The sequence below is a fragment of the Thalassophryne amazonica genome, chromosome 1 (assembly GCF_902500255.1).
Source record: "Thalassophryne amazonica chromosome 1, fThaAma1.1, whole genome shotgun sequence".
NCBI classification, from domain to species: Eukaryota; Metazoa; Chordata; class Actinopteri; order Batrachoidiformes; family Batrachoididae; genus Thalassophryne; species Thalassophryne amazonica.
The window spans coordinates 74396807-74540985 of record NC_047103.1 but is presented as its reverse complement, the minus strand read 5'-3'; the positions used below and the strand labels follow the sequence as shown (position 1 = coordinate 74540985).

General features: G+C 41.9%; 2 protein-coding genes and 1 long non-coding RNA gene across 8 annotated transcripts in view; 2 read left to right on the top strand and 1 right to left on the bottom strand.

Annotated features, from left to right (window-relative positions):
- The window catches only part of idi1 (isopentenyl-diphosphate delta isomerase 1), a 25362-nt gene extending 14298 nt beyond the window's left edge, over nt 1–11064 (top strand). For both annotated transcript variants that reach the window (XM_034171837.1, XM_034171840.1), the window contains 2 exons: nt 8144–8248; nt 10336–11064. In XM_034171837.1, the coding sequence (XP_034027728.1) occupies nt 8144–8248; nt 10336–10548 (318 nt within the window). In that variant the 3' untranslated portion in view covers nt 10549–11064. The remainder of the gene's footprint in view (nt 1–8143; nt 8249–10335) is intronic.
- Nucleotides 11065–66254: 55190 nt separating this feature from the next.
- On the bottom strand, nt 66255–138561 carry LOC117511860 (copine-3-like). Of its 5 annotated transcripts, XM_034171777.1 has the most exons (17): nt 138424–138561; nt 128130–128278; nt 126724–126903; nt 126257–126331; nt 122329–122400; nt 122153–122233; nt 113938–114027; nt 110716–110814; nt 108876–108962; nt 105665–105724; nt 100990–101123; nt 98565–98619; nt 96668–96719; nt 81527–81660; nt 72326–72562; nt 71970–72082; nt 66765–66902 (listed from the first exon to the last, which is right to left on the bottom strand). In XM_034171777.1, exons 2-16 carry the CDS (start codon nt 128259–128261, stop codon nt 71972–71974), a joined length of 1599 nt encoding a protein of 532 aa, XP_034027668.1. In that variant the 5' UTR covers nt 128262–128278; nt 138424–138561; the 3' UTR covers nt 66765–66902; nt 71970–71971. The 5 variants fall into 5 exon arrangements, with proteins under 5 accessions (XP_034027661.1, XP_034027677.1, XP_034027684.1 ...); XM_034171770.1 differs by lacking the exon at nt 71970–72082 and having other exon boundaries at nt 66255–66902; XM_034171786.1 differs by lacking the exons at nt 71970–72082; nt 122153–122233; nt 122329–122400 and having other exon boundaries at nt 66255–66902.
- LOC117511888 lies at nt 67668–68935 on the top strand. Its single transcript, XR_004561120.1, has 2 exons — nt 67668–67924; nt 68418–68935. It is a non-coding gene; the product is annotated as an uncharacterized LOC117511888 (long non-coding RNA).
- Nucleotides 138562–144179: the final 5618 nt, after the last annotated feature.

Here is a 144179-nt window from a genome sequence, read left to right as displayed (position 1 = left end):
CTGTAACAGTGGAATGTGCCGAAAAAGTACTGATGTCCATGTCTCCTGCCATTTTTGTGTAAGTCAGATGACGTCCCGGATCAACAAAGCCTTCACGTTGGAAATGATCTGGTTGTTTCAGCGGGGTTTGAGCCTGTCAATCGGCGCTCGGAGCGCAGCGCGCTCTCAGCAGCTGTGGGCGGTCTTTAAACCGGCTGGAGCACTCCTTAATCTGTGTAATCCCCATAAAATCGTCCCTGAAACCCATTTGAATTTTCCGAATGGTGTCCACCTGGAGGTCTCTCACAGTTTCTGGAAAAAATTGATGCAGCAAAGCTCCAAATCGTTCAGACATTTATTCGCAATAAAAATCCGACAAGAGTGGTGGACCACTGCTCACACAAAGCCTGCTCACAGGCGAATGACACAACCGACAGGCGTGAAAAAACTCACGCATGCGCACGAAGGTTCAAGCTTGGCCGATGCAATCACACGTGATTCAAATCCATATGGTTTTTGAAAAAATAAAAAGGTCGGATACTTTTCTAACAGACCTCGTATATAGGTTAAACCACAAATGTTGTAAAGCTGACCCCCTTCAGATTTTACACAATGGTTTGGGCGTGAAATCTTAAGGCCCCTTCACACATAGTGCGAAGTTTGGACGAAGTGCACACTTAGTGCGCATGATGCAAGAATTGTGTGCAAACCATGTGTCGTCCCTGTCACCAGCACCTCGTACGCCTGTTGCTACAACATTTGTGCACACAAGCACCTGAAAGACAAAGTGTGCGCTGCGCAAACCCAAAGCACCCTCTTGTGGCAGGTGGCGGCCAAATTTCAGGTGACACGCACGAACATCTAACACCGTTCGCATGACATTTAGAAAATGTTTGGCCAGTCACACTCTTGGCACGACAACAGACTGCAGACAATCACCTTCGTACTCGCAGAGAAATCTAAGTCCCACACGAGTGTGGCTTTGGTGTGTGCGCTGAGAACTGACAGGTGTGTCCTCCCACTGAAGTGGCTGTGGAAATGTGTGGATCTGGACATTCCAGCTGGACACAACGTACTGTGTTTGGACAAACAACTGTCCACTGTGACGCGCGTGTATCTGTTTGCTGTTATCAAGTGGACATAAATAAAAACATATCACTGTGGCAACGTGCTGCAGAGAGTGAGCACACGCACGGCGCGCACATGGACAGGCTGCTCCCAGGTTGAAATGGGCCATCAGATCAGAACATGCAGCAGGCGATCTCCCTGTCATGTCACCCACGTGAGCTCTGTTCCACATGATGCGGTGTTCTGCAGCACGTCATCCACAAGACACGCGCACGTCCAGTTAGACGCACCAGCAGATGTGGACATGAATGAGATGAGTGAATTGCTTCTCCTTCATGTCTTTTCATGACTGTATATCTGTGACCATGGATCATTTACAGAGGAACAGAAGGGCTCATACTTGTATTGCTCACTTGATAAATGCGGTGTTTTTATATGGTGTGTGATCTTAATTTATTTTGTCATACTTCCATGTCCTTCCTGATATGAGGCAGATTTCCGCAGCTTTCAAAGAACAGCTCCGTAGCTCAGTGGTAAAGTCTCTGACTGGCAATCAGAGCTGTTGAAAGGTACGAGTTCGCGCCCAGGGGGTGGTGTGTTTTTTTGTTTGTTTTTAATTCCACATAAGCAGCACAATGTGGTTCCAAAGGTACCAGCTTTTTTTTATATATATATATATATATACCACATAAGTGACGCCATGGCACTGTTCCTGCTCAAAAGACACCGGCACATGCACGAACTCTTGCACCGGGTTCATGCACGCCTGCCAATTGGCGTGATGTTTCATATGCTAATTTCGAACTTTTCCGTGCTATTTCGTTGTTTTCGTCCAAATGCCATCCAAACTTCACATTATGTGTGAAGGGGCCATTAATTAAGTTTTAATTTGTGTTCACCCTCCAAGTTTTGCCATCTGATCAGTGATTTCTATCATCCTTCCCTGTGTTACAGATGTGTGTGTGTGTGTGTATATATGTGTATATATATATATATATATATATATATACACACACACACACACACCCTGGAAACATTTCCAGCATACTACACACAGTAAAATATCTTTCAGATGTGGGCTTGCAAAAGGATGCATCTATGGTTCCTAAGTATTAAGCATTACAAGATGGGTCATTTTGCTAAATCCTCCCCTCGGGAGACGCTGAGGACCGCGCCTGGGTTTGACACATCGAGCCCGTGAAGCAAGGAAGTCAGTCAGAGCTGCGTGTCGTCAGAGCGAGCTGCAAAAAGTTTGTACCTGAGTTTTCAGAGGTGGTGTTTGTAGTTGCCATCTGCCACGCCGGTGTTTGCCAACCCGGACAGTGGGAATACCACCTCAACCGGCAACTTAGCCCAGCGACTGGACAGCAACAACGTCCGAGGCCCGCCCAACGTGGTGAATTCACTGAGGCCGCGCGCTGCGTCATTAGAGCCGCGCGTCACGAGTGCCGCTTCCCCGAGGCCTCGTGCAGCCACCGCGGATCCATCAGCGCGGAAACACCGAGGCCGCGCGGCACCAGCGCACTGCAGATCCATCCCGGTGACAAACAACGCAGGCTGTTAACGTCGGCGATCGACAAGCTGCTCATAAGCCGACCATGGGGCCTAAGAAGGTTCTGACAGCGGAGGAAGGTGACGATATTAAAAAATCTCTGGACTTTTTATCAGAGGAGATTTCTATTGTGAAGCAGCAACAGAAATCAATCATGGATCTGGTGGAGGAGGTGAAGGCATTACGGCTCCAGAATGCCGAGAAAGACCGGCATCTGGTGCAGCTGGAAAATAGAGTGGCTGAATTGGAGCAGTACACCAGAATTAACGACGTCATCATCACAGGTCTTCATATCAAACCACGGTCCTACGCACGGGCGGTAACAGATGAGAGCGGAGGGGAGCCCAGTGAACAGGAGGTCAGCTCTGTGGAAAAACAGGTTGCTGATTTCCTCCTATCTAAAGGTATAGAAATGGATTTAAATAACATTGAAGCGTGCCACCCTCTGCCCCGGAGAAATGACGGTGATAAACGAACCGTCATCATGAGAGTCATCAACAGAAAACACAAAACAGCACTGTTAAAACAAGGAAGAAAACTGAAAGGGACAAACGTATTCATCAATGAACATCTCACCAAACGGAATGCCGACATCGCCAGGAAAGCACGCTTCTTAAAGAAACAGGGAAAAATCCAGCACACATGGACTTCAAACTGTAAAATATTCATCAAACTGAACGGATCACCAGAACAAGCAAAAGTCATGGCAATAAGGAACATCGAGGAGCTGGACAAATATGAACAATAGTGTTTCTTAAAGTGAGGATCTGGACAAATATGACCAATAAGGTATGAGGACACAAACACATCACAACACCATGACACAGACCAGAGGAACCTATTCATCTACTACCTATTCATCTACATCTGGAGACAAGAAGGATATAACTCAAAGGATTGCTGATCATGGAAAAGTAGAACTGAGAACATTTAAATACACAGACCACAATGTACTGGACTTGGAGCACGATATAGACCCGGACAATAATTTCTTCTCAAATATCAATGACAGTTGTTGCTATTATACAGATGAACAGTTTAATCGGATCATTAAAACGGATAACAAATTATCAATAATCCATTTCAACAGCAGAAGTCTATATGCAAACTTTAACAACATTAAAGAATATTTAAGTCAGTTTAAAAAAATATTTAACATAATTGCTATATCAGAAACATGGATCAATGAAGATAAAGGAATGGATTTTGAACTGGATGGATATGAATTTAATTGTGTAAACAGAAAAAATAAGAGTGGAGGAGGAGTGGCTGTGTATGTGGATAAGAACATGGATTATAAAATAGTAGACAATATGACAACTGTGATTGATAACTTATTAGAATGTATAACTATTGAAATATGTGAAGAAAAAAGCAAAAATGTATTAGTCAGCTGTATATATAGAGCACCAGGATCTAGTATTGAAACATTCACTGACTGTATGGGAAAAATGTTCTCAAAAACTAATCAAAAAACTGTGTTCATTTGTGGTGACTTAAATATTGATCTGCTCAATCCAAATAAGCATAAAATAACAGATGAATTTATCAGTATAATGTACAGTATGAGTTTATATCCAAAAATCACCAGGCCAAGCAGAATTACATCCCATAGTGCCACCTTAATTGATAATATATTCAGCAATGATATTGAGAATAACACTGAGTGGATTATTAATCAATGACATTAGTGATCATCTACCAGTTTTCATCGTTTATAATAGAAACCATCGGCGGAATCAGCCAGAGGAGAAAATAAAATACAGGCGAGTGCGGACAGAGGAAAACATGAACACACTAAAGAAGGATTTACAGGAGCAAAACTGGGAAAAGGTATACAGTGAAAGTGATGTTGATAGTGCATATGAAACTTTTTTACAAATATTTACATCATTATATGATAAAAATTGTCCAATTAAACAAGACTACAGAAAACAAAAAATCCAAGCTCGACCATGGATGACGAAAGGGTTACGAAATGCATGTAATAAGAAAAATACACTGTATAGAGAATTCATAAAACTAAAGACTAAAGAGGCAGAAAATAGATATAAGAAATACAAAAATAGATTAACTAATATTATACGGGTATGTAGGAAGGAATATTATAGTAACATATTATATAATAACAAAAACAATATTAAAGGAATATGGGATATATTAAATAGCATTATCAAAAATGGTAATAAAAAACAGAGTTACCCTCAGTATTTCATTGATAATAATGTCAAGAAGGAAAATAAGGATGAGGTAGTCAACGGTTTTAATAATTTTTTTGTAAATATTGGACCAAGCTTGGCAGAAAAAATTCCCGATTCCCAACCTGAGGATTGGGATAATAATCTCATAGAAAGAAATGCCTGTTCAATGTTCCTCACAGCAGTGGATGGAAATGAAATTATAGACATTGTGAATAATTGTAAATATAAAACATCTACCGATTTAAATGAAATTGATATGGTGGTGGTAAAACAGGTCATTGAATGGATTGTAGAACCATTAACATACATCTGTAACTTATCATTTCAAACTGGTAAATTTCCCAATCAAATGAAAATAGCTAAGGTTGTGCCGCTGTATAAGACTGGGGATAGACACCACTTCACAAATTATAGACCTGTTTCTTTGCTTCCACAATTTTCCAAATTATTAGAAAAGTTATTCAATAATAGATTAGACAAATTCATAAATAAACATAAATTACTTACTGATAGTCAATATGGATTCAGAGCACATAGTTCAACATCACTTGCATTAATAGAATCAGTTGAGGAGATTACAAACGCCATAGACCACAAATTACATTCAGTTGGAATATTTATAGACCTTAAAAAGGCTTTTGATACAATTAATCATGACATATTAATCAATAAACTTGAACAGTATGGGATTAGGGGGTTGGTGTTGCACTGGGTGAGAAGCTACTTAAGTAACAGAAAACAGTTTGTGAAGTTGGGGGAATATACATCATCATGCTTGGACAATGCTTGTGGCGTCCCACAGGGGTCAGTATTGGGTCCAAAACTGTTTCTAATTTATATAAATGATATTGTCAATGTTTCCAAAATATTAAAATTAGTATTATTTGCAGATGACACAAGCATTTTTTGTTCAGGGGGGATTTGCAGGAGTTACTGAGGAGGATCAGTATAGAAATAGGAAAATTGAAAATATGGTTTGACAGAAATAAATTATCATTAAACTTAAGTAAAACAAAATACATGTTATTTGGCTATTGTAATACAGACATACAGGTTCAGTTACAAGTCGAGGGGGTAGATATTGAAAGGGTACATGAAAATAAGTTTCTGGGGGTGATAATAGATGATAAGATAAACTGGAAGACTCATATAAAACATATACAAAGTAAACTGTCAAGAAGCATTTCAGTTCTAAACAAAGCGAAACATATTCTGGACCACAACTCACTCCGCATTCTTTACTGCTCACTGGTTTTACCATATTTACAGTACTGTGCAGAGGTATGGGGTAATACTTATAAAGGTACAACACAATCACTATCAGTAATGCAGAAAAGAGCTATAAGAATTATTCATAATACTGGCTATAGAGATCATACAAATCCACTATTTTTACAATCCAAATTCTTAAAATTCACAGACTTGGTTCATTTTCAAACAGTACAAATTGTGTATAAAGCAATAAACAATTTACTTCCAGCAAATATTAAAAATATGTTTTTTAACAGATCAGGGGATTACAGTCTGAGGGGGAAATTTAATTTAAAGCATCAGTGGGCACGAACAACATTAAAAGGTTTCTGTATTTCTGTCTGTGGGGTGAGGATGTGGAGCAGATTGGGAGTGGGGCTCAAGCAATGTCCAAGCATGAACCAGTTCAAACAGCGGTACAAAAATATGTTTTTTTCTGGGTATAGGGAGGAGGAAGGGTAATGAGGGTTAGGGTGTTTTTGTTTTTTGCTTCGGCTTGTAAATATATAGTATTTTGTATGTAAGTAGGTATGTGTAGGTGTATATTTATGTTTGTGTATATATATGTGTATGTATGTTGATGTGTATGTGTATGTGTATATATATGTATATATATATATATATATATTGATATCGGTTTAGGTGTGTAGGAATTTATGTGTATATGTGGCAAAGGGTATTACTGGTTGTGGGGAAGAAGGGGTAGGGATAAATAAGCTGATGCTTCACCCTACCCCTTTTCGGACATGTTGGGTACACAGTAGGAACTTTTTTGTTGTCTTTACTGATCTATCTTGTAATTGTTGTTGTATCAAATGTTCGAAATAAACAGTTTTCATTCATTTTCATTCATTCATTCATTCATTCATTCATTCATTCATTCATTCACTCGTGTGTATCTTGCACCTAACAATGATTGGGCTGTACAGTAGTGTTCAGAATAATAGTAGTGCTATGTGACTAAAAAGATTGAGTATATTTCTTACTACTTACTTACTCTTGTTACATGGGAAACAAGGTACCAGTAGATTCAGTAGATTCTCACAAATCCAACAAGACCAAGCATTCATGATATGCACACTCTTAAGGCTATGAAATTGGGCTATTAGTAAAAAAAAAAAAAAGTAGAAAAGGGTGTGTTCACAATAATAGTAGTGTGGCATTCAGTCAGTGAGTTCATCAATTTTGTGAAACAAACAGGTGTGAATCAGGTGTCCCCTATTTAAGGATGAAGCCAGCACCTGTTGAACATGCTTTTCTCTTTGAAAGCCTGAGGAAAATGGGACGTTCAAGACATTGTTCAGAAGAACAGCGTAGTTTGATTAAAAAGTTGATTGGAGAGGGGAAAACTTATACGCAGGTGCAAAAAATTATAGGCTGTTCACCTACAATGATCTCCAATGCTTTAAAATGGACAAAAAAAAAGACGCGTGGAAGAAAATGGAAAACAGCCATCAAAATGGATAGAAGAATAACCAGAATGGCAAAGGCTCAGCCATTGATCAGCTCCAGGATGATCAAAGACAGTCTGGAGTTACCTGTAAGTGCTGTGACAGAGGAGGACGCTCCTGCTCAGATAATGGCCTGATGACAGGCTGTAATTAGTTATCCAATTTTATTTATTTGCAGCAAAATCATTGCTAGTCGGGCATCATAAATTGGCAGTACAAGGCCGGCCTTATGTTTCACCTTGGTCTGGCAAGTTTCTGTCTATTTGGTTTTATTTCTTTCTTTCTATTGTGAAAACTTGGATATTGCATTGGGTTACACAGTTAAATAATTGGAATTACTTTTTGTACCTCTGTCACACACTTACTCAGTTCTGCCTGTAATCTGAAATAACTGGTATAACATTGTGTCGTGTAGTATGTTATGTACCAATAGTGTCTGCTACAGATTTGCAGTAATACAGACCAGATGACTTGATGCTACGCTGGTTACACAGATAGATTGTAACCAGTTTCTATGGTACCAAAGGTCTTTTTTTTTCCCCCTAGTGCCAGGTGTCCCTTGTTAAAGATAGCATTGTTCTTACTGTTTTTAACCATTGTTAAAATAGCAGTTAGTGATTTCTCTTTCTGCTGTTTTTCAGGTAACGCCTGATCAAATGACGTACCTAACAAGGATCCATTACAAGGCCCAGTCAGATAGTGTTTGGGGTGAACATGAGATTGACTACATCCTTTTTATGCAGAAGGTAGTACTGTCTCACCTCTTTAGAGTTTGTGTTGAGCAAGAAACAGATTGTTTTGAAATTGAAAATACAATTCTCCCAACTTGATATAGTCATATCTGGGCCACAGTGGAGGGCACATTATTATTATTATTATTAATAGTTTTATTTTGAAGAGAGTAACAGTCAGCCATTCTTCCAGTTGCACACCAGGGTCAACGTAGAGTTGCACATTGCGACGTATTGACTACGCCGAGCAATGTAGCTCTATGCTGAGTTTTTGCTCCCCTATGCGTCGAGCACTTGACGCAGAAAGTATGCAGTTTTTAAGCAAGTCTACACAACCTTATGCTACTGTACACCTATCCTCCGCAATTCTACACAACCCTACGCCAGAGTCCTTTCATTGGTACATACCTCGATTGATAGATTTTATTCATCCCGCTGGACTTTGCTGGCAGTGAAGCTTCAAAACTATGGAAGAAGAGGCAGGCCAAGCTTCCACGTTCAGAGGACATGTACACATCCACTCCTCATGGACAGATTACCAGCAAGAGGACATGTCCATGTCCACCATTCACTTCTCACGGATGGATCAAGCATGCGACCGCTGGTTGTAGCTCCACTTTGCCACCCTCTGCGCGCAAGGTTTCTGTCTTGCTCGCTCTCTAAGTGTGCAACAACGCAACTGTGATGAGGCAGCAGCTTGTCTCCCGCTGTACATCTGGAAACATGAGTGCCGGTCATGTACCGTTTTTTTTTTGGCATTGTGGAAATGCCAAAATAAAACGTAGGCAGGTGTGGACTGTGAAAGGCACAAAGAGAGTGGGGAAGGCTACATACGTGGCAGTAAGAAACTGTAAGCCAGACTAGGAACCCAACCATACACAAACACAACAGCCTACACAGGGACTACACCAAAGCTGCACAATTTTCCAGCATACTCCATGTCCATCACAATGCAACTGTATGTAAGCCATGTGTGAAAGGGCTTAACTGGCACAGGCTGTTAAAATGCATCCAATAAGTGTAAACCAGACTGGAAAAACTAATTAGCAAATAATACATATCTTGCAACACAAGCACATCCCACTGATTGTACTTAAATGGCACACAGCAGTCAGAGAATATTGTTATGTTGTCTGACAGGGCTTCTTGCTTCAAGGGCTTCATATGCTTTGATATTTCAATCGTCATGACTCCATAAGCTCTTCCCAGGCATCTCCCAATCTCAAAGACCGAGGTCCCAGAGACATGAATCTCGTTGAAATAAGTAAATCTGTTAGCATGTTCAACGCTTGAACAACAAACTGTCTTTCTGGATCTTATGGCTCAATCTTGATTCTTTTAGGGTGTTAAAAGTGAACATTTTATTTTGATTTCCGCCCCCCCAACAGTGTTTAATCACAGCGCAAACCAGAGATGTGTGTAAGTTTGGTATTTAAACTGTGGACACCACATGTGAAAATCACAACTACACTGGATAGAAACTTGGAATGATGTTTGTTTTGCAGTATGCATTTGGAAGATGCATACTTTGGAAGATGGGATCATTATACTGATGTAAGACGTTCCTAAACACAGAGTGGGATGCCTCCTCCTCACGTCTCATGTGCTTCAGTCAAGACATACATTGCTTCCACAAAGATCACAATGCCATCCAGTCATTCATTGAACCTTTCCTTATCAACAAAGGCACCCAAGTTGCAAGACTCCACAACACAAGACACGGGTGTCTCCCCTTCTGAATGAGTGGAAGTAACAATTGTGCTGTGTGTGTGTAGAGGAAACACTAGAGAGATAGATGCTGCCAAAGCTGTGGAAACCAATGGGACAGTTTTCAGTTTAATGTGACAAAAGCAGAAGACTCATGCCGAGACCTATTTTTGGCCCATTTTCAAATATTTGGAGGGAGGGGAGGCACCACTGTTCCTCAGTGAATGAGGAAACTCTGCTACAAGAATGTGTTTGATTGTAATAATTATGAAAGACTCCTTCAGTGATCAGACTTTACCTTAACAGGACACAAAGACCCATTTGTTTGAACACTAGATGACACTAGTATACTTTTAATTGTTTGATGACTGACTCTTTTTCCTGTTTCATTAAAGAATGTGGAGTTGAATCCAGATCCCAATGAGATCAAAAGTCACTGCTACGTGAGCAAGGATGAGCTGAAGTCCATGCTGGAAAAAGCCAAGCACAGTGAGCTGGAGGTCACACCATGGTTCAGCCTTATCGCCAGAAACTTCCTCTTCGAGTGGTGGGACAACCTGCAGAATCTCAAGGACTTCATCGATCATGGCAGCGTCCACCGAATGTAACCACCAGCATTTTCACTGTCTTAGAACCCTCTATACTTTGTTGTACTGAATGAATGCAGCCAACAGAGCTGCTAAGAACCTCTAATCCCGCTGAACCTACAGGAAAGAAAATGTATTAATGGGTTTATGGGCTGTTTCTATTGGTGACGTTTGAAAAAATGTATCTGGCAACATGTTCACAGTAGGGGTTTTTTTTTTTTATCCATTACAGTGCCCATCGTACCCATTACAGTGGAGAAGAGATATACTAGATTAATGGACTTAAACATCAATTTATTTGATTTTAAACTAAAAAAATCTTCAGTTAAATTCAGAATACTTTAATATTAATCAAGTGCTCGATTACAGGGCATTAAACTGATCTGGACAGTACGTTTTGAGTGTTTATTGTGCTGAAAATTAGATTACCATTTTAGTATTTAACCGGTTTCTCACACTTGTATGGCCCACACCACCTGCTGTCATTCTCAGACAGCTACATGTCAGATGTTTTTGGATTGTCAGTTCTTGTCCATTGATGCTTAATGTTCTTGATCGAGCTTCAAATTAAAGTCATTTGTATGTTATTCTCTCTTGAGTGTTTGTAATTTTCCAGATGGCTGGAAGCACAAGTCTTGTTTTGACACACAAACACACACACACACACACAGTAGTGTTCAGAATAATACAACCCCTAGCAAAAATTATGGAATCACCGGCCTCGGAGGATGTTCATTCAGTTGTTTAATTTTGTAGGGGAAAAAAAAACATCACAGTCATGACACAAAACTAAAGTCATTTAAAATGGCAAGTTTCTGGCTTTAAGAAACACTATAAGAAATCAGGAAAAAAAAAGTGTGGCAGTCAGTAACTGTTACTTTTTTAGACCAAGCAGAGCGAAAAAAAATATGGAATCACTCAATTCTGAGGAAAAAATTATGGAATCATGAAAAACAAAAGAACGCTCCAACACATGACTAGTATTTTGTTGCACCACCTCTGGCTTTTATAACTTAATGAGTGACAAACAGTACTCTTCATCAATCTGGCTCCAACTTTCTCTGATTGCTGTTGCCAGATCAGCTTTGCAGGTTGGAGCCTTGTCATGGACCATTTTCTTCAACTTCCACCAAAGATTTTCAATTGGATTAAGATCCGGACTATTTGCAGGCCATGACATTGACCCTATGTGTGTTTTTGCAAGGAATGTTTTCAGTTTTTGCTCTATGGCAAGATGCATTATCATCTTGAAAAATGATTTCATCATCCCCAAACATCCTTTCAATTGATGGGATAAGAAAAGTGTCCAAAATATCAACGTAAACTTGTGCATTTATTGATGATGTAATGACAGCCATCTCCCCAGTGCCTTTACCTGACATGCAGCCCCATATCATCAATGACTGTGGAAATTTACATGTTCTTTTCAGGCAGTCATCTTTATAAATGTCATTGGAACGGCACCAAACAAAAGTTCCAGCATCATCACCTTGCCCAATGCAGATTCGAGATTCATCACTGAATATGACTTTCATCCAGTCATCCACAGTCCACGATTGCTTTTCCTTAGCCCATTGTAACCTTGTTTTTTTTCTCTTTAGGTGTTAATGATGGCTTTCGTTTAGCTTTTCTGTTTTCCTTTAGGCGGTTTCTTACAATTCCATCACAGACGTTGACTCCAGTTTCCTCCCATTCGTTCCTCATTTGTTTTGTTGTGCATTTTCGATTTTTGAGACATATTGCTTTAAGTTTTCTGTCTTGATGCTTTGATGTCGTCCTTGGTCTACCAGTATGTTTGCCTTTAACAACCTTCCCATGTTGTTTGTATTTGGTCCAGAGTTTAGACACAGCTGACTGTGAACAACCAACATCTTTTGCAACATTGCGTGATGATTTACCCTCTTTAAGAGTTTGATAATCCTCTCCTTTGTTTCAATTGACATCTCTCATGTTGGAGCCATGATTAATGTCAGTCCACTTGGTGCAACAGCTCTCCAAGGTGTGATCTCCTTTTTAGATGTAGACTAATGAGCAGATCTGATTTGATGCAGGTGTTAGTTTTGGGGATGAAAATTTACAGGGTGATTCCATAATTTATTCCTCAGAATTGAGTGAGTCCATATTTTTTTCCCTCTGCTTGGTCTAAAAAAGTAACCGTTACTGACTGCCACAAGTATTTTTCCTGATTTCTTATAGTGTTTCTTAAAGCCAGAAAGTTGCCATTTGAAATGACTTTAGTTTTGTGTCATGTCTGTGATCTGCGTTTTTTCTACAAAATCAAACAACTGAATGAACATCCTCCGAGGCCGGTGATTCCATAATTATTGCCAGGGGTTGTATATGCATTTCTGTCTGGGAAGTCTCAAGCATGCTATGAAGAATTTCTGCAGGCCATTCTTTATAAGTGTGATCAACTCTGATTTAATCCAGATCCAACAACTGTCATCACAGACTTTGAGCAGGCAATGATAAATGCTGTGCAGAGTGTTTTGGGGCCTCGTGACATCCCGTGACTGCTTCTACCACCTGGCACAGAGTACTTGGCAAAAAATACAGAGCCTAGGATTGGTCAATGCCTGCAGGGCAGATGAGAGTGTCAAGCACTTCTGTGGTATGCTTAATGCACTGGCATTTCTACCTGAAGAAGAGGTCACCAGTGGCATGGCCTACCTTATGGAGAACATAACTGTTTTTGCACCTGACACTTATCTCTTTGGTGAGTAGTTTCACACCCACTCCATATAACTGTTTGACATTTGACAATTAACAATTGACAATTAGTGTTTCTTAAAGCCAGAAAGTTGCCATTTGAAATTAGTTTTGTGTCATGTCTGTGATCTGCTTTTTTTCTATAAAATTAAACATCTGAAGGAACATCCTCCGAGGCCGGTGATTCCATAATTATTGCCAGGGGTTGTAGTAGTGCTATGTGACTAAAAAGATTAATCCAGGTTTTGAGTATATTTCTTATTGTTACATGGGAAACAAGGTACTAGTAGATTCTCACAAATCCAACAAAACGAAGCATTCATGATATGCACACTTAAGGCTATGAAATTGGGCTATTAGTAAAAAAAGTAGAAACGGGGGTGTTCACAATAATAGTAGCATCTGCTGTTGACGCTACAAACTCAAAACTATTATGTTTAAACTGCTTTTTTAGCAAACCTGTGAATCACTAAACTAGTATTTAGTTGTATAACCACAGTTTTTCATGATTTCTTCACATCTGCGAGGCATTAATTTTGTTGGTTTGGAACCAAGATTTTGCCCGTTTACTAGTGTGCTTGGGGTCATTGTCTTGTTGAAACAACCATATCAAGGGCATGTCCTCTTCAGCATAAGGCAACATGACCTCTTCAAGTATTCTGACACATCCAAATTGCATGATACCTGATATGCAATATACAGTAGTGTTCAGAATAATAGTAGTGCTATGTGACTAAAAAGATTCATCCAGGAGAAACATGCCCATATCATGATGCTTGCACCACCATGCTTCACTGTCTTCACTGTGAACTGTGGCTTGAATTCAGAGTTTGGGGGTTGTCTCACAAACTGTCTGCGGCCCTTGGACCCAAAAAGAACAATTTTACCCTCATCAGTCCACAAAATATTCCTCCATTTCTCTTTAGGCCAGTTGATGTGTTCTTTGGCAAATTGTAACCTCTTCTGCACGTCTTTTATTTAACAGAGGGACTTTGTGGGGGATTCTTGCAAATAAATTAGCTTCACACAGGCGTCTTCTGTCACAGCACTTACAGGTAACTCCAGACTGTCTTTGATCATCCTGGAGCTGATCAATGGGTGAGCCATTGCCATTCTGGTTATTATTCTATCCATTTTGATGGTTGTTTTCCATTTTCTTCCACGCATCTCTGGTTTTTTGTCCATTTTAAAGCATTGGAGATCATTGTAGATGAACAGACTATAATTTTTTTGCACCTGCGTATAAGTTTTCCTTCTCCAATCAACTTTTTAATCAAACTATGCTGTTCTTCGGTACAATGTCTTGAACGTCCCATTTTCCTCAGGCTTTCAAAGAGAAAAGCATGTTCAACAGGTGCTGGCTTCATCCTTAAATAGGGGACACCTGATTCACACCGGTTTGTTCCACAAAATTGACGAACTCACTGACTGAATGCCACACTACTATTATTGTGAACACCCCCTTTTCTACTTTTTTTTTTTTTTTTTTTACTAATAGCCCAATTTCATAGCCTTAAGAGTGTGCATATCATGAATGGTTGGTCTTGTTGGATTTGTAAGAATCTACTGAATCTACCGGTACCTTGTTTCCCATGTAACAAGAGTAAGTAACTACTACTACTACACTACTATTATTCTGAACACTACTGTATATATATATCTCAGTCAAAGGTAGACATGCATAAATACAAGTATTGAATGTGATCATTTTTCTGAGTAAATATATTTCTAAAGGTGCTATTAGTATGAAATTTTCACCAGCTGTTAGTAACAACCCAAGTAATCCACACATACAAACAAACCAAAACAAATAAGTACAGAAATTGTGTAATAAAATAGAATGACAGAAAAAGTATTGAACACACTTACCAACTGAGAGTTTCCTTGACTTGTGTTTGGGATCATCACCATTTATTTTCATTTTATATAGCACCAACTCACAACAGTGTCACCTCAAGGCGCTTCACACAAAACAATTTAAAAAAATAAAAGATTAAAAAGGCACAATAAAAGAGGAAAAAAATAAAAAGCATAGTAACATAAATACTAGCCATAAGAAAGAGAAAACAAGTGTGTCTTAAGTCTGGACTGTCTTAAGTCTGGACTTGAAGGTCTCTGTTGTGTGGGCCGCTGAAGAGGAGGTACTGCTGGCCCACCACCACCAGAGGGCACCCTGCCTGGAGTGCGGGCTCCAGGCACCAGAGGGCGCTGCCGCCTCACAGGAGCAGCCAGAGTGACAGCTGCCGCTCATCATCTTTGACAGCTGTCACCATTCGTCGGATCAGTGTCGGTATATCAGCCAGACGACATCTCCACCTCTTTGCCGAGATATTGTTCGACCCAGAAGGTAACATATCCAGCCAGCGAATTATTCTTTGACTAGAAAATACTTTTTGCCTTTGTACAGAGAGAAGAACAGCAGGAGATTGCTACACGGATAAGTACTTACATTCCTGCAGTGTTTTTCCTGACTAGAGGTGGAGGTGGTGTTTCACCCCACGTGTTGCTGGGTGCAGACGCACCCACATCTGACTGTTTCTGTTCCTCGCCAGCAGTACCGGATCCGACAAGCGGAGGCAGTGGCCACCTGGAGTTCGGGACTTGGCGGCTCCAGTATTCCCGGGGTTCGGTGGCAGAGGAAATCGTGTGGTTCCAGTTCGGCTTGGACGGACGTCTCCTACCTTCGAGCCTGCCCACATGACACCGTTGTGATTGACTTATCGCTACAATTATTATTATTGGTTGTGATTGTTGTGCTTGTTTCACAACAGTAAAGTGTTGATATTTGACTTCCTCCATTGTCCGTTCATTTACACCCCCTGTTGTGGGTCCGTGTCCCTACACTTTCACAACAGTCTCCACAGAATCTGACTGTTTTATTGACGCAGGGAGATCATTCCACAGAACAGGGGCACGATAAGAGAAAGCTCTGTGACCTACAGACTTCTTATTCAGCCTGGGGACACAGACCGTACGTAGGGTTTAACTAGATCAGCTCGGTAGGGAGGTACCAGTCCGTGAACAATTTATAGGCTAGTAGCAGAACCTTAAAATCTGATCTCACAGGGACAGAAAGCCAGTGAAGGGATGCCAAAATGGGTGTAATGTGGTCAAACTTTCTGCTTCATGTTAAAAGTCTGGCAGCAGCATTTTGAACCAATTGGAGACCCCTAATGCTGGATTGTGGTAAACCAAAAAATAAAATATTGCAATAGTCTAATCTAGAAATGCATGAATCAGGGTCTCAACATCAGGCATAGACAGGATGGGACGGATCTTCGCTATATTTCGCAGATGAAGAAAGCAGTCCTCGTACTATCTCTAATGTGGAGGTCAAAGAACAACGTAGTATCAAAAGTTACCCCAAGGTTCCTCACCTTGTCCATATGATGTGACACACGTGCCTAGGCTAAACGCTAGCTGGTCAAATTGACGCCAATGTCTCACAGGACCAAGAACCATCATTTCAGTCTTATCAGAGTTTAAAAGTAGTAAGTTACTAGACATCCAGCTTCTCATTAATGCAAGGCAATCTTCTAAAGATTTTACGTGGATGAGATTACCAGCAGTTATCGGCATGTACAATTGAATATCATCAGCATAGCAATGAAAGGCAATCCCAAAACGCTGCAGTATATGCCCAAGGGGTGTTATATAAAGGGAGAAAAGCAAGGGGCCTAAGACTGATACCTGTGGAACCCCAAATTTCATGTCAATAAAGTTAGAGGTAGTGCTATTGTACAAAACACAGTGAGAAAGACTGGACAAGTATGACGTCACCATACAAGGGCACTTCCAGTAATCCCAAAATGATTCACTGGCCTATCGAGTAAAATATGATGATCCACGGTATCAAATGCAGCGCTAATGCTGCGTTTACATATAACGACGACAAGTCATGAATACCACGAAGTACACATTCTTGGCCACTGATCACAAATGTGATTATTCGGAGCAGAGGCGTCAGGTGTCCTCAGGAACTGCTGCAACCTGTTACCACACGTTATGATTAATGGCACGTGTTGCTGGAGCATTATCAGGAACCATTACGCTATTGCACATAACACATCGTTAAGTTCTGTCACGTTGTGAACAAGGTGAATTGTCTCCACACACACACACCCATATTCATCCAACCGAATTCAGATTGCTCCAGTTTTTCACAAGAACTTTGTGACTGCATGCATAGTTGGGCTCTGTGCCATGGAGTGGCCAGAGAGGCAGAGGAGGACAGAGGCAGATGTGTGGCTTCATGCGGCTCTCGTCTCGCGCATTTTCCCAAACATGAGGCACACGCAGCAGGTGGAACACCTGTAGGAGCGCGCTGAAGAGCACTGAAATTAGACTTTTAGTCGACTTGGTGTCAGCAATCAAACTGAATGCAGTGCAGCAGGGTTTAATTGTGCGCACGCTTCTTCCTCCGCCAGACTGGAGGAGGTGCAGAGATGTCTGGCTGCACATGAGTCTCCTCTTGCTGCTCTGGTTCCTCTGGCTCAGACTCATTCTCCCGCTCATCCTTTTTTATAGCAGGTGGAACACCTGCAGGAGTGTACCGAGGAGCTTCAGCAGGAACTGTGGAACGACACTTGGAGCCAAGTTTAATTGTGCGCACGTGACTGAAAACCGATTCGTCGTGGCGCACAGTGAAATGTGACGCCGCGTTACAAGTCGTATCAAAACTTGACAGTTTCCGTGTCACTTCGTAATAACGAGTGACAGTTTGGGCTCCAAGAATCATCACAGGAACCACTACGAACTTTGTCACGTTCTATTAAGGATCAATACTCATCAAGAGGGATCAATACGCTCAGTTCCGGCCTCCACGATGTGAGACGAAATGAAGGTGGTGTGTGACATTCGTGGAAGATTTTTTGACAGGCAAAAACATGCTCCACGAATATCAAGAATATCACGCACCAACACGCCCCATTAAGAAACCTATTCAGATGCGTTAAGTCACATTAAGAATGTGAGGAATGTGTCACGAATGACAGAAGAATGACACTCGTAACGCGTCTTGGTTATGTTATGTGTAAAAGCACCTTAAGATCTAACGGCACCAAACCGCAGTCGTGCCCAAGTCCATTGGAAGCAGAAGATCATGCCCTACTTTAGTGAGAGCTGTCTCTGTGGAGTGATATTTTCTAAACGCAGACTACAGTGGCTCAAAAACCTTATTCTCAGTAAGGTGGTCCACAAGCTGTCATGAAACCACTTTTTACAGAATTTTATAGCAAAATGATAGATTTGATATCGGCCTATAATTTTTCAATCCACTAGGGTCAACATTAGGTTTCTTAAGTTATGGTCTAATCACTGCACATTTGAAACATTTAGGAACAGATCCAGAAGTTCATGAGAAATTAACAATTTCCACCACAGTCAGCCCAAGAATGGGCCAGAGGTCCGTAAACAGTTATGTTGGTGTAGGATCAAATAAGCAGGTTGTTCTTTTTGTAGACGTTGCAAGTTTCGTCAGCACCCTTAGTGAGGTACTGTCAAATTCAGTAAATCTAGGTAACACCTCAGTTGTAGCACCCACCTCAATAGCTGGGTGAAGTGGCTGGGTTAAGGCATACTAGGATATGCTCAACCTCATGTCCACCTTTGTTTCATCATCATCCTGGTAGATGGCAGAAGATCTTTAGTAAGAATGTCCCAGGAGATTTTTTTTTTTTTTTTTTCATTCATCTTCCTTTCAGTTATATGAAGCTTGCTAGTGTCTTATGCTGAAAAACAGCCCCACACCATGATGTTTCCACCTCCTGGTGTTTTGGGGCTGATGTGCAGTGCCATTTATGGTGTGTATTATGGCATCCAAAGATTTCAGTTTTAGTCTCATCTGACCAGACTATATTCAACCAGTATTTCATTGGCTTGTCTAAATGTTGTGCAGCAAACTCTAAATGAGCTTCAACAAGTTTCAACAAGCTTTTTCTGCAGCAGTGGAGTCTTGCGTACATACAGGCCATGGCTGAGTGCATTAGAGAGGAGGTGATGGTCCAGTGGTTAAGGCATTGGGCTTGAGACCAGAAGATCCTCAGTTGAAATCCCAGCCTGACTGGCAAATCACTAAGGGCCCTTGGGCAAGGTCCTTAATCCCCTAGTTGACAGTACCCTCACATCAGGGTGAATATGAGGTATTATTTGTAAAGCGCTTTGAGCGTCTGATGCAGACGGAAAAGCACTATATAGATGAGGTTCCATTTACCATTAGCCGGGGCACAGTGGATCAGAAATGTTTTGTGGCAGAATAAACACATTATGCATACAGTAGTGTTCAGAATAATAGTAGTGCTATGTGACTAAAAAGATTAATCCAGGTTTTGAGTATATTTCTTATTGTTACATGGGAAACAAGGTACCAGTAGATTCAGTAGATTATCACAAATACAACAAGACCAAGCATTTATGATATGCACACTCTTAAGGCTATGAAATTGGGCTATTAGTAAAAAAAAAAGTAGAAAAGGGGGTGTTCACAATAATAGTAGCATCTGCTGTTGATGCTACAAACTCAAAACTGTTATGTTCAAACTGCTTTTTTAGCAATCCTGTGAATCACTAAACTAGTATTTAGTTGTATAACCACAGTTTTTCATGATTTCTTCACATCTGCGAGGCATTAATTTTGTTGGTTTGGAACCAAGATTTTGCTCCTTTACTAGTGTGCTTGGGATCATTGTCTTGTTGAAACACCCATTTCAATATGTCCTCTTCAGCATAAGGCAGCATGACCTCTTCAAGTATTTTGACATATCCAAACTAATCCATGATACCTGGTATGCGATATATAGGCCCAACACCATAGTAGGAGAAACATGCCCATATCATGATGCTTGCACCACCACCATGCTTCACTGTCTTCACTGTGAACTGTGGCTTGAATTCAGAGTTTGGGGGTCGTCTCACAAACTGTCTACGGCCCTTGGACCCAAAAAGAACAGTTTCACTCTCATCAGTCCACAAAATATTCCTCCATTTCTCTTTAAGCCAGTTGATGTTTTCCATTTTCTTCCACGCGTCTTTTTTTTTTTTTTGTCCATTTTAAAGCATTGGAAATCATTGTAGATGAACAGCCTATAATTTTTTGCACCTGCGTATGTTTCCCCCTCTCCAGTCAACTTTTTAATCAAACTACGCTGTTCTTCTGAACAATGTCTTGAACGTCCCATTTTCTTCAGGCTTTCAAAGAGAAAAGGATGTTCAACAGGTGCTGGCTTCATCCTTAAATAGGGACACCTTCACACCTGTTTGTTCCACAAAATTGATGAACTCACTGACTGAATGCCACACTACTATTATTGTGAACACCCCCTTTTTTTTTTACTTTTTTTTTTACTAATAGCCCAATTTCATAGCCTTAAGAGTGTGCATATCATGAATGCTTGGTCTTGTTGGATTTGTGAGAATCTACTGGTACCTTGTTTCCCATGTAACAATAAGAAATATACTCAAAAGCTGGATTAATCTTTTTAGTCACATAGCACTACTATTATTCTGAACACTACTGTAGGTTTAGGTAATTCTATTGTGGATTTAATACAGCAAGTTATTGTTTATAAGGCTGTGTTATTTATGTCTCCCAAGTGTAATTTACAGGTGTTTAAAATCGATTTTAAATTTTTTGATTCACTGTGCCCCGGACACTAATTCACGGGGCACAGTGAATCAACTTAGAATACGAAGTCTGTTAGAAAAGTATCCAACCTTTGGTCAGGGAAAAAACTGGCATGCCTGGAGTCTTGGAACCCTAATCACTCTCAAAGTAGTCTCCTTGGGACATCACACACTTCTCCCAGTGGTGCCGCCATTGTTGGAAGCATTCTGAGAAAGCCTCTTTCGAAATGGAGTTTAGCTCGGCTGTCGTTGCAGCCATAATGTCCTCTCTTGTCTGAAATTGCGTTCCTTTCAATGGCCTCTTGAGTTTGGGGAACAGCCAGAAGTCGCAAGGGGCCATATCAGGAGAGTAAGGAGGCTGTTGAACTACAGGAGTCTGATTTTTCATCAAAAAAGTCTGAATCAAGTGCGAGGAATGTGCTGGAGCATTGTCGTGATGGAGGCGCCAATTTCCTGTTGACCACAACTCCGGTCTCTTGCGCCGCACAGCATCGCATAGGCAATGGAAGACATCCCTGTAGTACTCTTTGGTGATTGCTTGACTCTGTGGTGCGTACTCGTAGTGTACCACACCGCGGGAGTCAAAGAAAACAGCATCACTTTGACATTGCTGCGCACTTGGCGGGCCTTCTTTGGTCTTGGTGACGTGGAATGCTTCCACTGTGACGACTGGGATTTGGTTTCCGGGTCGTACTCGTACACCCAGGACTCGCCACCAGTGATTATGGTGTTCATGAAGTCGGGGTCACTGTTTGTGGAGTCCAGCATGTCCTGTGAGATTTCAACACGAAGTTGCTTTTGCTCCGCAGTCAGCAGCTTCGGCACGAATTTCGCCGGCACTCTCTTCATGGCCAGATCTTTGGTCACAGTGGAATGTGCCAAAAAAGTGCTGATGTCCACCTCTTCCGCAATTTCTTGGATAGTCACACGACGGTCCCGCATCACCACAGCCTTCACTTTGGCAATGACCTGGTCATTTCGGCATGTTGATGGGCGCCCGGAGCGTGGCTCACTCTCCACCGTTGTGCAGCCATCTTTAAACCGGTTGTACCAGTCCTTAATCACGTGATGCCTATAGCATCGTCACCGAAAGCCGTCTGAATCTTCCGAATGGTTTCCACCTGGCTGTCGCCCAGTTTCTGGCAAAATTTGATGCAGTAGCGCTGCTTCAGTTCTGCCATTTTCCTTGCAATGAAAAACCGCCGAGAGCACTACACACTACCTCACGCAAATGCTGCTTGCCAGCAACCGACGCCATCGACAGGCAGGAAAAAATTCATGCATGCGCACGAAGGTTCACGGTCGGCTCATGCAAGCGTGCTTGATTCAAATCCATCAGGTTTTCGTAAAAAGAAATAAGGTTGGATACTTTTCTAACAGACCTCGTATAATGAAAAAACATGATTATAAAGATTTCTTCAAAATTATTAAATATATGCTGATGCATATACAAACTATAATCAAGCAAACCAGCTATGTAATGTGTGAGTGTCTTATATAGTGATATAAGTCCTTTAGAAACTATTACAAATACAACTCATAATTTCTGTTCAAACGTGAAAACAGTTGTTTATATCCAGAAATTATAGAAATACTTCATGGACAAATAAATGTTTCAACAAGTAATATTTGTCATCAACTTCATACTAGAGCTTAGTAAATCACTTTCTAGACTGATTCACTGTGCCCCGGGTGCATGTGATACAGTTATCAAATAGCTGATAGTCTGGAGAAGACATAACACATGCTCATCAGTTGGACGGGGTAGTCTTCTAACAACAATTTTTTGGGCTACCTTTCCTCTGTTGTGAGAAATGAATACAAAGACACAGACATCCACAAAATTTACTTCTGATAGGAAAAAACTGACTTCACTTGCCACATTTACCTTTAATGTATCCAAAAACAAAACACTAATTTATAAGGGGCATGTCTTTATGCATGAAAATATGGCATAACTGCTGCAAATATATATGTAGTTTTGCAGATAACTATTGATTCACCGTGCCCCAGTTTCCCCTACTTGTTTTCTTTCAACCTGCTAATTTCAGGTGTCTCTGAAGCTCTCCACAAGCGGCCACTGGCTCTTGGACAACTCTTATGAGAATTCCTTTCACTCCTCTGTCAGAAATCTTGCAAGGAGCAGCTGGTCGTGGCCACTTTATGATAAATTATGTTCTTTCCTCTTCTGTATGTTGGCCCCAACAGTGCTCACTGGAACACTTGAAAGTTTAAAAATCCTATGCAGCTATTCCACACAGCACAGTTCCTTCCCATTTAATACCGAAAGCAAATCGGAGTACGTTTTAAAGCATCACAGTCACTTCTTGATCCATCTTTTGGCGATCTTGAACAGACTTGGTATATATAGTAGTTACAGCTGTAATCAGCAACAGTTTTGAAATCGGGGTGAAATTTTCGAGGTGTTCAAAAATTTTATCCTGATTTCGCCAAATCAGCGTCATTATGCAGTCAATTCCAGGTGTTCGTAGTCTTAACAGCTTCACTTGTGTTCAAACATCTTTAAACAGGGTAATCCTAGTGAATACAGCTTTAAACTTGTTTGATTGTGCTCCATTAGGCTAAGAATTTGACACAAGCAGTTTGATGCAATGCTGGCCAAGGATGCAAGAGGTGTCACGGACTGAGATGACCCCCATACCAGATTTTTTTATACAGTTATACAACTTCATGATGAAGTGGTATAGATGAGGATTTTCTTTAAACGAGTAAGCCCAGAGAGCAGAGTTTAGTCTGCAGTGAAAATCCCCCCCTATAACAGTGTAATGATGATAGAGTTGATGTTCATGTTGTCATGCAAGGGTTAACTGTTCATGAGTTTGGGAGGGAGAAAAAGAGAGAGGGAGCTGCTTGGTGTTGCAAGAGGGTTTTTTTGAGCATCTGACGAGAGAGTTGAGCATGAGTTGTGGCTGTAACAGCAACTCTTTCCTTTTGTTGGTGTTCAATAAAAGTCCTGAAAGACAACTGACGTCTACGGCTGACTTCTCTGCAGCTAGGGGCACTACACTGGTGTCAGAAGCTCGGAATTCACCCACTGCATGAGCTAAACGGAGCAAGATGTCCTCCGGCTCAGGTGCCCGACTGCAGGTAAAGAAGGAAGTCAACAAGTGTGACATGGACCCCATCAACCGTTCACCATTCAACATGCTGATGCAGTAGAGACTGTGGGCTGGACAGAGGTGGGTGACCGCTGCCATGTTCCTGTGCTGGTTGGAAAAGTTTCTTGCCCAGCCCTGGTGGATACAGGATCCACTGCCACATTGATGAGACCTGACGTCATTCCAGAAGGGACCGTTTTAGAGCCGACTTCAGTGAGGCTGCAGACAGTGACTGATCAGACGGCTGAAATGAAAGGCAGAGGAACTTTTGTTTTCATGGTAGGGCGTTTGACAGTGACTTTTCCGGCATGGGTGGCTGAGGTGAAAGACCCATGTGTCTTGGGCCTGGACTTTCTCAGAAGCACGGGGTGTGTAGTGGACCTCAGGGCAGGTGTGCTCATTCTCCCTGGGGGGCAGACTATCCAACTGATCCTGCACTGCAATCAGGTCTCCCCGGTGGTGCCCATCTTATGCACTGCTGCACATTCAGAGATAGTCAATTCTCATCTGGATGAGATTCAACCCAGCCCACCCGTGCTACTCACACCTGCTGTCTTGCCCGCAGATGTCTCAGCTCCACTAGATGCCTCAGTAGATTGGACAGAGGCTATCTGGGGTATCTGGCAAAGAAGCTCTGTTGGTCTGGATGAACGACAGCGAGTGGAACTGTGGCAGGTTCTGTGTGAATTTATGCAGTGAAAATTAAGTGGGCCTCACACACCTGGTAGAGCACCACATTGATACTGGGGATGCACAGCCCATCAAAGTGCGACCCCACCACTTGCCTATGAATTGACAGGAGGCTGCTGATAGTGAGGTTCAAGCCATGCTGGAGGCGGGCATAATCGAGCCCTCAGACAGCCCATGATAATCGGCTGTGGTCATGGTCCCTAAAAAGAAAAGCTCAAGGTGGAGGTTCTGTGTGGACTATAGGCCCCTCAATAAGGTGACAAAAAATGACTGAAACCCTGGATTTGGTGTCCGGCTCCTCATGGTTCTCATCACTCGACCTGTGCAGCGGGTATTGGCAAGTGCCCATCACTCAGGAATCCAGGCCAAAGACTGCATTCAGCACCACCAGGGGACATTGGCAGTTCAAGGTTCTCAGCTTTGGACTGTGTAATGCACCTGGAACCTTTGAGAGGCTTATGGGCAGTGTTCTGGCCAAAGTTCCTCGATGAGTGTTTGGTGTACTTGGACGATGTAAGCTGCAGGATCGTCTTGAGACAGCTCACACTGTTACCAGGGACCAGCTGGAGAAGGCTGGCATGAGACAAAAGAGGAACTATGATTTAAGGAGTGTGGTGGACACCCCTGCCACCACCATACAGTGTTAGTCTTTTTTCATTAATTTCATGATTACATAATATATTTATTTTGGATACATATTTTCTATTGGGTGCACACTTTAGTTAATATTTTTCTGAATGTTACTTACCCTTGTTATCTCTGTTTGAAGAGCTGCTTGCTGAAGAGGCTAGCAGCCATTTTATAATTTCGGAGACCTACCAACTCAAAATGGAACGAGGGGGGGAAATTTCAGTTTAATTTTGGTTAATTAACATATTTAATTTGCTTTATCTCACTTTTGTAATCACATTTGAGTTTGTGTTAAGTTAGTTATTTTGTGTTACTTTGGCTTTTTACCTTTGTTGTTAAATTAGCAGGTTTTTTTCTTTTTGTTTTGATATCTCCCCTCTTGAGTTAAGGTATGGTTACTCCACCCCTTTTTAAGCAGCCTATTGTTTATTTGGAATGTGCAAATTAACATTTGATGGCAGTTTCACTTCGGCACCAATCTCCTCCCTTTGTTATATAACTGAGCTGAGAGCTCAAGCTTCCTGTGTTTGGTGGATATCAGCCTGCTGTTGACCATCAGAGACTGCATAGTCCAAGAGGGCCGTAGAACAAACCCCAGCTGGCAGATGAGCGTCTGTGAGCTGATGGCATTCCTTGCGATCCTTTTCCGAACAGCTGCCAAGGGTTACATTGGTGCCATGCGATTCATGTGGGCCAATAGATTCGGCAACCCAAATATCAATCAATCAATCAATTTTTTTTTATATAGCGCCAAATCACAACAAACAGTTGCCCCAAGGCGCTTTATATTGTAAGGCAAGGCCATACAATAATTATGTAAAACCCCAACGGTCAAAACGACCCCCTGTGAGCAAGCACTTGGCTACAGTGGGAAGGAAAAACTCCCTTTTAACAGGAAGAAACCTCCAGCAGAACCAGGCTCAGGGAGGGGCAGTCTTCTGCTGGGACTGGTTGGGGCTGAGGGAGAGAACCAGGAAAAAGACATGCTGTGGAGGGGAGCAGAGATCGATCACTAATGATTAAATGCAGAGTGGTGCATACAGAGCAAAAAGAGAAAGAAACAGTGCATCATGGGAACCCAGCAGTCTACGTCTATAGCAGCATAACTAAGGGATGGTTCAGGGTCACCTGATCCAGCCCTAACTATAAGCTTTAGCAAAAAGGAAAGTTTTAAGCCTAATCTTAAAAGTAGAGAGGGTGTCTGTCTCCCTGATCTCAATTGGGAGCTGGTTCCACAGGAGAGGAGCCTGAAAGCTGAAGGCTCTGTCTCCCATTCTACTCTTACAAACCCTAGGAGCTACAAGTAAGCCTGCAGTCTGAGAGTGAAGCGCTCTATTGGGGTGATATGGTACTACGAGGTCCCTAAGATAAGATGGGACCTGATTATTCAAAACCTTATAAGTAAGAAGAAGAATTTTAAATTCTATTCTAGAATTAACAGGAAGCCAATGAAGAGAGGCCAATATGGGTGAGATATGCTCTCTCCTTCTAGTCCCCGTTAGTACTCTAGCTGCAGCATTTTGAATTAACTGAAGGCTTTTTAGGGAACTTTTAGGACAACCTGATAATAATGAATTACAATAGTCCAGCCTAGAGGAAATAAATGCATGAATTAGTTTTTCAGCATCACTCTGAGACAAGACCTTTCTGATTTTAGAGATATTGCGTAAATGCAAAAAAGCAGTCCTACATATTTGTTTAATATGCGCTTTGAATGACATATCCTGATCAAAAATGACTCCAAGATTTCTCACAGTATTACTAGAGGTCAGGGTAATGCCATCCAGAGTAAGGATCTGGTTAGACACCATGTTTCTAAGATTTGTGGGGCCACGTACAATAACTTCAGTTTTATCTGAGTTTAAAATCAGGAAAATAGAGGTCATCCATGTCTTTATGTCTGTAAGACAATCCTGCAGTTTAGCTAATTGGTGTGTGTCCTCTGGCTTCATGGATAGATAAAGCTGGGTATCATCTGCGTAACAATGAAAATTTAAGCAATACCGTCTAATAATACTGCCTAAGGGAAGCATGTATAAAGTGAATAAAATTGGTCCTAGCACAGAACCTTGTGGAACTCCATAATTAACTTTAGTCTGTGAAGAAGTTTCCCCATTTACATGAACAAATTGTAATCTATTAGACAAATATAATTCAAACCACCGCAGCGCAGTGCCTTTAATACCTATGGCATGCTCTAATCTCTGTAATAAAATTTTATGGTCAACAGTATCAAAAGCAGCACTGAGGTCTAACAGAACAAGCACAGAGATGAGTCCACTGTCCGAGGCCATAAGAAGATCATTTGTAACCTTCACTAATGCTGTTTCTGTACTATGATGAATTCTAAAACCTGACTGAAACTCTTCAAATAGACCATTCCTCTGCAGATGATCAGTTAGCTGTTTTACAACTACCCTTTCAAGAATTTTTGAGAGAAAAGGAAGGTTGGAGATTGGCCTATAATTAGCTAAGATAGCTGGTCAAGTGATGGCTTTTTAAGTAATGGTTTAATTACTGCCACCTTAAAAGCCTGTGGTACATAGCCAACTAACAAAGACAGATTGATCATATTTAAGATCGAAGCATTAAATAATGGTAGGGCTTCCTTGAGCAGCCTGCTAGGAATGGGGTCTAATAAACATGTTGATGGTTTGGATGAAGTAACTAATGAAAATAACTCAGACAGAACAATCGGAGAGAAAGAGTCTAACCAAATACCGGCATCACTGAAAGCAGCCGATACGTCTTTGGGATGGTTATGAGTAATTTTTCTCTAATAGTTAAAATTTTGTTAGCAAAGAAAGTCATGAAGTCATTACTAGTTAAAGTTAATGGAATACTCAGCTCAATAGAGCTCTGACTCTTTGTCAGCCTGGCTACAGTGCTGAAAAGAAACCTGGGGTTGTTCTTATTTTCTTCAATTAGTGATGAGTAGAAAGATGTCCTAGCTTTACGGAGGGCTTTTTATAGAGCAACAGACTCTTTTTCCAGGCTAAGCAAAAATCTTCTAAATTAGTGAGACGCCATTTCCTCTCCAACTTACGGGTTATCTGCTTTAAGCTACGAGTTTGTGAGTTATACCACGGAGTCAGGCACTTCTGATTTAAAGCTCTCTTTTTCAGAGGAGCTACAGCATCCAAAGTTGTCTTCAATGAGGATGTAAAACTATTGACGAGATACTCTATCTCACTTACAGAGTTTAGGTAGCTACTCTGCACTGTGTTGGTATATGGCATTAGAGAACATAAAGAAGGAATCATATCCTTAAACCTAGTTACAGCGCTTTCTGAAAGACTTCTAGTGTAATGAAACTTATTCCCCACTGCTGGGTAGTCCATCAGAGTAAATGTAAATGTTATTAAGAAATGATCAGACAGAAGGGAGTTTTCAGGGAATACTGTTAGTCTTCTATTTCCATACCATAAGTCAGAACAAGATCTAAGATATGATTAAAGTGGTGGGTGGACTCATTTACATTTTGAGCAAAGCCAATAGAGTCTAATAATAGATTAAATGCAGTGTTGAGGCTGTCATTCTCAGCATCTGTGTGGATGTTAAAATCGCCCACTATAATTATCTTATCTGAGCTAAGCACTAAGTCAGACAAAAGGTCTGAAAATTCACAGAGAAACTCACAGTAACGACCAGGTGGACGATAGATAATAACAAATAAAAATGGTTTTTGGGACTTCCAATTTGGATGGACAAGACTAAGAGTCAAGCTTTCAAATGAATTAAAGCTCTGTCTGGGTTTTTGATTAATTAATAAGCTGGAATGGAAGATTGCTGCTAATCCTCCGCCCCGGCCCGTGCTACGAGCATTCTGACAGTTAGTGTGACTCGGGGGTGTTGACTCATTTAAACTAACATATTCATCCTGCTGTAACCAGGTTTCTGTTAGGCAGAATAAATCAATATGTTGATCAATTATTATATCATTTACCAACAGGGACTTAGAAGAGAGAGACCTAATGTTTAATAGACCACATTTTACTGTTTTAGTCTGTGGTGCAGTTGGAGGTGCTATATTATTTTTTCTTTTTGAATTTTTATGCTTAAATAGATTTTGCTGGTATTGGTGGTCTGGGAGCAGACACCGTCTCTACGGGGATGGGGTAATGAGGGGATGGCAGGTGGAGAGAAGCTGCAGAGAGGTGTGTAAGACTACAAACTCTGCTTCCTGGTCCCAACCCTGGATAGTCACGGTTTGGAGGATTTAAGAAAAATTGGCCAGATTTCTAGAAATGAGAGCTGCTCCATCCAAAGTGGGATGGATGCCGTCTCTCCTAACAAGACCAGGTTTTCCCCAGAAGCTTTGCCAATTATCTATGAAGCCCACCTCATTTTTTGGACACCACTCAGACAGCCAGCAATTCAAGGAGAACATGCGGCTAAACATGTCACTCCCGGTCCGATTGGGGAGGGGCCCAGAGAAAACTACAGAGTCCGACATTGTTTTTGCAAAGTTACACACCGATTTAATGTTAATTTAGTGACCTCCGATTGGCGTAACCGGGTGTCATTACTGCCGACGTGAATTACAATCTTACCAAATTTACGCTTAGCCTTAGCCAGCAGTTCAAATTCCTTCAATGTCGCCTGCTCTGGCCCCGGAAGACAATTGACTATGGTTGCTGGTGTCGCTAACTTCACATTTCTCAAAACAGAGTGCGCCAATAACCAGAGTTTGATCCTCGGCGGGTGTGTCGCCGAGTGGGTAAAACGGTTAGAAATGTGAATCGGGTTGGGCGGTGTACACGGGGCTTCTGTTTAGAACTACGCTTCCTCCTCACAGTCACCCAGTCGGCCTGCTTTCCCGGCTGCTCGGGATCTGCCAGAGGGGAACTAACGGCGGCTAAGCTACCTTGGTCCGCACCGACTACAGGGGCCTGGCTAGCTGTAGAATTTTCCACGGTGCGGAGCCCAGTCTCCAATTCGCCCAGCCTGGCCTCCAAAGCTATGAATAAGCTACACTTATTACAAGTACCGTTACTGCTAAAGGAGGCCGAGGAATAAACTAAACATTTCACACCCAGAGCAGAAAAGTGCGGGAGAGACAGGAGAAGCCACCATGCTAAATCGGCTAAGAGCTAGTAGCTGCGCTAAGCTAGCGGATTCCTAAAAACATGCAAAGTGAATAATGTGTAAATAATTTAGAGGTGATTCAGCAGAAGGAGTGCTTTAGTTAAGGCACGTGAAGATTACACTGGGAAACAAATCGTAATCTAGATAACTAGATCAATCTAACTGCGCAGATTAAACAGCTAACAGATACAGAAAAACACCGCTGTGCTCCGGAACAGGAAGTGATACAATACCGCAGTGAGAGCCAACCACCAGTAGAGGCAAGCAATCAAAGCCATAATACCCTGTAACCACTTTCTTGAAATAAAGCATCCATATGTAACAAGGCTTTTCTTTGGGAGAAATAAAATTTTGTTTTCTTCCTGATGGGATACCTTCTGTTTGTTGTTATGCCAAGATTTATTTTATTTTATTTTTTTTGGGGGGGGGGGGGGGGGGGTGCTCATCCCAGTTCTATGACATTGTGAGCTTAGTACAGCAAATTGTCATTGTATTTGGTGTTTAGCAGACAACCAAATTACCATTTATGAATGAGTTTCATCAGAAATACTTCCGCCCTTCTAAAAATGACAGGCAATTATTAAAATAAGTGTTTTTTAAGACAAATAGAAAATGTATCTCGCATCAAATGATAAAAATAGGGTAAAACTGTTTGTTGGCCAAGTAAAATATAAAATGAAAAGTGATTACTCTTAGTACATGAAGTAAGATATGACCTCAATGAAATTGACTGCGAAATGAATAATGTTACAGTGGCAGTGGTGGCAAACAAACTGAGAAGTGATCTCCAGCTGAAATAATACTTTTGCACTCAGGCTCAATCAGACACGACAGAGGAATGTGGCCTGGACACAGGTGTCGGCAGAGAAAAGCAGCCTATTGTTTCTTTGGAATGTGCCAATTAACACTTGAAGGCCCAGACAGTTTCGCTTGAGCTGCATGTTAATTCCTCTCCAAATGTTAGCATATGGAGAGGAATTAACATGTTTTGCAAAGAGGAGGGGGTAGCAGCAGAACTGGAAATGTCTGGGCCTACGGGTGTTAAAAGAAGACCTGAAAGTTTAGCTACCAATTGCCAGAAGGTACATCTGAGATGCAAGCCTAGATTTGATCCGTTTTGGTGAAAGAAAATCCTTCTTCTCTCTACTCCACTATGAAGCCAAGAGTGGTGATTATTAACCCTTCAACTGTGACTGAACTCGAGGCTAGACTGCCTTATATTCTATCTTAAGGTTTGGAGAATGCCCAGTCAGTGGATAGTCTTGTGGATGGTTTGAATTTGGAGCTCAAAACTACAACTTGATAAGACTTGCACCAAATCTATTAAGGACATGCCTTCGCAAAGCACAGTCGCCTTGGTTTAATGGTTAGTTGCATGATCTTGGGCAGAAGGTGAGAGATTTGGTACAGAAATGGCATGGCTCCAAATTAGAAGTGTTCCACCTTGCGTGGTGTGATGCTATCTTGGATTATAAACGTGGACTATCGGCTACAAAGCAGGCCGATTATTCTGAATTGATCAATAAAACTAGCATAATTCAAAGTTTTTGTTCGACACGGTAGCAACACTCATTCATGGACAGCCACCTGTTAGTCATTCCCCCTTTTCAGCACAGGTTGAGCATATCCCAGCATCCCTTGGTCCAGCCTTTGCACCCTGCTATGGTGGTGGGTGCTACTTCTGGGGTGTTACCTAGACTTGCAGAATTTGATAGTATCTCACTAGGCGTGCTGATGAAACTCGTGATGTCTACAAAAAGCACAACTTGCTTACTTGATCCTATACCAACAAAATCGGTTAAGGACCTATGGCCCATTTTTGGGCTGACTGTGATAGAAACTGTTAATTTCTCACTAATGTCTGGATCTGTTCCTAAATGTTTTAAATCTGCAGTGATTAAAGCATTACTTAAGAAATCTAATCTTGACCCTAGTGTAGTGGAAAAATTATAGGCTGATATCAAATTAATCATTTTACTCTAAAATTTTGAAAACATGGTTTTGTGGCAGCTTGTGGACCACCTTACTGAGAATAATTGTTTTGAGCCACTGCAGTCTACGTTTAGAAGATATCACTCCACAGAGAGAGCACTCACTAAAGTAGTGAATGACCTCTGCGAGCAATGGACTCGGACACCACTACGGTTTTGGTGCTGTTGGATCTTAGTGCTGCGTTTGATACTGAGCATCATCATGTTTTACTCAATAGGCTGGAGAATCAATTTGGGATTACTGGTGACGTCTTACCTGTCCAGTCATTTTCATTGTGTTTTGTATAATAACACTACAGTACCTCCAATCTTAGTGACATGATGTTTGGGGTTCCACAGGGATCCGTCTTAGGCCCCCTGCTTTTCTCTCTTTATGTGACACCCCTTGGCATATACTGCAGTGTTTTGGGATTGCGTTTCATTGCTATGCTGATGATACTCAACTGTACATGCCAATATCTGCTGGTAACCTCACTGACATAAAATCTTTAGAAGACTGTCTTGCATCAGTGAGAAGTTGGATGTGTAGTAACTTCCTATTTTTAAACTCTGATAAGACTGAAATGATGGTTCTTGGTCCAGCGAGACATCGGCTGTTGTGTGGGCCGCTGAAGAGGAGGTACTGCTGGCCCACCACCACCAGAGGGCGCCCTGCCTGGAGTGCGGGCTCCAGGCACCAGAGGGCGCTGCCGCCTCACGAGAGCAGCCAGGGTGACAGCTGTCACCCATCACTGGACACAGCTGTTCCACTCAGCACGGAGGTATATCAGCAGGACGGCGTCTCCACCTCTGTGCCGAGATATCGCCTTGAGATAGAGGTAACCTTCTCTGCAGCATATTCTGTGTTATCTGATAATACTTGTTAAACCTTTCAGGACAGATGACTACCGAAAGCCGATTGCTTGGATAAGTACTCACCTTCCTGCTTTATTGTGACGAGAGGTGGAGGCGGCTTCTCCCCTCTCCGTGTTACTGGGTGCAGCCGCATCCACACCTGTGTGTTTGTTGCTCTCTCTTGCCAGCAGTACCGGATCCGACGAGCGGAGGCAGTGGCCACCTGGGAATTCGGGACTTGGCGGTTCCAGTACTTCCAGGGTTCAGTGGCAGAGGAGATCTGGGTGGTTCCGGTTCGACTTGGACGGACGTCTCTTACCTTCGAGCCTGCCCACACGACACCAGCTGAATTCGGCTTAACCCCAAATTGTTGATTGTTGTATTGGTTGTGCTCGTTCAAACAGTAAAACTTGTTATTTACCTTCTCCAGTTGTCCGTTCATTTCGCCCCCTGTGTGGGTCCGTGTTCCTACACTTTCACACAGGATATCTCGGCCAGCGTCATGGATCCCGGGGGGCGTCAACCGGCTGTTGAACGGCCAATGGAAGAACAGGGCGCGTCGGCGTCTTCGGGAGGGTAATCGGTGAGTTGCAGCGGTCCTCCACCGCTTTCACACATCGGATGTATTTAATGACCGAGCAGAACGGTTCTCCTAAACCGCAGGGTGGAGGGCTCTCGCCGCACAAGTTGGAAGCGCGCCCTCCGGGCGCCGCTGCGGCTCTCCCTCCCGAGGAGCCCTGCGCGTAATAGGTGACGTTCCTCGTGGTCGTTTCAACGGCCCCACTCCCTCCGTCCCCAGAAGCATACATAAGCCCTCCAGAAACCGTACGGAGGTCTGTGTGGAGACCGTTGCCGCTGGATTTCCTTATGCAGTGTTCTCGTCCGTCTTCGCACAGCGTCCCGTGAGGTATGCGACTGACGCTAGCAAAGTAGCTTATGTAATCAACCTGCTTCGCGGGGAGGCAACGCGTCTTGGGCTACAGCGCTCTGGGAGCAGAACTCACGGCTCCTTCATACATACGAGGGTTTTGGTGCGGGAGCTCAGAACGGTGTTTCGATCACCCCAATAGAGGAGAGTCCGCTTCAACCGTGCTACTGTCAATGAGACAGGGGCGTCGGAGCGCAGCTGCCTATGCAGTCGCCTTCCGCATCGCGGCTGCGAGGTCCGGCTGGAATAGCACTGCCCTCCGCGCCGCCTTTGTAAACGGACTGTCACTGGTCCTAAAAGAGCACCTGGTGGCGAAGGACGAACCGCGGGATTTAGATGGGCTCATCGATCTAGTCATACGACTCGACAACCGGTTAGAAGAACGCCGTCGGGAACGAGGCGAAGGGCGTGGCCAGGCACGCGTCGTCCCTCTCCCTTCCGGTTCCGACCGAGCTCCGCCCTCCCCACGCTCCCCTGTTCCTGTGCTCCGTGCGGCTACGGCTCCCCCTGCTGACGAAGCTATGGACACGAGCAGGGCAATATTTAGGGCACCTGGAGCACAAAGGAGGCGGGCCCACGGAGCTTGTTTTGTTTGTGGCTCGATTGAGCATCTTGCAAACGACTGCCCCGAGCGGTTAAACTCCAACGCCCGCCCCTAGAGACTGGGCCTGGGGTGGGCCGAAACATTCACGTGGGACACACCCACATTGCCACACGACTCCCAGTCACGATCCTGTATGAGGATTCAACCCTGAAGGCCCCAGCACTGGTGGACACGGGCTCTGAGGGGAATCTGCTAGACAGTAGATGGGCCAGGGAGATAGGGCTCCCTCTGGTGGCTCTTACCTCGCCTGTACAGGTTCGGGCACTAGATGGCTCCCTACTCCCGCCGATCACGCATAAGACACCACCAGTAACTCTGGTGGTGTCAGGTAACCACCGGGAGGTGATCGAGTTCTTTGTGACTCAGGCCACCTCCCGTGTGGTTCTGGGTTTTCCCTGGATGTTGAAGCACAATCCCCGGATCGATTGGCCGTCCGGGGTAGTGGTGCAGTGGAGCGAGACCTGCCATCGGGAGTGTCTAGGTTCCTCAGTTCCTCCCGGCTCCCAAGCTAAGGAGGAGGTCAGAGTCCCGCCCAATCTGAGGACGGTGCCGGCGGAGTACCACGGTCTTGCGGACGTGTTCAGCAAGGATCTGGCTCTCACGCTTCCTCCTCACCGCCCGTATGATTGTGCCATTGATTTGGTGCCAGGCAGTGAGTTCCCGTCCAGTAGGCTGTACAACCTCTCACGGCCGGAGCGCGAATCAATGGAGACCTACATCCGGGACTCATTAGCTGCCGGGTTGATCCGGAATTCCACCTCTCCGATGGGTGCTGGTTTCTTTTTTGTGGGTAAAAAAGATGGCGGGCTTCGTCCATGCATTGATTACAGGGGGTTGAACAAAATCACGGTTCGCAACCGATACCCGTTGCCCTTATTGGATTCAGTGTTCACCCCCTTGCATGGAGCCAGGATCTTCACCAAGCTTGATCTTAGGAATGCGTACCATCTGGTTCGGATCCGGAAGGGAGACGAGTGGAAGACGGCATTTAACACCCCGTTAGGTCATTTTGAGTACCTGGTCATGCCGTTCGGTCTCACTAATGCTCCCGCGACTTTCCAAGCTTTGGTAAACGATGTCTTGCGGGACTTCCTGCACCGGTTCGTCTTCGTGTATCTAGACGATATACTCATCTTTTCCCCGGATCCTGAGACTCATGTCCGGCATGTCCGTCAGGTCCTACAGCGGTTGTTGGAGAACCGCCTGTTTGTGAAGGGCGAGAAGTGTGAGTTCCACCGCACGTCTTTGTCCTTCTTGGGGTTCATAATCTCCTCCAACTCCGTCGCTCCTGATCCGGCCAAGGTGGCGGCGGTGAGAGACTGGTCCCAACCCACAAGCCGTAGGAAGCTGCAACAGTTCCTCGGCTTTGCTAATTTCTACAGGAGGTTCATTAAGGGCTACAGTCAGGTAGTTAGCCCCCTGACAGCCCTGACCTCACCAAAAGTCCCCTTCACCTGGTCGGATCGGTGCGATGCCGCGTTCAAGGAGTTGAAACTGCGCTTCTCGTCTGCACCCGTTCTGGTGCAGCCCGATCCTAGCCGCCAGTTAGTGGTTGAAGTGGACGCCTCAGACTCAGGGATAGGAGCGGTGCTCTCCCAGAGCGGGAGGACCGATAAGGTCCTTCACCCGTGTGCCTATTTTTCCCGCAGGTTGACCCCGGCCGAACGGAACTATGACGTCGGCAATCGAGAACTTCTTGCGGTGAAAGAGGCCCTCGAAGAGTGGAGACATCTGTTGGAGGGAACATCCGTGCCATTCACGGTTTTCACTGACCATCGGAACCTGGAGTACATCAGGACCGCCAAGCGGCTGAACCCCAGGCAAGCCCGCTGGTCACTGTTCTTTGGCCGTTTTGACTTCCGGATTACCTACCGTCCCGGGACCAGGAATCAGAGATCGGATGCTTTGTCCCGGGTACACGAAGACGAAGTCAAAACGGAACCGTCGGATCCTCCGGATCCCATCATCCCGGAGTCCGCTATCGTGGCCGCCCTCACCTGGGACGTGGAGAAGACCGTCCGGGAGGCCCTGACCCGAGACCCGGACCCCGGAACCGGACCAAAGAACAGACTCTACGTCCCACCGGAAGCCAGAGCTGCAGTGCTGGACTTCTGTCACGGTTCTAAGCTCTCCTGTCACCCTGGGGTGCGAAGGACCGTGGCAGTCGTCCGGCAAGGCTTCTGGTGGGCGTCCCTGGAGGCCGACGTCCGGGACTACGTCCAGGCCTGTACCACCTGCGCCAGGGGCAAGACCGACCATCGAAAGACCTCAGGGCTGCTACAGCCGCTGCCCGTTCCACATCGCCCCTGGTCCCACATCGGCCTGGACTTTGTCACGGGTCTCCCGCCGTCCCAGGGAAACACCGTCGTCTTCACGATAGTGGACCGTTTCTCCAAGGCGGCCCACTTCGTGGCCCTCCCGAAGCTCCCAACGGCCCAGGAGACGGCGGACCTCTTGGTCCACCATGTCGTCCGTCTGCATGGGATACCATCAGACATCGTCTCCAACCGCGGTCCCCAGTTTTCCTCGCACGTTTGGAGGAGCTTCTGCCGGGAACTGGGGGCTACGGTCAGCCTCTCGTCCGGGTATCACCCCCAGACCAACGGGCAAGCAGAGCGGGCCAACCAAGAACTGGAGCAGACACTACGCTGTGTGACAGCCGCGCACCCGACGGCCTGGAGTACCCACCTGGCCTGGATCGAGTACGCCCACAACAGTCAAGTGTCGTCAGCCACCGGCCTCTCCCCTTTTGAGGTGTGCTTGGGGTATCAGCCCCCCTTGTTTCCGGTGGTTGAGGGAGAGGTCGGTGTGCCCTCGGTCCAGGCCCACCTACGGAAGTGCCGTCGGGTGTGGCGTGCCGCCCGTTCTGCTTTGTTGAAGGCCCGGACGAGGGCGAAGAAACATGCAGACCGGCGGCGGGCCCCGGCCCCCACGTATCGTCCTGGGCAGGAAGTGTGGTTGTCCACCAAGGACATTCCTCTGCAAGTGGACTCCCCAAAACTCCAGGAACGATACATCGGACCCTTCAAGATCCTTAAAGTCATCAATCCCGCCGCAGTGAGGCTCCAGCTCCCGGCCTCACTGCGGATCCATCCAGTATTTCATGTTTCCCGGATAAAACCCCATCACACCTCACCCCTCTGCACCCCGGGTCCGGCACCACCTCCTGCCCGGATCATCGACGGGGAACCGGCTTGGACTGTGCGCCGGCTCCTCGACGTCCGTCGAATGGGCCGGGGTTTTCAGTACCTGGTGGACTGGGAGGGGTACGGTCCCGAAGAACGCTCCTGGGTGAAGAGGGGCTTCATCCTGGACCCGGCCCTCCTGGCCGACTTCTACCGTCGCCATCCGGACAAGCCCGGTCGTGCGCCAGGAGGCGCCCGTTGAGGGGGGGGGGTCCTGTTGTGTGGGCCGCTGAAGAGGAGGTACTGCTGGCCCACCACCACCAGAGGGCGCCCTGCCTGGAGTGCGGGCTCCAGGCACCAGAGGGCGATGCCGCCTCACGAGAGCAGCCAGGGTGACAGCTGTCACCCATCACTGGACACAGCTGTTCCACTCAGCACGGAGGTATATCAGCAGGACGGCGTCTCCACCTCAGTGCCGAGATATCGCCTTGAGATAGAGGTAACCTTCTCTGCAGCATATTCTGTGTTATCTGATAATACTTGTTAAACCTTTCAGGACAGCTGACTACCGAAAGCCGATTGCTTGTATAAGTACTTACCTTCCTGCTTTATTGTGACGAGAGGTGGAGGCGGCTTCTCCCCTCTCCGTGTTACTGGGTGCAGCCGCATCCACACCTGTGTGTTTGTTGCTCTCTCTTGCCAGCAGTACCGGATCCGACGAGCGGGGGCAGTGGCCCCCTGGGAATTCGGGACTTGGCGGTTCCAGTACTTCCAGGGTGCGGTGGCAGAGGAGATCTGGGTGGTTCCGGTTCGACTTGGACGGACGTCTCCTACCTTCGAGCCTGCCCACAACGACACCAGCTGAATTCGGCTTAACCCCAAATTGTTGATTGTTGTATTGGTTGTGCTCGTTTCACAACAGTAAAACTTGTTATTTACCTTCTCCATTGTCCGTTCATTTGCGCCCCCTGTTGTGGGTCCGTGTTCCTACACTTTCACAACATCGGCCTCAATTTGACCAGCTAGTGCTTAGCTTAGGTTCATGTGTTATACATCACAGAGACAAAGTGAGGAACCTTGGGGTAATCTTTGATCCTACGTTGTTCTTTGACCTCCACATTAGAGGCATTACGAGGACTGCTTTCTTCCAGCTGCAAAATATAGCTTGGATCTGTCCCATCCTGTCTATGGCTGATGCTGAGACTCTGATACATGCATTTATCTGGATTATTGCAATGCTCCATTTTCTGGTTTGCCACAGTGCAGCATTAGGGGTCTTCAGTTGGTTCAAAATGCTGCTGCCAGACTTTTGACATGAAGCACAAAGTTTGACCACATTACACCCATTTTGGCTTCCCTTCACTGGCTTCCTATCTCTGCAAGATTGGATTTTAAGGTTCTGTTACTAGTCTATAAAATAGTACACGGGCTGACGCCACCCTACCTGGCTGACCTAGTTGAGCCCTACATACCGGCTCGGGCCCTGTGTTTGCAGGGTGCAGGACTTCTTTGTGTCCCTAGGATGAATAAAAAGTCTGCAGGTCACAGAGCCTTTTGTTATCATGCCCCTGCTCTGTGGAACAATGTTTCTGCATGAATAAGGCGGTTGGATTATGTGGAGACTTAAGTTGAGGCTTGAGACTCATTTGTTCTTCCTGTTTTATCATTTGTATATTAAAATGTGTTTTTATTCTTTTTACTTTTTATGGTTTTGCTCTTTTATTATGTTTTTAATCTCTTTTGTGTTGTATTTTTTTTTTTTTGTCATGTGAAGCACCTTGACCTTGTGATTTGGCACTATATAATTAAGAAATTTGAATTTGATGATGCAAAATTTGCACTGTGCATAACTTCTCCAATCACAGTCACATAAGCCTATAACTTTTTCTGGGTGTCTTGTTGGTTTTCCTCACGGTTCTCATTGTTGCACAGTCACTCAGTTTTTGACAACTGTCTATTCCATGCAGATTCACTACAGAGTGCATACTGTGTATTTCTTCATAATTGATGTAAATAAAGTCCAAGACCTATTCAGTAGCAGCTTTACCACCAGAGAGCCTCATCCACAACTACCACAAAAGACATACAGGGCTGTCCCCAGATGTAGAAAAATTGTGTCATTTTAATCCTTTAGCGCCCACCCTCAAACGAGACCATGCTGCCCAATTACAGATAATTTTATATTACATATCCGTGATATAAGAGCTTTCATCCGGGGCATAAATTCAAAGAGATCCTCCGAAAGATGTTTAGGGGGCTGAGTTTGGAACTCTGTAAAATTAGTAGATGCACAATGTCTAATTTGAAATAAATAAATAAATGGGAAATGGGAAACACATTTCAGTTGAAACTGATACCATAATTTAAGACAGGCAAACACAGCAGGATTATATTATCTGTGTACCAACAGGGACACAGAGGGATGAAAATAAGGCTGGGAGAGAGGTAGATAAACACGACTGAGCTTCTAATGGACACAAAGTTGTATCAGGATCTTTTAGCCAGTAAATGTGTTTTTTGAATGTTGGCTGCCCAGTAATAAAACATCAAATTAAGTAAAGGCAGACGTCCACTGAGCCAACATTCTTATAGTAATGATTTACATACTCGTGGAGTTTTACCCTCCCATATAAATGAGGAAATCATTTGATCAGCAGATCTAAAAAAGGTTTTGAGTAAGAACAAAGGAATGCACTGAAAAGGGTATAAAAACTTGGGCAGAACATTCATTTTCACTATATTAATCCTACCTAAAAATAGATACTGGTAAATTAGCCCATACTTAACTTATACTGGACATAAAGGAGTAAAAATTTGCTGCCACAGAGCCTGAGGTGAACCAATTACATTCACTTCCGAGTACTTAAAACCAGAATGACTCAGATGGAAGGAAGAACAGTTTGTCTGAGATGCTGTGCAGCTACATTTATAAGCAAACATTCACCTTTTTGTATGTTAAGCCTATATCCAGAAAAAGAGCCAAAATTTTGGAGTGCTGCCATAATAGATGTTAAATGACGAGTTGGATTGACATATAAATCTTATGCATACAGAGCAACCTTATGTTCCATACTCCCACGAGTCACACCCTGGAACAGGGAAGACGTTCTGAGACTTATTTATAGTGGCTCTATTGCTAAAGCAAAAAGTAAAGGGGAGGGGACTGTGGTATCTGTAAGAGGCCAGCAGGGGGCACTCAACCTTTCTGTATAAAGAGGCTGGTTTACTGCTAGTGGAGCAGATAACTAACAATTGTTCATTTGACTATCTATGACTGAATGTTATGGGGTAAAAACAGCAAAAATGGTAACAAAGGTCAGCTTTACTTTGTACAGAAGTTAAAGTTGCTCCACATATTGTAAAACATGATGCAAATTATTGGTTGATTTATAGTTTTAAAAAGGAATAGTTTGCACCATGTCATGCTTAGTTATGACGTTACAGGGTAGCATATGTCGAAAACAGGAGGTCGAAAACACAATGAAGCAGGCAATACTAGAGAATACAAGGTCAAGATAGAGAGAAGGCAGAGGGCGCATCGATCTGGCGAGGAACAAACACAGACAGTGAGCATATATACCCCAAGAAGCCAGTCAGCAAATCCAGAACAGGTGTGCAAGGAAGGAACCAGAAACAGGGCGTGGCCAGAGAAAGAGAGCGAGACAGCAACAGACACACCCCAACCAGAAAAGGAACACAAAGCAAAGCATACATGAACAAAAGGAAGATAACCAAACTGATATATATATATATATATATATATATATATATATATATATTAATATATATATATATATATATATATATATATATATATATATATATATATATATACACACACACACACACACACACACACACACACACTTAAAGGGCAGGGGGGTCAGGGAGAGGCGGAGCTCCCCCATAAGCCGAAAGGCAAAAACAAAAACAAAAAATGTTTGAAAAGGCAGGAGAAGCTGAAACGTTTTAACCATGCTCATGCTCCACCGAAGCATTTACAAAAAAAAAAAAGTCTGAAAGACCTAAATGACATGTGAGATGCTGAAGAGCTTCGTTCGTCATGTCCGCGACATATACATATTAATAATGATGATAAATAATAAGTATTTTTGACAGTGGTCGATCGGAAGATGCACACTTTGCTGCATGATTTGATGGCGCTGAAAAAGCCAATTAAATGTGAGTTGAAAGAATTATTTGAGTTAATGTGAAAGCATTACGTGCCAAAGATGAATTACATTGCAGAAAGATATGAATTCCACATTAGAAAGCAAAGAATGGACGAATCAGTCTCTTCTTGGCAAGTTTGCGCAAATCGTCATTCTGGGACTTTTCTGAACGAGGCGCTGAGAGACAGATTTGTTTGTGGTGTTTAAAAGTGAAAAATTATCCAGCACCCCTAGCCACTTCTCCGATTAAAGAATTATTCCTCACCAAGGTTCACAAGATAAGCCTGTTTTTTGAGATGACTGAACAGAATGCAGTAAATTGGTCTGACAGAACCGGGAAAGCTAAAGCCGTTTTAAAGGAGAAAGCAAAGCCAGCTGTGTTTCAGGTGTCAGAGAAGTGGACACACGCCACAGGACTGTCGTTTTAAAATGGTACAGTGCCAAGGATGTTTGAAGTTTGGACATATTGAATGGGCATGTTTGAAAAAACAACCTAAAACTGTGGGAGCGAGGTGAAAGAGGCATGGAGCAGATGTCAAGACCTGCCCAGACTGACAGCTCACCAGAGGAGGAGCCGGTGTGGGACAGCCCACGAAAGGAGGGGTTGCTGCACCCTGAGTCATCTGATGACAACGCTGCACAAAGGAGGTGTGATGATAACGCTGCATGCAGGAGAGGTGACACCCAGCAAGAGGCGGGGAGGAGAACAACACAATGCGCCGATATCATCAACTCCACATCTGCACTAGATGGGGCACCAGTCTTAAAGCTGCAAACATTAAGAGCACCAAAGGTTAAGGTAAAGTGAAATCAGAACCACAGGGTAAAACAAAGAAAGGTAAAAAGAACAGTGGAACAATTGTTTGAATTTATTTGAAGTAAAAACAAATGGTGATGACAAGCCATATTGTGTGTACCTTGAGGTAAATGGTCAAAAGCTGAAAATGGAGTTGGACACCAGGGTATTTATGTCAATAATTTCTGAAGAAAAATGTAAAGATGCAGATTTTCAAGGTGTAAACTGGTACCAATATTGTACTGGTACTGATATTGTATCTTGTAAAGGGAGTGAATGGTCCTGCTCTCTTGGGAAGGGATTGAATTCATAGACTACAGTTAGACTTGTCTTTTGTGAACAGAGTGGCACATGCAAGTGTCGAGGAACTGTGCAGGAGGTACTGTCTGAGGTGTTTAGTCAGAACTTGGGGAAAGTCAGAGGCATCAAAGCCAAACTGCAGGCTGTAACTGGGGGCGTTCCAAAGTTTGGCAAACCTTGACTTGTGCCCTATGCTATGAAGGATGCTATGGAAGCCCAGTTGAATAAAATGGAAAAAGAAGGGGCCATAAACAAGTTACAGTGAGTGGGCCTCACCCACCGTTAACATTCCCAAAGTGAATAATTCTGTTAAGACTTGTGGGGATTACAAGGTATCAATCAACCCGTGGTTGGAAGTCAATCAATATCCCATTCTGAAACCACAGGATTTGTTCACAAAACTAGCAGGTGGTGACAGATTTACAAAATTAGACCTGTCCCAAGTGTATCAACAGGTGGAACTGGATGATGATTTGAAAGAGTTCTTGACCATAAACACTCATAAAGGCTTATATAAAGTAAATAAGCCCTCTTGTAGGAGAAATTGTAAGAAAATGGGAGACATAGAAGACCATTGATAATCTCCCTCGATCTGGGGCTCCACGCAAGATTTCATCCCGTGGGGTCAAAATGATCATGAGAACAGTGAACAAAAATCCCAGAACTACACGGAGGGACCTGATGAATGACCTGCAGAGAGCTGGGACTAAAGTAACAAAGGCTACACACTACACAGAGAGGGACTCAAATCCTGCAGTGCCAGGTGTGTCGTCCTGCTTAAGCCAGTGCATGTCCACAGAGAGGGACTCAAATCCTGCAGTGCCAGGCGTGTCCCCTGCTTAAGCCAGTACATGTCCAGGCCCATTTGAAGTTTGCCAGAGAGCATGTGGATGATACAGAAGAGGATTGGGAGAATATTATGTGGTCAGATGAAACCAAAATAGAACATTTTGGTAAAAACTCAACTCATCGTGTTTGGAGGAAGAATGCCGAGTTGCACTCCAAGAACACCATACCGACTGTGAAGGATGGGGGTGGAAACATCCTGCTTTGGGGCTGTTTTTCTGCAAAGGGGACAGGACGACTGATCCGTGTTGAGGGAAGAATGAACGGGGCCATGTATCGTGAGATTTTAAGCCAAGACCTCCTTCCATCAGTGAGTTTAATGAAGATGCAACGTGGCTGGGTCTTCCAGCATGACTATGATCCCAAACACACTGCTCGGGCAACGAAGTAGTGGCTGTGTAAAAAGCATTTCAAAGTCCTGTGGCCTAGCCAATCTCCAGACCTCAACCCCATAAAAAATTGGTTGAGGGAGTTGAAAGTCCATGTTGCCCAGCGACAGCCCCAAAACATCACTGCTCTAGAGGAGATTTGCATGGAGGAATGGGCCAAAATACCAGCTACAGTGTGTGCAAACCTAGTGAAGACTTACAGGAAACGTTTGACCTCTGTCATTGCCAACAAAGATTATGTTGCAAAGCACTGAGTTGAACTTTTGTTATTGATCAAATACTTATTTTCCACCATAATTTTACAAATAAATTCTTTAAAAATCCTACAATGTGATTTCCTGGATTTTTTTTTTTTTCTCATTTTGTCTCTCACAGTTGAAGTGTACCTATGATGAAAATTACAGACCTCTCTCATCTTTCTCAGTAGGAGAACTTGCACAATCAGTGACTGACTAAATACTTTTTGGCCCCACTGTAGTCGTATGCAGACTACCACCATGAGCAAGACTGTTGACATTTTGAGAAACTTGTTTGCAGCTTATGGATTACCAAAAGAGGTAGCAACAGATAATGGGCCTCAATTCACCTCAACTCAATTTGAGACATTCCTCAAGTTGAATGCTGTTAAGCATATCAAAATGCCATTGTACCATCCAGCCTCAAACGGATTGGCTGAACGGCTGGTGCAAAATTTTAAACGTTCTTTCAATAAAAGCAAAGCATGTGTTGGTCAGTCACTACAACACTGTATTGCAAATTTCTTGTTTGCGTACAGAGAAATGCCACATGACAACTGGGAAAACACCAGCTGAGTTATTTTTGAAATGACAGATTTGTACAAGGTTATGTACTAGGTCCAGTTACATATTTGGTATCTGTGGATGGAACATGTATGAAGAGACATGTTAACCAACTGTTGGAAAACAAAGAAGTGATGTAAATGATGATGCTGATGATGCTTCTGATTTTGTTTTTGACTTGAAAGTTGGACTGCAAGAGAAACATGAATCTCAGGTTGACAGGGAATCTGAGAATTCTGAGGTTACAGAGACACTAACAGTACCTTTGTGGGTAGTGGAAACTGTTCCAGCAACAGAGCCTGACACAAGATCAAAAAGGACAATAAAACCTCCAGATAGACTGAACTTGTGAGGAAAAACCAGGTTACTGTATCTGTGTTTGTAAAATCTAATAAAAGAAAAAAAAAATGGTGCAGTAAAAGGTTTCAGGGGAGGACTGTGGTGTCTGTATGAGGCCAGCAGGGGACACTCACCCCTTCTGTGCAGTTGCTGGTGAGAGCAGATTAGCAGAGTGAAACATTAATGGTTGTACAGGCTGTAATAAAGTTTGGTGTGGTTCCACAACGCATAGTCTTTTTCTGGACGACCCACAAAAACTTTTTCTGGACACAGCAGGGAGAACCTTGACATGTACTATGTGACATAGTAAAATAGTCTGATTTCACATTAGTGGTACAGACAGAAGCTAGGGGGAAAGTATAGAAGAGAGGAATCCAAGAAATAAATCTACAGTAGTGTTCAGAATAATAGTAGTGCTATGTGACTAAAAGATTAATCCAGGTTTTGAGTATATTTCTTATTGTTACATGGGTAACAAGGTACCAGTAGATTCAGTAGATTCTCACAAATCCAACAAGACCAAGCATTCATGATATGCACACTCTTAAGGCTATGAAATTCAGAATCAGAATCAGAATGCCTTTTATTGTCATTATGCATTGGTACAACGAGATTAGGGTCATCCAGTTGCAGTGCAATAACATAGAATAAAAATAGTGCAAAAAAAGAGATAAAAATAGTGCAAGAGTATGTATCGAAAACAAGATATAAAGAAAAATTCAACAATGTAGGAAAAAAATATATATACAATTGACAGTAGTGCAAGGTGCAGCTAGGATATAAATATATTGCACAGAAATGTATATTGTCCATGGGTGATTAGGTTACTGCACATGGTTAAGATTGCACGAGGAGGATCAGTGCATGATAGAGTTCAATGTGGTTATGGCTTTGGGGAAGAAATTGTTTTTCAGTCTGTTTGTTTTTGTCCTTGTGAGCCTGTAGCGCCTCCCTGAGGGCATCAGGTCAAACAGGGCAGAGCCAGGGTGAAAGCAGTCTTTGGAGATCGCTTTGGCTCTGCTGAGGCAGCGGGAGGTGTAAGTGTCCAACAGGGAGGGGAGAGGCTGGCCGATGATCTTCTGTGCTGCCTTAACAACCCTCTGCATTCTCTCCCTGTCAGCAGCGGTGGAGCTGCCAAACCATACTGTGATGCAGTATGTCAGCAGGCTCTCAATGGATGAGCGGTAGAAGGCCAGCAGCAGGTCGGTGTTGAGGTTGTAGCCGCTGCTGAGCCTTCTTGAGGATAGAGGAGATGTTGTTGGACCAGGAGATGCAGTCTGAGATGAGAACACCGAGATACCTGAAGGTGGGGACCCTTTCCACACGCTCGCTGTTGATAAGAAGGGGGCAGGGTCGGTGCGGTGTTTCCTGAAGTCAATGATGATTTCTCTGGTCTTCCTAGTGTTCAGAACGAGGTTGTTCTCTGAGCACCAGGCTGCCAGCTGCTGGATCTCCTCTCTGTAGGCAGCCTCATCACGTCCGAAGATGAGACTGACCACTGTGGTATTGTCTGCAAACTTGACGATAAGGTTGTTCTTGTGGGTCGGGCTCAGCACGCAGCCCTGTGGTAGAGCCGATGCTCAGCGTGCAGGTGGAGAAGAGGTGATGGCCGAGTCTCACAGTCTGGGGACGGTTGGAAAGAAAGTCTTTAATCCAGGCGCATGTGAGAGGGTGGAAGCCAAGAGTGACCAGTTTTGTGGTAAGTCTATCCGGGATTAATTTGTTGAAGGCAGAACTATAATCCACAAAGAGCATTCGGACGTAGCTCTGTGGCTGCTCCAGGTGGTTTAGAGCAGAGTGGAGAGCTACGGCGATGGCGTCCTCTGTGGATCTGTTTGCCCTGTATGCAAACTGGTGAGGGTCGAGGTCTGGGGGGAGGTGGTCCTTGATGTGCTGAAGAACCAGTCTCTCAAAGCACTTCATGATTACCGGAGTGAGGGCCACCGGGCAGTAATCATTCAGGCTGGTGATGGGAGCCTTCTTCGGTACCGGGATTATGGTGGAGGTTTTCAGGCAGGACGGGATGACTGCTTGGTCCAGGGAGAGGTTGAAGATCCTGGTGAAGGTGGGGGCAAGCTGGTTGGCACACGCTCTGAGCACCTTGCCAGGTACTCCGTCTGGGCCGGCAGCTTTCCTGGGGTTCACTGTGAGGAGTACTCGCCTGACATCATGCTCTTTTACAGTGGGTGGAGTGGTGCGGGGAACAGGTGGGGGCGGGGGGAGGGCAGGAGCAGGTGCGTGCGGCTGGAAAGATCCGAACCGAGCAAAGAAGCCGTTTAGCTCCTCTGCCAGTGGTGCACTCAGGTCCGCTGTTGGAGCATCACAACCCCGGACGTTTGTGATGTTATGTATTCCCTGCCACACCCTCTGTGCGTTGTTGCTAGACAGATGGGACTCTATCTGCATCCTGTGGTCCGCCTTTGCTCTTTTTACTCCTCTCTTCAGGTCAGCTCTGGCAGCACTATACAGAGCTCTGTCACCTGACCTGAAGGCAGCGTCGCAGGCCCTGAGGAGTGAGGCGGACCTGGCTGGTCATCCAGGGTTTCTTATTTGGGAAAGCCCGGATGGTTTTGTCACAGTCACATTCCCGATGCAGAACTGAATGTAGTCCAGAACTGTTCCCGTGTGTGTCTCCAACTCATGATGTTCAAATAGGGCCCAGTCTGTCTGTTGGAACAGACTTTGTTGTGGGCTCAAGCCTGCGTCTGAGGTGGGGTGTAGGCTGGCGTGAGCAGGAGGGAAAGATGGTCTGACTGTCTGAGGTGGGGGAGGGGTACGGCTCTGTATGCAAGTTTGATGTTGGAGTAAACATGATCCAGTGTGTTCTCCCCTCTTGTAGCACATTTCACGTGCTGGTAGAAGTGAGGCAGTACAGTCTTTAACTTGGCCTTGTTAAAATCCCCTGCTGTGTACTCCGTCTGGGTGAGCCCGCTGCTGTTCATTCATGGTGCTCAGCAGGAGAGAGAGCGCTGCCCAATTACTAATTGGGCTATTAGTAAAAAAAAAGTAGAAAAAGGGGGTGTTCACAATAATAGTAGCATCTGCTGTTGACGCTACAAACTCAAAACTATTATGTTCAAACTGCTTTTTTAGCAATCCCGTGAATCAATAAACTAGTATTTAGTTGCATAACCACAGTTTTTCATGATTTCTTCACATCTGCGAGGCATTAATTTTGTTGGTTTGGAACCAAGATTTTGCCCCTTTACTAGTGTGCTTGGGATCATTGTCTTGTTGAAACACCCATTTCAATATGTCCTCTTCAACATAAGGCTGCATGACCTCTTCAAGTATTTTGACATATCCAAACTGATCCATGATACCTGGTATGCAATATATAGGCCCAACACCATAGTAGGAGAAACATGCCCATATCATGATGCTTGCACCACCATGCTTCACTGTCTTCACTGTGAACTGTGGCTTGAATTCAGAGTTTGGGGGGCGTCTCACAAACTGTCTGCGGCCCTTGGACCCAAAAAGAACAATTTTACTCTCATCAGTCCACAAAATATTCCTCCATTTCTCTTTAAGCCAGTTGATGTGTTCTTTGGCAAATTGTAACCTCTTCTGCACGTCTTTTATTTAACAGAGGGACTTTGCGGGGGATTCTTGCAAATAAATTAGCTTCACACATGCGTCTTCTGTCACAGCACTTACAAGTAACTCCAGACTGTCTTTGATCATCCTGGAGCTGATCAATGAGTGAGCCTTTGCCATTCTGGTTATTCTTCTATCCATTTTGATGGTTGTTTTACGTTTTCTTCCATGCGTCTGTTTTTTTTTTGTTTTTTTTCCCATTTTAAAGCATCGGAGATCATTGTAGATGAACAGCTTATAATTTTTTTGCACCTGCGTATACGTTTCCCCTCTCCAATCAACTTATTAATCAAACTACGCTGTTCTTCTGAACAATGTCTTGAACGTCCCATTTTCCTCAGGCTTTCAAAGAGAAAAGCATGTTCAACAGGTGCTGGCTTCCTCCTTACATAGGGGACACCCGATTCACACCTGTTTGTTCCACAAAATTGACGAACTCACTGAATGAATGCCACACTACTGTTATTGTGAACACCCCCTTTTCTACTTTTTTCTACTAATAGCCCAATTTCATAGCCTTAAGAGTGTGCATATCATGAATGCTTGGTCTTGTTGGATTTGTGAGAATCTACTGAATCTACTGGTACCTTGTTTCCCATGTAAAAAGAAGAAATACACTCAAAACCTGGATTAATCCTTTTAGTCACATAGCACTACTATTATTCTGAACACTACTGTATCACCAAAACCAAATTTGTTCAGGACTGCAAAAAGTTATGTTAAGGATTTTATATATATATATATATATATATATATATATATATATATGTTATCACTGTTAAACATTTGTACCTTCGTCTTCTTTCTTATGAAAACGGTGTTGTGCTGTTTGCACCTGACCCCGAGAATGTATGTGTTATTCAACCTTGTTTTAGCATGCTGGGGTCAATCTGAACTGGGAATGAAGAGCTGGATGTACTTATTATTATTATTATACAACTTGTTTTCGTAGCCGCTAACGACTGGGAGTGAAGCATGACGGGGTCAGGCTAAACTGGGAGTAAAGAACTGAAGGTTGATTTGACTGTTGTGATGTGATGCTTAGGGTGAGGACCAGGACACTCCAGGCAGATGCACAACAGCTGATAACTGCAAACAGACGAACGGGATGTGCTGACCTTCGACGATAAGAGTAAAAGAAAGAAACTGTTTTTCCTTACAGCTGCACTTATTGACGTATGTGTTTATGTTACGGAAGAAACCTTGTCTCGCATTGTCCCCCCCCCCCTTAGGACAAGTTTCATGATGTAATGAGGGCTTCTCTAATAAAAAGAGCGGGAGAACAGGCCAGACTTTAGTGTAGCCTTGGTGTACAGCCTGGCCTCACTCCGCGCGTGATTAATTTGACTTTCTGTCTCACTGGTGTTTCTTGACTCTGTTTGTCTTATCAAAGGTTGTAAGAATGTTTGGAGGAGAAAATACCCAACATTGACTGGGGACTACGTCCGGGAATCTCACAATACCGGAGGTGTCCAGCGGAGGTCGTCAAGTCCAGACGTAAATCCTTGGCCAAGGTCCGATCGATTGATCGTGTCTGCAATTGTTCGACCACCGCTGGCATCGTCTGGTTGACGAGATTTTCCCGAAGAAGGACAGACAGGAAGTCGAGTCAGTGAGTAAATTTCTTTGTAAACAGTACTGAGTGAGTGGTGATCAGATCACAAAAACAGTTAAATTCCGCAAGCGATGATACAGAATCGTCTGTTAATGCAAAGCAGTTAAACTCTGTAAGGAGGGGTGCGGACTCCTCTGTTTATATACGCGTACCGGTAGGGGATAAAAGTGATCACATAAAACAGTTAACTCCGTAAGCGATCGATATCAGAATTGTCTGTTAATGAAACACAGTTAAACTCTGTAAGGAGGGCGGACTCCTCTACGGTTGCGAGGGACGCACGTAGTTAAATTCCGGAAGGAGGATACGGACTCCTCTGTTTTAATACGTAAAGGAAATCCCGGGTAGAAATACGTGCACTGTAAAAAAGCAGTTAAATTTGGCAGGGACGGCAGAGTCCCCTAATGCAGGACATTAGTTAAATTTCACGGGAGGGCGAGCTCCCCTGGGCTAAGAATACGCGTACGATTATTAAAAGTGTTTCTATTGTAAATAGTGTTTTGTGTAAGTGTAATAACTGTGTGAAAGTGTAATACTTTGGACAACGTTAGTGACAAACCGGCGTGTGGAAGCAGAGGCAAGTGATTCCGCTTCCTACGGAGGTGAAAGGAATCAACCACACGACGGCAAATTAATTGTCACGTCCAAAGGAAAGTGTGAAAACTTCAGATTTAGAACACCCTAGGTGTGCCCCCGTCTGAAGTCCAAATTATAACAAGGGATAATAAAAATGGGGGGTAAGACGTCTAAAAATAAGGAAAATTTATCAACGACTGGAAATTTATGGAAGCACAAAAAATCCAAAGCAACCAAGAAATTGGAGACCTGGATAAATAAACATGACTTTGACGGACACGACTGAACCTGATCAGTATACAGAAGCTAAAGAAGGAGTTAGAACAGCAACATAAAGGTGATGAGAAAAAGATGCAGAAAGTAGGGGCAGATTTAGTGGCATTTTTGGAGGAGGAAGCAGAGAACAGACAGAAGGGAGCAGAGAAGCGACGATTAGAGAAAGCAAGGAAAAAGAAAGCTGTAGGTAAGGCAGAAGAAGATGTGATAATTCAGCACAGAGAACCAGAACAGCCTCAGCAAACCACCGCCGGCTGGATCGTCGGTGACAACAACACCCTTATCTCCTCTACCAGAGGATGACGATGTACCGCCACCACAGTATGATTTGGCAGTAAAACCTAAGGTAAAAAGTGAAAAACCAGAAAAACCAGAAAAACCAGAAACACGCAGTCAAGCGAAAGTGCCTACAGCCCCTCCCATGGTGGAACACAGTGACCAGGGAGGTGCCTATCCTATGATAGAAGTACCAAATCCTCGTGCAGGAACAGCAGGACAGCGATCAACCATGCTCGTATATCGAACATGGAACTGCTGATGATATCAAAGCAGCAGTCGACTGATACCATCGCCACATGCGACATTGAGGATTTATGCAGGATATAGAAAACATTAGAAGTTCTACCACCTTAGTGGACCTGAAGTCCAACAGGTGTGGATGAAAGCATGTGGCCCTAAATGGAGTCAGATACGCGGAGACTGGAATCCTGCCGCCAGGATGGCGTACCATTGCCACATGATGATCCAGTCTTGAAAACAAGAGTGGAAGCTATGATTACACAGTGCAAAAGGTCTGTGTTAGGACCAAAGAAAATTATACTGAAATTACAGGACAACTCAGAAAGAAGGAGAGCCATGGACAAGTTTTAGAGCAGATTTGAGAGTTGTATTTAGAGTCCATAGTTGGCATATTGCAGGAACACCAGGTATGAAAACAAATTGAAAAATGTTTCACCTTGTGAAGCTGACATGACCGATTTGATTCATGATGGCAACTCAACAGCTGTCATACCGTAACAGGTGCCACTGAAGATGTTTTAAAATGAGATTCACAGGTATGCCATTACATGTGTCACTTTGTAAGCCATATTTGACAGAATGGCAAGAATTGGGACTGACAGTCATAACAGCTTTGTCAGCCCTGATTGGAGCAGAGTTGGACCACGAACGGAGTTCAGGTCCATCAACTAAATTGTATAAAGTAAGTAAGTATAAAATTGTACAAATTGTATATTGTGCCAGTTAATGTCTCACTGGTGCTGACAGCTGGACACACATTGATGCGTCCACTCACAATCCTGAGTGTTTCAGTTGAGTCCTGAGAAGATGATCTTCTCTCTTCGGTACCATCAGGATTGTGGACAACAGGTCCTTCAGACGTAGGGACTGATAAAAAATGCACAACCTGTAGTTATAAGACCAAAAACAGAATACAGACCATGTGTAAGACAGTATCCATTGAAACCTGATGCAATTGAAGGAATCAGGCCAGTAATAGAGAATTTATTAACAGCAGGAGTAATAGTGCCATGTCCAGATTCACCATGTAACACACCCATATTTCCTGTAAAAAAGGCTCCGCCCTCAGTGGGTGGAGAATGATTCAAGATCTGCAGGCAGTAAATGCTGCTGTGATTAAAAGAGCACCATGTGTCCCAGATCCACACACCTTGTTAAATTCGCTGAGACCAAATTCTAATAGTTTCCTCAGTAATTGACATAAGTAATGCATTTTTCTCTGTGCCAGTACACCCAGATAGTCAATTCTGGTTTGCTTTTACCTTTAAAGGACAACGATATAACATTTACCAGATTACCGCAGGGTTTACGCAGAGAGTCCAACTATTATTCTCAAGTCATGTCAGCAGTTTAGCCAATTTTGTTCACCGGCAGATAGCCAACTATTAGTGTATGTTGATGACCTTCTGATTGCCTCTGACACACGAGAAAACTGCATAACTGACACAGTAGCATTATTATGTTTCTTATTTGATAATGGCCACAAAGTGAGTAAAAACAAAGTTCAGTTGTGTAGGGATAAAGTAAAAATATTTAGGACATGAATTATCAGCCACAGGGCGTACTATCCTGTCTGACAGGAAGGAAGCAATTTTACACGCTCCAAAACCACAAACCAAAAAGCAGATGATGTCATTTCTTGGACTGACTAATTACTGCAGGGCATGGATTCCCTGTTATGCAGAATTGACTAGTCCACTTTCTGATTTGATGTACAAGGATGATATTTCAATGTCAACCGTGTTGGAATGGAACAAAGATGCTGAGGAAGCTTTTGTAAAAGTAAAACAAACATTAGTGTCATCCACAGTTTTGGCACTACCAGATTATAGTAAACCATTCATTCAAACAGCTGATTGTAAGAATAAGTTCATGACTAGTGTTTTGGTTCAAGTGTATGGCTCAAAATTAAGGCCAGTTGCCTACTACTCATCTAAATTGGATGCAGTGGCAAGTGCTCTACCACCATGTGTACAGGCTGTTGTTGCAGCCTCTATGGCTGTTCAAAGTAGCAGTAATGTTGTTCTATTCCATCAGTTGACACTGAAAGTTCCACATGCAGTTTCTGCACTTCTGTTGCAGACAAACATGAGCCTTTTGTCCCCAGCAAGACATCTTTCGTGCATGTCCTTGCTATTATCACAACCACACCTTACGGTAGAGCGCTGTACAACATTGAATCCATCCACATTGATACCTTTACCTGAGGATGGTGAGCCGCACAATTGTCTTGATGTAGCTACGGTCTGTACGAAAGCACGCCCAGACCTCCAGGACACACCCATCCCAAACAGTACAATTGTGTATGTGGATGGTTCTTCCACTAAAAACGCTTATGGACAAACACAATCTGGATATGCTGTTGTCACAAATTCAGAAGTATTGGATTCTGCTTCATTGCCATCCTCATTTTCAGCACAAGCAGCTGAATTAGTTGCTTTAACTGCAGCTTGCTATCTGTTTAAAGGTACGGCTGTAACAATTTATACAGACAGCCAGTACGCTTTTAGCACAGTGCATGTGTTTGCAAAACTGTGGGAAGAGCGTGGAATGGTGACATCATCTGGAAAGCCAGTGACTCATGCCACACTCCTAACTGCACTACTGAAGGCTGTGAAATTGCCTAAACAAATTGCTATATGCAAATGTGCGGCTCACACCAAGGGCTCTGACAGTATTTCAAAAGGAAATGATTTTGCTGACAGAGCAGCAAAAGAGGCAGCAGCAGCTTCTTCTATTTTTGTTGTACAGGAAACCACTCCAGATTTGCATTTAGGTCATACACTGCTTGCTGACATGCAACAGCAGGCAACTGAAAGAAAAACAGATGTGGATAAATAAAGGAGCTACGTATGCAAATGATTTGTACGTATGCCCACAAAAGAAACCCATATTGCCAAAAATATGTTTAAATGGGCAGCTATTATGAGCCATGGCGTGACGCATGTCTCATCAGGGGGTATGATATCGCAATTGCAATCTATTTTTTGTCTTTATGGGTTCGATGCATATGCAAAACAGCATTGTAGAGCATGCATGACATGTGCAAAACACAATTCACAAGGCAATTTGAGACCCCAAAGAGGCAAATTTCCAACACCACAATATCCCTTTCAAGTGATTCACATGGATTATATACAGCTGAGTAAACATGAAGGGAAGGAATTTTGTTTAGTCGTAATTGATGCCTTCTCAAAATGGGTAGAATTGTTCCCTACAAAACATGCAGATGCACTTACAGTGGCTAAGGCATTGTGCAAAGACATCATTCCACGATTTGGAATACCAGAAACAGTTTATTCAGATAATGGAGCGCATTTTGTTAATACAATAGTGCAATACGTAGGAGAAGCGCTACAGGTCAATCTCAAAAATCATTGTGCTTATCATCCACACAGTGCCGGATTAGTGGAAAGGACAAAGGGCACAATAAAAATAAGATTAAGGAAATGTATAGAAGAGACAAAACGAACCTGGATTGAATGTTGGACCTAGTAAAATTGTATATGAGAATAACACCAACACCATCAGGGTTAACACCATTTGAGATACTTTATGGACGACCATATCGTCTACCAATTTTGACATGGATACTAAAACAGCAGATGAGGAACAAACATTAGCAAATTTTATGAAAAAGACATTAACACAGAAAGAGATAACTTAAACACATTTACTGCCGAATAATTTTGATCTTCCACAGGACGGCCTTCCAGTAGTCTAGCCAGGAGACTGGGTGTTCATCAGAGTGATTAAGAGGAAGAACTGGTCCAGTCCTCGTTGGGAAGGTCTATACCAAGTGCTGTTAACAACACCAACTGCAGTAAAGATAGCGGAGAGATCAACGTGGATACATCACTGTAAGATACAGCGTGTGTTGGCTGCCTCCACAGTGTAAGGGGAAGTCTGGCTACAAAGGGAGTCTATTTAATTAGCAATAGATTGTCTCAATGCCAGTGAAGCAGGGAGATCCTTGCACTATTAGGTGAGGTGGTTAACAACACTGTATCCTAGCAATCATGACTGAACTACAGCAGACCCCGGAGCGGCGTGCTCAGCGCCGCCGCTGCTGGACTGTTGGTAGGGCAGCCGGTTGCGTTGTGATCTTAGTGTGTTTCGTGCTCCTCGGATTCCTGGCCTGGTGGTTGACCCAAGAATTGCAGCTCACTGTGGACCGAGCCAGAGAACAACGCAAGCAACGTCAGAAGAGGTTTATTCATAATGTGAACGAGACAGATGGACACCCTCATATATACCATACTAATATGTGGTACAGATATGTTCATTTATTGGCTATGGAATTACGTTACTAATTGTTATGTTTGTTCGCAAATACCTATATCCTCAACACACCCAGCTCTGACGGCTAAACCGTACCCTGCTAGGGTGACAGAATGTCTTATCATACAGATGCATAATCAAACTGTATTTCGGGGGCAGTTCTAACACCACTTGCCTCAGTGCAACCACTTATATGATAGGGATTTCAACAGAGGACGTACAAGCGTGCCCAAGTGCTGCTCCATTGACTAGACTGAAGGGAAACGCAAAAATATCATCACGTTAAATTGTCATCACAACGGCCATTCCCAAATTGCTTTTACGGGACAGGGAATAAAACTGTAAGTAAAATTAAGAAACGTCTGTGTACCCAAATGTATGTTTTATCAAATAATTTAAGCCTAGCCAAAACATAATATGTGGATGGTACTTATCTTCATCACATTGGACGGGGATGTAATTATACAGGCTCCTGTCCATGGGGAACGGATGAATCATGTGCTTATGTTAGTAAGTTTTTGCTACCACCTGTAAATGGTACTCCGGTGTATGATGACATCTATTGGCTTTGTGGTTCCAGACTGTACATGAGTCTCCCACCAAATTGGGGTGGTGTGTGTGCACCTACCCAGGTGACTGACCATACATATGTGGTAGGACCTCCACAGAGAAGAATGGCAGCACCAGACGGAGGAGATTGATATACCCAGATGTGTTACCACATGATCACATGTGGGGCTCGGATGTACTAAAGGACCAAAAAATTGTGGTCTGTAGGAGATAAAATAGCACATTCATTGTTCCCCTGGATAGGAGTGGGAAAAAATTCATTAATGATTGAAACTCTGAATTATCGATTGGGTCTGTTCATGAATGTAACAAAAAAAATAGTAGCAGCTCAAAACACTGAAATAGATGCTTTACGTACCATGGTGATGCAAAATCGCATGGTTTTAGACTTGCTTACTGGTTCACAGGGAGGAGTTTGTGTTCTGCTGAACACAACATGCTGTACTTTCATCCCAGACTCCATTCATTCAGTGGATATGCAGGACGCATTGGAAGAGCTGAATAAACTTCGTGATGCAATGCATAAAGACACCCTAGCCGTGAACCGGTGGAATCCCTGGTCCTGGTTGACTTCAGGACCATGTTGGCAGTTACTATTGAAAATGGTGACACCAGTTATTATAGTCCTAATTCTGATTGGACTTTGCATGTGTTGTGTGATCCCTTATATCAAAACAATGGTTGGCAAAATGGTGTCAAATACATTTGTACAGTGTAATCTGGCCTTCCAACAAACTATGCCAAAATATCAAGCATTGAAACAGTCAGACCTTAGTGGAGAAAACTATAATGACTGTACTGAGAATTATGATGATATTGAAAAGCTCACAACTCCAGTTCAAGCTTGAACTGTTGACGTGATGAGTTAACACACTCTTAGCCTATGAAGCTTTAGCTGAAAAAGTAATAAGACAAGTGGTGTAGTCGAATAATACAGAAAAACGGTTCATTTATACCAGTCAGCCGAAGTGATGTATGGTGGTGGTGTGGTGATAACAGAATCTTTGACAGACTGCCACGAAATGTGTCAGGTTATTGTGCATTAATATCATTATTGTTACCCATGACCCCTGAAGATGTTACGACATATGCAGCCTCTCTTATTCCTGAGGATTGGCAGAAAGGCATAGCCAGACATAGAGTAAAAAGAGATTGGAAAGGAGTAGGAAATCCAACATATATTGACGCAATAGGAGTCCCCAGAGGAGTGCCTGACGAGTATAAACTGGTTGATCAAATAGCAGCTGGATTCGAATCTTCCATCTGTTGGTGGTGTTCAATTAATAAAAACGTGGACAGAATAAACTAAGTTAATAAACTAACTAACTAAGCTGGGTGATGCCTACTATATGTTTAACAGGCGATAAACAGGTGGGAAATGTTAAGGATTTTATATATATATATATATATATATATATATATATATATATATATATATATATATATATATATATATGTTATCACTGTTAAACATTTGTACCTTCGTCTTCTTTCTTATGAAAACGGTGTTGTGCTGTTTGCACCTAACCCCGAGAATGTATGTGTTATTCAACCTTGTTTTAGCATGCTGGGGTCAATCTGAACTGGGAATGAAGAGCTGGATGTACTTATTATTATTATACAACTTGTTTTCGTAGCCGCTAACGACTGGGAGTGAAGCATGACGGGGTCAGGCTAAACTGGGAGTAAAAGAACTGAAGGTTGATTTGACTGTTGTGATGTGATGCTTAGGGTGAAGACCAGGACACTCCAGGCAGATGCACAACAGCTGATAACTGCAACAGACGAACGGGATGTGCTGACCTTCGACGATAAGAGTAAAAGAAAGAAACTGTTTTTCCTTACAGCTGCACTTATTGACGTATGTGTTTATGTTACGGGAAGAAACTTGTCTCGCATTGTCCCCCCCCCCCTTAGGACAAGTTTCATGATGTAATGAGGGCTTCTCTAATAAAAAGAGCGGGAGAACAGGCCAGACTTTAGTGTAGCCTTGGTGTACAGCCTGGCCGCACTCCGCGCGTGATTAATTTGACTTTCTGTCTCACTGGTGTTTCTTGACTCTGTCTTATCAAAGGTTTTAAGAATGTTTGGAGGAGAAAATACCCAACAAGGTACTCCCATTCCACTCTATTAAATGTTTTTTTTGGCATCCAATGAAATTACCACTTCAGGGAGATCCATATGGTATTTGGAGTACAGTAGATTGAAAAAGGTACGCACTACGCACATTAAAAAAAGGGATGCCTTTCTTTAATAAAACTAGTCTGGTCATTTGATATAATAGAAGGGAGGACTCTGTCTATGCGGGACGCTAAAGCAGCACAAGAAGTCAAATCCTTCCCTGCCGTGAGCAGTCATGAAATGGAGGCCTGTCTTAATGTTGTCGGGAGAACCTTGTTCTAATGATTGCTCAAAAACTGACAAAAGTAACGGTCCTAATTTCATATGAAACATAAAAATCAGAAGGGAATCCATCAGGGCCAGGGGATTTGGCTGACTTTAATGATTTAATAGAGGCTAAAACCCCTGCCAGATTAGGGGAGTATCAACTTCTATTAGAGTATTAAAATTAGGGATTTCCAGGTCACTGAGAAATTAGTGTACATTTTCAGAGTTGGGAGGATGAGACCAAAAATGAATAAATCCTCGACGTCCTCAATGGTGAAAGGCACCAAGCATGCAACACGCCAAGACCCCCAGGAGTCGAGGACATAGCCCGCAGGATACGTTCCATCTGGGCAGATAAGATTCCCCGGTCCTGACCTTCTTGTAGAAAAAATGGTGTCAATAGTGTTCAGAGACCAGTTGATCAATTCCATGGTTAATCCAATAGTAGTCCAATAGATCCAGAATCCAATATAATTTGAGAAATTCACAGTCTGGTGAAGTAGGGACTGAAGGTTAAAGGCAGAGAACAGAGATAAGGGAGAGTGGAGGAGATGCGACCGCCCTCGTCGGAGTCCCAAGCTGGAAACTGCATTTTACCAAAGTTTTGGTAACTGGCATTTTGGTAACCTTGATAAAGAATACCAAGTTTCTTAGCTTTAGTTTCCTAATCTGGTCAGGTTCCAAGATAAAGGAACCCAAAAACCTCTGCCTCAGTCTACTCCATGCTAGACACTGGCCCAATAAATGTAGAGACATCTCAGGTTCTTCCCCACAAGCTGCATGTGCTGACCTGTTGGAGTTTCATTACCATTCTATGTCTGTTCAAATGGTTATAACCTGTGGCAGTCCCAACCACTGTACTTATTATACTTCTAGGTCAACTAGCTCCCTGGAAAACCTTAGGTTTGGTCTTTCCATGAGCTTTCTTGCCTGCCCGCAATCACTCAAGTGCTGCCATCGTTTGTGGTGCTGCTTCCTCATCCAGTTCTGGAGAGCGGTCTTCTGCACAGCAGCTGACACCCCTACAACTGGCTCTGGACCCACAAATTTAGTCGAGTTCCCCGACTTTGCGAGCCAGTCCACTAGCTCTCTCATTACCTGGAATACCTGTATGCAAGTAAGCATGCAAATACATCACAATACGCTCAGAAAATTTTGGGCATGCTGAAAATTTTCAGCGTATGACAGCGTATGACTTATGCGCACATGCGGGACATAAGTTGCACATAAGTTATGCGATTGTTCAAACACATTTCTTGTCATTTACTCACAAGCCTAAATACGTCCATTAATGCTGGTCATTGATTGGCTGAAAGCTGCAGTCCTCATGCGAACAAGCGACAGACTGTTTCATTCACACACAAAGTAAATATAATCTTATGTGTTCGTTTTAGTGGGATTCATCATCACAGTCTGACAAAAATGTATCAGAAAGCAGAAAGCTTAAACTGCCAGTCACTCTGGTACCGCCACATTCCGATCTAATGGCTGCACTTACATATGAAACATAAGAACAGGTACATAAGAAAAGGTCCGAATTACCCCAGTAGTGCCATTTGGCACCCTCCGGTCAGAATAGGAGGTGGGAGAAAAGGCTGGATTTTAGAGTGTTAACTCAGTGAGAAGGCTGTCCACAAAAATAACCAACAAAGAGGAGAGATAACCCCTTGCAGACAGCCCCACTTCACTGTCATTGACTGTAAGGACTGGTTCACACAGCAGGATAATTAGGCCGATATCGGACCTGATCTTCCCCTTCCGACAATCTTAAGGATGCCCCAACAATTGTGATGATCCTAAAGATAATCTTATCAGATATTCCTGCTATGTGTGGTGTGTTAAGAGTGCTCTGATCTGCTCGGAAGGACGTCAGGGGCGCTCCGACTGCAAATCGGGGATATTCAACATGTTGGACTGTCTTGGCCTGATATTGTGTGTGTGGTATCCTCCGACCACAAACTAGCATGTAGCCTGCTGAATGTGACATGCAGCCAATCAGAAAGCGATGTGACGGACGTACTGTGCGGAAAATAACATCAAAACAGGTATTCTGACTTACCAGAAAGTCCGGTGGTCGCGCTGTCTCCACTCCTTTTAAATGAACGCCTTTTTCTTTTTGTATTGTTTTTTTCCTGTTGTAAATAGTCTACAAAGTATCTCCATTTGTTTACTCTGAAGTCACATTTAATCTCAAGAGATTTTGCGAGATTTCCTGTCTGAGCTGGGAATGTTCGTGTGTGGTGGTGTTGTCCTTACCGTGTGGCTGAACACCACACACTGTACGACCAAAACTGTTAGATCTATTTTTTTTTTTTTTTATCTCCATGTGTGTGGTCTCTCAGCTTTTGGAAACCTAAAGATAATTTTAAAATCCTGTCGTGTGAACCAGGCTTAACCAGATGGATTTTTGCCATACTTCAATGTAGAAAGGCAACAAATTCACTTAGTGACATTACACTGAGTGGTGACCTTTTAAGGACACCATCTCTGACATATCTATCAGTTAGTCTCTCCAAACCTTTCAAAAGGAATGATGTGAGACTGATAGCTCTTAGCTTCGTTGCAAGAAGTTTTGGCCAGATTGGGTAGAAAAATCACGCTGGCTAGTCTCCATGATTTGGGAACATAGCCATTAGCCAGTCATGCCTAACATATCTTAGTTATAATATTGATTAGCAGGCCCTTCTGTAGAAAAGAAGGGAAAATAATATATACCTTGCTTTAGTTCAGTCTTCCACAGTGAGGACACAAGGAGGCTCATCTATTGGACGCTCCCCAGTAGCACCCAGGAAGTGTACCTGGAGCACATTCTTTAGGACACTCACCTGGGTGTTTGGAACGACCTGTGGTGGACAAACGAACTGCATGTGACTGACTGGATCCTTTCCCAAGATTCTGTAGTTTGGAGGCGGCACTTTGTCCCTCCACCTCTCTTTCTCTAGTTCTCTGGTTCTCTAGGAAAGTCTTTTGGCTTTCTTAATGGCTGCTTTGTAACCATTTCTTGTCTTAACATATTGCTCTCATCTTTCTCCAGATATTTGAGCTCCATATCTGTGCAACTTGGCCCTGACTACTTGCTGGAGTCCTGTTAGCTCTGGTGTCCACCATAATGGCTTCTTGCCAGGCTTCTAGGTCTTCTGTGGACAAGCCATCTCATAGGCCGTCAACACAGTTTCCTGTGAACTTAAGCTTCTGTATTTTGTACAGTCTTAATTCTGACAATTTTACCCCCCATGAAGGATACCAGGGTCTTATGATGAGGGGCAGCACAGTGGGTTAGTGGTTAGCACTGATGCCTCACATCAAGAAGGTTGTCTGTCCTTACTGTCCTTTCTATGTGGAGTCTGCATGTTGTCCCCATGTTTGCGTGATTTTCCTCCGAGCACTCCAGTTTCCTCCCACATAAAAAAAAAACATGCATATTTAGGGTCTGCTCCTTTCTCTGCTCCTGACCAAGGCAGAGTCTCTATACATCTGGAGGTGGTCCCCAGGTGCCGGACTGTGGCTGCCCACTGCTTCTAGTGGTTGGATTGAGTCTAACTGCAGTTATGATGGTTAAATGCAGAGGACAAATTTAGTTGTGTGTGTGTGTTTATATATATCTTCAATATGAAGCAGAGTTCTCGATGATCTGACATTGACTCCTCCTTGGAAACATACCAGTTACTGACTGTATCTATTAGGTCCATAGAACCTACTGTAATTATCAATAGGAAGGGGTTTAACCTCTGAGGGGGTCAAAAAGTATGGTAAAGGGACAAGGCAACATTAAAAGCCAAATGTGCATGAGTCCACCTGGAGTAAAGTTGATTGGACATGATTTGGAAAGACATACACCTGTCTACATATAAGGTCCCATAGTTGAAAGTGCCTGTCAGAGCACAAACCAAGCATGAAGTCAAAGGAATTGTCTGCAAACCTCCGAGACAGGATTGTATCAAAGCACAAATCTGGGGAAAGGTACAGAAACATTTCTGCTGCTTTCAAGGTCCCAATGTGCACAGTGTCCTCCACCATCCTTAAATGGTAGACGTTCGGTTATACTCTTCCTAGAGCTGGCCGCTTGTCCAAACTGAGCGATCAGGGGAGAAGGGCCTTAGTCAGGGAGATGACCAAGAATCCGATGGTCACTCTGTCAGAGTTCCAGCACTCTTCTGTGGAGAAAGGAGAACCTTCCAGAAGAACAACCATCTCTAGAGCAATCCACCAATTAGGCCTGTATGGTAGAGGGGTCAGACGGAAGACACGCCTGAGCAAAAGGCACATGGCAGCCTGCCTGGAGTTTGCCAAAAAACAAAATTCTCTGCTCTGATGAGACAAAGATAGAGCTCTTTGGTGTGAATGCCAGACAGAATGTTTGCAGGAAACCAGGCACCATCCCTACAGTAAAGCATGGTGGTGGCAGCATCATGCTGTTGGTGAGGTTTTGAGCTGTAAGAACTGGGAGGCTAGACAGGAGTGAGGGAAAGATGAATGCAGCAATGTACAGAGACATTCTGGATGAAAACCTGCTCCAGAGTACTCTTGACCTCAGACTGCGGCAACAGACATCTTTCAGCAGGCCAATGACCGCCAATGACAGCCAAAATATCAAAGGAGTGGCTTCAGGACAACTCTGTGAATGTCATTGAGTGGCCCAGCCAGAGCCCAGACCTGAATCTGATTGAACATCTCTGGAGAGATCTAAAAATGGCTGTGGACCGACACTCCTCACCAGCTTGAGAGATGCTGCAAAGAAAAATGGACAAAACTGCCCAAAGATAGGTGCACCAATCCACCAAAATCAGGGTTTTCTTGTTTGTTTTTTTAAACTGGGGATCATCCCCAAAGGGTTATTAGCAAACTGGGCATTATCTAAAGTTGGCGTGGAGACATTCACCAAAACAACAGGATTGTGTAGGATAGTCCCTACAATAATTAAATATATTCCATTTGTGGCTGATCATTTTTGAAAGTGAGAAATGTATTTTGTTACTAATTAAAAATTCATCCCATCTTGCTCTGGAGTCAAAGTTTGAGTGATAGATGTGGCCTGTCCATGGGTTTTTAAGCCTGTCATTAATACATAAATAAATTTCCTGGAGAAAAATCACATCTGTCATAACTTTATTTATGGACATGTATGTTTTATTACTTAACACAATCAGCTCTAGGCCCAATTTTCCCAGATGCCTTTTGGCAAACAGTACCTATAATTTCACATCTATTTAAAAAATCATTCTCAGTTCCACTTCACTGTGACGCTGTGACTGTAACTGACTTGGAAATTTTGATATATGATACCCTCTTGTATGAAGAAAACTGGTCATAAAGCGTTATGTATGAACAATATTACTGGTCCTTACAGATGTTTGTTCGATTACTTATGGCCTTTGAAAATACAGGCCCTGTTCACAAATGGCTGTAATTCCTAAATGGTTATTGAGATATTTTTGTGAAACCCCTTCAATTAAAGCTGAAAGTCTAAACTACAAGCACACCTTGAACGTTTCATTTCAGGTTTATTGTGGTGGCGTATAAAGGCAACATTGCAAAAACGGTGTCAAGTGTCCAAAATTGTAGTTTTGATCCACTTGATTGACTGCCGCTACATGGACACGTGGACAATGCAAGTTATACAAACAGCAACAGACTAACAAAGAGTAAGTAGCACAACTGTAAACCATTACCAGTTAACAAGCATTAGTGGTATCACAACCAGTCCTAACTTTATACAGATAATTTTCCAGTTTTTAAAATATTTAAGATGCATAAAATAAAGCTCTACTGCCTCTCTTTTTATTTATTTATTTTTTTTAAGACTTAAGTCATATCAAGAATTTTCTTTGGCACCACTATAATTTTATTCCTGAACACTTAAATGAGGGATTCATAATATAATATTGCCAATATGATCAAAAGTTGCACCATCTGGAAACAATTTAGAATTTCTCCCCTTGAAGGGGAGAAATTCATGCGATCAGACGCCAAGATCTACATTTGGTAGCAATGGAATGGATCATGTAGGGGCTTCCCTGATCTGCGCAAGGGATGCACGGAAGCACATTGAAACTGACAATCGGAGTAAAGGAAGGTGAACAAGTTGCTGAACAAAATAAATGGTGATGGTAAATGCTCAGAAAGAGCTTATTTCTGCATAAATCTAATATGTTTCTCACATATTTTGTAAAGGTTAGCAAGAAATAAACACTTTTAAATCTAACAATACTGTCTTTGAAGCCAGATAACGCCTCTGAAGTGATTTACAAGACATCTTACAGATGCTAGCGTGCACACCCTGGGAATGTGCTTCAAGCAAGTGGGTCAGGTCAAAAGTAATCTCAAAACCTCACGCAGGCACACACGCACTTCCTCCTGTATATGGCAGAAAATGTATAAAGGAACAGAAAATAATCACTATGGAATTCCCCCAGGTAAATATATTCTCTATTAAAATGAGCTGTAATTTTGCAACATGTAAAAAAAAATAAACCAACATTATAATCCTTGGATTTCAGTAGAAACGTTTGTGAAATTTGAAAAGCCGTACAGCTTTAAGCAACTCTGGGATGACAAAGTGAAAGCCCAAACACATACAACAAGTGCATAATACTAACAGGTTAGTTCATAGGCCACCACATGTACCACTACAGAGTAAGCTACTTGATTTCTCTCCACAAACACAGAGCATTGAGAGACAAATCAGTTATTAATGATGCCATTTATACAAGGATGTAAAAGCGATATATATATATATATATATATATATATATATATATATATATATATATATATATATATAATCCTTTACGTGTGTGTGTGTGTGTGTGTGTGTGTGTGTGTGTGTGTGTGTGTGTGTGTGTGTGTACATATACACCAACACAAACCTAATGTTATGTCTTTAACCATGACTGGTTCACTGGCATTAATATTTCGAAGCAAAAAAAGAGATCAGACCAATCAACTAAATACTTCAATGTTTGCTCCATTCTATGGTTTAAACTACTATGGTACTAGGGAATACAGCATCAAATGCTCATATTTTATTTTAGTTCTACAGTTAAAAGCAGATGTGCATTTTTAGACTTAGTTCAGGGTTAATCAACCTATTCATCCAACATAAGTGTTACTACCGTCACAAGGAATTTCAGTAAAATGATGTTTGAAAGTATACGGAGAGTACTAAAATTCTAGGTAAGAATAAGGAGGTCACACAGACCTTCATATTTAGCAAATACTAGAGCTATTTAGATATAAGTGCTTTTAAAAGTGGATATAAGGATTTGTCAGCTGTGTGGAGTTAATCTTGGCCACTCGCATGTTGTTGAAATAGAAGGGTTGAGGAGGCTCAGTCAGAGCATTTGTGAAGCTGGACTCTGCACCTTTGAAGAAGTCAATTAATGTGCTGGAGGTGGTATGGGTCTGTGTTGGCGACTGGTCCTTTTCTGCGTTGTTCCTAAATTCAGATGGTCCCTGCAGGATTTGGTACAGCGTTGGTGATGACTGGAGTTAGCTTCATAGCACTGAAAAACTCCACAACCTGACCCGGAACTTCAGCCAACACACTTTTGGCAAGTGCTTCTCGACAATCCTGAAGTGTAAAAGAGGAGTTACAAAAGTCAATGAGTTGCATACAGTAAATCAGCAATTACTTGATCTGAAACAGGTTTGAAGGGAAATGGATTAGTACAACATGACACAGTAAGACAGAAGGAAATTCCATCCTATTTTACATTCTTACTCCCACTAAGGAGGATATTCCTTTCAATGCAAAGGATCAGCAGCTCTACTCCGAGCTCCTCATGAATGACTGAGCTTCTCACCTTATCTCTGAGGGAGACACCAGCCACTCTCCAGAGGAAACCCATTTTGGCTGCTTGTACCTGCAATCTGGTTCTTTCAGTCATGACCCAACCCTCATGACCATAGGTGAGAGTAGGAATGAAGACTGACCAGCAGATCGGGAGCTTCGCCTTTTGGCTCAGCTCCCTTTTCGTCACAACTGTCAGGTAGAGTGAATGCAATACCATCCCTGCTGCACTGACTCTCCAGCCAATCTCACGCTCCATCGTCCCCTCACTCGTGAACAAGACCCCGAGGTACTTGAACTCCTTCACTTGGGTTAAGACCTCATTCCCTACCCGGAGTAGGCAATCCATCGGTTTCCTGCTAAGAACCATGGCCTCAGAACCCAGCCGCTTCACACTCCGCTGCGAACCGATCCAGTGAGTGTTGGAGGTCACAGGCTGATGAAGCCAACCCAAACAACATGCACAGCTATTTGTTGATTTGTTAGTTTAGCTCTGACTACAAATCATGACAACAAACAACAACAAAACATTCCAGCTGGATCAAACAAGCTTGCTAAAAAGGTTGCTCTGTAGCACCTAAAGAAAGTTTTATAATAAAACAAGTGAGAAATGCCCGTTTCTGGGATAAAGATGACAGAAGTCGTCACCGTCTTCATAATCCTTCTCCAACATGAGCCAAATTCCTTCTTTCAAATTCATAGTGACTAACCTTGAAAAAAAGCAGAGGTCAGACAAATGTCTTGAAGCCATAAGGTCAAATAATCAAGACATCTTCAACCAGACTGACTATATAGTCAGTCTGGTTGAAGATGTCTTGATTATTATACACACTATATAGTGTGCTGTACAACCATACAAGAATATACAAAACGTACTGACCAGTTCAACCGCTGCCTTTGTGCTTATTGTTGCCATTTTTTTTTTAAATGCTGTTTGGCTGTAATCACGCATTCAGGGCAAACATATATTGGGCATCTCACATTTCTCTATGTATATGATGCATATGTGTCTATTCTTCAGACTATTAGAAGTACAAACTTGCAAACTGTTTTAGTTATGTGTCAAGAGTTCTGTGGTCATAAACTTTAAAAACTTTGACGCACAAGATGTTGCCTACCTTCAGCTCATTATCCATTAAAACATCTTAGAATACTCAAACCACATGTAACAAAGGAGTCCAAAGCGTGCCACTGGATGCTTGAGAGGAATTTTCCTTTTGTGTAAATGTGTCTGTACAGTGATTCCCCCTAACACTGCATTGGGTCAGGCCCAGGAAATTTATTTCCACTAGCCAGAGTGCCACAAATAATTTATCCTTTTACAATAAAGCTCTTTACTGTGCTATTAGGGCAGCTGCCATTGCTGTGAACTTAACAACATGCGTTTATTGTGAAGCCACAGCAGCTTTACACATTTTGATTTACCATATTTTCCAGAGTATAAGTCGCACTGGAGTGTCACACTGGCGAGAAAAAAAAGTATGCAAGTCACACCGACGTATAAGTCGCATTTTTTACTTCATGCAAGAAGAAGCAAAATGGGTTTAATCGCCATATTATTCATTTATAAGGTGCATAAGGTGTAAAGGAACACAGCTAATGAGCTAATTAACATCACTATAAGGGCACAAAATGTGAGTAAACTGCTTCTTTCAGCCACTGAACAGACAAACATATGTGAGATGAACATACCACGCAATGAAACGTTTCAAAACCCAGTGTACAATTTATATATTTACAACATAGTCTTTAAGCCATTGGAAGCTAAGACCTAATCTCTACAGATTTGTCAACATGTCATAACTTTGGGTGAAGAGGGGGAAAAAAAACTTGGGGTGAGAAGCAGGGCTCAGCTCACAATGTGGCTGGGGGAGTAATGAGCTGCCCTGTATGGAGTAAGATAGCTGCCACAAAGAATTTGGTGTACAACATGTTTACTGACACACATATCTAACATTACGAATACAAATGGTTAGAATTATGCACACATCTTTTTGGCAGCTATCTTACTCCACAGCCCTGTCGCCCTCCCCCTCTCCCACTGGTAGAAGGCACGGACCGGCGGTCTGCTTCGTGGGTGGGTTCTCCCTCTAACAACAAAATGGGGTCCGGTAGCTGAGAAAAGCCATGAAAACAGCCCCGTGCCCATCCACAGGACAGACTGTCTTATTTGAGTCTCCGCAGTCAGCTGTTTGGACTTTTCCTCTTCCTCGTTTAATAATTAAAGGCGGATTATCACACAGACTTTTTATGGACTTTTTGAGCTCAAGACTGATCTCTTTTGGATTCTATGTGGAACATTTCCCAAAGTGACACTGCGCTCCAACGCAAACTAACAGTAAGTTCAGTTTTAAATCAGCTCACAGCGTTTGTGTGTTTTGTGTTCATGTTGTTACTCTGCTGTGGAAATGAACGTCTGTTCATTTGTGCCATAACAACACACTGCACACAGACATGAACGTCTGAGCGTTTGCGCGCACACAGATGTAAATGTAAGAAGAATGGCCACTTGCCGTTTTTACGGTGCAGTTCTTTGTATCATTAAACAGCACTTTTTTTCTATTTGATAAAGACATTTATTCATATTTATTTGCTTGAAGTGAGCATGACTGCTAATTGTATTTTATTTGGAGCCGACATGAGGAAAAGCTCAAAATAGTAACACCATCATGATCACTCATTTAAAAACAAACAAACCATTTTTTTGATAAAAAGGCAGTTTAATGGTGTGTTTCTCATTTTAAGTGTAAAGAAAAGTTGTGGTCGTGAATTGTGATTTTTTTTCCCCCCCCATATACACTCAACAAAAATATAAACGCAACACTTTTGGTTTTGCTCCCATTTTGTATGAGATGAACTCAAAGATCTAAAACTTTTTCCACATACACAGTATCACCATTTCCCTCAAATATTGTTCACAAACCAGTCTAAATCTGTGATAGTGAGCACTTCTCCTTTGCTGAGATAATCCATCCCACCTCACAGGTGTGCCATATCAAGATGCTGATTAGACACCATGATTAGTGTACAGGTGTGCCTTAGACTGTCCACAATAAAAGGCCACTCTGAAAGGTGCAGTTTTATCACATAGCACAATGCCACAGATGTCGCAAGATTTGAGGGAGCGTGCAATTGGCATGCTGACAGCAGGAATGTCAACCACAGCTGTTGCTCGTGTATTGAATGTTCATTTCTCTACCATAAGCCATCCCCAAAGGCATTTCAGAGAATTTGGCAGTACATCCAACCAGCCTCACAACCGCAGACCACGTGTAGCCACACCAGCCCAGGACCTCCACATCCAGCATGTTCACCTCCAAGATCATCTGAGACCAGCCAATCGGACAGCTGCTGAAACAATCGGTTTGCATAACCAAAGAATTTCTGCACAAACTGTCAGAAACCGTCTCAGGGAAGCTCATCTGCATGCTCATCGTCCTCATCAGGGTCTCGACCTGACTCCAGTTCGTCATTGTAACCGACTTGAGTGGGCAAATGCTCACATTCGCTGGCGTTTGGCACAATGAATAGGTGTTCTCTTCACGGATGAATCCCAGTTCACACTGTCCAGGGCAGATGGCAGACAGCGTGTGTGGCGTCGTGTGGGTGAGCAGTTTTCTGATGTCAATGTTGTGGATCGAGTGGCCCATCGTGGCGGTGGGGTTATGGTATGGGCAGGCGTCTGCTATGGACGAAGAACACAGGTGCATTTTATTGATGGCATTTTGAATGCACAGAGATACCGTGATGAGATCCTGAGGCCCATTGTTGTGCCATCATCCAAGAACATCACCTCATGTTGCAGCAGGATAATGCACGGCCCCATGTTGCAAGGATCTGTACACAATTCTTGGAAGCTGAAAATGTCCCAGTTCTTGCATGGCCGGCATACTCACTGGACATGTCACCCATTGAGCATGTTTGGGATGCTCTGGACCGGCGTATACGACAGCGTGTACCAGTTCCTGCCAATATCCAGCAACTTCGCACAGCCATTGAAGAGGAGTGGACCAACATTCCACAGGCCACAATTGACAACCTGATCAACTCTATGCGAAGGAGATGTGTTGCACTGCATGAGGCAAATGGTGACACCAGATACTGACTGGTATCCCCCCCCCCCAATAAAAAAAAAACTGCACCTGTCAGAGTGGCCTTTTATTGTGGACAGTCTAAGGCACACCTGTGCACTAATCATGGTGTCTAATCAGCATCTTGGTACAGCACACCTGTGAGGTGGGATGGATTATCTCAGCAAAGGAGAAGTGCTCACTATCACAGATTTAGACTAGTTTGTGAACAATATTTGAGGGAAATGGTGATATTGTGTATGTGGAAAGTTTTAGATCTTTGAGTTCATCTCATACAAAATGGGAGCAAAACCAAAAGTGTTGCGTTTATATTTTTGTTGAGTGTACAAGTTGCACCAGACTACAAGTCATAGGACCTCTCAAATTCGTTAAAGAAACGACTTATACTCTGGAAAATACGGTACATAGAAAAGCACAGATTTCCCATTTGAAAGTGTGTGAAATTCTCAGGCCCTGACAGCCCCAGGCATAGACCTGGGGACCCTTTAGGCCTGTACAATGAGAGGGGAAACCCTGCTGTGTGCATGCAATACATGCTTCTGTGATCATGTGGAGCCAACAAAAAGTACAACAGAATTTGTTGTACTATGTGTCCCACAGTGTTGACATTTTTTTCCCACCACAAATGCTGCAAATTAAGCAAGCAGTAAAAACTACATGGCGGCAATGATGACAGAATTATTCATACACTGACTGACACTGGCTAAGCACAGGTTAGGACAGAGGTGGGGTTTATGTCTGAAAGAACATGGGGTACCCCTATGAAGGACTGGGATCGTGGGGAGGCTTCAGTTTGAATAAACTGAAGAAGGAGGCCACTTGCTGAGGTAACTCGGCCAGTACACTTTGGGAAAGAGCCTGGATGGGTGCCTAAAAGAGATACACAAGGCACACAGACAGCAGTTATCTGGGCTGGGGAAGATATGCGTTATGTATGGGAGTAACACTGCACTGTCATTTGGATTTGCTGCAGACTTTAAGATGTTGATTGAAAGATGAAATGTTGGGGGGGAAGCCATGCATTTTTTTCTTATAGCATACAGCATTCACAAACAATTCAGAATTAACATCAAAGAATTAATTACACAATATCAATTTAAACCTACTGCTTACATTTTGGAATTTCCTGAACGGCACAAATTGGACAATGTCTCGCATGGCTGCTTCTCCCGTCTGAGAGCGCAGACGACCATCGTCTCCATCTAAGAACTCCATAGCGGCAAAGTCGGCCCCTCCTACTCCGACAATGATGATGGACATGGGAAGACGGGAGGCATTGACGATGGCGCTGAGTGTCTCATCCATGTCTGTGATCACGCCATCAGTGATGATGAGCAGGACAAAGTATTGCTTTAAGATGACAGCAGCCACACATAGGACACCAATCATTACATGGCTGTTAAGAACTTATGTGAGAAACATCAGACTTAAACTGTTATGAAAGGTCAAAGCTTGCATGATCTGTGTGCATTCATCAGCCACAGTGCAAGACACCCACAGCAAATTATCGATGTCTTCAACACTAATATTGGCTTCTGAGTTTAACCTGAGGCAGATGGTGAGAGGAGTCAAGCCAAGATCTCATTTCATTTCAGGCAAAGAGTTTACGTCTGTTTACCACATCCAGCTTGATCCATTCGCTCAAAATGATGTACTCCCCCACCACCAAAAACCCTTCAGGTAGTACAACCCCTGGCAATAATTATGGAATCACCGGCCTCGGAGGATGTTCATTCAGTTGTTTAATTTTGTAGAAAAAAAAGCAGATCACAGACATGACAAAAAACTAAAGTCATTTCAAATGGCAACTTTCTGGCTTTAAAAAACACTATAAGAAATCAAGAAAAAAAACTGTGGCAGTCAGTAACGGTTACTTTTTTAGACCAAGCATAGGGAAAAAAATATGGACTCACTCAATTCTGAGGAAAGAATTATGGAATCACACTGTAAATTTTCATCCCCAAAACTAACACCTGCATCAAATCAGATCTGCTCGTTAGTCTGCATCTAAAAAAACAGTGATCACACCTTGGAGAGCTGTTGCACCAAGTGGACTGACATGAATCATGGCTCCAACACGAGAGATGTCAATTGAAACAAAGGAGAGGATTATCAAACTCTTAAAGAGGGTAAATCATCACGCAATGTTGCAAAAGATGTTGGTTGTTCACAGTCAGCTGTGTCTAAACTCTGGACCAAATACAAACAACATGGGAAGGTTGTTAAAGGCAAACATACTGGTAGACCAAGGAAGACATCAAAGCGTCAAGACAGAAAACTTAAAGCAATATGTCTCAAAAATCGAAAATGTACAACAAAAATGAGGAACGAATGGGAGGAAACTGGAGTCAACGTCTGTGACCGAACTGTAAGAAACCGCCTAAAGGAAATGGGATTTACATACAGAAAAGCTAAACGAAAGCCATCATTAACACCTAAACAGAAAAAAAAAAGGTTACAATGGGCTAAGGAAAAGCAATCGTGGACTGTGGATGACTGGATGAAAGTCATATTCAGTGATGAATATCGAATCTGCATTTGGCAAGGTGATGATGCTGGAACTTTTGTTTGGGGCCGTTCCAATGAGATTTATAAAGATGACTGCCTGAAGAGAACATGTAAATTTCCACAGTCATTGATGATATGGGGCTGCATGTCAGGTAAAGGCACTGGGGAGATGGCTGTCATTACATCATCAATAAATGCACAAGTTTACGTTGATATTTTGGACACTTTTCTTATCCCATCAATTGAAAGGATTTTTGGGGATGATTAAATCATTTTTCAAGATGATAATGCATCTTGCCATAGAGCAAAAACTGTGAAAACATTCCTTGCAAAAAGACACATAGGGTCAATGTCATGGCCTGCAAATAGTCAGGATCTTAATCCAATTGAAAATCTTTGGTGGATGTTGAAGAAAATGGTCCATGACAAGGCTCCAACCTGCAAAGCTGATCTGGCAACAGCAATCAGAGAAAGTTGGAGCCAGACTGATGAAGAGTACTGTTTGTCACTCATTAAGTCCATGCCTCAGAGACTGCAAGCTGTTATAAAAGCCAGAGGTGGTGCAACAAAATACTAGTCATGTGTAGGGATGGGTATCGAGAACCGGTTCCTTTCGGGTATCGTTAAGAAATGATTCGATCCACCGATATCAATAAGCTTTGTGCTTAACGATTCTGTTATCGGTCCTTCAGAGTGGCCGTTGTTTTGGCGGGTGTTTGTCAGGAAAATGATCATTTCTCTACATTGATTACAGACCCTGCAGCGGGTCCTTAATCAACTTGTCTGCAGCGCGGCTTTGCTTTGAACCTTGAACCAATCGAAGCGTGGTTCGCAGATTGAAGCAATTCTTCGGTCGATTGCTTCCTTTATTTCTTTCTTTCGCTTAATTTTCCCCCGCTAAAACCCTAAAGAGCATACGTCTGTGAGTATTATTTACCTTTCCTATGTTAAACCGACCTGTTATGGTCTTCTGAAACAGTTGATAGATGTATTTTATAAGTTAAAAACGGGAGCGATGCTAACGCGTTAGCATGTCTATGGCATTTTCAATGTTAAAAGTTAGCATTTAGCAATTGCAGCCGTCATCACGTTCGGGTGCATTTGTTTTCAAATTGTAATATTCCTTAAATTTGTTTTTGCTTATATATTAATAATCTAATGATTATTATATACAATTTTAGAGAAAGAGACAAAAAGAACCTGAATAGAAACACAACAGAATATATATATATATATACTCAACAAAAATATGAACGCAACACTTTTGGTTTTGCTCCCATTTTGTATGAGATGAACTCAAAGATCTAAAACTTTTTCCACATACACAATATCACCATTTCTCTCAAATATTGTTCACAAACCAGTCTAAATCTGTGATAGTGAGCACTTCTCCTTTGCTGAGATAATCCATCCCACCTCACAGGTGTGCCATATCAAGATGCTGATTAGACACCATGATTAGTGCACAGGTGTGCCTTAGACTGCCCACAATAAAAGGCCACTCTGAAAGGTGCAGTGTTATCACACAGCACAATGCCACAGATGTCGCAAGATTTGAGGGAGCGTGCAATTGGCATGCTGACAGCAGGAATGTCAACCAGAGCTGTTGCTCGTGTATTGAATGTTCATTTCTCTACCATAAGCCATCTCCAAAGGCGTTTCAGAGAATTTGGCAGTACATCCAACCAGCCTCACAACCGCAGACCACGTGTAACCACACCAGCCCAGGACCTCCACATCCAGCATGTTCACCTCCAAGATCATCTGAGACCAGCCACTAGGACAGCTGCTGGAACAATCGGTTTGCATAACCAAAGAATTTCTGCACAAACTGTCAGAAACCATCTCAGGGAAGGTCATCTGCATGCTCGTCGTCCTCATCGGGGTCTCGACCTGACTCCAGTTCATCGTCGTAACCGACTTGAGTGGGCAAATGCTCACATTCGTTGGCGTTTGGCACGTTGGAGAGGTGTTCTCTTCACGGATGATGCAAAGGAGATGTGTTGCACTGCATGAGGCAAATGGTGGTCACACCAGATACTGACTGGTATCCCCCCCAATAAAACAAAACTGCACCTTTCAGAGTGGCCTTTTATTGTGGACAGTCTAAGGCACACCTGTGCACTAATCATGGTGTCTAATCAGCATCTTGATATGGCACACCTGTGAGGTGGGATGGATTATCTCAGCAAGGAGAAGTGCTCACTATCACAGATTTCGACTGGTTTGTGAACAATATTTGAGGGAAATGGTGATATTGTGTATGTGGAAAAAGTTTTAGATCTTTGAGTTCATCTCATACAAAATGGGAGCAAAACCAAAAGTGTTGCGTTTATATTTTTGTTGAGTATATATATATATCCTAGTAAGAGCAGAATACTACTGGAATGAATCTGAATAAGGAAAGTTGTATTTTTTTTCTCACCTAAATGGATGCTGCACTCACTCCAGTTTATTGTCTGGAATAGTCCCAGATTACATTTCAGAGCTTCTAGAATTCAAACATTTTCGTGCGGGTGGTGTTGGGGGGGTAATTTTGGGTTTCAGCTTTTTTGTTTTTCACCACTTTCATCCATGAATATGAGTTGTGATTCACTTTTGTGCAGATTAAAGTTACTAACTGGGACTCCTGTCTCGTTGCGAGAAAGAAACGAGACATCATCCTCCGTTCTGTTCACACAGCTCCAAATGTGCGCGGCTCTCTGACAAGTCAAGATTAGAACGATAGACTCCAGTCTGAATTAATAACTTCAAGCAAAACACAGTTTTATTTTTATTTATGTCCAGAGATCAAGGATACAGTGACTAATTTCATATTATTACTTTAAGACTCAAGGAAATACATAGAAAACCTGTAAAGCCTACTCTTTAGTACAAAAATTCACGAGGGTACCGATAAGGGAATCGATAAGGATCGGATCGATAAGCAGAATCGATAATGGCATCAATATCGATAAAACCTTATCAATACCCATCCCTAGTCATGTGTTGGAGCGTTCTTTTGTGTTTTCATGATTCCATAATTTTTTCCTCAGAATTGAGTGATTCCCATATTTTTTTTCCCTCTGCTTGGTCCTAAAAAAATACCGTTACTGACTGCCACAATTTTTTTTCCTGATTTCTTATAGTGCTTCTTAAAGCAGAAAGTTGCCATTTGAAATGACTTTAGTTTTTGTGTCATGTCTGTGATCTGCTTTTTTTCTACAAAATTAAACACTGAATGAACATCTTCCGAGGCCGGTGATTCCATAATTTTTGCCAGGGGTTGTATATTAGGGTTATGACAAATCCTCAAATTTATTAGCCTGGGGTTATAAATGATGAACTTTTACCTAAAACTCACAAAAATGACTTGGTTTTGCCAGACCTTGAAAAAAACCTCCCGCACCTAAGACAGTTTCATATTTCACATTAAAACACCTAGCGGCTCAACACTCTTTATTATAACATGTCAGGTTTTATTATAACATGTCAGTTTACATACAATACACGAGGAATACATGAAAATGAGTACATATAGCATTTGTTGTGTTTTTAATAGTGTTTCAGATTTGTGTATTAGTGTTAATAAATTTGCTACTAAGATATTTCTCTGTTTTGCAAGTAGAACAAACCTCCTCGGTCAACCTTACAGCTCTCTCAGCTACTATGAGTAGAGAAGCATTTCACAGCTTTGGGACACTTAAGTTTGGATATTGATGACAGCAGGACTTCATAATCTGTCTCTGAATAGTGTTGGTTAGAAAACCAGGCCCGCGACCATGTAGTTGCAATGAAATTGCAAGTTACCCTCAGCTGTTCTCACCACTTTGCAAGAAGGAAAAATGCAATAAGTGCTAAAATTCCTCGTGAGTTCCACCTGGCACTGTGAAGTGATGGCAGCTTGTGCCATTTGATGTGAGGCCATTTTTCCTCCATTTTGTAAAACCTGTATGCTTCACAAAGCTCAAAAAGGAATTTAAAATCATGTCTCCAGCCAAGGTTCGCATATTCTGGTATCACTTCTGTGCCCATGTGTGCATTTTGCAAGTCATCATACTTTTCCAAAATCTCATCAATAAAGTCGTAGTTAATGTTAGGTGACCGTGACCGTATAGGAAAAAAGAAGTCCAACACATGTCGCAGAACAAGATCAAGAATGTGGTGCTGGCAGCCGATGTATTGAGGTTCATCGAATCCCTTGTGTCGAAATGTTCTCTGAAGCCTGGCTACAACACAATTTTTGTGACTAGTATTGACTACTGTTGTGTCAGAGATGATCATCTGAATACTGTTCCATGCACTGTACTCATCAAACAGGTCCTATCTTGGTATACAGATGTCTGCAGTGGTTCTACTGTCACAAGCCAAAATGCCAAGTTGTAATGTTCTTCTGTCATTTTTCAAGTACACAACTTGGTACTCTTTATTGTCAATTTTCTTACCATCAAAATGCAAACAAAATTTCTCTTCAGAGATCAGTTCCATGAGGCGGTTCTTAACTTGTTCTGCATCTCTGATTGTTCGACGCCAGACAACAGACTGTGATGGTGTTGGGACACTAACTCCATCTTCAGCCAGACTTTGAAGCACCTGTGACGCTTTTCTGGTTGACAAAGAGTGTTTAGACACCAGTTTGGCAACAGACTTTGTTGAGTGGCATGTTCATGTTTATCTATAAATGGACTGCATTTATATAAATGGTAAATGGACTGCATTTATATAATGCTTTTCCATCTGCATCAGACGCTCAAAGCACTTTACAATTATGCCTCACATTCACCCCAATGTCAGGGTGCTGCCATACAAGGCGCTCACTACACACCGGGAGCAATAGGGGATTAAAGGCCTTGCCCAAGGACCCTTAGTGATTTTCCAGATTTGAAACCATGATCTTCTGGACTCAAGCCCAACACCTTAACCACTAGACCACCTCCCCCATCATCTATTTTACCTTTATTTTTTATTTCTTTTAATTATTGTTTAATAATATATTTTAGCAATATTTATTTGTATATATTTTCTTGTTATTTCTTGATACTTGTTAATTCTTTTCTTGTTACGTTATTTTTAAATAGTATTGTGTAAACTCGTGTATTTTTAAAAGTGATGTGGTGCTAGGTGCGGGAGGTTTTTTCATGATCCAATGAAATAAACTTCAAAAAAGTGATTTATGAGTAAAAGTTCATCAAATGCAACATCAGGAAAATTAAAGTTTTGAAAAAAGTTTTGTAGTCATAACCCTATTGTATATGCCTCAGATATGAAAACAAAAAACCTGCAGAAAAAAAACTGATTATTCTTGATTATTTCGTTTTAAAGAAAACATACATGTAGACGTTATGAAATAGGTTTTGGATCACTCTGGCTGAAATTTAATGACACTGGAAATGTTTGAGGCACTCTCGTATTTAATATTTTGAAAATTTAGTGTTTTACAGTGTGTGTGTGTGTGTGTGTGTGACAGAGAGATGAAGTGCAACTTGAGTGACAGAAAAACAGAAGCAAACTGATGACTAAGCAACCAGTCACTCCATTAATGGCTGCATCATGCTTTAGGACAACACAGAAATCAGCGGTGGGCACAGTTCCACTAATCCACTAACCGCTAATTAGCAAAGCTAACATTATCGTTAGCAGATTAGCTTTTTAGCTAATTTTGAAAACCATCAGCAGACCAGTTAGCTTCTGCTAAATTTAGTTCCATTAACTTTCAGTCCGCTAACCTTTTGTTTGGTGGTAAAGTGAGTAACTTTAAGTCAAAAACATTTGTGAACCCTAAAATCATCCATGTTAGTTCCTGTTTATGAATGCAGAAAGCTAGCCAACACTTCTGGTTCACAGGTCAAACACAAGTACCTGGTAAGAGAAGACACTTCTGTTGTTGCAACATAGAGCTGAAAGAAGTTACACTGTGAACAACGAGATGCAGGGGGAGGTCAGCGCTCGGCTGAACTCACTTTAAGTGAGCTGCTGCACAAAGCCACATCCGCTTCCAGCAGCTGCGAGTTGAAAAACAGTTGTCTCTCAAAGCACGGTGACGCTCAAACAGCTGATCCGCAACACGCAAATGTTAATGCTTCTTTCCCCCCGCTCAAATGCACCTGAAGTCTCTTTCTGAGGACGACATGACTTAAAAAAACCTTGATAAAAGTTCTCAACTGTCAATCTGGTCATGTTTTCTGCATAAATAAATGTTATCCATTCTTCTGCTCAAACAGCAAGTCAGGGCTGAATCCACGCTGGAAGGGAATGTGGGCGGGGGTACGCGGCTTCCCACAACAACCCTTGATTAAAGGTCCACTTTTGAAGACATTTGTCATACTATTACTACTGCTAATACTACTTAAGAAGAAGAAGAATTTCAACAATTAAAATGTTTAGAAAATTTAAATGTGAGAAACATGTTAGAAAGAAATTGTTACATTTATAAACAATGTAGGTTAGAAATTGTATGTTTTACCGTTACAGTGCTGTCAACAGTTAAATATGAGGTCAAGAACATAAAAAAACTCAACTCAAGAAAGGGTGACTATAAAATGAGATTTGGCAAAATGGGTTATCACTTTCATGTTGAGGTGGCAGGGGGTGTCGTCGGCAGCTGATAAAAGTAACTAATAAAATAACTAGTAATCTAACTTAGTTACTTTACTGATTACTCAATTTAAAAGAAATTAAGTTACTTTTTCAAGGAGTAATCAGTAATTGGATTACTTTTTCAAAGTAACTGTAGCAACACTGGTCGGCACCCCACACATCAGAGTTAACCGGACAGATAAAGGCAGTTACCAGATACAACGAGCCATGGTTGGGTAAGAGTATTTATTCAGCACATAAACCACATTTAAGAGCCAGAGTCTGGAAGGACGTATCTGATACTGCGATTTAGTGCTTTTGATGAAGATGATAATAGTGTTTGGGGTTTTATTTTTTATTTTTCGTGCATTCATTTTGTGCTTGTGATCCTGCCCAGCAGCCTCTGCAGCACTTAAACTCAAAACTGGCTTATCAGTAGTCAGCAGTGTAACGCGATGTGGCTGCAAATGAGTCAATACTAAAAGTTAGTGGTTACCAGTAACTTCTGATAAATTTTTTAGTGGTTTATCAGTTTAGCGTTATAAAAGTTAACTTTTCAGTTAGCAGATTAATGGTTATCAAAGCTAACTTTTCGGATAGCTGTGCCTACCACTGACAAAAATGAACATGCTGTACACACACACACACACACACACACACACGTCATCCTTTGATGCACACAATAATACGTGGATTAGTATATGTAACTTCCTATCTTGTGACTGTAATGAAAATCAACCAGTAGATTACAATTGAAAGGTCAATGGCCGTTACTGTAGACTAAGACAATCAGTAAAAAAACATGTTTTTCCCAGTTAGTGATTAAAACATGAAGGCATGTCCCTTTGATAAATATACCAAATAAAACCTGTACAATCTGATTTACTGTCAGCTCATAAAACACTTATTTACTGATGCACGTTATGTTTCCTCTTAATTTGGAATAACAGACTATTAAATCTGGAGGGGAAGGTCAAGAACCACTGCTGTCACCACTGAGACTCCCTTGAGTAAGGTCCCTAATCCATCATGGCTGCTGTTTCAGTTACAGGGCAGATTTTGTGTGTGTGTGTGTGTCCCCTCTATGCAATGAATGTCAGGACTGAATGGTGAGCATGAGAAGTAAAAGCATGAATTGTGGCTGCTGGGTCACTTCACTCACAGCTGTGAGTGAAGTGACGTGTCTGTGTGCACAGCCGTGAGACACAAAACCACTGGTGATGTCAGCTGACTGGACGAACAAACACTTACCGATGCAGTGGTTTGCTGAAGGGCCTGTTTAGCAAAGCAGGCCACGTGATTGATGATGGGAGAGAAGTTGGTTGGACCGTAGAGTTTGACCTGAGGCAGACACAACCTGTAGGCCTCAACCATTCCTTCAACCCCTAAACACAGCGTAAACAGTGCAAACCTAACAGTATTAACATGCAGGTTGATAGTCAAGTTTGATTTTATTGCACAAGTGTGTCTTAAGGTGGGCTCCTGCTGCCCATATTTGACACCAGATTGTGTACATTTTTACCACAAATAACAATTAGATCTAAAAACAGGTGAAAGCAGTGGTAAACTAGCATTGTCTAACTTTGTAAGAGAGAGAAAACTGACCCTTTCGTCAAAAAAGTGACAGCTGCCAATCAGAATCGACTACGTCACTAAGCCCCGCCCCCTCTATGACGTCACAGCCAATCAGAATTGATGGCGTCACTATGTCCCGCCCCTAAACCCCTCCCCTAGTCCCGCCTCCAAGCCCCGCCCCTTATGATGTCACAGCCAATCATAATCGATAACGTCACTATGCCCCGCCCCTAGTCCCGCCTCCGAGCCCCGCCCCTTATGACATCACATCCAATCAGAGTCGATGACGTCAGTATGTCCCGCCCCTAAGCCCCGCCCCCAGCTCCTCCACTGGCTCCTCCCCTAGCTCCACCCCCAAGCTCCTCCCCTAACCCCGCCCAAGCACCGCCTCCAAGCCATACCTCCCACCCAGGGTCTAATATTTTAATGTCATTTTATTTCATGAATTAAAGAACGATTAAAAATACCTAGATCTTTTTAATGTATTAAAGAATTAACTAATTCTGAAATAATTAAACATAAATCAGTGTCTATTATTTAATGCCCCTTTAATATTTTTAATTCTTAAATTATTACGTTTCCTTTTCTGTTTTTTAATTCGTAAATTAAAGAAGGGAAACAAATAGCCGTCTCTCGGCTGTAAGTCTTTGCAGCAAGACGGTCAAATACCCACGCATAGAGCCGCTCGCGGAAACATGACCCCACGGCTGTAAAACCTGTTGCAGACGCTAACTGTGTGTGTGCGTGTGTGTGTGTGGCGGGACACCCGCTGAGCGGAGATGCTGCCCCGAGGTGATGAACCCGAAGAACAATCAACAAAGCTCCTTATCACTCACACCAAAGGATGTTTTCTTTTAAGATATTAGCCGATCGATCATGGGGCGCGGGACACCCGCTGAGCGGAGATGCCGCCCCGAGCCCGAACAATCAACAAAGCTCCTTATCACTCACGCCAGATGCAGTTTCTATTAAGATATTACTCAGTCGATCAGGGGGCTGCGGGAGGAGATGCCGCCCCGAGGTGATGAAGGCGGAAAAAAACAAAGTTTCTTCTCCGTCACTCCCGGCAGGGTGGCTGGGTGTCAGGCCAGATGGTATTTTTAGAGCAAAAGGTGCCAGTAAGTGTTTTTCACAAAAAACCTCGTTTGAAAAACAATTTACCCTTTTCAACAATATTATAGGAAAGAACACAGGCCGTATAAGGTTTAGAATATGTGCTTTATTACATTCATTAAAGTCACACACAGAGAAAAAAGCAATTGTTCATGTTTATTAAACACAGCATACGTGAAGGAAAACATTAAGAAAAAAGTATTTGGTCCACTTACATGAAGAAAAAAGTATACGTTCATGTTTATTAAACACAGCATACATGAAGGAAAACATTAAGAAAAAAGTATTTGGTCCACTTACATGAAGAAAAAAGTATACGTTCATGTTTATTAAACACAACATACGTGAAGGAAAACATTAAGAAAAAAGTATTTGGTCCACTTACATGAAGAAAAAAGTATACGTTCATGTTTATTAAACACAACATACGTGAAGGAAAACATTAAGAAAAAAGTATTTGGTCCACTTACATGAAGAAAAAAGTATACGTTCATGTTTATTAAACACAACATACGTGAAGGAAAACATTAAGAAAAAAGTATTTGGTCCACTTACATGAATAAAAAAGTATACGTTCATGTTTATTAAACACAGCATACATGAAGGAAAACATTAAGAAAAAAGGTATTTGGTCCAGTTACCTGAAGAAAAAAGTATACGTTCATGTTTATTAAACACAGCATACGTGAAGGAAAACATTAAGAAAAAAGGTATTTGGTCCAGTTACCTGAAGAAAAAAGTATACGTTCATGTTTATTAAACACAACATACATGAAGGAAAACATTAAGAAAAAGTACTTGTTCCAGTTACCTGAAGAAAAAAGCAATTGTTCATGTTTATTAAACACAGCATACGTTAAGAAAAAAGGTACTTGTTCCAGTTACCTGAAGAAAAAAGCATATGTTCATGGTTATTAAACACAAATTTGGTCCACTTACATGAAGAAAAAAGCATACGTCCATGTTTATTAAAGGGTAACCATCAGGCTGTCGCGGTAAATTAGCTGATAGATGATTATTATGTCTCCAGCTGCGTATAATAAACTCAAGTCTGCTCAAAGCCACTTTTTTAAGGCAACAAGTTCGCATATTTTTTTGTAAAGTCAACTTATTATATTTTACACATTTTGGGATTCAAACATCAAATCCTTATCTCAACACTTCACGGTAACGTTCACATGCCAGCAGCTTGGATGTTAAGTCCTAAATCTAAACATTTTCTTTGCTCACTTGTATCACTGCAAGTTCCTGCTTTACCACCTCATTCTGACCAAGAAACATCTGAAGTGGGTCAAAAAATAACTGAAAATGTTCTTGAAAGCAGCTTTCTCCTGGTTAGTTTTTAATACACCGTGAAGACATCAAGATTCAGCGATCACATTTCTTGGGAGACTTTCCAAAAGGGAGACATCTATTGTTTTAATATGAAAATCAGCCGTCACCATTTTATGTCAAGTGTTCCCTGAAAATCACAGATAACTGAATGACGGAGAACTGAAGCAACAACTTTGAAGTTTCAAATAAAACAGGGTTCATCAGCATTTTCTGGTTTATCAGAATCTGAATCAGAACAGCTTTTAATGGCCAAGTATCCACAGAATACATGGAATTTGACTTTGGTTTGAGCCGCACTCTCTCTGTACACTGTAAATGCATGCTAACATACAAACGAATTAAGTTAACCAGACTCAGTTTTCAAGCTGTAGCTTCAAGAAAATTAAGTTGACCTGAATATGATGAATGAACAAAACTATTTGAGAATTAAGCCGTCACTTGCTGGATGCTCACAGTAAATACATTACTGTAATTTATTTTTTTCAGTACAGCAAAATAAACAAGTTACTGTAATCTAGATTTTAAGTGTATTTGAGTACTGCACACTCGCAATAATTAAGGTAATCAAATCTGCTTCAAGACAACATAAATTACTTTGTAAGGGAGCAAGTTTGCATTTTTTGATTATTTTCATTTTTAGTAAAGTCAACTTATTATTTTTTACAGTGTAAGGCATGTAGAAATACCCTAAACAGCGAATAATCCGCAGTAAAAATTGTACAACGTGTTTTTAAAAACCGCTTGTAATTATGAACAAACTAGTTTAGCTAACAACTGCTACAGAAAGGTGAACATTTATTAAAATGAATCTGAAATACACGAGTTGACCAACATCAGGAGGGTAAGAGTTCTAATGTTAAAACTCGCTGTTGTTACTCCGCTGTTTTATGATTTGTAAAAAGCTGCACCAGGCACTTGAAAATTGCACATTTCCAACCAATTCTGTCAAAAAACATTAACAGCCTGGGAGCCGACACACTGCTGTCAGTGTGACAAGAGGAAAGTGTGTCATGTAGAATCTGTGCATTTGTTCAGGGCGTATAATTATAAATCTCAAGTCGTTTTAACGTGGATAAAGATTTAAACGCGGTTGTTTTGCAGAAGTTCCACTGAAAACACACAGAAGCTGTAATTTTTACAATTCACACGCCGTATCTTTGATAGAAACAGTCGGTGGTCATTTATTGAGAAATCTAACTGGCGGAGGGTTTTACGCTTTAAACGCTTATTTGGTTGTGAAAAGCTCCACAAAAACTTATACTTTTCGAGCTGATGCTGACTGTTTGCATACATTTTTGGCTGAGTGGGGAAACGTCTGACATTATATAGCCAATATGTTTTTTTTCTTACTTTACGGACCTTTAAAAACTTTAGTCATATTACTAAATCATTGTTTTTCTTTTTTTCTTACCTCATGAAGGCGACTCTCTCTCCGGCTCCCCGTGTCGTCTAATAACCCTCTGGGCTTAATTTGTCTTCTTCTTCTCGTTAAACCAGAATAAACTTTTTATGCATCGCAATTATTCTCTCTCAAAAACATTCATTAATACCAGTCCAAAATATCCTCGAACCTCCGGGCATCTTGCAGGAGCGACGGTCACGTCTCGCCACAAACTGAAAGAAAAGATGCGACTTATTAAATATTTAGCCTACACTTTAAAAAAAAAAACGTCATGATGTGATTTTTTTCTTCTTACCGTGTAACACGAGTCCGTCCCCGCGGCGCCCTGTTGACGGTTCGACAGACCTCCGTCGGTTATAACGCACCAGCTCCGCGTTATTAACCTGTATTTTTAATATAAATGAGATTTCAGAGGGTTTACTATCTCTGCTGCTGTGTCTGGGGGAAAAAAACTTGATTAAACAGCGTTAAATAAACTCCTAACAGAATATCCACAAACTGTAACACAGACCATACTTATTAATGAAATATTTACACTTTAAAAAGTTATGAGCTGATTTTCTTACGTCATAAAGGAGAGTCTGTCCCTGGTGCGTCGTGTCGTCTAAATGATCCTCTGGGGTTAATTTGTCAGGCCGAATTCTTCTGCTCCATCAGAATAAACTTTTCTCACCGTGGTGCTCTATATCTAACAAAAAAACATCATTTAAAAAAATGTTTTTACCGCCAAGGATCTTTTTTTTAAAAAAAAAAAACAAGCATTTCTATCAAAAGATTACTTAATTCACTTGCCGTGAAAGACTTTCGCACTCTGAAGAAAAAGAAAACTTCATCCCGAGAGAATGAATGTCTGCTCCGGTCAGCGGCTGGAATGAAGGAAAAACACTGCAGCAGGAGGCGGGACAGGAAAACTGGACCAGCCTCCAAAACAAGCTCATTACCCACAGGTATCAGGTTTTATGGTGGACCCAAAAAACACACGTAATCATCAATCAGGGGATTTAGCCTGACACCTCGGACCGAGGGACACAGCAGGACCTCATAAAAATATTGCTTCAAACGGGACCTGTGACGCTGGCCCGGTTTGTCAAAAGAGGTGCGACCTTTTGCGCTAAACACCCCAAATACACACACACACACAGGCACACACTTTTAAGAGCAAATATCCCCAGACCCGCGCGTGTAGTGGTCCCATACTATGAACAAAAGTGGATGGATAGCAAAGTCATGACGGATAATACAGAAATAGTGGACCTTTTAATAGTTGCACTAAAAGAATAAAACGCTACTCACAGGAGAATTAGTTTTCCCAGCTTCAGCCTGTCTTATTCCAGACATGTCAGAAACCGCATGAACAAAACATCTACATATCTTAACACCAAAGAGATTTAAATATATCCGTACATACATATGTACATACTCATATTTTTTCCCATTTCTATTTCCATGTTTCCTTTTTGTGAATATTTACAAATAAAATAAAGGTCACTGCGTGTATTAAATATATATCAGCGCCACCGGGGCGTCGTACCAAGATGTGCTGTCTTTATACACCGAAAATACTATCGCAAACGATGATCTGGTTTCTGATTTTGTGAAAAGATATCGTAATTGCCTTAAGAAAAGGGGTAATACCTCCTGTATCCAGCTACAAGGACCTTCGCACACTTTTAAATGCTGTGACAGCTTGTGTTAACCTTTGATCCTAATTTTTTTTTTTATGTTTTTTCACGTGAAAATGTAACCCCTGTCTTGGGACAACCTCCCGATCATACCTTTTAAAGTTTTATCGCGTATGCACGCGTTTAAATATTGTCCCTCACATAAAACATGTTCAAGCTAAAATATCTAAAAATATTTCTAGTACCCTCAACAAAGCAAAAATATTTATTGAATTACAAAGCTCTACATATTTTATATCATTCACTTGTTTCGCCATATCTGAATTACTGCGTGGACGTTTGAGGCAACATTTACAAATCCTCACTTCGACCATTACCTTTATGATACCTTGTCAGTATTCATGACAGCCAAATAAGCAGCGTCTTTACTATAACCTTGATTAGCAATTTTAATGCGTATTCTTTATTCTATACAACATATAGCCTATTGAAATGATGTAGTTAACTAAGGTGCAGCAATACAAATTCTATGGAAAAGAAGAGACTTACATGATTAATTATAACATTTATTAAAATAAGGGATTACTTTCATCAATCAGCAACTCCGTCACTACATAAACGGAAAGTTCACCCCTTAAAAGTCAAAATTTAAACACTGCTGACAAGACGAGCGGGAGTAGAGCGTTCCTAGTCACCTATATGAAATTCCACTCAAGATCCATCAGGTTCTTGAGCAGTGTGGCTACCTGGGGATTCACCGTGGTCGACTTTTTTTTTTTAACAAGTCTACCCGCCCTTTTGGAAGTGGTCATGCCGTGGCAGGTCTTTGTCACCCTTTCAGGATTGATCCCAATGTATCACCTGAAAACACGGTAGTCCGAGATCGGAGGTTGGACATAAAATCTCCAATATAGAGCACGGCTGGGTAATAAAATCAGAACTATGTTTAACCAGATACATTGATGAGATGGCTATTGGCGCATTCCAAACATATGGATATACAGGATTGTTGATAAACAATCACTAGTAATTTGGACAGGATCGTCAGCATCTTCTTTGTCTTTCAGCCGTTCCCGTTAGGGGTCGCCACAGCAGATCAATCGTTTCCTTCTCACCCTGTCCTCTGTCACACCAACCACCCGCATGTCCTCCCTCAGCACATCCATGAACCTCCTCTCTGCCCTCCCTCGTTTCCTCCTGCCTGGTGGCTCAATCCTCAGCATCCTTCTCCCTATGGGTCCCTCCTCTGCACGTCCAAACCATCACAATCTCGCCTCTCTGACTCTGTCTCCAAACCGTCCCACCTGAGCCGTCCCTCTGATATGTTCATTCCTAATCTTGTCACTCCAAAAGAGGGTTGTTGTTTATAGAAGAAGTGAACCTTCTATCGTTAATTTCATTTCAATTTATGTCATTACAGCACCACGATAGAGTTGACCATACAATTTAATGTCAAAATGACTGCTGTGAATAGGTCGATTGGAGAAGAAGAGGCTTACTTTTGAATGAATTCAAGTGTGCTGGCAGCCTCCTCTTGGTACTGTAGTACACTGAAATTACAGCGTCACAGTTACACGCTCTGTCCCATCTGAAATATGAAATTGGAGTTATTTCAGAAAGCATCTTGAAAATATCTCTAATCGGGTTAACATTCATGCTTTGCTGGGATGACTATAACTTCGGCTCATCTGATGCGAATGCGCAAATTCACCAAATACCAAGCAGTGTTATTAGATCATGGGCCGGGTGAGGGTCTTCTCGATGTCAGCCTATGGAAGATGACTATAGGGTACAGAAAATATATACATGTTGTGAGAATATTATTCAATGCAATAAAAATTTAAGAAAGAAGAGGAACAAACTTACGTCTGCAAGAAGGACAAGCCCATCCGTGGGCTCTCTGAAATAGACCATCAGCAGCCGGTCCACATGGAGTGTCACCTTAGCATCCTGCGAGAACCATCTGAACATCTTTGTCAGCAGTTTTGCTCGAAAGTATTCCACAATAGCTCTTCATATTCTTCCACGGTGAGTTCCAGGAGACGCAGCGCATGAAGGTTTGTGAGAAGCTCAAAATGAGAATAGGTGCCCCTCTTTTGGCTGAATTTTGACTTTTAAGGGGTGAACTTTCCGTTTATGTAGTGACGGAGTTGCTGATTGATGAAAGTAATCCCTTATTTTAATAAATGTTATAATTAATCATGTAAGTCTCTTCTTTTCCATAGAATTTGTATTGCTGCACCTTAGTTAACTACATCATTTCAATAGGCTATATGTTGTATAGAATAAAGAATACGCATTAAAATTGCTAATCAAGGTTATAGTAAAGACACTGCTTATTTGGCTGTCATGAATACTGACAAGGTATCATAAAGGTAATGGTCGAAGTGAGGATTTGTAAATGTTGCCTCAAATGTCCACGCAGTAATTCAGATATGGCGAAACAAGTGAATGATATAAAATATGTAGAGCTTTGTAATTCAATAAATATTTTTGCTTTGTTGAGGGTACTAGAAATATTTTTAGATATTTTAGCTTGAACATGTTTTATGTGAGGGACAATATTTAAACGCGTGCATACGCGATAAAACTTTAAAGGTATGATCGGGAGGCCGCTCTCAACACATCCGGTCCGTTTTCAGGCAAAAAAAAAAACATTAAAAAATTTTAGGATCAAAGATTAACACGAGCCGTGACAATTTTTAAACGCGTGCAAATGTGATAAAACTTTAAAAGGTATGATCGGGAGGTTGTCCCAAGACAGGGGTTACATTTTCACGTGAAAAAACATAAAAAAAAATTAGGATCAAAGGTTAACACAAGCTGTCACAGCATTTAAAAGTGTGCGAAGGTCCTTGTAGCTGGATACAGGAGGTATTACCCCTTTTCTTAAGGCAATTACGATATCTTTTCACAAAATCAGAAACCAGATCATCGTTTGCGATAGTATTTTCGGTGTATAAGACAGCACATCTTGGTACGACGCCCCGGTGGCGCTGATATATATTTAATACACGCAGTGACCTTTATTTTATTTGTAAATATTCACAAAAAGGAAACATGGAAATAGAAATGGGAAAAAATATGAGTATGTACATATGTATGTACGGATATATTTAAATCTCTTTGGTGTTAAAGATATGTAGATGTTTTGTTCATGCGGTTTCTGACATGTCTGGAATAAGACAGGCTGAAGCTGGGAAAACTAATTCTCCTGTGAGTAGCGTTTTATTCTTTTAGTGCAACTATTAAAAGGTCCACTATTTCTGTATTATCCGTCATGACTTTGCTATCCATCCACTTTTGTTCATAGTATGGGACCACTACACGCGCGGGTCTGGGGATATTTGCTCTTAAAAGTGTGTGCCTGTGTGTGTGTGTGTATTTGGGGTGTTTAGCGCAAAAGGTCGCACCTCTTTTGACAAACCGGGCCAGCGTCACAGGTCCCGTTTGAAGCAATATTTTTATGAGGTCCTGCTGTGTCCCTCGGTCCGAGGTGTCAGGCTAAATCCCCTGATCGATGATTACGTGTGTTTTTTGGGTCCACCATAAAACCTGATACCTGTGGGTAATGAGCTTCTTTTGGAGGCTGGTCCAGTTTTCCTGTCCCGCCTCCTGCTGCAGTGTTTTTCCTTCATTCCAGCCGCTGACCGGAGCAGACATTCATTCTCTCGGGATGAAGTTTTCTTTTTCTTCAGAGTGCGAAAGTCTTTCACGGCAAGTGAATTAAGTAATCTTTTGATAGAAATGCTTCTGTTTTTTTTTTTAAAAAAAGATCCTCGGCGGTAAAAACATTTTTTAAATGATGTTTTTTTGTTAGATATAGAGCCCCACGGTGAGAAAAGTTTATTCTGATGGAGCAGAAGAATTCGGCCTGACAAATTAACCCCAGAGGATCATTTAGACGACACGACGCACCAGGGACAGACTCTCCTTTATGACGTAAGAAAATCAGCTCATAACTTTTTAAAGTGTAAATATTTCATTAATAAGTATGGTCTGTGTTACAGTTTGTGGATATTCTGTTAGGAGTTTATTTAACGCTGTTTAATCAAGTTTTTTCCCCCAGACACAGCAGCAGAGATAGTAACCCTCTGAAATCTCATTTATATTAAAAATACAGGTTAATAACGCGGAGCTGGTGTGTTATAACCGACGGAGGTCTGTCGAACCGTCAACAGGGCGCCGCGGGGACGGACTCGTGTTACACGGTAAGAAGAAAAAAATCACATCATGACGTTTTTTTTTTAAAGTGTAGGCTAAATATTTAATAAGTCGCATCTTTTCTTTCAGTTTGTGGCGAGACGTGACCGTCGCTCCTGCAAGATGCCCGGAGGTTCGAGGATATTTTGGACTGGTATTAATGAATGTTTTTGAGAGAGAATAATTGCGATGCATAAAAAGTTTATTCTGGTTTAACGAGAAGAAGAACGCAAATTAAGCCCAGAGGGTTATTAGACGACACGGGGAGCCGGAGAGAGAGTCGCCTTCATGAGGTAAGAAAAAAAGAAAAACAATGATTTAGTAATATGACTAAAGTTTTTAAAGGTCCGTAAAGTAAGAAAAAAACATATTGGCTATATAATGTCAGACGTTTCCCCACTCAGCCAAAAATGTATGCAAACAGTCAGCATCAGCTCGAAAAGTATGTTTTTGTGGAGCTTTTCACAACCAAATAAGCGTTTAAAGCGTAAAACCCTCCGCCAGTTAGATTTCTCAATAAATGACCACCGACTGTTTCTATCAAAGATACGGCGTGTGAATTGTAAAAATTACAGCTTCTGTGTGTTTTCAGTGGAACTTCTGCAAAACAACCGCGTTTAAATCTTTATCCACGTTAAAACGACTTGAGATTTATAATTCTACGCTCTGAACAAATGCACAGATTCTACATGACACACTTTCCTCTTGTCACACTGACAGCAGTGTGTCGGCTCCCAGGCTGTTAATGTTTTTTTGACAGAATTGGTCGGAAATGTGCAATTTCAAGTGCCTGGTTCAGCTTTTTACAAATCATAAAACAGCGGAGTAACAACAGCGAGTTTTAACATTAGAACTCTTACCCTCCTGATGTTGGTCAACTCGTGTATTTCAGATTCATTTTAATAAATGTTCACCTTTCTGTAGCAGTTGTTAGCTAAACTAGTTTGTTCATAATTACAAGCGGTTTTTAAAAACACGTACAATTTTTACTGCGGATTATTCGCTGTTTAGGGTATTTCTACATGCCTTACACTGTAAAAAATAATAAGTTGACTTTATTAAAAATGAAAATAATCAAAAAATGCAAACTTGCTCCCTTACAAAGTAATTTATGTTGTCTTGAAGCAGATTTGATTACCTTAATTATTGCGAGTGTGCAGTACTCAAATACACTTGAAATCTAGATTACAGTAACTTGTTTATTTTGCTGTACTGAAAAAAATAAATTACAGTAATGTATTTACTGTGAGCATCCAGCAAGTGATGGCTTAATTCTCAAAATAGTTTTGTTCATTCATCATATTCAGGTCAACTTAATTTTCTTGAAGCTACAGCTTGAAAACTGAGTCTGGTTAACTTAATTCGTTTGTATGTTAGCATGCATTTACAGTGTACAGAGAGAGTGCGGCTCAAACCAAAGTCAAATTCCATGTATTCTGTGGATACTTGGCCATTAAAAGCTGTTCTGATTCAGATTCTGATAAACCAGAAAATGCTGATGAACCCTGTTTTATTTGAAACTTCAAAGTTGTTGCTTCAGTTCTCCGTCATTCAGTTATCTGTGATTTTCAGGGAACACTTGACATAAAATGGTGACGGCTGATTTTCATATTAAAACAATAGATGTCTCCCTTTTGGAAAGTCTCCCAAGAAATGTGATCGCTGAATCTTGATGTCTTCACGGTGTATTAAAAACTAACCAGGAGAAAGCTGCTTTCAAGAACATTTTCAGTTATTTTTTTGACCCACTTCAGATGTTTCTTGGTCAGAATGAGGTGGTAAAGCAGGAACTTGCAGTGATACAAGTGAGCAAAGAAAATGTTTAGATTTAGGACTTAACATCCAAGCTGCTGGCATGTGAACGTTACCGTGAAGTGTTGAGATAAGGATTTGATGTTTGAATCCCAAAATGTGTAAAATATAATAAGTTGACTTTACAAAAAAATATGCGAACTTGTTGCCTTAAAAAAGTGGCTTTGAGCAGACTTGAGTTTATTATACGCAGCTGGAGACATAATAATCATCTATCAGCTAATTTACCGCGACAGCCTGATGGTTACCCTTTAATAAACATGGACGTATGCTTTTTTCTTCATGTAAGTGGACCAAATTTTTGTTTAATAACCATGAACATATGCTTTTTTCTTCAGGTAACTGGAACAAGTACCTTTTTTCTTAACGTATGCTGTGTTTAATAAACATGAACAATTGTTTTTTTTCTTCAGGTAACTGGAACAAGTACTTTTTCTTAATGTTTTCCTTCATGTATGTTGTGTTTAATAAACATGAACGTATACTTTTTTCTTCAGGTAACTGGACCAAATACCTTTTTTCTTAATGTTTTCCTTCACGTATGCTGTGTTTAATAAACATGAACGTATACTTTTTTCTTCAGGTAACTGGACCAAATACCTTTTTTCTTAATGTTTTCCTTCACGTATGCTGTGTTTAATAAACATGAACGTATACTTTTTTCTTCAGGTAACTGGACCAATACCTTTTTTCTTAATGTTTTCCTTCATGTATGCTGTGTTTAATAACATGAACGTATACTTTTTTCTTCAGGTAACTGGACCAAATACCTTTTTTCTTAATGTTTTCCTTCATGTATGCTGTGTTTAATAAACATGAACGTATACTTTTTTCTTCAGGTAACTGGACCAAATACCTTTTTTCTTAATGTTTTCCTTCATGTATGCTGTGTTTAATAAACATGAACGTATACTTTTTTTCTTCATGTAAGTGGACCAAATACTTTTTTCTTAATGTTTTCCTTCACGTATGCTGTGTTTAATAAACATGAACGTATACTTTTTTTCTTCATGTAAGTGGACCAAATACTTTTTTCTTAATGTTTTCCTTCACGTATGTTGTGTTTAATAAACATGAACGTATACTTTTTTCTTCATGTAAGTGGACCAAATACTTTTTTCTTAATGTTTTCCTTCACGTATGCTGTGTTTAATAAACATGAACAATTGCTTTTTTCTGTGTGTGACTTTAATGAATGTAATAAAGCATATATTCTAAACCTTATACGGCCTGTGTTCTTTCCTATAATATTGTTGAAAAGGGTAAATTGTTTTTCAAACGAGGTTTTTTTGTGAAAAACACTTACTGGCACCTTTTGCTCTAAAAATACCATCTGGCCTGACACCCAGCCACCCTGCCGGGAGTGACGGAGAAGAAACTTTGTTTTTTTCCGCCTTCATCACCTCGGGGCGGCATCTCCTATCAGCGGGTGTCCCGCAGCCCCCTGATCGACTGAGTAATATCTTAATAGAAACTGCATCTGGCGTGAGTGATAAGGAGCTTTGTTGATTGTTCGGGCTCGGGGCGGCATCTCCGCTCAGCGGGTGTCCCGCGCCCCATGATCGATCGGCTAATATCTTAAAAGAAAATATCCTTTGGCGTGAGTGATAAGGAGCTTTGTTGATTGTTCTTCGGGTTCATCACCTCGGGGCAGCATCTCCGCTCAGCGGGTGTCCCGCCACACACACACACGCACACACACAGTTAGCGTCTGCAACAGGTTTTACAGCCGTGGGGTCATGTTTCCGCGAGCGGCTCTATGCGTGGGTATTTGACCGTCTTGCTGCAAAGACTTACAGCCGAGAGACGGCTATTTGTTTCCCTTCTTTAATTTACGAATTAAAAAACAGAAAAGGAAACGTAATAATTTAAGAATTAAAAATATTAAAGGGGCATTAAATAATAGACACTGATTTATGTTTAATTATTTCAGAATTAGTTAATTCTTTAATACATTAAAAAGATCTAGGTATTTTTAATCATTCTTTAATTCATGAAATAAAATGACATTAAAATATTAGACCCTGGGTGGGAGGTATGGCTTGGAGGCGGTGCTTGGGCGGGGTTAGGGGAGGAGATTGGGGGTGGGGCTAGGGGAGGAGCCAGGGGCGGAACTAGGGGAGGAGCTGGGGGCGGGGCTTAGGGGCGGGACATACTGACGTCATCGACTGATTGGATGTGACATCATAAGGGGGCGGGGCTCAGAGGCGGGACTAGGGGGTGGGGCTTAGGGGCAGGGCATAGTGACGTCATCGATTATGATTGGCTGTGACGTCATAAGGGGCGGGACTAGGGGAGGGGTTTAGAGGCGGGACATAGTGACGTCATAGATTCTGATTGGTTGTGACGTCATAGAGGGGGCGGGGCTTAGTGACAGTTGATTCTGATTGGCAGCTGTCACTTTTTTGACGAAAGGTGGGTCAGTTTTCGCTCTTGTAAGCAATCTGAAAAGTGTTAAACGTGTAAAAATTTTGCGACATCGGGACACATTGTAATCCACAATTCATGACTAATCAGGTACAATATGTGCAAACAGGGGGTAATGTGTCTTACTTTAATTTTACAGATGCTTTCTGATTGAATGTGGATTTTGCTGCTCACTTATTTTTCATGTCAGGCTACAATTCAAGCTAAAATTTAAATACAATGCAGACTGTTTTTGGTTTTTGAGTGAACAGTGAGTGATTTCATTTGAGCAGGGTGAAAACTGACCGGAGCAGGCTGTGATCATGTCTGTAACAGTGTGCTGTAGCCGTGCATGGAAGAGCAAACATCTCTGTGAGGTGCACAGCTCCATGAGGTACACAGTAAACTAAATGCACGGTTCATTGCTCTAGCAAAAGCATACACATCTTTTACAAGTATGATATCTATGTGACAAAAGTAGGTGACTGTGGACATGTGGGTACAATATGCAGTGACAGTGGCGTACAGTTCTCGGAGTAAAAGCCTCCTTCTGATTCTCCTCTACAATATAAATCCATATCATAAATCCCAAGAAAAGAATGCCAAACTCACCAGAAGACAGGTTTGAGACCTTAACAGATACATTTCAGTTTTGTGGAGAAGTGTAATAAGTGTAATAAGATGATAATAGCACAGTACCACAGACTGGAGTAGCATTGTGCATCAACTGCACACAAGCACTCGTCACTGAACTTGTCCATACTTGGGTCTAGTCGGCAATCATTACAGGAAACAAGAATTTTACTTGGTATATTAATACATGTGGTGCAATTTCTTCATTTTTAGAACAGAGACAGAAATTGGAGCCAAATATCTGCAACAGGAGCCTGGCTTTAATTCACCTACGATAATTTGTAAACATACCTGCACAAAATGGATTTGAAGGATTGAAATTGAGCGGAAACTCATGGGAAACCTGTAAAATACATTCATAAGAAAAACAGTACAGTCAAATATCCTTTTCTGTAACAACATTTAATTAGTGTTACTGAAATGTTATTAAATCCATCATCTACCCCACAAAGTCTAAGCCCAACACTGAGCTCTGAACTGATGACCTGTAGCAGAGTGGAGGACTTAATCAGCTTATCTACAGATCTGCTGTGTGTGGGCTTGAAGGCCCATGGATAGAAATAGTCACCATTCTCTGGAGGGTTTGGGCATGAAGATGAGCATTGACAGATTTAAGGAATGTTACTCTTCTGCATTTAGATGGTGCAGTCTACTTTGGGACTTTTGAACTCCAGGGGACATCTTGTTTTGTTTTTTGGGGTGGGGGGGTGTGATGCATAAAGTTTGTGGTTGAACTGTGGAATGTCATTGACTTGCATCAGTACATTTATTAACTAAATGTAGTCTATTTTACTCAGACTGTAATGTTCACTTGTCTTTTAAACATGCCTCACTGTGTACAATGGACTGTATGTGGCTGTTTTAACTACAACTTTTATGTATGTCCCTGTACATTCAGTGTGCTTTTGTTTTTTATTTTGTTAGTACAGCCAAGCCAAAGATGTTCACCCCACTGAGTCAGACTTGTTGAAGGCTTTTCTCCCCTATAATAAAAAAATGCAGATGGAGTTTTTGTCCTTACCACTGTTACTATCATGCTTGCTCATAGAGCGATAAAGGTGTAGAACTTGTTTGTGTCTAGTGCCTTGAGATGATGTATGTTGTGACTTGGTGCGGTGTTAAGAAATGTAATTGAGAATCCCTGAGATGGTGAAACAGGGTTTTTAGGACAACTGCCAAGTGAGAAAATTACTGCTCGAGTCAATACATAAGGCAGTCAGGGGTGAAGGCAATAGTCTATTCATCTGTCATTTAGTCACATTTTCTGTTATCTTGAGTACACCCAAGATGCCTTATTATTTTCACATACTTAGAATATTACTTTGTCACCAGTTAAGTTTTGCATTTATTGTATTCTCTGGCATTCTCACCCTATGATGTCACTAAAACCTGATTGCAAAAGAATTCTGACTGCCATTCTGTGTTGTTTAACAGATGAAACTAGAGCTCTGTGATGAAGCTCACAAAATGACATCCCAGCATGCTCTGCTGTTAACAGTTGCTTGCATGTATAAATGTTTTGTGATTAACTACAGGAAGTAACAGACTGGTCAACCACTGTACATCTAATTGTCAAATATTATGTATTAACCCTTTGATGGTCAACTCAGCAGTTTGGTAGAGCACATTGATATCTACTACATTCCATTGAAAAATGTGATGATATTAAAGGGATAAATAAATAAATGAAGAGTTCAATTATTTCGCTTTGAAGACATCAGATCTTCATATGATGTGCTACCACTCCCTGAAGTTTCATTGAAATCCATGAAGTGGTTTAAGAGGAGTCACACCTACAAAGTCAACGTCATAAATTATGGCACAATAAACAAAAGTCCAATTATGTCTCACTGAAGTCAGACTGGAATTATTTTCCTTCACACCCATCTTCATACCACTGGGCTGAAATTAACCAAACGGTTTAAGAGCACCTGTGCTTACCAGACTCATATTAGACAGTGTAATTCCTTTATATCCCACCAATTTTTTTTTTTTTTTGCGGGTGTGTGATATTGTGTGTGTGGGGGGGGGGGGGGGGGGGGGGTGGGGGGGGGGGGGGGGGGGGGGGGGGGGGGGGGGGGGGGGGGGGGGGGGGGGGGGTTCTGTAATAATGCTCAGACATCATTCCATCAGAAATGTGCATTCTCTGTGCACCTGGTAGTATTTAAACATTAGCTTCCATATTTACCTGCCAGGATGGAGGAATCTGTGCTCCAAAGCCAAAGGCAGGGAACATCTTGTCACTACACAGAACAAACACATGAAATGACTGACAAAATATATTCCATTGATGTGCAAAGTATTCCAGCCACTGGAATAGCTCACTGCAGGAAAATGCTAATATACGAGGTCTGTTAGAAAACTATCCGACCTTTTTATTTTTTACAAAAACTATATGGATTTGAATCATGTGTGATTGCATCAGCCAAGCTTGAACCTTCGTGCGCATGCGTGAGTTTTTTCACGCCTCCGTCCCGACGCGCAAAGTCCTCCGCACGTCTTTTCATGACAAAAACTCCTGTAACAGTGGAATGTGCCGTACATTTCCAACGTAAACGCTTTGTTGATCCGGGACGTCATCTGACTACCACAGAAATGGCAGAAGAGTTTGACATCAGCACTTTTTCGGCATGAAGACGTGCGGAGAAATTTGCGCGTCGGGATGGAGGCGCAGGGCACAGAACAAAAAGCAACGCCGTGATGAAGCCTCACAGGACATGTTGTGGCATGTCCAGCCCGTCCACAATGTCTCGGATAGTCACACAACTGAAAAGCCACCGAAAGCCGTCTGAATTTTCCGAATGGTGCAAGAGCTGGGCATGTTAGGGCTTGTCCTGTGAGACCAACACAGAGGTGCTTTCGTCCCGTGCCATGAGCGGCTCCGTGGCGAATTTCTCCGCTCCTCTTTCCATTACAAAAACTCCTGTAACAGTGGAATGTGCCGAAAAAGTGCTATGTCCAGCTGTCTTGCCATTTCTCTGGTAGTCAGACGACATCCCGGATCAACAAAGCGTTCACTTTCGAAATGATCTGGTTGTTTGAGCCTGTCGATCGCCGCTCGGTGTGCCATCCGCTGCTGTGGGCCGTCTTTAATCCAGTTGTAATTGTCCTTAATCTGTGTGATCCCCATAAGATCTTCACTGAAAGCCATCTGAATTTTCCAAATGGTTTCCACTTGGCTGTCTCTCACACTTTCTGAAAAAATTTTGATGAAGCAAAGTGGCAGTCGATCAGCCAATTTCCTGACAATGAAAATCCGACGAGGGGGCTGGACCACTCCTCCCACAAGGCGTGCTCACAGGCGAATGACGCAACCGACAGGCATGAAAAAACTCACGCATGCGCACGAAGGTTCAAGCTTGGCTGATGCAATCACACATGATTCAAATCCATATAGTTTTTGGAAAAAATAAAAAGGTTGGATAGTTTTCTAACAGACCTCGTACATCGCAAAGACTGAAGTCAAGCGATTACAGAAATCTAAAGGTACCTTGACACTTGCACGAATTTGATCCGTGCACTGGCACACAATCTGGTGTGCCAGAGTAAAGTCATTGTAAACTGTGCGTGAGCTGTGCGTAGCTACGTGCAAGTGTGCAAATAAAATTCTGAAATGTTCAAAATTTCTGGCACACAATTTTGTGAACTACATGTGAACATTGCGCAACATATTCGAAAACAATGTGTCACTGCGAGTCACTGTGTCAGTGCAGCACATCACAGTGCAGCTCATCTGAACGATTATGAGGAGATGCTAAATCTATAATAAACATAATTTTACAGACACTCATAAGAAGGAATGAAAATTAAACCATTTTACCAAGCCATTGCAATATAAATATATATATTAATATATTATATCTTTGAGAAGATTCCAAATAGGTTCATGAAGCGCACAATAAAAGCTGCAGCTGTACAAAAATTCCTCTGTGATTCCGAGAGCGATTAAAGATGGTTTCATCAGTCAAACTCTGACAGCAAATGATTAATACACTACGAAATAATTATTTTATATAACGCAGTGTCCAGTAGCATAAAGTGCAGCATCCAGCGGAACAAAAGCGGGTCGCATGGGCGCGACGAATTGCAAGGCAGTATGGGGGCTAAGTGTACACAAGTGTCAAGGTGGCTTAAGAAATATGTTACACCGTAAGTACAGTTTAAATAAAGAACAACTGTAGTTAACCACAGCAACCAAGTAACTGACAATAAATAAACATAAATTCAACTTCTTCCATTCTAATAGTCATCCATCATTGCATTTCTGTGTCACAGTGTTGTGATTTTTGCGTCAACAATGCATCAGTGATCTGTCCTTGAATATGTCGGACCAGAATTATTTTACTTCATGCACATATTCAAATGGCATGTTACACTTTTGGGAAGTTTCACTGCAATCCATAGACCAGTTTAGGAGGCGCTGTCCTGACAAAATTCACAGACAAACAGGAGCCAGGGGATGTATAAATATATTCTTATCTGCACAACACTTACTGTGAATCACAGCATAGTACTGCAAATGTTACGAAGGTCATGTTGCAGATAGTTTGTCATGATTTTTCATTCCATTTACATTTTGCAGTCTGTGATAGAGTTGTACTTTTGCCAACTACCTGTCATAGTCCTGGATGACATTGCCCACAGACCAGATAGCAGAGAGATACTCATTAACACCCTGAGGGCTGATGTAGTGCAGTGACTGGGGAGACCTGGGATCCCCATTGGAACCTGTGAAGTCAACAGCCACCTGCAAAGACATCCAGATGCAACATTTATGCCTGGAGAGTAAGAACTGGTGATGTTACTAAACTTAATGACAGAGTAATGAAAAGCAATTAAACTGAGCCAACAGTGCAAATGATTTGAATTGAATTTGGGTGGAGGGAGTACCAAGATGGTGCTGTTGTGTCTGGCTGCTCGTCTGCTGCTCTCCAGTTTGTTATTTTATTGTTTTTAACTTACGCTGTTTTTGAATCAGCGGGTGTATGATCGCCAAATGCTGCTGGATCTCCAGCCCCCAGTTTGGGTTGTGGTGCGGTTATCGCCGGGTGGACAGAACTTTCCGCCCCCATTTTTAATCGGTGGTGCCGGCTTTTCTGTGGCATGCTCCTGTGCTGCCTTTTGGCTGAAAGCACAGTCGTTGCCGGGGGAGACGAAGTGGCCGACTGGTGAAGCTGAAGTACTGTTTGGCATCTGGACGAGTTGTGCACAGAATTCTGGTGGGATCTGTGCTGCCCTGGCGCCTTGTGGATCCAGTTAAAGCCTGCATGGTGCCGCTGGTTGGCTCTGAGGCCTGTCGGCCCAGCCGTCCACGTCTTCGCCGGACTGATGTGCGCCAGTGGCGCTCACGGAACCTGGGCTTGCTTCGCCGGGTTCCGAACAGTCAGACTGTCATCCCCACTGAGGTCCTTACCCTGGGTCTCCTGAACATCAGATCACTGTCCTCAAAATGATCTAATCATGGATCATCAGTTCGATATGATTGGCTTATGTGAAACCTGGCTCAAATCCACAGCTCTCCTTCCTCTGAATGAGGCCTGCCCACCGGCATATACATTTATTCAAGTGTCTCGTGGTGTGAAGCAAGGTGGGGGTGTGGCTTTTCTTTATAAATCTAGGTTTTCTTTATTAGATGTTGGGGGTCACAAATATAATTCCTTTGAGCATCTGACTCTCCGTTATGCCCATGATGCTAAGTACTGTCAGGGTCATAAAACTGGAGCTCAGCTATGTTATTTTGTCACTGTTTATAGGCCCCCTGGCCCATACTCTGATTTCTTAGATGAATTTGGTGCGTTCATCTCTAGTTTGTCAACTAGTGCAGATAACATTTTGATTATTGGTGACTTTAACATTCATATAAATAAGCGCTCTGATCCCCTTAGCAAGTCATTTATGCAAATTGTGGATGCATTGGGATTCCAGCAATGCATTCAGGACCCAACACATTAGTGGAAATACCCTGGATCTGGTTCTTGCACGTGGGTTTGCTGTCACAAATATTGACATCTTGCCTCTCGCATCTATAGTCTCAGACCATTCACTTATCAGGTTTACATTTATGCTGCCACGTTTAATGGAACAACAATCTTGTCTACTACTGCGGTGTCGTATTAAACCCTCAACTATGACTGAACTTGAGGCCAGACTACCTGATATTTTAGCTTCGAGTCTGGAGAATGTAAATCAGTAGACAGCCTTGCGGATAGTTTAAATTTAGCGCTTAAAATCACACTTGATAAGCTTGCACCTCCTCTTTTAAGGCCACGCCCTCCAAAGGTACAGTCACCTTGGTTCAATGGTTACTTGCGTGACCTCAGGCAGAAGGCTAGAGGTTTGGAACAGAAATGGCGTAGTTCCAAATTAGAGGTAATAGCATTCCGCCTTGTGTGGCAGGATGCTATTTTAGATTATAAGCATGCACTACTGGCCACGAAGCAGGTCTATTACTCTGATTTGATCAGTAAAAACAAACATAACTCAAAGTTTTTGTTATGTGTCGAACGCAGCCCGGAGAACCGACCAGCGTTTGAAGGACCCAGTATAAAATAAGCAGAGCACGGTACAAAGGATAACAGAGTTTAATGAACATAACAGTGCTGTGAAAAATATAAAAGTGCGCAGTCTGGCGTGGTGGATTGCGGTGCGCTCCCAGCAGCGCTAACGGTCCGGAGCCAGAACTGGTTCGGACCCAAGGACCCCGCCGACACCCCCCAGGTGGCCGCGACAAACCGAGTCTGTGAAAGAAGGAATCATTATGTGAGTCCACACTCAACACACAGAGAGAACGCTCAAAGGTGTACAAACAGCAAACACTTCCTGGCTTAATTACTAATCAGCTTCCCACCCTGCAGGCATGGAACATCCAGTTCACAAAACTCCACAGCAGTGGAAGCTGATTAAACGACTACATACAGCTCAATATAATAAAGGTGTGAGGGACACCATATTTACTGACTGTATAAATGTTAGTCACAAAATCTAACGTACCTCAGGAAGTGTGCTGACGAGCGTGAGACCTCACCCCCTCCTCTTTCACAGACCATGCATCAAACCTGGACGTTCTCTGCATCCACTGATGATGAGATGGCTCTCAAGACGACGATCTCACCCGTCTGGTCACAAGGTCGAGTCTCTGGCAAATACACACTGTGTACTCCAGTCTTAAATGCCACCATGTTCCAATCCATGTAGATGCACCACAGCTGTGAGTCCTGACGAGCCGCAGGTGATCAGGGTGAGGTCCTGATAAACTCAGCTACACAGCCACTCAGTCCCAAATGCAAGCCACCTGGAAGGAAAAACAAAAGACAGAAACAAAAAGGCAGCCAGGCCCCCCAGCCATACAACAGTTTTTGTTTGACACAGTAGCATTTCTTATTCACGGGCAGCCACCTGTTAGTCATTCTCCCATTTCAGCGTAGGATTTCTTGTCTTATTTTGAGAAGAAAACAGAAGATATTAGGCTGAGCATATCTCAGCACGCCTTGGCCCAACCATTAAGCCCTGCTATGGAGGTGGGTGCTACCACTGAGGTGTTACCTAAATTTACAGAATTTAACAGTATTTCATTAGGCGTGCTGATGAAACGTGTGGCGTCTACATAAAGCACAACCTATTTGTTTGATGCTATACCAACTTAACTATTTAAGGACCTGTGGCCCACTCTTGGGCCGACTGTGCGTGAAATTATTAATGTCGTTAACCTCTGGATCTGTTCCAAAATGTTTAAAATATGCAGTGATTAAACCATTACTTAAGAAATCTAATTTTGACCCTAGTGTATTGAAAAATTACAGGCCGATATCAAATCTATCATTCTGTTCCAAAATTTTAGAAAAGGTGGTTTCACGGCAGCTCATAGACCACCTCACTGAGAATGGGCCGCTGCAGTCTGCGTTTAGGAAATATCACTCCACAGAGATAGCACTCACTAAAGTAGTGAATGACCTTCTGCGAGCAATGGACTCAGACACCACTACGGTTTTGGTCTTGTTAGATCTCAGTGCTGCGTTTGATACCATGGATCATCATATTTTGCTCGATAGGTTGGAGAATCTTTTTGGGATTACTGGAAGTGCCCTTGCCTGGTTGACGTCATATCTGTCCAGTCATTCTCAATGTGTTTTGTATAATAACACTACCTCTAACCTTAGTGACATGAGATTTGGGGTTCCACAGGGATCCATTTTACACCCCTTGCTTTTCTCCCTGTATGTAGCACCCCTTGGGCGTATACTGCTGAGTTTTGGGATTGCCTTTCATTGTTACGCTAATGATACTCAGTTGTACATGCCGATAACTGCGGGAACTCTCACTCCCATAAAATTCCTGAAGGACTGTCTTCTATCAGTGAGAAGTTGGATGTCTAGTAAATTCCTACTTTTAAACTTTGATAAGACCGAAATGATGGTTCTTGGTCCAGTGAGACATCAGCATCAGTCTGACCAGCTGGTGCTCGGCCTGGGGTCGTGTGTCATATATCATACGAACAAAATGAGGAACCTTGGGGTAATTTTTGATCCCACGCTGTCTTTTGACCTCCATATCAGGGATGTTACTAGGACTGCTTTTTTTCCATCTGCGAAATGTAGCGAGGATCCGCCCCATCGTGTCTATGGCTGATGCTGAGACCCCCGATTCATGCTTTTGTTTCTTCTAGACTAGATTATTGTAATGTTCTATTTTTGGGGTTACCTCAGTCCAGCATTAGGGGTCTTCAGCTGGTTCAGAACGCTGCCGCCAGATTGTTGACACATAACAAAAGGTCTGAACATATCACACCCATTTTGGCATCCTTGCACTGGCTCCCTGTATCTGTGAGAGCAGATTTTAAGGTTTTGTTATTGATTTATAAGGTTGTTCATGGACTGGCGCCTTCTAATCTGGCTGATCTGGTGGAGCTTTACGTGCCAGCCCGGGCTTTGCAGTCGCAGGATGCGGGACTTCTCTGTGTTCCCAGGGTGAAGAAGAAGTCAGCAGGTCAAAGAGCCTTTTCTCATCGTGCAGCCACCCTGTGGAACAGTCTTCCTGCGACCATGAGGCAGTCAGAGTCCATGGACATTTTTAAGTCAAGACTGAAAACCCATTTTTATTCTCTTTCTTATGAATAGTGTTTCTTTTACTTCTGATTTTAATTATGTATTTGAATTTTTTTATTCATTTTTAATTATTTATTTAAATTTTATGCTGTATTGTTTCATGTAAGGCATCTTGAGATGGCTTTTGCTGTGATTTGGCACATTATAAGCTAATTAAATTAATTAAAAATTAAATGATAAAACTTACAGTGAAGTTGATTTGACAGCCTCCCATAATATAATCCAGGAATGTATACTCCTTCACTACCTTAAAAAAACAAACAAACAAACAAAAAATCAGAACCAGAGATCATGCAAGTCTGACATATAGACTGCAAATAAAGATGAACAGCAAGACAGCTCTTTAAAGACTAGACAGAGCAGTCAGATTTTGCATAAGTCTGCCCTCCACCAAAAAGAACAGACAGAGTTCTGTTTGATTCCCAGCAAGATAGCGGGACATCTCTGTGATGGTGTGAGCCCAGATAAATCACTCACTCACTCATCTTCAACCGCTTATTCCAATTAAGGGTCATGGGGGGCTGGAGCCTATCCCCCACTAGTCATAGGGTGCAAGGCAGGGTACACCCTGGACAGGACGCCAGTCTGTCACAGGGCCACATATAGACAAACAAACATTCACACCCGTACGCACACCTACGGACAATTTAAAGTTTCCAATCCACCTAACCTGCATGTCTTTGGATGTAGGAGGAAGCCGGAGCACCCGGAAAGAACCCACGCAAACACGGGAAGAACATGCAAACTCCACACAGAAAGGCCACAGGTGGGAATTGATCCCATGACCTTCTTGCAGTGAGGCAACTGTGGTAAACGCTAAGCCACCGTGCTGCCAATTTAAAAATAACTAAGAATATTTCACAATTTTAAAGAAACTGATAAAAGTTAAAACAGTCCATCTCCAAAAAAGAATTCACAAAATGCAGCTATTTATTTTTAAGGTGTTTAATCCATAATCAAACTCTTTCTGAAGGCAGAAGTAATAAACAGTCAGATTCTGCAGAGATTTTTAAGTCCACACTTAATACGCACTTATTTTTCCTTTTGTATGGCTAGCATACTGGCATAGTATGGTATTATGCTTCCTACCCTTTTAAATTCATTTCATTAATAAACAGAGCAGATCTCTGCCTCAACTTTATCTAAAGTCTGGGTGTGTTAGTGAAGGTTAGGGCTAGTGGCCGACAGACGAAGCTAGTCAGACGACGTCCCGGATAAAACACAGCGTCCAGTTTGGAAATGAACGGCACATTCCACTGTTACAGGTGTTTTTGTCATGGAAAGAGGAGCGGAGGCTTCGCGCGACGCGGCGCTGCCGCATGGCGCAAAGCAACGCCATGATCACGGGACATGTTCTGGCATGTCCAGGCACATCCACAATTTCTCGGATAATCACTCGATGGAAAAACCACCGACAGCTGTCTGAACGCCATCTCAAAGCCGTCCTGTGAGACCAAAACGGAGGTGGTTTTGTCTCGCTCCAGTAGCGAATCCATCGTGACGCGCGAAGCCTCCGCTCGGCTTTCCATGACAAAATCTCTTGTTAAAAGTGCAATCTGCCGGAAAATGGTTGATGTCCAGCTCTTGTGATAACCAGAGAAATGGCACACGATGGTCACGGATCCAGACAGCCATCCGTTTAGAAATGAAATGGTCGTTCAGCCTGTCGATGGCAGCTTCGGCGCGGCGCGCCCCACAGACGCTGGGGGCCATCCTTAAAGCGACAGTAACACTCCTTATTCTCTACCAAGCCCGTAACATTTTCACCGAAAGCCAGATAAATTTTTCTAATGGTTTCCAGCTGCCAGTCTCTAACAGTTTCTAAAAAAATTCTTATGGAAAAAAAGCCCAAATCATTCCGCCATTTCCTGACAATGAAAATCCGCCGAGGGGGTGGACCACTCCTCACTCAAAGCCTGCTCACAAGCGAATGACGCAACCGACAGGCGTGGAAAAACTCACGCATGCGCACGAGGGTTCAAGCTTGTCTGACGCAATCACACGTGATTCAAATCCATATGGTTTTTGAAAAAAATAATAAGGTCGGATACTTTTCTAATAGACCTCGTACAGTATGACAGGTCCTTAACACCTCCGCTGTACAAGTTTGAAGGACATGTGCCAAAATAAAAATTTCATGGGGTTTGGGTTTAATTAAAAGGATTATATGCCACTGGAAGCTAATAATGGCTTTTTCAATTCTCCACTCGACATACTGAATGTGATTGGAAATTAGATGAACTGAGCGAGATAGGCCCAGGTTTATTTTTCCATAGGGAGAATTAACCGGGGAACAAATTTTTAAATTAAATATTTTAAGAATCACACTGTCTGTGTAATGGGCTTACTTCTGTTGCCAGGCCTGGGGAGGGGGAGCTTGCAGGTGAGTAAATGGTGGCCAGATCTACACGGTGTCACCCAATGTGGGCTCATCACCTCCAGGGAGTCTGTAGAGGGTCTGGTGCACTGCTTTCTGGCAGTGAACAGGGGCAAACGCCCACACGGACTGGCACTAGGTTATGGAACTTAACTCTTGGAAAGTGGAACATTACCTCTCTGGGGGAAGGAGCCTGAGCTTGTGCAGGAGGTCGAGGGATACCAAATAGAAATAGGTGGGCTCACCGCCACACGTAACACGGGCTCTTGAACTATACTTCTGGAGACGGCACCTGGTGAGGAAGCCCCCAGGTTGGCTCCCTAGGGAGGTCTTCCAGGCAGCTCCATCTGGGAGGAGGCCCCGGGGAAGACCCAGGACACACTGGAGAGATTGCATTTCCTAGCTGGCTTGGGAACGCCCCCCAGGAAGAGTTACAGGACTTGGCCAAGGACAGGGACGTGTGGGATAAGCTGCTTGCTCTGCTGCCACCATAAGCAAGACCCAAATAAGCAGTTGAAAATGAATGAATGAGCATTGTCTCTGTGCAAACGTGTTGAGTCTTAAGTACCCATCGTGTCAAATGATCACAATTTCACAAAACAATAGTTTCGAGTCTCACTCACATTTTTGACCAATAGGAATGCAGCTCTGTCTCGCCAGCAGAAAACAAAACGCCACAGACCGTGTGGAATATGACAAGGTTGCTGCATGTGGGGCACATGCCTTTAAAAATAACAGGTTTCAGAGCAATAGAAAGGATGAAAGGGCCTTTATGGTTGATCAAAAAAGGACCATAATCCTAGTTTTTGCAAGCAGTATTACTAGAATGTTTAAGGTGATTTTTATACTCAGCATTCACAAGCAAATTCAGATAGCCACATCATGCATTTATTTGCCATCTACGACACAGCAAAGGTGAAGGACATCCCCGTTTATGCATGTTGCAAGACTGAAGGTCCTTGCACCCATACATTCTGTGGTCTGAGTGTACAACAACAAAACCTTTAGAGTGGAAATACACCTGGCACTGCTTTATGCTCACAACACCGGAGTTCTTGTAGCCTTTTTTCTTCTGTTTCTTCTTACTGTTGATGCATTCAAACTCTGCCTAAAAAGAATGGAGGGGGGGGGGTATGTGTCAAAGTATGTGCAGTATGAAAACATAATCACTGCTAGTCATGCTTTAAGGCAGTAAACCTAGTTACCATGATGCAGAACAAACTGTTACACAACTCATTTGTCCCTGCTGTCCTTGGCCTTTTAAACATAAATGTGTAAATTACTCAGCGTCGCTTACTCTCTATATATATACATACACATATACATATATACATACACATATATACATATACACACACGAGGTCTGTGAGATAAGAATCCGACCTTTCTATTTTATGCAAAAAATATATGGATTTGATTCATATGTTTTTACGTCAGCCAAGCTTGAACCTTCGTGCGCATGAGTGAGTTTTTCCACACCTGTCGGTTGCGTCATTCGCCTGTGGGCAGGCTTTGAGTGAGCACTGGTCCACCCCTCTCGTCGCTGTTTCATTGTGAGGAAATGGCGGAATGATTTGGGCTTTTTTTCCATCAGAATTTTTTCAGAAACTTAGAGACTGGCAACTGGAAACCAGTCGAAAAATTATCTGGCTTTTGGTGAAAATGTTATGGGCTTCACAGAGAATAAGGAGTGTTACTACAGCTTTAAGGACGGCCCACAATGGCGCACGGCTCGCCGCGCTCCGAGCCGCCATCGAGAAGCAGAAACCACCACATCATTTCTAAACAGATTGCTGTGTGGAGCCGGGACCGTCGTGTGCAATTTCTCTGGTTATCACAAGAGCTGGACATCAGCCATTTTCCGGCAGATTTCACTTTTAACAAGAGATTTTGTCATGGAAAGCCGCGCGGAGGCTTCGCGCGTCACGACCGATTCGCTGATGAAGCGAGACAAAGGAACACCTCCGTTTCGGAGTATTAGAGGACAAGTTGGGACATGCCTATCTCGGCTTTCAGTGCTTACCAGTCGAGTGAGTATAAGAGAAGAGCTGTGGAGAGCTGGGCATGTCCCAACTTTCTGCCTCTCGATGGTGGCTCAGAGCGCGGCGTGCCGTGCGCCATTGTGGGCCGTCCTTAAAGCTGTAGTAACACTCCTTATTCTCTGTGAAGCCTGTAAAATTTTCACCGAAAGCCAGATAAATTTTTCGAATGGTTTCCAGCTGCCTGTCTCTAACAGTTTCTGAAAAAATTCTGATGGAAAAAAAGCCCAAATCATTCCACCATTTCCTCGCAATGAAACAACAACGAGAGGGGTGGAGCAGTGTTCACTCAAAGCCTGCCCACAGGCGAATGACGCAACCGACAGGCGTGGAAAAACTCACGCATGCGCACGAAGGTTCAAGCTTGGCTGACGTAAAAACATATGAATCAAATCCATATATTTTTTGCATAAATAAAAAGGTCATATATATATATATATATATATATATATATATATATATATATATATATATATATATATATATATATATATATATATATATATATATATATATATGGGAATTGTATTGTCTATTGCAGCTGTTTGTACAGGTAGCTTTGGAACAAATTACTTCTCGTGGATAATAGTGATATCTTGATCTCGTGGATAATAGTGATATCTTGATCTTAATCTTAAACATAGATGTTGGTAGGACTGTAACTAAAGCGTTCAGTAACAACCACAACAGAAAATTAAACAAAACAAAGTAAATTTAGAAAGACTCTTGTACTGCTGAGTGAGGCTGAGAAAGTCCTGAGATTATACACTTTCAAAATCTGCAAATAAACAGTGATAGATAGACCATGAATTCTCAACTAACTGGAGAAGTCTTCGACGCAGCCTGCAAGCTTGTCATTGTGGTCTCAAAGGTTCCAATGAGGTCATGTGAGCCATCGCTGTCATAGTCATAACACTCCACCTGGGAAAAAAGTTTTAAAAAGAAATGAATGTGAACTCTGGTTAACTTAACCAAAAACATGTTTACCCTGTTTGCAGATAATTTACGTATTTATTATTGGAAGTCTAGGACAAAATACAAACAAAAACATGCAAAAGCAGACACTAAAAACACAACCCTCCAAACAGTGCAGAAGCTTACATATAATGAATTAAAGATGGTTACAGTTGAGGCCAAAGGTTTACATACAGATTGGTTAAATACATTTTAAATTTGTTCCCCAACTCCACACATTTCATGTGACCAAACAATATGTGTTAAATGAGAATGTCTACTTCATTTCCACAAAAGTTATTATAATTAGCAAGTGAGATACAGATTTTTTTTTTTTTTTTACTTGATCAGATGTTCACTAGATAATAACTTTACATATATTTTGAGGGTCCCTCAAGTCCAGAAATTTTCTGCGGTATTCAGGTCAATGCTTTGGATTGGCCACTGCAACATTTTCACTTTGACCCATTCATACACTGACGTCAGAGTTCAGCCATAAATGGTGCTCACATGTTTAGCTCTCATCACTTCATGACAGAGCAAGGAAACATGAGTAGCTGATATGAATCTTGGACATCCGTTTTTGTTAGTTTTTGTCCTGCAAAAGTCCTTTTCCCATTTGCTAATTACATTCCTTGTCAGCTGATATCTGCCGAGTCTGTTTTGTATGTGAGTAAGTTTTGTATGTGCTCAAAACTTTGAGATGGAAAACTTTCCTGGGGCCTGTACGTTTGTTTACCATTTTGTCCTCTACTTGTTATTTACTTTTATGATACTCCTGCGTTTATATCCTACAGCTGTCCAGTGTTTCATACTGGGTGTCTAATTAGACAGAGCTCTGGTGTGGGGTCTGAATTCTGCACAAGCGGAAAGAGGATCTCAGAGTAAGTGCCCGAAAAGGTGCCACAGAGTTGTTTGATGTCCTCTCTGTTGCAGCCGCACTGAACACCTGCACACTGAAAAGACACTGTCAGCACACTACACAGTGAGGAAATATGACATCATAATCCCCAAGCAAGCTGGATCCACATTTGCTTTCAAACCACAGCAAATCCCGCTGAAATTCAGCTTCCTCCAGCGTGCAAATTATGTCTTTAAACCACGAAAACTGTTCTGCCAAATGCAGCTCTGTGATTCCAATGGAACTGTGATGTCATCTGCCTATCAGAGCGCCAAATCCACGGCAGGCCGACGGATTACACGATTATGCAACGAGACAAAATATAACACAAAAATATATAACATTTATAAGTATTGTCCCAGACTAATGAAGCAACTTGGATGAGTGGTGAAATGTTTCCCAGCTAAACAAGAAGCCTAGCTGTCTCGACTTAAACTTCAAGAAGCTTCTGACCTTTGCTTGGATGACTAAGAACCTACAGTAACAGACTGATGCACACTAATATATCAGTTCCTATATATATCGCTGATCATTATGTTTGTCTCATCAGACCAGAGAAAATTCCTCAAAACACTTGGTTCCAAGTGATCAACTACAAACTTGTTTCTTGTGTACTGTTTTGCCATTTTCAGATTAGTGCTTTCCTCCTTGGTCTACAGAGTTTAAGATCGTGTGCTCTCTTCATTTAAGATAGTTTATGATGGAGTCCTCTCTTAAAGATATAATGATGATGTCACATTTAGATCTATCTCCTCCAACTTCACCAGTTCTTCAGTTGTGATACTAAGGTTCTGTTAGATCACTGGAACAAAAGCTGATTAGCTCCTAAGTGTTCATTTGGGCCTCCTTCCTGAAACATGTAAAGTCTGTTATGGTCCCAAGAGCCTTATAATTTCATACAGATTGTGTAACTGCTTGTAAGTAAGTCCCTTCGGCTGCTCCCTTGTTTGCACTCGGGGTCGCCACAGCAAATCCAAGGTGGATCTGCATGTTGAATTGGCACAGGTTTTACGCCGGATGCCCTTCCTGACGCAACTCCACATTACATGGAGAAATGTGGCAGGGGTGGGATTTGAACCTGGAACCTTCTGCACTGAAACCAAGCGCACTAACCACTTGGCCTTGTGGTACTCCAAATCTTATGAGGATCACTTGGAAGGAGGTTCCTGACTTAAATGAATTTATTTATTCGGCACACACAATAACAAAACTCATAAAAAGAACAACGTACAAGGAACCTGTGTGGCTGAAAGGGTGAAGGCAGAAGCAAAGCTTATATACAACTTACGGAAATCCATGATTTTTCTCTGGATGTCTTGGCTTAATTCTTTTGTTTCAGACACTGAAATGCAGAAGGGCACGGGTTCTGTAGACAGGCCCTTAAATACAACCACAGGTGCCTAAAAGAATCCATATCTATGCCAATTAATCAATAAATCAGAACCTTCTGAAAGTAACTCCATCCATTTCTGGAATCTTCTGCAATGTTGAAAGAGGCAGTCACTTAAAGAATATAAATCTTTAACCCACTGTAAAACTATCAAATAAAAACTAAAATAAATTTATTCAATGAATTAAATTATTAATATCTTGACTATTAATTTTAAATGAAGTCATATTCAAATGAACTAGGTAGTTTAATTGATTTAGCCATCATTTGGTAACATGAAAAGTGTAGAGCTGGGTAAAATTGTGTTTACTAATGCACATATAAATATACAGCATCAGCTGTATATCAATTTCAGTTGTACAGGCAGAGATAAGATGGAGTCTGAAGAAGGGTACTACTCTACTACTCCCTTCACACACGCCATCAGTTATGTGATGCAAGATGAAAAATGAAACACGCTGAACCACTCTTTGACTCACTTGTCCTGCATGGATGAAAATCACTTCCTTCCTTTCATGTTTTGCTTCAGAAGTTTAAAAAACAAAAAGACCATCATCAAGCAGGTACTATATATCGTTTACATCACTATGGGACCCTCAGAAGGAGGGGTTTTGCATTTTCCTGCTTGTTTCATTTAAGAACTGCTGAAATTATTTAGGATATAACCACACATATTTTAAAAAGCAAAAATGAAGTCAAATGTAAAACAATGCATACGCAAGCATTAACCTAACTACTGCAAACATTTTTTAAAATCCTTTGTCTGAAGTATAAGTTGATGAAGGTACTTAGGATGTACCTTTATAGGTTTCTCCATATCTCCACCACAGAGAGACTGGAGAGGAATTCGAAAGGGTCGCCATGATGGATTCAAGTTGTTCTTCACCACCTGCAAACAGGATGAACAAAATATTTCAACATCAAGGACAAAATTAAATTTAGATTGCAAGTCAAATGACTCAATAATGGGTGTTTGATAGGCAACAGCAATAAATGTACTCGTTCATCGCGTGGCGTTCAGGTGCCGACAGAGAAAATAGTTTCCCCGGGGTGGGCTTGCCCCAGGGAGGACCTTGATGGCGCAGTCATACTCACGATGGTAGTGATTTGGCCTTGCTTTTACTAAATACTGAAGCTAAATCATGGTAGCATGCAGGAACCCCAATGAGATCCGGGTTAGCAACAGGAGAGGAGAGAACTGGTTTTAAAAAGGCAGGAGTTATCACACGCCGGCCTCCCATGACACAATTTTTCCCTCAGCCCAATTAAAATGAGGACAGTGTTGCTGTAACCAGGGGTGCCCCAGTATGAGCGGATGCATCATTTTGTCGAATACATGAAAACTGATCATTTCGCAGTAACACTGACTACAGTAAAAACAAAGTCCGATGTCACGGCGACGCTCCTTCTCAGCGGAGGAGAGGCGAGCGCGACCCAGCTGCACAGGCTCCTCCGGGCTACAATGCGGAGAATCCACACTGACATGACTGGAGAAGGTGCGGAGAGGAGGAGCAGCAGAGCGGCTGACTGGTAGCTGGACAGCATGCTGCAGAAGGTCCTGCAGACACCAGTCAGTCCGGATGGCAAGGTCGATGAGCTGATCCAAGTCGTCGGGCATGGTCACAGACACCAACCACTCTTGAATCTCTTCAGCCAGGCCCTGGAGAAAGACGTCTTGAAGAGCTGCGGGATTGCAGTCGCTCTTAGCCGCCAGGATGCGGAAGTCTATCGCATAATCGGAGACTCGGGGTCCACCCTGCCTCAGCCTCAGGAGGGATCAAGCTGCTTCACGGCCCAGAGATGTGTGCTGGAAAGCCAGCTACAGAGCAGCAGTGAAAGTCGGAAGAGAGGAGCAGGTAGCAGATTTACGACCCCACTCAGCTGTTGCCCACGCCAACGCACAACCAGTCAGGTGAGTAATGATGTAAGGTATCTTCGATCTATCGGACGGGAACTTACAGGCCATGAGCTCAAGGTCCAACTCACACTGGGTTAAGAATGGTCTTCCATCACCTGATTCGCCTGAGAAGCGTTCTGGTGGAGACAGCAGGTTGCAGTACTCAGATGTAGGTGTGGAAGCTGGTGCAGGTGCTGACAACTAGAGCATGACACGGAAGTGGATTTTCACTCCCGTCCCATCCCGCTCCCAGAAAAAAAATCCCATCCTGTCCCAATCCTGGACTGGAGTAAAAAAATAAATCCCATCCCGTCCCACTCCTGTAAAGATGACTCCCAATCCCATCCCGCTCCCACTCAAAATCAGCCCCACTCCCGTCCCACTCCCGTATGTCTTCGTGGCTAGGATGCGGTTTGACATCTCCCAAATGTGGATGTAGTGCACGGTGACCGTTATGTAATTCATGTTGGTTCTCTCTTCTAACCACAGATCTGCGGTAAACGCATGGTCTCTGCTCTAAGCGATTTTTGGAGCGAGCAGCAGCCCTGCAGCAGCAGGAGCGGAGTTTCTTTTTCTTTTTATTCTACGTGCGCGTGTGAGCGAGTGAATCGTCCATGGAGATTATTTTACTTATTAACTACACAGATGTACAACCCCTGGTAATAATTATGGAATCATCGGCCTCAGAGGATGTTCATTCAGTTGTTTAATTTTGTAGAAAAAAGCAGATCACAGACATGACACAAAACTAAAGTCATTTCAAATGGTAACTTTCTGGCTTTAAGAAACACTATACGAAATCAGGAAAAATAATTGTGGCAGTCAGTACGGGTTACTTTTTAGACCAAGCAGAGGGAAAAAATAAGGACTCACTCAATTCTGAGGAATAAATTATGGAATCACCCTGTAAATTTTCATCCCCAAAACTAACACCTGCATCAAATCAGATCTGCTCGTTAGTCTGCATCTAAAAAGGAGTGATCACACCTTGGAGAGCTGTTGCACCAAGTGGACTGACATGAATCATGGCTCCAACACGAGAGATGTCAATTGAAACAAAGGAGAGGATTATCAAACTCTTAAAAGAGGGTAAATCATCACGCAATGTTACAAAAGATGTTGGTTGTTCACAGTCAGCTGTGTCTAACTCTGGACCAAATACAAACAACATGGGAAGGTTGTTAAAGGCAAACATACTGGTAGACCAAGGAAGACATCAAAGCGTCAAGACAGAAAACTTAAAGCAATATGTCTCAAAAATCAAAAATGCACAACAAAACAAATGACGAACAAATGGGAGGAAACTGGAGTCAATGTCTGTGACCGAACTGTAAGAAACCGCCTAAAGGAAATGGGATTTACATACAGAAAAGCTAAAAGAAAGCCATCATTAACACCTAAACAGAAAAAAACGAGGTTACAATGGGCTAAGGAAAAGCAATCGTGGACTGTGGATGACTGAATGAAAGTCATATTCAGTGATGAATCTCGAATCTGCATTGGGCAAGGTGATGATGCTGGAACTTTTGTTTGGTGCCGTTCCAATGAGATTTATGAAGATGACTGCCTGAAGAGAACATGTAAATTTCCACAGTCATTGATGATATGGGGCTGCATGTCAGGTAAAGACACTGGGGAGATGGCTGTCATTACATCATCAATAAATGTACAAGTTTACGTTGATATTTTGGACACTTTTCTTATCCCATCAATTGAAAGGATGTTTGGGAATGATGAAATCATTTTTCAAGATGATAATGCATCTTGCCATAGAGCAAAAACTGTGAAAACATTCCTTGCAAAAAGACACATAGGGTCAATGTCATGGCCTGCAAATAGTCCGGATCTTAATCCAATTGAAAATCTTTGGTGGAAATTGAAGAAAATGGTCCATGACAAGGCTCCAACCTGCAAAGCTGCTCTGGCAACAGCAATCAGAGAAAGTTGGAGCCAGATTGATGAAGAGTACTGTTTGTCACTCATTAAGTCCATGCCTCAGAGACTGCAAGCTGTTATAAAAGCCAGAGGTGGTGCAACAAAATACTAGTGATGTGTTGGAGCGTTCTTTTGTTTTTCATGATTCCATAATTTTTTCCTCAGAATTGAGTGATTCCATATTTTTTTTCCCCTCTGCTTGGTCTAAAAAAGTAACCGTTACTGACTGCCACAATTTTTTCCTGATTTCTTAAAGCCAGAAAGTTGCCATTTGAAATGACTTTAGTTTTGTGTCATGTCTGTGATCTGCTTTTTTTCTACAAAATTAAACAACTGAATGAACATCCTCTGAGGCCGGTGATTCCATAATTTTTGCCAGGGGTTGTATAATAAAACAAATGGTGACTGGTTTCTAAACACAATTACGACAGAGTTTGGGGGAAGAGCAAGCTGCAGTCCCACAGCAGGCAGCAGTTTCTTTTTTTTTTTTTTTTTTTTTTTTATTGTTTACATGTGCGCGCGTGAACAGGACAGGAGGTCCTCAAACTGGGTCCTGCAGAGGTGGAAGGACCGCTGAAAGCGGCCGTCATCCAGACACAGCTCCTGCAGCAAATAATGATACTCCCTGTACTGGGAGCTTTCCACAACAACTTGCTCCGTGTGATCAAGGTCCGTCATGTTAACTTGACTGACGCCCGGAGCCAGCAAGCAGAATGGAAGCTCCTCCTATCTGATGACGCACCAGGGTGAATTTTCGCAGCAAAAGCAGATCGACACACCAGGCGAAGGAGGCGCGTCCGTCGCCACTCGACCCCCGCGAATTTGTAGCGTCTGATTGCGCCCGGTGTGAACGCAGCATAACAATGGACGGGCGTAATTTTGGTTGTTTTAAATAGATGAAAATCATCATCTATTTTTGGCATTCCTGCTCCTGCCCGCTCAGGTTCATTTTTATTCCCGTCCCATCCCAATCACGGGATTGATAAAATTTTGACTCCCATCCCGCAGGAATCCCGCAGGAATCATGTGACCCACGGGAATTCCCGAAAAATGTCATCCTCTACTGACAGCCCCAGTGGTGACGGACTGGTACTGTCGGTGGTTGTCACAAGAGAAGCCCGATGATCGAGTCTAGCAAGTAACTGACTCATCTGAGTGCTCGCCGACTCCATAAACGAGTCTTGATGTTTAGCGAGGTTGCTAAACCCGTACAGTACAGAAATCATCAGGTTAAATGGCTTGGTCAAAGCAACAGGCACACACTATGAGGCAGGCAGGAACAAGAACACAGGTACAGAGCTGGAATGAGGGCACACAAGGCATGACAAATTGGCGAAGAACAGAACCACCCAGTGAGCTTATTAAACGCCAGGTGATGATCAGTGAATCAGGAACAGGTGCACACGGAAAGCACCAGAAGCAGAGAGAGACAGAGAGAGAGAGAGAGACAGAGAGAGAGAGAGAGAGACAGAGAGACAGAGACAGAGAGAGACCCATAACCAAGAACTAAGACAGAGACAAGACAAACAGAGAAAGATCCAAGCAGAAAAATCCCAACAAGAGAATAAACAAACCAAGACCCTGATAATACAAAAATCAGCTCACACATCATCACATTAACCTCTTCAACCTCTACAGCAGGTGTACTGTATAGTGTAAACAGTACTCATCACTACACGCAAACTCTTTTGTGCAACACAACACTAGGGGCATAATGGATCGCAAAACTCAAGAGTCAGATCAAGGTTTTTGTTCACCTTTCAGATCATTTTATCTTTCACACAAGGTGCTCAGTGTTTAATATTTAATTAGAATGCTTAATTGTTAAGATTAAATTGTAATATGAACAGTACTAGTGAATAGAAATAGCCTTTTAGAGCAATTCTAAACAAAAGAAATACAACAAAACAGGCCTGACTTTTCCCGAAACAGGTCTGTCTACAGTCTAGTGAAAAGGCAAAAACCACAACTTTATTTATACAGCACTTTCAGGTTCCCCCCAAGCAGGCACATCACTCAGCAAAAGTATTTTTTTTTCCCAGTGCTCCACCCACACTCGGCTCAGTGAGCTCAGGAAGATCATATGGCAAAAAGGGGAAACACAGTGGCATGCACACACTCCGTACTCAGTTCCTGATATTTGGGAGTGATTCTTTCCAGTATCATGTACTGAGATGATCCCCATACCAGATTTGTATTTTCACTATCTGTGCATGCGCAAAAACAGTAAGTTTGTTCTGTACTGAGTTGACACTTTCTATGTAAGGATAGAACAGAGCTGGTTTCAATTTATGGGGAAAAATAACCGACCTGTAAATTTGATTTTGGTTAATATACAGAAAAAGTAAACTCGGTACAGGACAAACTTACCCTTTTTCACAAACATCACTTTATTCACAATAAACCTGATTTTGGTCCACACACAAAAAGAGTTAACTCATTACAGAACAACTCCCCGTTTTTTGCGCATGTGCAGATAACAAATACACAAATCTGGTATGTGGGTAATCTCAGCATGTGACACTGTGCCTGGACCTCAGTGTGTGTCAAGCCCCACGCTGACTTGAGCAGCGCAAATGTATATCATATTGCATATACGAGGTCTATTAGAAAAGTATCCGACCTTATTATTTTTTTCAAAAACCATATGGATTTGAATCACGTGTGATTGCGTCAGACAAGCTTGAACCCTCCTTCGCATGCGTGAGTTTTTCCACGCCTGTCGGTTGCGTCATTCGCCTGTGAGCAGGCTTTGAGTGAGGAGTGGTCCACCCCCTCGTCGTTTCATTGCCAGGAAATGGCGGAATGATATGGGCTTTTTTTCCATCAGAATTTTTTCAGAAACTGTTAGAGACTGGCAGCTGGAAACCATTAGAAAAATTTATCTGGCTTTCGGTGAAAATGTTACGGGCTTGGTAGAGAATAAGGAGTGTTACTGTTGCTTTAAGGACGGCCCCCAGCAGCTGTGGGGCGCGCCGCGCTCCGAAGCCGCCATCAACAGGATGAACGACCATTTCATTTCTAAACGGATGGCTGTCTGGATCCATGACCATCGTGTGCCATTTCTCTGGTTATCACAAGAGCTGGACATCAACCATTTTCTGGCAGATTTCACTTTTAACAAGAGATTTTGTCATGGAAAGCCGAGCGGAGGCTTCGCACCTCCGTTTTGGTCTCACAGGACGGCTTTGAGATGGCGTTCAGACAGCTGTCGGTGGTTTTTCCATCGAGTTATTATCCGAGAAATTGTGGATGTGCCTGGACATGCCAGAACATGTCCCGTGAGGCTTCATCATGGCGTTGCTGTGCGGCATGCGGCACCGCCGCGACGCGCGAAGCCTCCGCTCCTCTTTCCATGACAGAAACTCCTGTAACAGTGGAATGTGCCGTTCATTTCCAAACTGGATGCTGTGTTTTATTCGGGACGTCGTCTGACTAGCACAGGAATTGTGAAAAGACGTGGACATCAGCACTTTTTCTGCACATTGAGACAGACGTGCGGAGGAATTCTGTGCGTCGCGGCGGTGCCGCATGGCGCACAGCAACGCCGTGATGAAGCCTCACGGGACATGTTCTGGCATGTCCAGGCACATCCACAATTTCTCGGATAATCACTCGATGGAAAAACCAACGACAGCTGTCTGAACGCCATCACAAAGCCATCCTGTGAGACCAAAACGGAGGTGGTTTTGTCTCGCTCCAGTAGCGAATCCATCGTGACGCGCGAAGCCTCCGCTCGGCTTTCCATGACAAAATCTCTTGTTAAAAGTGAAATCTGCCGGAAAATGGTTGATGTCCAGCTCTTGTGATAACCAGAGAAATGGCACACGACGGTCACTGTCAACTGTGGGACCTTATATGTAGACAGGCGTGTGTCTTTCCAAATCATGTCCAATCAACTGAATTTACCTCAGGTGGACTTCAATTAAATTGTAGCTTCATGGCCATTGTTAATAAATTTGAACAAATCTCTTCTTTTTTTAACACTGTCATTATAGGGTATTATGTGTAGAATTTTGAGGGAAAAAAATGAATTTCATCCATTTTGGAATAAGACTAACATAAAATGTGGAAAAAGTGAAGTGCCGCAAATACTTTCCAGATGCACTTTACATTGGAGTCAACTTGCCTCAGTGTGGTGCATTCTTTGGTAATAGCACAATAAACGTAAAATTAACTGCTTGCTCTAATACACAATTACTAAATAATTTATACAGAATAACTTTTCCCCTTAAAGGTAATGACTGCAACAGCACATCAAAAATGGTAGAAATTGCTTTTCCAGGAAGATTTGGCACCTGCCCACAGTGCCAAAACTACAAGTAATCGTTTTGCTGACCACGGTATTACTATACTTGATTGCTTGATAGAGATTCTCTGTGGGGTATTGTCAAGAGGAAGATGAGAGACCGCAGACCCAACAATATAGATGAGCTGAGGGCCATTATCAAAGCAACCTAGGCGTCCATAACACCTCAGCTGTGCAACATGTCACGCTGCACAAAGGAGCCCCAACCAAGTACTGAGTGCACAAATGAGCATCTTCTGAGAGAATGTCAATTTTTTTGAGATGCACCTCCTACTTCACCATGATACTCTGGAACAGTATCTGCAGGACCTCAGAAGGCAGCACTGATCTGTCTATCAATATCACACTACATCTTGTGTGGCACAGTGGATGAGTGGTTAGCACTGTTGCCTCACAGCAAGAAGGTCATGAGATCACTTCCTGCCTGGGTCTTGCTGTGTGGAATTTTCATGTTCTCCCCATGTCTGTGTGGAGAGTGCCTGGAGGAAACTCCAGGCACTCTGGTTTCCTCCCACAATCTAAAACATGCTTATTTAGGGTCTGCTCCTTTCTCTGCCCCTGACCAAGGCAGAGTCTATACATCTGGAGTTGGTCCTCGGTCACTGGACTGTGGCTGCCCACTGCTCCTCGTGGTTGGATTGTGTCTAACTGAAATTAGGATGGGTTAAAAATTTCATTGTATGCATGTGCAATGACAATAAGGGACATTCTTCTTCATGTCCCATGCCCCACCCTCCAATATGAAAATCAGTGCACAGATTTTTTTTTTTTAATAATCCTACTGACTCAACTCAGACAAAGGCAAACTCATAACTTTCTTAGCACAGGATTTTTTTTATAGCACAATTCTTACACAATGTAAAGTTTGTTTACCTCGGTTCTGTGAGCCAGCTGCCATCCTGTCTCTGTCTGCTTGTATAATTCCAGGTAGGGGTCAGACTTCCCAAAGAAGTCCTGTTAAAATAAAAAAAAAAAGAAACAAAACAATAGAACTCATATTCGTTTACAGAAATGAGACCTGTATTTCAGATTTCAATATTCATCTATACCTTGTTGTCCAGTTTCCTTGCTTGCACTTCAAAATTCACCACCCTGTTGTCTTTTATTTCTTCAGCACTGATCTATACAGGAGCAGGTGCAGATAAATTAAGATACAGCTGCACCTTAAAAAATTAGAGTATCATGAAAAAGTTCTATATTTGTCAGTCTTTTCAGAAAGTGAAGATGTTATATATTTTAGACTCATTACATGTAAACTAAAATGTTTTAAGCATTTTTTTTTTTTTAATCATTACAGCATACAGCTCTGAAAAAAATATAGTGGAAAAAGGTAAACTGAAAAATAGGGGCAAAAAGTGTTGTGTTTATATTTTTGTTCACTGTACATTAATCTAGCAACCAACAACTAATTTTGATGCAAGATTGAATGGCCAAGGTGTTGATCAGACTAGAATCCACATTTTGGCATTCAAAACTGAGTAAACTAAATACCTTTTACCTGCTTTACCATGGAATAATGGAGGAACAGACCACACTTACCCATAAAACTGAATGTCAGAGTCAAATCCAGTTACTTATGGCCACTAAAAATAGAGGATTGAATAAAAATGGCTGTAATTCCTAAATGGATAATGCAATATTTTTGATAATACTCTTTGATTAAAGCTGAAAGTCTACAATAAAAGCATATGTATGCCATATTTCAAGTTCATCGTACAGGCATACAGAGACAATGTTATGTCCCATCGGAATTAATAACTTCAAAAGGAACTGTCGCTTTAAATAAAATGACACCAGACAAACTACAACAGACTAAAACGTTTCTTTCCTTCCAAAATGAGATGTCCTGCATTCTTTATGATATACATGCTGACGTGCAGCACAGCCAGCTGCAAGAGCTCAGCTCAGATGTATGGAAAGACATTCATGCCAATAATGTCTGAAAGGAAATGCTTTTGACAAAAACTATAGATTTTGTTTATTTCTATTTATGTCAAGCGATCAAAGATCCACCATGTAGAGTTTATTATGTCCAGAGTTTATAGTCTGTAACTGGAATGGTTTATAGAAGTGGGTGATATATCATTAGGGGAAGATATATTTTCCAAAGGGAAAATTATGGCCCTTTTTAGGGTAGGAGTTAAAGGGGCCAAAACAGTGACATAGTCAAAATGTGGATTTTGACCTTTGAATATCTTTGTGCGCCCTCAGTAAGCCTCATTGATCTTATGGTATATGAATGTATGGATGGAGTTCTCCCATTTAGCATTACATTTTTCAAGGCTAACAGAGTGCCGTATATAGGTGGCACTTCAAATCACAACCTTTGGCATTTTGGGCTACATTTGGGACCCTCCCAGGGCCTGCACCCTGAATAGGCCTTGCTCATTTGTGCATATTTGGATACACTGGGACACGTTCTTTCCAAATTTGCATAAATGGCGGTGGCTTAGTTAGGGCGCATTTGCATAGGTGGCGATCTTTATGTTAAGAACGTGATATTTGGCGATTTTCATTTGGCCATAACTCGGTGCGCCCCCTATGGATTTCAGTGAAACTTGTTTTATTTTGTTCCTTTGTATCTCTGCTATTCATGATAAAGATATCAAAAGGCTTTTTTCCCCACAAGGAGGTTTAATGAGGCATAAAATAAAATTGGGGTTGTAGTCGTATATAATATGTTGTGCAATCAAAAGTGGTATGAACGAGCCAAAAGACAACGTGAGAAAAAACTGCTTAAGTGTGGACAGTTATTCAGATTCTGGACTGTGACTCAAATTCCAGACAGTAGTTCGCCATATCATTAAATACAGTGAAACTGAGGGGTGGGAGGGGGTGAAATGGAGGTTGGTGGGCATGGGGCAAGGGCACTTGACATACACTCAACAAAAATATAAATGCAACACTTTTGGTTTTGCTCCCATTTTGTATGAGATGAACTCAAAGATCTAAAACTTTTTCCACATACACAATATCACCATTTCTCTCAAATATTTTCACAAACCAGTCTAAATCTGTGATAGTGAGCACTTCTCCTTTGCTGAGATAATCCATCCCACCTCACAGGTGTGCCATACCAAGATGCTGATTAGACACCATGATTAGTGCACAGGTGTGCCTTAGACTGCCCACAATAAAAGGCCACTCTGAAAGGTGCAGTTTTATCACACAGCACATGCCACAGATGTCGCAAGATTTGAGGGGAGCGTGCAATTGGCATGCTGACAGCAGGAATGTCAACCAGAGCTGTTGCTCGTGTAGTGAATGTTCATGTCCTCTACCATAAGCCATCTCCAAAGTTGTTTCAGAGAATTTGGCAGTACATCCAACCAGCCTCACAACCGCAGACCACGTGTAACCACACCAGCCCAGGACCTCCACATCCAGCATGTTCACCTCCAAGATCGTCTGAGACCAGCCACTCGGACAGCTGCTGAAACAATCGGTTTGCATAACCAAAGAATTTCTGCACAAACTTGCAGAAAACGGTCTCAGGAAGCTCATCTGCATGCTCGTCGTCCTCATCGGGGTCACGACCTGACTCCAGTTCGTCGTCCGTAACCAACCTTGAGTGGGCAAATGCTCACTTTCGTTGGCGTTTGGCACGTTGGAGAGGTGTTCTCTTCACGGATGATGCGAAGGAGATGTGTTTGCACTGCATGAGGCAAATGGTGGTCACACCAGATACTGACTGGTATCCCCCCCCAATAAACAAAACTGCACCTTTCAGAGTGGCCTTTATTGTGGGCAGTCTAAGGCACACCTGTGCACTAATCATGGTGTCTAATCAGCATCTTGATATGGCACACCTGTGAGGTGGGATGGATTATCTCAGCAAAGGAGAAGTGCTCACTATCACAGATTTCGACTGGTTTGTGAACAATATTTGAGGGAAATGGTGATATTGTGTATGTGGAAAAGTTTTAGATCTTTGAGTTCATCTCATACAAAATGGGAGCAAAACCAAAAGTGTTGCGTTTATATTTTGTTGAGTATATCTGGGCAGGTGGCACCCAAATGCACTTGCCCATGTAAAAGCTATTCCTGCTTAAATGTGGACAGTTATTCAGCGCAGAAAAACAAAATTTTTGAAATATTATTTGTACAGTAGTCACTTGTCATCTTGACTATTTTTTTTAATTTTTAAAATGTTTTTGTCACTTTTATTTCTCGTTTTTTGATGTGTAACTGTTAGTTTTTTTCATAATTGTTTTTGCAGCACTTTTTTTAACTAAAGTTGTGACAAGAGTGAGGTGTAAGGAGTTGAAAAATTTAATTCAAAGCACAAGCCTAATAAATGATTATATGTTTGTTTACGCTTTCCATATTCTGTCATTGTATTTTTGGTTTTAGCATCAAAACCAAACCATTGTTTTATTTTGGATTTTTTTAAAGGTAGAATTCAACAGGGCACGTTTATTTCCATTTTAAAAACATTTTTTGCCCATAATACAACCAGAACTGCTTCATTGCAAATTACTGTCTGAATAATGAACTACTGTCTACTGTCTAACTTCACACTGGTTTGAATTCATGATGATCTGAGCAGTTCTCATTTTGTCTCCCGCTTCGCTGTCTAATAGCAATGAAGCTTGACTGTCAAGATGACCAACTGTGGGGATTTGTGGGAAATGGTTTTATTCCTCCTGTGTGTATCAGTACAAAGAAGGGTGTTAATCTTCTTTTTAAATTAGATGACTCTGGCTAAATTTATCAAATAATAATAATAATAATAATAAAAACAAAACAAAAAACACCCTGACCGAGTCAGATTCCCATCTCTTCAACTCAATCAGGATATCACTAATCAAAATTAAAGTCAAGGCTTGAAACATTTTAGTTTACATGTAATGAGTCTAGAATATATATATATATATATATATATATATATATATATTCCCCTTAAATAACTGAAAAACATTGAACTTTTCACAATACTTACAGAATGTTGAAGGATTTGCCTTCTCTGACACTTACTGTGATTGTCCCTTTTCCTGCAGGTGATTTGTTCTTCAAGACAAGTGGGCGGGTCAGTTTTTTACTCGACACAACCTAAAAACAATTGAATGAAGCATAAACAAACTGCAGTCCAATGGATAAATGAAGCAAACCAAATATATAGTGTGACACATGGGCTCAAATTACATCTCACAGTTTACACTGTAATCAGCTGTCAGAAGGTAAAGTTATCTGGTCTATCAGTGACAGTAACGGAAGCTGCAGTGTCTTATTACACCATGAGTATGTCTTTCCAGGGTTGTACCTTAAAAGTAAAACAACTGTACTGACACATTTCCATAACTGGCAAAGACACAGTGATTAGAGGATGTCAAAAGAGGTTCAATAAATAAAGTTACAAAACCCTACATATGTCCAACTGACCACTCAGTGCAGTCAGTGAATCATATGACCCCCGACTCAAGAAAAATAGTGAAAGACTTTACTTGTCCCAACGTGCACTCCAATTCACCCAGGAAGTCGTCATCACTCAGATCAATCGTCTTGTTGTCGATGTCGTAAATCCCAAACTTTAGCTTCTGCACAATCTCAAAGTAGTAGTCAATGACAAACTTCTTGGAAAACTTTGGACAGAGGCAGTTCTGTACTTTCTCTGTGCGTTCCACCTGTTGAGAAAATTCATTGTTTTGTGTGCTTTTAATAACAGCCATAATAAAGAGAGCTCTACCTTATATGGGCTGTAGGTTTCAGCAAAAGTAAATAACCGTGAATGGAAACAAAGTACTCAAGTCATACAACAGTGACTTTTCCATGAGTGTTAACTATTAACACTGCTTAGGTAATAATTACGCAAATGCACGGCCTCAGAAAAATAACTTCAGCTTTTACTTTGTCACAGCAGAGGAGCTTTCATTACAAATAAATTTTAACTTTAAAAATGACTTGTTTATACTGATGAGTGTACCGATGTTTACAGACTTAAAGAGATGAAATCATGCAGATTTTGGTGTCTTTATAATTGTTCCATCTCATGGGAGGAACTATTTTTAAAAACCTCTTGGAGCTTTTTTTGTTTCATGTAAATCAAATTACTGAGCAAAACAAGTTTTAAAGAATGTTTCAGTGTGCTAAAGAAATAATCTGTTGCACTTTGCTAATTTGTAACAATGCTATAGTCTTTATTTTCTTCCCATCAAGCATTATGCGCAAAGCTAATTAATTCTGTGGCTACACCTTCTCAAAGGTAAGAATTTGTTTTTTTGTTTTGTGTCATTGTAACGATAGAACTGTTATACTGTACATTAGACATTTTGTCTACGCCTTGAGCTGTGGGAATTACAATATTTGTTGTTTTTAACATATTATAGAGCTGAACAAATAAGGGTGCAACAAAGCAATCACTCATGGAAATACCAATACTTGTGACAGTCAGCCATAAGTGAATAAATAACAAGCAAGAGCAGGTGATTTTTTTCACCCACAGGATGATTTAATATAATAACAATAATAAATAGGGCTATGATGATAAACTTGACTCCCAATGTGATATGTATCGTAATATTTGAGAAACGCAATTTCACAAGCATTGCAATTTATTGTGATTTGTTTCCTTTTTGTAAGCTTACTCCTGGGAGAAAAGTGTGGTATATATTAAAAATAATGAATTTCTTTATTTGTACTCTGTTTATTTACCTCCCCTTTTTAATTAAGCTGCTGTAACAAGTCTATTATTTCTGATAAATCTTATCGGAAATAATACACTGTTGTACTACTACACACTTCTAGTGGACATGACAAAGTGGAATTCCCAACAAATGCAAGTGAAAACACAGATTTACTGTAATTCAGCATTATGAAGTGTAATGAATCTGGGTTCAGCCGTCCTACTGACCTCATACCACTGGGACTTGGAGGAACTCATTAACAGGACGCATAAAGGGTCCGACTTTGAGCCGATGTCTCTGTCCAACAGATTCTCACAGGACACGGTCAGCTCTACCTTTATGACACACTGGGCAGCCATGTTTGATTGCCAACAGACTGCAGCAAAACACAAGTAACACACTTTAGAAGCAACAGTGCAACAGGATTGGGAACATCTGTGAGCAGTCTCGCTTTATACTGTATGATAAAGTATGAATGTAAAATCTTTCTAGAAACAACACTTTCAGCAAAATGGGGAAGTGGTCAGCACTCTTGCTGCACAGCAAAAAGATTAATTCAATTGTCCATGAAGAGCATTTTCTCCTCAGGGTCTCATGTACAAAGACTTGCGTCGACTTTCTACTCAAAACCCTGAATCAGGCGTAAGCACAAATATATTCAGCTGTATCAAAGTGTGCGCAGGCATAAATCCATGCATGTTTGGTTTGTACGTCTCACTGAATGTGGAATTTAGCACACGTGCACACGCACCAGACTTCCCTGGCCACGACTGTGTGAATATGCAAATGGATTCAAATAGTTTGGTTGTGTTGTGCTGATGCACCATAAGTGTGAGATGTAGCGTGTTTGATGATGCCCGCCATCGTCTCTGTGTTGGTGTGTGTAAAAATTAAAAAAACTTTAAGAGACAACGTGCAACGTCCACCATCAAGAAAGAGAAAACATATTAATAATAACAATAATAATAAAAATTGTGCACATGCACAAATGTGTCCACAATGATTTGTGTTAGGAACAATTACGTGGATAAATTATTTAAGCACCAAGCAGCCCCCCCATCAAATCAAATCAATTTTATTTGTATAGCGCCAAATCACAACAACAGTTGCCCCAAGGCGCTTCATATTGCAAGGCAAAAGCCATACAATAATTACAGAAAAACCCCAACGGTCAAAACGACCGCCTATGAGCAAGCACTTGGCGACAGTGGGAAGGAAAAACTCCCTTTTAACAGGAAGAAAACTCCAGCAGAACCAGGCTCAGGGAGGAGCAGTCTTCTGCTGGGACTGGTTGGGGCTGAGGGGAGAGAATCGGGAAAAAGACATGCTGTGGAAGACAGCAGAGATCAATCACTAATGATTAAATGCAGAGTGGTGCATACAGAGCAAAAAGAGAAAGAAACACTCAGTGCATCATGGGAACCCCCCAGCAGTCTAAGTCTATAGCAGCATAACTAAGGGATGGTTCAGGGTCACCTTATCCAGCCCTAACTATAAGCTTTAGCAAAAAGGAAAGTTTTAAGCCTAATCTTAAAAGTAGAGAGGGTGTCTGTCTCCCTGATCCGAATTGGGAGCTGGTTCCACAGGAGAGGAGCCTGAAAGCTGAAGGTTCTGCCTCCCATTCTACTCTTAAAAACCCTAGGAACTACAAGTACGCCTGCAGTCTGAGAGTGAAGCGCTCTATTGGGGTGATATGGTACTAAGAGGTCCCTAACATAAGATGGGACCTGATTATTCAAAACCTTATAAGTAAGAAGAAGAATTTTAAATTCTATTCTAGAATTAACAGGAAGCCAATGAAGAGAGGCCAATATGGGTGAAATATGCTCTCTCCTTCTAGTCCCCATCAGTACTCTAGCTGCAACATTTTGAATTAATTGAAGGCTTTTCAGGGAACTTTTAGGACAACCTGATAATAATGAATTACAATACTCCAGCCTAGAGGAAATAAATGCATGAATTAGTTTTTCAGCATCACTCTGAGACAAGACCGTTCTAATTTTAGAGATATTGCGCAAATGTAAAAAAGCAGTCCTACATATTTGCTTAATATGCGCATTGAAGGACATATCCTGATCAAAAATGACTCCAAGATTTCTCACAGTATTACTAGAGGTCAGGGTAATGCCATCCAGAGTAAGGATCTGGTTAGACACCATGTTTCTAAGATTTGTGGGGCCAAGTACAATAACTTCAGTTTTATCTGAATTTAAAAGCAGGAAATTGGAGGTCATCCAAGTCTTTATGTCTGTAAGACATTCCTCAGTTTAACTAATTGGTGTGTGTCCTCTGGCTTCATGGATAGATAAAGCTGGGTATCATCTGCGTAACAATGAAAATTTAAGCAATGCTTTCTAATAATACTGCCTAAGGGAAGCATGTATAAAGTGAATAAAATTGGTCCTAGCACAGAACCTTGTGGAACTCCATAATTAACCTTAGTCTGTGAAGAAGACTCCCCATTTACATGAACAAATTGTAATCTATTAGATAAATATGATTCAAACCACTGCAGCGCAGTGCCTTTAATACCTGTGGCATGCTTTAATCTCTGTAATAAAATTTTATGGTCAACAGTATCAAAAGCAGCACTGAGGTCTAACAGGACAAGCACAGAGATGAGTCCACTGTCTGAGGCCATAAGAAGATCATTTGTAACCTTCACTAATGCTGTTTCCGTACTATGATGAATTCTGAAACCTGACTGAAACTCTTCAAATAGACCAGTCCTCTGCACATGATCAGTTAGCTGTTTTACAACTACCCTTTCAAGAATTTTGAGAGAAAAGGAAGGTTGGAGATTGGCCTATAATTAGCTAAGATAGCTGAGTTAAGTGATGGCTTTTTAAGTAATGGTTTAATTACTGCCACCTTAAAAGCCTGTGGTACATAGCCAACTAATAAAGATAGATTGATCATATTTAAGATCAAAGCATTAATTAATGGTAGGGCTTCCTTGAGCAGCCTGGTAGGAATGGGGTCTAATAGAAATGATGATGGTTTGGAGGAAGTGACTAAAGAAAATAACTCAGACAGAACAATCGGAGAGAAAGAGTCTAACCAAATACCAGCATTACTGAAAGCAGCCAAAGATAACGATATGTCTTTGGGATGGTTATGAGTAATTTTTTCTCTAATAGTTAAAATTTTATTAGCAAAGAAAGTCATGACGTCATTACTAGTTAAAGTTAAAGGAATACTCGGCTCAATAGAGCTCTGACTCTTTGTCAGCCTGGCTACAGTGCTGAAAAGAAACCTGGGGTTGTTCTTATTTTCTTCAATTAGTGACGAGTAGTAAGATGTTCTAGCTTTACGGAGGGCTTTTTTATAGAACAACAGACTCTTTTTCCAGGCTAAGTGAAGATCTTCTAAATTAGTGAGACGCCATTTCCTCTCCAACGTACGGGCTATCTGCTTTAAGCTGCGAGTTTGTGAGTTATACCACGGAGTCAGGCACTTCTGATTTAAGGCTCTCTTTTTCAGAGGAGCTACAGCATCCAAAGTTGTGCTCAATGAGGATGTAAAACTATTGACGAGATATTGGAGAACATAAAGAAGGAATCATATCCTTAAACCTAGTTACAGTGCTTTCCGAAAGACTTCTACTGTAATGAAACTTATTCCCCACTGCTGGGTAGTCCATTAAAGTAAATGTAAATGTTATTAAGAAATGATCAGACAGAAGGGGGTTTTCAGGGAATACTGTTAAGTCTTCAATTTCCATACCATAAGTCAAAACAAGATCTAAAGTATGATTAAAGTGGTGAGTGGACTCATTTACATTTTGAGCAAAGCCAATTGAGTCTAATAATAGATTAAATGCAGTGTTGAGGCTGTCATTCTCAGCATCTATGTGGATGTTAAAATCACCCACTATAATTATCTTATCTGAGCTAAGCACTAAGTCAGACAAAAGGTCTGAAAATTCACAGAGAAACTGTGAACATCTGAATGTTGCCGTGGAGACGGCTGTACCCCAGGTTTATGTGCATAAGCACGCTTTTTACATGAGGCCCCAGGTCTGCATGGGATTCCTCCAAACACTCCGGTTTTCTCCCACCAGCAAAATATGCACTGTAGTTGCAGTTGTGTACACAAATACTGGAATGGTGACTCAACTGTAATTTTTACCCTGGACATTACACAATGAATTTAAAGAGACACAATTAAGACTTTCAACTTGAACTTAAATGTTTTAGTAAAAATATTAACATGAACCATTAAAATGTGCATAAACTTTGTATAGTTGTGATTCATTTTTTAATGCCTGTGACAACATGCAATAACCTCAAAAAATGAGCCATTCAGCAACTTTTAAGGATGCCAGTAATAACCTGTATATCGTTCTCAGGAACCGCATCAGATTTAGCAGGAAAGTCCATTCTCGGCGATGGGCTGTGATGTTTATGTGCACTCCAGAGTGTCTTTCCTTCTACATCGTAGCCAGACAGGATTCTGGTTTATATGCCAGAACCGATTGTGAAAAACTAACATCACGGTGTCAGCAAACACTAACAAACAGTTCCCAGCACAACACAAACTCAACTTAATAAAGAATAATACATTTTAAAAAAATTTTACCTGATGAAGCCCATCAGGCTGAACAGGAACTGGACTAACATCAGGCAAAAACACAGATTAACAATCTGTAGGCATGGCTTGTAGTAGTGAAGTAGTGAACCTCCTTTTGGCCATTCTAAGGCACACTTGTGTAATAATCATGCTGTTTAATCAGCACCTTGATGTGCCACACCTGTGAGGTGGGATGGATTATCACGGCAAAGAGAACAGCTCACTAACACAGATTTAGACAGATCTGTGAACAATATTTGAGAGAAATAAGTTTTGTGTATATAGAAAATGTGTTAGATCTTTGAGTTCAGCTTGAAAAATAGGGGCAAAAAGTGTTGTGTTTATATTTTTGTTCACTGTACATTAATCTAGCAACCAACAACTACAACCCCTGGCAAAAATTATGGAATCACCGGCCTCAGAGGATGTTCATTCAGTTGTTTAATTTTGTAGAAAAAAAGCAGATCACAGACATGACACTAAAGTAATTTCAAATGGCAACTTTCTGGCTTTAAGAAACAATATAAGAAATCAGGAAAAATAATTGTGGCAGTAACGGTTACTTTTTTAGCCAAGCAGAAGGAAAAAAATATAGACTCACTCAATTCTGAGGAAAAATTATGGAATCATGAAAAACAAAAGAACGCTCCAACACATCACTAGTATTTTGTTGCACCACCTCTGGCTTTTATAACAGCTTGCAGTCTCTGAGGCATGGACTTGAGTGACAAACAGTACTCTTCATCAATCTGGCTCCAACTTTCTCTGATTGCTGTTGCCAGATCAGCTTTGCAGGTTGGAGCCTTGTCATGGACCATTTTCTTCAACTTCCACCAAAGATTTTCAATTGGATTAAGATCCGGACTATTTGTAGGCCATGACATTGGGCCTCATGTATCAACGTTGCGTACGGCGATATTTGAGCGTATATGGGGTGTACGCCAAACGGCTGCGCTACTTGGCATTTATCAATGTGGTCGTTGGTGAACACTGCGCTGAAAATATACACCAGGTCGAGAAGTGGTAAATTATACACCAAAATAAATCAGCGCTGGAATCCACATAAAAATTAAAATGATCAACATGATAAACAGTGACATCATACAAATCAATGCATATGTTAGATAAATAACACTTTCTTGATTATACTACATAATAAAGTAAGTCCCTTCGGCTGCTCCCTTGTTTGCACTCGGGGTCGCCACAGCAAATCCAAGGTGGATCTGCATACTACATAATAATTAATACAAATCCCGCTTTTGCGGGATTGTTGGTCTCGAGCACGATCTGTGGCCACAGCGCTGACCGCAAAGAAAGCGCTGCTCGTCTTTTTCTCCAGACTTCGAGCCTGGAGCCAGAGCAGCACTGAGCTTAACTTTATGTGGTGTGATCGTTTTAGACAATGAAATTGATAATTACAACTGTAGTGTTCTCATTCCCTTCGCCCGTGCTGCAATCGGGTTTTGTCTTCTCCATTTGTTTGTTACAATAAAATAAATAAATATATACATTTTAAGAATAAAGAAATCTGAAAAATTAGGCGAGTCTTATTAATTGAGCGAGCAAATATCCACGTCAAGAATTATTGACATGTGAAAAGAGAATACAGTGGTCCCTCGCTATAACGCGGTTCACCTTTCGCGGCCTCGCCGTTTTGCGGATTTCTTTAGTCCAATTTTGCATGCTTTTTTTTACAGTGCATTGTGGTCTGCGTGTCTGTTTATAAGAATCTTCTCGCCCAGAAGAAAAAAAGAGCACCAACAACTACTCTTAACTGTGTTTGTCACTCGGAAAAAGACACCTGCAGCGAGGTGTGAGTGGAAAAAGGCGCGACAGTGGCGCAGCGCCAGGACGAAGAGGCGCGGTCAGAGGAACTGTGAAATATTGGTCAGTCACTATTAATAATTTCTTATGTGTCCAACCTCGTAGGTTGATCGTTAAAATTTAATTCGTTAGTTCTAAAAGCCATCATAATTATTTATATGAAAACGTTCTATTTTTATTTCTCAAACAAATGTTTGGGCCTGAAAACAGGTTGGTCTTATTTTTCTACTAAGGTTTGAACGTGAGAAAATGTTCATGCCTGATTGAGAAAAGTGTATAAAGTGGTTTTATAGGGTTTTTACAGCTTTAAAATGTCTGTAATAATTGTAAAAAAATAGCGCTAACTACTTTGCGGACTTCGCTTTTTGCGGACTATTTTTAGAATGTAGCTCCCGCAATAAACGAGGGACCACTGTAACACTTTTTTGATTATACTACAAAACAATTAATACGATGGCCGCTTTTGACGCTCTATTGGCATGCGTCGTGATTGGTGAAGTTCTTTTTCTTTGCCATCTTCCTGGCTTCCATGTCGTGAAATGAGGGTGTGTCTGAAGCGGAGTCTGAATATTTATGGACATGTTTATTATAATTACGATTGTTTTCAGCCGCCGCATTTATCAAGGTCACGTCAGGCGTACGCCGGAAATGGGCAGGTGTGCACTGCTTGATACATGTCACGGCAACTTTGGTGTACTTCAAATTTACGCCACAAGTGCGCAACTTTGATACATGAGGCCCATTGACCCTATGTGTCTTTTTGCAAGGAATGTTTCCACAGTTTTTACTCTATGGCAAGATGCATTATCATCTTGAAAAATGATTTCATCATCCCCACAAATCCTTACAATTGATGGGATAAGAAAAGTGTCCAAAATATCAACGTAAACTTGTGCATTTATTGATGATGTAATGACAGCCATCTCCCCAGTGCCTTTACCTGACATGCAGCCCCATATCATCAATGGCTGTGGAAATATACATGTTCTCTTCAGGCAGTCATCTTTAGAAATCTCATTGGAATGGCACCAAACAAAAGTTCCAGCATCATCATCTTGCCCAATGCAGATTCGAGATTCATCACTGAATATGACTTTCATCCAGTCATCCACAGTCCACGATTGCTTTTCCTTAGCCCATTGTAACCTTGTTTTTTTCTGTTTAGGTGTTAATGATGGCTTTCGTTTAGCTTTTCTGTATGTAAATCCCATTTCCTTTAGGCGGTTTCTTACAGTTCGGTCACAGACGTTGACTCCAGTTTCCTCTCATTCGTTCCTCATTTGTTTGGTTGTGCATTTTCCATTTTTGAGACATATTGCTTTAAGTTTTCTGTCTTGATGCTTTGATGTCTTCCTTGGTCTACCAGTATGTTTGCCTTTAACAACGTTCCCATGTTGTTTGTATTTGGTCCAGAGTTTAGACACAGCTGACTGTGAACAACCAACATCTTTTGCAACATTGCGTGATGATTTACCCTCTTTTAAGACTTTGATAATCCTCTCCTTTGTTTCAATTGACATCTCTCGTGTTGGAGCCATGATTCATGTCAGTCCACTTGGTGCAACAGCTCTCCAAGGTGTGATCACTCCTTTTTAGATGCAGACTAACGAGCAGATCTGATTTGATGCTGGTGTTAGTTTTGGGGATGAAAATTTACAGGGTGATTCCATAATTTATTCCTCAGAATTGAGTGAGTCCATATTTTTTTTCCCTCTGCTTGGTCTAAAAAAAGTAACCGTTACTGACTGCCACAATTTTTTCTTGATTTCTTATAGTGTTTCTTAAAGCCAGAAAGTTGCCATTTGAAATGACTTTAGTTTTGTGTCATGTCTGTGATCTGCTTTTTTTCTACAAAATTAAACAACTGAACAACATCCTCCGAGGCCGGTGATTCCATAATTTTTGCCAGGGGTTGTAATTTTGATGCAAGATTGAATGGCCAAGGTGGTGGTCAGACTAGAATCCACATTTTGGCATTCAAAACTTTGAGTAAACTACCTGCTTTACCATGGAATATTGAGGGAACAGGCTATACCTACACATAAAACTGAATGTCAGAGTCAATTCCAGTTATTTATGGCCACTAAAAATAGAGGCTTGAATAAAAATGGCTGTAATTCCTAAATGGATAATGCAATATTTTTGATAATACTCTTTGATTAAAGCTGAAAGTCTACAATAAAAGCACATGTATTCCATATTTCAAATTCATTGCAGAGGCATACAGAGACAATGTTATGTCCCAATGGAATTAATAACTTCAAAACTAACTGTCGCTTTAAATAAAATGACACCTCTTTCCAAATGCTGTAATACAAACTACAACAGACTAAAACATTTCTTTCCTCCCAAAATGAGATGTCCTGCATTCTTTATGAATTACATGCTGACGTGCAGCACAGCCAGCTGCAAGAACTCAAGTCAGATGTATGGAACAACATTCATGCCAATAATAAATAAGCCTTGCTCATTTATGCATATTTGGATACACTGGGACAAGTTCTTTCCAAATTTGCATAAATGGGGGGTGACTTAGTTAGGGCACTTTTGCATAGGTGGCGCTCTTTATGTTAAGAACGCGATATTTGGAGATTTTCATTTGGCCATATCTCGGTGCGCCCCCTATGGATTTCAGTGAAACTTGTTTTATTATGTTCCTCTGTATCTCTGCTATTCATGATAAAGTTATCAAAAGGCTTTTGGCTCATTAACCCACAAGGTTTAATGAGGCATAAAATAAAATTGAGGTTGTAGTCATATATGTTGTGCAATCAAAAGTGGTATGAACGAGCCCGAAGCAGCATTTCCTCTGCTAGATATGCAAAAGGAAAAGAGGGGTAGTGCTGAGCATGATCCGACATCTGATAGTGCCGATGCCTGCATCGACGACTCACTGACAACACCAGAAACAGCTGGTGCAGCCGCACAGAGTGAGTCGGAAATTGTAGATAGAACAAGCTTCAACAAATCACCACAGAAAAATATAGAGTTGAAAGAGAAGTTCAACTTGTCACATGCTGAAGCGATCCCTTCTACATATTCTCAATGGTTTGTTTGGGATTTTTCCACTGTGTCACTCTTACAATGCTTTGAATTCATGATGATTTGTGCAGTTCTCGTTTTGTCTCCCGCTTCGCTGACTAATAACAATGAAGCTTGACCGTCAAGATGACCAACTGTGGGGATTTGTGGGAAATGGTTTATTCCTCCAAAACCGTTAAAACGTGTGTATTAGTACAGTACATGTGGTGAACATATGGAATAGATTAACAAAGAATTCAAAGTGCTGTAGGAATATTTTTTTCAGTTTAAGAACATATTTTTGAAACAGAAGATATGTTCATGTGATAGTGTTTAAAAATCTAATAACAGTGGGAATAAAAAAGTTCTTGTACCTACTGGTCTTACATCTCTCTTTTCTCAGTCCAGTGTTGGATAAATAGTGTGACTGATAATGACAGGTTTTAAATATTAATGTACAAAGCCTCGACTTCAGCCTGCGCCTTTAACTGAAATAAACATTATTGTTTCAAATACTGTTAACAGGATTACATAACGTCTCCTCGTCTCCAAATCTCCTTGTGTGCGTCAGCATGATCAAACATTATTAAGTTTCATTCTATACTCAAATATCATCATTCGGAATCTGAAATTGACCTTTGTCACCATTCTTGCCGTTTTTACCCCATAATTCCATAACATTCAGTAGCAGACAGACCAAACTACACCTTTTTGGAATCTTTGTGATCAGACAAATAATGATCATTGTCAATATGATTGGAGTATCTTTTAATTTTGACCTGGCCTCCTATTGAAAATTCAAGTGGCCAGCCGTTTTTTTTTGTTTTTTGCCAATTCTGGTGCTTATTTCAGAAATGAACGATTGTTATAGTTATCTGCTCCACTATTGCTAGTTTGCCATCAACAAAGTGTGTAACAGAACAGAGTACCACACACAACACTGAAGCTTTTCTCAAAAGTGCCTGAATAAGCCATAAAATGACTAATGGAAACTATGACATGTCATGCAGCTAACGTGGGCAGGACCGACAACTAGCCGAAAAAAGGCTGCCGTTTAACTACCACACACACATCGACACACAGCGCCGTGATAATTAATCTTACCGTAATTATTTCTGAATGACGTTGTATGAATACGTCGTTTTTTTCGTTTCGTTTCGTTTCCTCCAAAATAAACACAGCAGCTAAGCCATAGACCGAATACATACGAGCTAAACCCCAGAAAAGCTCTGGGTGTGTGTGCGTTTTTTTTTGTTTTGTTTTGTTTTTTGCTGTTGTACAGCAGAGGGTGCGCTCGTTTTAGTTTCAGGGGCCTCCTGTGGCAGTCGAGTGAGGGCGGTGCTTGGTTTTCAGCAGTTCTGTCATCTTCATGAGGCCGAAGCTCCAACACTGTAGTGGTGTGCGATCGAAAACCTTGGTATCGATCCGATACCAAGTAAATACAGGGCCATTATTACTGTTACCAATGCTGATACCTTTTAATAGTAAAGGTGAACGCAACATCAAATTCCTAAATCTCAATGAATTTTCATGGCTTTTAAGTGTTTTTGTGATTTTTTTGTCCTTTGGCTTATTAATTCGTTAAAATCCAGGACAGAATTTGGGGGAAGTTTATAGGCAAATAAAAAATACTCTATCATAATAAATGTCTTTGTTCTGACAACACAACAAAACAAATGAGGAATGAATGGGAGGAAACTGGAGTCAATGTCTGTGACCGAACTGTAAGAAACCGCCTAAAGGAAATGGGATTTACATACAGAAAAGCTAAACGAAAGCCATCATTAACACCTAAACAGAAAAAAACAAGGTTACAATGGGCTAAGGAAAAGCAATCGTGGACTGTGGATGACTGGATGAAAGTCATATTCAGCGATGAATCTCGAATCTGCATTGGGCAAGGTGATGATGCTGGAACCTTTGTTTGGTGCCGTTCCAATGAGATTTATAAAGATGACTGCCTGAAGAGAACATGTAAATTTCCACAGTCATTGATGATATGGGGCTGCATGTCAGGTAAAGGCACTGGGGAGATGGCTGTCATTACATCATCAATAAATGCACAAGTTTATGTTGATATTTTGGACACTTTTCTTATCCCATCAATTGAAAGGATGTTTGGGGATGATGAAATCATTTTTCAAGATGATAATGCATCTTGCCATAGAGCAAAAACTGTGAAAACATTCCTTGCAAAAAGACACATAGGGTCAATGTCATAGTCTGCAAATAGTCCGGATCTTAATCCAATTGAAAATCTTTGGTGGAAGTTGAAGAAAATGGTCCATGACAAGGCTCCAACCTGTAAAGCTGATCTGGCAACAGCAATCAGAGAAAGTTGGAGCCAGATTGATGAAGAGTACTGTTTGTCACTCATTAAGTCCATGCCTCGGAGACTGCAAGCTGTTATAAAAGCCAGAGGTGGTGCAACAAAATACTAGTGATGTGTTGGAGCGTTCTTTTGTTTTTCATGATTCCATAATTTTTTCCTAAGAATTGAGTGATTCCATATTTTTTCCCTCTGCTTGGTCTAAAAAGTGTTTCTTAAAGCCAGAAAGTTGCCATTTGAAATGACTTTAGTTTTATGTTGTGTCTGTGATCTGCTTTTTTTCTACAAAATTAAACAACTGAATGAACATCCTCCGAGGCCGGTGATTCCATAATTTTTGCCAGGGTTTGTATTATTTAACTGAAATTTCTCATTCAGACAACCAATCATTTATAAAGGAAAATCATGAAAACGATCAGGGGTGCCAAAACTTTTACATACAACTGTATATCCTCTGTTCACTTCACCAATTGAGTGCAAGTCTTATACCCCTCATCTAATCCACCTACAACATAATTGCTTCTCTTAACCTGAGGACATCAAAAAGAACATCACACAGCAATAAATGCACTAATTCACACAGCCAGGTGCAATTAATTCTGGTTTATTTTAAGTGCGTGTACAGATACAAAACTCAGGGTTGTTGGTTTTTTTTTTACAAGGCATATTACATATTCATTATGTGATGCATATGATACACCGTGTAAGACAATAATTACGTTATCAGTGCACACAATAACTAAAATGTGAAATGCATTGGTTAGTAAAGCAAAGAAATATCACTTGTGTTTTGTATATTTGTAAACATACCCGTTTAATTTAGCAGAAGTGACAATTCTCATACAACACTCATATGGAAGCACAAAGTACTATTTAAAAACAAAAAAAAGTGATGCCAGATTGTTGTAAACCTCCAAGGCTGCTCAGTCCCCATTATTTGTCATATTTTTTACTATCTACACCTGCACCTCAGTACTGCACCTCATTCTTAAGCTGGTCGTTCAGCTGCCACAGCCTTTGTCAACGTTACATACTACGTAACAGAAATGTCTGTAAACTGTGCAGTTATAAGTACAATTTGTCAATTTATGCTTCTTTTTGATAATAGGATACAAACAAGCACACCTACACTCAACAAAAATATAAACGCAACACTTTTGGTTTTGCTCCCATTTTGTATGAGATGAACTCAAAGATCTAAAACTTTTTCCACATACACAATATCACCATTTCCCTCAAATATTGTTCACAAACCAGTCTAAATCTGTGATAAATAAGTAAGTAAGTAAGCTTTATTTATAAAGCGCCTTTCACAGACCAGGGTCACAAAGCGCTGCACATGGCATACAAAAATAATCTAAAAATAACATAAAAACAATAAAATACAATATTAGGCTAAAAAGCTAACTTAAAGAAATGCGTCTTTAGTTGCCTTCTAAAAGTATCTATACAGTCCAGAGAACGAAGGGCACAGGGAAGCTCATTCCAGAGGCTAGGCGCCACCGCTTTAAAAGATCTGTCCCCGCGAGTTTTAAAACGAGTCCGAGGAACCATCAACAGGTTCTGATTGGACGACCTGAGGATCCTGGAGGAAGCATAAGGCTGGATCAGGTCCCTGATGTACTCCGGTGCCTGTCCATGCAGAGCTCTGAAAGTCAATACCAGGATTTTGTAAAGAATCCTGTAGGAGACAGGCAGCAAATGCAAAGTATTAAGGATAGGAGTAATATGGTCCCTCCTGCGGGTGCGGGTAAGCAGGCGCGCAGCAGAATTTTGCACAACCTGCAGGCGGGCCAACTCCTTCTTATTCAGACAGGTTAAAAGACTTACAATAATCCAAACGCGATGAGACGAAGGGGGGGGGGGGGGGGGGGGGGGGGGGGGGGGGGGGGGATACCAGTCAGTATCTGGTGTGACCACCATTGGCCTCATGCAGTGCAACACATCTTCGCATAGAGTTGATCAGGTTGTCAATTGTGGCCTGTGGAATGTTTGTCCACTCCTCTTCAATGGCTGTGCGAAGTTGCTGGATATTGGCAGGAACTGGTACACGCTGTCGTATACGCCGGTCCAGAGCATCCCAAACATGCTCAATGGGTGACATGTCCGGTGAGTATGCCGGCCATGCAAGAACTGGGACATTTTCAGCTTCCAAGAATTGTGTAGGGATCCTTGCAACATGGGGCCGTGCATTATCCTGCTGCAACATGAGATGATGTTCTTGGATGTATGGCACAACAATGGGCCTCAGGATCTCCTCACGGTATCTCTGTGCATTCAAAATGCCATCAATAAAATGCACCTGTGTTCTTCGTCCATAACAGACGCCTGGCCATACTATAACCCCACCACCACCATGGGCCACTCGATCCACAACATTGACATCAGAAAACCGCTCACCCCACACGACGCCACACACGCTGTCTGCCATCTGCCCTGGACAGTGTGAACCAGGATTCGTCCATGAAGCGAACACCTCTCCAACGTGCCAAACGCCAGCGAATGTGAGCATTTGCCCACTCAAGTCGGTTACGACGACGAACTGGAGTCAGGTCGAGACCCCGATGAGGACGAGCATGCAGATGAGCTTCCCTGAGACGGGTTCTGACAGTCTGTGCAGAAATTCTTTGGTTATGCAAACCGATTGTTCCAGCAGCTGTCCGAGTGGCTGGTCTCAGACGATCTTGGAGGTGAACATGCTGGATGTGGAGGTCCTGGGCTGGTCTGGTTACACGTGGTCTGCGGTTGTGAGGCTGGTTGGATGTACTGCCAAATTCTCTGAAACGCCTTTGGAGACGGCTTATGGTAGAGAAATGAACATTCAATACACGAGCAACAGCTCTGGTTGACATTCCTGCTGTCAGCATGCCAACTGCACGCTCCCTCAAATCTTGCGACATCTGTGGCATTGTGCTGTGTGATAAAACTGCACCTTTCAGAGTGGCCTTTATTGTGGACAGTCTAAGGCACACCTGTGCACTAATCATGGTGTCTAATCAGCATCTTGATATGGCACACCTGTGAGGTGGGATGGATTATCTCAGCAAAGGAGAAGTGCTCACTATCACAGATATAGACTGGTTTGTGAACAATATTTGAGGGAAATGGTGATATTGTGTATGTGGAAAATGTTTTAGATCTTTGAGTTCATCTCATACAAAATGGGAGCAAAACCAAAAGTGTTGTGTTTATATTTTTGTTGAGTGTATGACCACACAGGTTCTGTGTAATATACAAATGTGAAATGTTTATGAATTTGACCCGGACCATATCAAAATTGTGCTACTACACATAACTAACCTGAACAATTTTGCTCATCATTTCTTCATTACCTTGAACAATTTTCCTCATTACATGTTGCGCTTCTTAGTTTGTCACTAAACTAACTTGAAGCTAATTATTTTAACAGCACAAATGAAAAACAGATTATATTACATAGAACTTAACTGATCCCTTGGGAAGAGTGTCGGGAAATTGCGGTTCCAGCAGCACTGTATAGCAGCACACAAAGTAAGAAGCACACAGAGTATCAAACATGAAAGAAAAAAAACAAACAGTTTGCAATATAAATACCAGACATCCTGATCAACACTGGTTTACTGGCTACTACTGTTCCTCTCATTCCCATCCTCGGTCTTCCTGTTACTCCTCCTCCCCCTGAGTGAGGACTTTTTCAGTCTGTTGGTCCAACACTTGGGAAGGAGCAGTCTGTGGTTGAAGAGGCTCCTCTTGTTGCTGATGACTGTGTGCAGAGGGTGACTGGCATCGTCCATAATGTCCAGCAGTTTGTCCATTTTAATATTTTAAAATTTTGAATGACGGGAAGCCAGCTTCACGCAGGTTGACGTCACGCATGTAAAAACATTGACTGAAGCTGTGAACTGGTGAAACGGTAAAAGCACAAAAGTTTAACTGCACAAATGAGCACAAACGTGGCACAAACAATAGAGTGGGAGCTGAGTGACATCACGTGTGTGAAAAATAACTTAAAGCCTAAAATCCATAAAAGCACAACTTTATATTAACATCACAAATGTAGCAACAATAGAGACCAGCTTAGAGAGATTTGGGCGTGGTGGGGGGTGTTGCTGAGTGACGTCAAGCGTGTGAAAAATAAAATGTAAAGCGTAAAAACCATAAAAGCACAAGTTTACTGCACATATGAGCACAAACTATAGAGATCAGTTTGGAGAGTGTTGGATGTTGGGGGGGGGGGGTTGCTGAGTGACTTCATGGTTCAGAAAATGTATTTTTTATTATATCTTAGATATAAATAAAGATAATCTGCAAACGAAAAATTTAGCTTTCCTAATTACCAGATAGCAGCTTAGCAGAACTGTGCCCACCACTGCTACTAACTATGAGTGAAATTTTGTTTGTGTTATTCATATTCTCTGAAAAATGGCCAAAAAAATCTAAAATTCTGCCAGGGTATGTACACGTATGAGCACAACTGTACACATCAGCATATTGTGGTAGGAAAGGCCAATTCCATCCAACAAATCATAAACTATGATGAGTAAAGACAATA

What these genes read in the sequence shown, in the direction of transcription:
- LOC117511860 (XM_034171770.1), bottom strand. Translation starts at nt 128,261, where the DNA reads ATGGCTGCCCAGTGTGTCATAAAGGTAGAGCTGACCGTGTCCTGTGAG. An exon ending in CCAAGTCCCAGTGGTATGAG is followed by an intron (nt 126,904 to 128,129) that starts GTCAGTAGGACG and finishes TTTTCTCAACAG; the next exon opens with GTGGAACGCACAGAGAAAGT. An exon ending in TGAGCATAAAGCAGTGCCAG is followed by an intron (nt 105,725 to 108,875) that starts GTGTATTTCCAC and finishes TGTTTTTTTAAG; the next exon opens with GTAGTGAAGGAGTATACATT.